This window comes from Camelus dromedarius, chromosome 8, assembly GCF_036321535.1.
Source record: "Camelus dromedarius isolate mCamDro1 chromosome 8, mCamDro1.pat, whole genome shotgun sequence".
In the NCBI taxonomy this organism is placed as follows: domain Eukaryota; kingdom Metazoa; phylum Chordata; class Mammalia; order Artiodactyla; family Camelidae; genus Camelus; species Camelus dromedarius.
The window spans coordinates 83,514,562-83,650,613 of NC_087443.1; the positions used below are offsets into that span (position 1 = coordinate 83,514,562).

Here is a 136,052-nt window from a genome sequence, read left to right on the forward strand (position 1 = left end):
GAGTAGGGGTCGTGGGTGGAGCCAAAATCAGGCTAGAAGTCCAGTGAGGGTTAAATTAGAGTGATTTAAGGTTAAGGATGAAAATTTGTTGTAAATCCTATGCGTTTAAGTAGAGCAAGAGCAGTGCTGTTAAGCTAATGATCCAATGTCGCCAACGCAGTTTGTGAGATTGCTTGGAGGGCAGTGGGGTTTGTTTCTGTTTGACTGTGTCATCGTCCAGTTAATGAAAAAGACATGATTCCAACTCCCTCTCATCTGATAAAAAGTTGGAGAAGGTTGTTGGCAGCAACTAAAACTAGTATGGTGATAATAAATGTGAGTAGGTGCTTGGAAATTGATTATTTGGGTCTGGGTGTCTGTATGATATTGAGAATTCTATAATTGACCATGTAACAAAAAGTGCTACTTCTATGAATATCATTGAGAAATGGTCTAATTTAAAGCCAATTGATACACCAAAGGAAACCATAAGCAAAATGAAAGACACTCTGGGAGAAAATATTTGCAAACGATGCAACTGACAAAGGCTTAACTTCCAGAATATATAAATAACTCCTACAACTCAATAACAACAAAAAAAACCCCAATCAAAAAAATGGGCAGAAGACCTAAACAGATATTTCCCCAGTGAAGACATACAGATGGCCAATAAGCACATGAAAAAATGCTCAGTGTCACTAATTATCAGAGAAATGCAAATCAAAACTACAATGAGGTATCACCTCACATGAGCCAGAATGGTCATTGTTAAAAAATCCACAAATGATAAGTGTCGGAAAAGGTGTGGAAAAAAGTAAACCCTCCTACACTGTTTGTGAGAATGTAGTTTGGTGCTGCCACTATGGAAAACAGTATGGATATTCCTTAAAAAACTAAAAATAGAGTTACCATATGATCCAGCAATCCTAATCTCGGGCATGGATCCAGAGAAAATTCTAATTCAGAAAGATACACGCAGCCTAATGTTCATAGAAGCTCTATTTATAATAACCAAGACATGGAAGCAACCTAAATGCCCATTGAAAGATAATTGGATAAAGAAGATATATTACACACACACACACACACACACACACACACACACACACACACACACACACACACACACACACACAGTGGAATACTACTCAGCCATAAAAAAGAATGAAATAATGCCATTTGTAGCAACATGGATGGACCTAGAGATTATCATACCAAGTGAAGTAAGTCAGACAGAGAAATATCATATGATATTACTTATAAGTGGAATCTAAAAAAAATAATACAAATGAACTTATTTACAAAACAGAAACAAACTCACAGACATAGGAAATGAATTTAGGGTTACCAAAGGGGAAAAGTGTTGGGGGCTGGGGGAGGGATACATTAGGAGTTTGGGATTAGCAGATACAGACTACTATATATAAAATAGATAAGCAACAAGGTCCTACTGTACAGCACAGGGAACTATATTCAATATCTTATAGTAACCTATAATGAAAAAGAATATGAAAAATAATATATATGTGTATAAGTTAATCACTATGCTGTAAACCAGAAACGCAACATTGTAAATCAACTAAACTTCAATAAAAAAAGAGAAATTAAAAAAAATAAAGCCAATTAATAGTTTAGGGTTTGAATAATAATTCAATGTCAGTTGGAAATTATTATTTTCTGGTTTGAGGAAATAAATATTGTTGTGGGAATTAAGCTGGTAACAAAGGCATATGAGATCATGGTTTTACATAAAATGGACATAGGTTTCTTTTGAGATGTTGGAGGTGGTTATTATAGTTGGCAAAGTTAGTATAAATAGTGTGATTTGTGTAGAAGAGGCAAGTTAATGTATTACTTTTATTTGGAGTTGCACCAGTGTTTTGGTTCCTAAGACCAAGGAATTACTTCCAGCCTTTAAAAGTTTGAAAAAGCCATATTGTTAAATCTGGAGGCGTGAATTAGGCATTTGCATACTTTTGTGGGAAATAACAAAGTCTGAGCTTCTGTTGTGAGATTCACAATCTAATGTTTTTGTTAAACTATATTTACCACATATAGGCCCCCAAATAACTTTGGGATTGAGTGATGGGAGTAGACAGGGTAATGAGGGGAGAGTTATGAGGGTTTCTCTCATGTAAATGGTGGTTTAATATTGTTTATATGATGTGTATGTTTCCCTCACCGTGTTACTGAGACAGGAGCGAAGGGGGCAGGGCAAGGCCACTGAAGGAATGACACAGCAGTTAGCACCAAGACGGCGGAAGACTCAACCCCCAGTAGACCTTGAGGCCCAAGACGGCAGGATACTTAACTTCCAGTGGACCTTGAGCTTCATGATACACGTTGTAGTGCATTAGTCTGATAAATGACACTCCCACGGGCGCCAGGACACCTGAGGCTGACCACAGAAGGTCAAAAGCGGGAGGTGCCCCAGCTCCTGGGAATACCCTTGCCCCTTCACCTTCCAAGGCAGCCCGAACTCTGTCTACAGAGGGTATTACCTTTAATTTAACCAGCTCCCCCCCTCCCGTGTACATCTCCCTATAAATCTACCTTTATTCATCTGTGGCTTGCTCCTGAACTCTTTCCAAGGACTCTCACTTGAGGGCGGTGCATCCCAGGGACTCAACCGAGACCTGCCTGCACCCTCCTCCTTTCTCTTGTATCATCTTGACGAATGACTGGAGAGAGTGTAAGGCGGTGATGACTGTATTGACCACTATTTGGATGACACTGGTGTTGGGTCACGAGGAAGATGGCAGTGCCTTAACCCAGCCAGGGCTCTTGTGCCGGCGGAGCAGAAAGCAAACTGACAGCAGGTGTGTGCAGCAAAGTGAGGGTTTATCCCAGGGCACTGAGCAAGGGCGGGAGAGACAGTCTCAGACCCACTCCTCCTCGGTCTGTGACTTAGGGGATTTTGCTAAAGGGGAAGAGCGGAGAACTGGGATTAGTCACAGCTTTGTGACACATCTGTAACATTTCCGTGACATTTCTTAATCTAGTTTCAGGAGTCCGCCAGGTGGTCTGTGGCTCCGGGGTCTGTTGGCTCACCCTGCCCTGGGGGGAGAGCCTGGGTTTTAATGATGATGTCTACACCAGCAATTCTAGTGCCTTAACTGTGTTATCAACAGCCGTGTTCTTAGTCATCTGACTCTGGGTGACTAGTGTTCAGTCAGCACAGGATTGAGGTCAGAGGGGACAAGAAAGGGAATAAAGTTTTGGGTGCAGAGGTTAAAGTCAGTAAGGCAACTCAGTTCTAGGGGGACTCAGCTTCATTAGTACGAATGATTCCCATTATGCAGATTGCTGGGGGCAGGGCTAGGTTTGTAAGAATTGCTGGTGTCACCACGTTGCTGTTTGTGGAAGAGATGTTGGTAGCCTGCGGGCTAGAGTTACGGTTTGTCCGTGAGCACGTTCGTCTTTTGAATTTTCTAAGCAAAACAATACAGATGATGCGAGGCCACGAGCAATTATTAGGGCGGTAGCCCGTCCACTGCTTCAAGGTGCCTGGATGAGAACAGGTCCGATGACAAGGCCTCGTGGCTAACGGAGGAGCGTGTAATGAGTGACTTTGAGTCTGTTCAGTGCAAGCAGGGTGAGCTGTTATGATTACTCCTCACAAGGATGATTTGAGTGCTGGACGTGCTACGTGGCGTGTTGGGGGTTTAGGACTACGTGCCGTGCTGTGCCCCGAAGCCGCCCAGCCCATCGGGAGTGGTGTGGCTGGTCTCTCTGTGCCTCCCACGTCCTGGGTTTCACCCTTGGGGGCGGATTTTCACTAGAAAAGCTATTATGCATGCTAACCATATGGAAATGTTGGATCAAGAGTCAGACATTGCTTGCGTTCAGTACTAGATTATCAGAACTTTCAGTGAACCGGCATAGTTTGGAGGAGTCCTGGTGCAGAGCTCCACCCCATGGGCAGGGCGGGCTGGCAGGTCTTCCTGGAGCAGTCAGCCCCCTGGGGGCCCGATGCCCCCAAGGGACAAAGCCCAGGGCCTGCAGCATCAGGACACCTGTGGGCGGGGTGGAGGCGGTGCAGATTCCAGGGTGGCAGGTAGGTAGGTGGGGTCGGGCTGGGTGGACCTGGGAGATACAGGTTCCACTGCCTGGACTTCTGTCCAGACACGCCCACATGGGGGCCATAAAACCTCCAGAAGCTGGGTGGGGAGGAGCGAGGCCTGGCATCTGGATCCCTGGGTCACTGGCTACCCGGGTCTGAGCTACAGGTCCCCCAGAGCACCCTCTACGCTGAGAACAGGACCCTGAAATGAAGAGGTAATGCCCAGCACCTGTGAGCCCATGTCCCCACCCAGACCCTGCACCTCTGTTGCTCAGTCACTTGGTTCAGGGACCAGCCCCTGGGCACCTGTGTCCCCAGCCCGGCCTGGATCCAGGGGCAGGGGCGAGGGCTCTCTGTCTGCAAACCAGTGTTTGGCTGTGGCTGCCCAGAGCGCCAGCTCCTCCCGGGTGTTTGGGGCTTTGGGGCAGACCTCCCCTCCCGAGTCTCCCAGAGTAACTGTTGCCCATCTGTCTGCGTCTGGGCTCCAGCTCCAAAGGCAGCCCCTGTGGCCCCTCTGAGAGAGTACACTTGCCCCTTGGGGGTCCCTTGACCCAGTGGAGAATCACCCACTGGAGCAGGAGGTGCGGAGCACAAGGCTGGAAGGAGGCAGGTCTGACTGGGGGGTAGTCAAGACCAAGGGGCTGGAGGCTGGCAGGGGCTGGGGGAGGGGCAGGCAGAGCCCAAAGGGACATCACCCTGGGAGCTGGAGGCTCAGGGAGCATGGGGGCTCCTGCTGGACCCTGAAGTCAGAGGCCGTCCTCCCTCAGGGGTCTCCCCTCTCCTCCCCTCCCCTCTTGTAGGGTGTCCCTCCCCTGGGCCGGAGCTCTCTCTGGCCCTCCTGTCCTGGGGATTCTCCTAGGGACTCCATCTTGTTCAAGAGGCCATGCGGCCTTTATAGAGAGGTGGGCAGTCTTGGTGTTCAGAGCTGTCTGCCTGGAGAGGGGCCTTCAGGGGGCCCACAGCCAGGCTGCCCCGTGCTCACCACTGCCACCCCTGCTCCCCGGTCCAGCAGCCTTCTGTCCTGCAAAGTGGCTTCCTGATGTGGCTGAGCAGTGTGGAGCTGGGTGTGAAGTCCAGACACGTAGGCCCAGGCCCCCATTTCAATCCTCACCAAGTAGCAGAACCGGCCTCTGTCCGGGGGTCGGTACCCAGGGGAGGCAGGGCAGTTGAACTAGACCAGGCCAGTGCCCTGCAGTCCAGGGCATGCTCCCACCCTTTGGCCCCTCAGTGTGCATGGGAACCCTCACCCCAATGTGCTGAGTCACCCGGAGAAGGAGCGAAGGTCTTTGTAGGGCTGGAATCTGGGGCCAGCGGGACGTCATGTAGGAAGCCTTGGCTGGCCATCCCTGCTGACCCTGCGTTCCCCGGCCCTCCCCAGCCCTGGCCCAGCCCACTGCACACGCGGACTGCTGAAGATACCCAGGGCATATGAAGCGTTCTGAGTTTATTTAAGCAAAAATCTACTCGAAAATCTACTCGAATCTGGTAGCATCCATCCAGCAGGAGCTTTCATTACAAAGTGAGACTTACAGGCAGAGGGAGCAGGAACAAGGAGGGGATGTGAAGCAGAGCCTCTGGGTGACTGCAAGGTCACTTCCCTCAGGAGGTGGCGGGGTCTCTGGCCACCCACCTCACCAGTGTTGACCCAGCGATTCCGGACTGACTGGTTTAAGAGTCTGCTACTGGGAGAGCCCAGACTGTAATTCAGTCTCAGTTGGGTGATATGGGGCTTAGCATAAGTAACTCCACCTGGGGCCTGTTGTGTTGGTTTTTAACGACTTGAAAGTCACACATGCTCATGGACACACATGCACCAGGCACGTGCCCCACAGTGTCTCCTGTCCGTCCTCTGCTCTCCCGACACTGCCGTCTTGGGTAAGGCCTCCTCACTGCTGAGTCCCCAACACCTTCCGCCCTGTGCACATCTCTGGACATCTACCTTCGGCCGCTGCTCCTCAGACCCCTGCTCAGGCTGGGTCCTTGACCTCCTCTCCCTGTGGGCGCTCCCGGCCTCCCCCATGTCCAGGCAGAGACTTTGCCTTTCCCGCCTCCTGGGCTTCCTGCCCAGGTACTGGACCTGCTGTCTGTCCACGGCTCTGGGACTTGCCTCTGAGGAGCCACAGGGCAAGACTGCAGGGGTGCTGAGGGCTTAGAGCGCCCTAACAGCTGAGCCCCGAGCCCGAGCCCCACCAGCGCCTGAACGTGGGGCGCTGGGGGCCGCACTGACCCAGGCCAGGCCCTGGAGCTGGAGGTGGGGCTCAAATCATCAGGTCCAAGCGGGTGGCCCATGCCTGCAGGGTGGAGTCTGCCCCTAGTGAGGGATGCAGGGCAGCTGGCAGGAGAGTGGCCTCTGGTCCTGGGGGTTGGGGGCTGGGAGTAGGTGGGGGTCTGTCAAGGTCCCACCTCTCAATGCCTGAGTGTCCTGGTCTGTGACAAGGGGGACAGTAAACTACCCGTGGACCTGGCCAGGACCTGGCCCCAGGAGTCCTGTCTGGAGATGGAAGGGCTGGAGCAGCCCCTCGCCCACCTCTCACTCTCCTCTCTGGTCCTCCAGACTCCTCCTGGTCATTGGCCTGGTGGCTGTGTTGCCGTGGGAGGCAGGCTCAGTCTTGATACCCCAGGTAAGTGTGGGTTCCTCCCCAGCCTCCCCTCTGCTCCCCCATTAGCCAGCAGGCAGGTGGAGAAGGGCACCTGGCCGGCCCTGGACCTGAAGACTGCAGGCCCTGTGTACTGGGTGGTACTGTGGGCACTGGGGGGACACAGGATGACTCAGAGCAGCCCCTCTTCGGGGTCTGATGGACAAGCCTCCATGACCCTAGGTGACCAGGTGGGGGAGGGGGCCTCCATGTCCCCAGGTGACCAGGTTGGGGGGGGGCCTCCATGACCCCAGGTGACCAGGTTGGGGAGGGGGCCTGCTGACACTTGCCTGTGCTGTGAAGCCCAGGGCACCTCCATAGGCAAGGCTGCTCAGCTGCGCTGGGTGTCAATAACTGTCTGGGGCCAGGACTGTGCTGGGGCTGTCACCTCCTCGCCCTGGCTCAAGGCCACTCAGCCCTGCTCACCTGGGAGCGACCAGTTGAAGAGGGAGACACAGGAGGACCCATAGTTGCTGGGAAGCACTCACTCCACTGGGTCCCTTGTTTCATTTGCTTTCTTGTCCCTGCTGGCCCCTCCTCCTCAGGCCACCAGTCAGGCACAGGTGGTGCGGGTGTGACCCGTCTGCTTTCCTCAAGTCTTCCCAGAAACCACAGGGCCCCCAGCCAGTCCCCAGAGGGCCCAGGAGGGGCAGGCAGGGGTGGAATGGAGTCGGCAAGTGTGATCCAGGGGGCTTTGGAGCTGTTCTCTGACCTTAGACGCTTTGAGGACTGTGCTGAGCCTACATCTGTGGCCTCTCTCTCTCAGGTCCTTCTCAAGACCAAAGGCAAAGTCGGCATGGAGCAGGACACAAAGGAGTGAGTGCCCCCAGCAGCCCCTCCTGAACTCCTCTGCTGCACCCTCTTTGGGGCCTCCCTGAGCTGGGGGCCTTGGTGGATGGAGGAGAGGTCCTGTCCAGCAGATTTGGGGAGGGGTGATGCGAGAGTCTCTGGGTCTGTCAACAACCAAGCAGATCACAGAGCCTGGGGACTCCAGGCTGCAGTCCCTGCCAGGGCTCCCGCTCAAGGCCAAGGCAGAGACAGAGAAGCCTCTGAACTGTGCCCTATTCCTGCACCCATGTGAGGACAGCCTGACCAGGCCTGGGGCCTGCTGACATCTGGACAGGACAGAACCTCGGACAAGCCCCAGGGGTCTTCATGGCCCAGAGCAACCCCGTCCCCATGGATCCCCCCAGGCAACACAGCCTTGGTCTTGGGCCAGGATGTCTTCCCATGCCCCTCACCCTCGGGGATTTCCTGGGCTCTGCACATGAGGGGTATGGTGGGGGCACCTGGCCCGAGGGTCTGGGTTGGGAGTGGCAGCGTGCTGGCCCTGGGGCCTCCTGCTGTGCACGTGGACCTGACCCAGGGGCTTTTGTTCACAGGGCCTGGGGTGTCCGAGCAATGGAGCCTCTGGAGAAGGACAACCAGCTCATGGGGCTGCTTGTGGCACCAAAAGTCGCAGCCGCCCCCTGGGAGGGGGAGCAAGGTCAGGGCGGGGGAGCCCTCCAGGGGTCGACTTGGATGATGAGGCCTTGAGAGGGAAGCTGAGGCCACACCTCTATCTGTCTGTTCGTAGGTGCCAAGGACATCCTGGGCCCTGAACCCGACCATGACAGCCTGTATCACAGCTGGCTGGAGGAGCCCCAGGAGGAGGCGGGGGTCAGGGCTCTGGTGCTGCCATCTCACCAGGTGCTCGAAGGGCCAGAGGAGGACCGAGACCACATCTACCATCCCAGGGAGTCCTAACCCCTTCCTAGCTGGAAAAAATAAAACTTGCAAAGAGGTGGAGGCCACATGTGTCTTCAAGATCAGTGATTGTGAGCCCCGGCCTGTTGTCTGGGAGAAGGGGGGCCATGGGTTTGCCCCCCAGTTCGAGAGCCCCCAGGAGCACAAGGCTGAGCCCTGCTGCCCACGCCCAGAGCCCATGCTCTTGGGAGGGGGCTGGGGTGTGGCAAAGGCCAGTGGTCAGGGTGGAATTACCCTGGGCTCCATCAGACAGGTCCTGAGAATGGAAAGGTCTTGGGAGGAGGGAGCCCAGTCTGACTCCTCAGATGGACAGGTGGACAGGTGCTCAGGTGCACAGGTGAATGAGAGTGGACTTGGGTCCAGACTTTCTGTCCTCATTTTCTGGGCAGTTGCTGGCACTGGCTGAGGTGCCCAGCTCTGGCCTGGCCTGGCTCAGCAGGTCTGAAGTCACAGCTGCAGGTATGGGGTCACTGGAATTACTCCACACATAGTGTTTGTGCCGGGGTGCATGCAATTCAGATGGGGTTTCTGGGTAGCATTCGGCCCCTGCATCGAGAGGGAAGCATTTGGTGCCTGAGCCCTCCCCATGGCCCAGACAGAGTCGGCTCTGTGGCCAAGACAGAAAGCCACACCTCACTGCTCCGGAGACTGTGGGTCTGTCCAGATGACCCCATGTGCCCTGGAGCTCCTGTTGCCCAGCAAGTCCCAAGCCCCCAGAACTCAAACATGCCTCCCAGCACCCACAACGCAGAAGCTCTGCCAGCCCCGTGCTACCCATGAGGAGCCTGAGACCCTGCCCCGACACAGGCAGAGCAGGTCCCAGCCTTGCCGCCATGCGCCTCACCACCATGCACCTTGCCTGCTAAGTCGGGGGCCCCTGCTCCCACCCAGACCCGAGGAGCAGTATCTGCGAGTCCCCAGAGTTGCACCCAGGTCTCAGGCTGCCCTGAACTCAGCATGCGTGAGGCTCATGGCTTCTCTAGGTCACTCCTCTGTCTGGTTAGGGGGCCACCCCTGAGTGATTTGGGTACAGGTATTCGGGGACCAGATCCCAGTGAGCTCGGACCCAAGGTCGTTGGTGGCCACGGCCCTGGGGAGCCCATGGTGGTGTTTGTGGCCAAGTCTCCTTCCAGCCCTCCCCCGAGGACACTTCCTCCACCCAGGGCACAGCTGGAGAGGCAGAGTGAGCTGGGGACCTGGACGTGTGCTTCAGTGCATGCAAGCCTCAGGAGCAGGAGACATTGGCAGAGGCGACAGACCACGGGTCTGTCACCAACGATAGGTGTGGCTCCTTCTAGCCTTTCTTGGAATCAGGAGTGGAGGAGAGGGGAGGGGAGGCCCCCTGGCTGGCTAGTCCCCCGCAAGCCCCTTCCCCTAGCTCTCCCAGGTGCACTCCCACCCCTCACCCCACCTACAGAGGCAAACAGACCCATTGAGCTTGCGTCACCTCTCTCTGTCCCGGTGTCATTAGGCAGCACTGCTTATGCAGAGTGATTGCTGGTGGGTGGGAAGTCAGTCCTCCCGCCTGGGAGCCACAGCCTTGGCTCCCCGAGGCAGCAGCCCTGGCGGGAACTTGGACGCTGCACCTGCAGAGCGGTGGCCAGAGACACTGGCTCTGGGGGCCGTGGGCTCTTAGTGAGGCGGTACCCACTGACCCTCACCCCAAACACCTGAGCTGGCTGCGACCCACTGCACCCCGTGGGACATCCTTCCTGAGTAGATGGCCAGCAAGGGTGCTCTATGCTCTTCTCCCAAGTCTGAGCATTTGGTTGAGCCCAAGATGCTTCTTGTGGCCCCGGCGCTCCCTGACAAGAGCTTGGACTGAGTGAAAAAGACTGCGACACGATTTATAATCAGAAATATGCATCTGGTCTTCGTCCTTGATCCTGGCACAAAGCTCCCAAAACCCTGATGAGCATGATAAAAGTGTCCTTTGCTGTAGGAATGAAGGGACCCTGGGACGGTCCCTAAGAATGGGGGCCAACTGCCAGGGAACCTCCCAGGACCAGAGGGTTGGAACTGCAGCCCCACCCCCAGACCTCGGGAAGGGGAGAGGACCACTCACCAACGGCCAAAGATTTCACCAACGGCCAAAGATTTCACCAACCACGCCTCTGTAATGAAACCTCTATAAAAATCCAAAGGTCTGAGCCTGGAGCGCTTCTGGGCTGGTGAACCGAGGAGATTCGGGGAGAGTGGCACCTGGAGAGGTGGGGGACCCGTCCCCACATCTCTTCCACCTGGCTGTCCCGGAGTCACATCCAAAGATAGCAGTGATCTCGTGAGTGAATGTTCCTCTGAGTTCTGTGAGCAGCTGTAGGAAATCAGTCCAGCCCAGGGAGGGGTCGTGGGAGCCCCCGATCTACAGCCAGTTGGTCAGAAGCCCAGGTGACAACTTGGACTTGGGACTGGCATCTGGAGGAGGGGCGGTGCTGGGGGCAGTCCTGCGAGACTGAGCCGTGAACCTGAGGGATCTGACGCATCCTCAGGCAGGTGGTGTCAGAACCTGGCTGAGCTGCAGGACACCCAGCAGGGCTGCCTGGTGATGGGGTGGGAGCCCCCATGACATTGATCCTGGTAACCAAAATCATTAAAGGCCCTGGTGCCAAAATGGGCAAGAGATTGAACATTCATGTCAGCAAAGAAAGTAGCTAGAAGGCACGTCCACCCATGAGGAAATGCTCAACGGCCTTGATCAGCAGGGAAACAAATGAAAACTGGAGGCGACACCACCACAGTCCTGTCAGAGCAGCTCTCAGGAGCCCAGCACACGGGACGAGGAGCTAGGACGGCAGGCCTGGGGCTGGCGCGTAAACTAGCTCAGCTGCTTTGGAAACGGTTTGGGAGCTTCTCAGGAAGTTACACACACATCTGCCCTCCAACCCAGCCTGGACCCTGAGGTGTGAGCCCAGAGAAACAGACTTGTGCACGCACGTTCACAGGAAGTTTACTTGCAGTCAAAAAGAACTGGAAACAACCCCGCACCACGCACCAGTGCGCGGCTGCAACACGGTGGAGTCCTGCCCAGCCGCAGAAGCGTCCTCGACGCACACAACACGCACGCATCCCACCGAGGCACCCCGAGGGAGAAGCCAGACAAAAGGGTGCGCTGCAGTCCATTCGGGAAGTTCTGCAAAGTGCAGGCTGATGTGCCATGAGGAGGCAGACCAGTGGGCGCGGGGCAGGAGGCGGCCTGCTGATGGAGGTGCTGGTTCTCCCCACCCCGTGAGACTCAGTTCAAGAACCTGCAGCCTCTCAGGCCTCCTTTAGGAAGGCCCTTTGCCTGAGCCCCGGGCATCCTCCTGTCCTTTACCCACCCCCCCACCCCCGTCCACAGAACTGCTCAGGCTTGTGCGTATTCAGTAGGCGCTCAACCACTAGAGCGAGGGAACACAGGCCTGGGCGCCCCAGGTAGCTCAAGCCTGTGCTTCAGCTCCAGGGTTCCCAGACCAGCCCCGTCACCTGCCCTCCTCCTCTGGGGATGCAGGAACAGCCCATGTCCCCTCTTCAAGGGCCACCTTAGTGTCTGCAGCCCTGGGGGCTGATGCAGAAGTCCCTGCCCCCTCAGGGTGGCCTAGGCAGCTGAAGTACCCATCTCCAGGCCCCCTGCAGTGTGCTGCATCACCACTGCCCCCATCCAGGCCTCCAGTCCCCCAGTCCCCTTCCCAGGTCCTCTGTGGGGTCTCCCCACATGAGGGTATCTACATGTGTGAGCTCTGGTCCCAAACCCAGGGACTTGCCAAGTCAGGTGGCCCAAACCTATAGGGAGGAGGGAGGCAATACTTCCCACCTGAGGGCTCATCGTGGGCAGGGAAGGGTCTGCTCTCTGGGGACCCAATAGCCTCCACTGTGCTCGGCACCAGACAGGCTGTTGTGAGTAAGGACAGAGTTGTTTAAATCTCTGGATTGAACGTTGGCCAGTCACTACAATTTCCATCAGTTTCACAAATTGGGATCATTTGAGCACCGGACCCAGAGCCCCTGACCGGACAGGGCAAGGCCGTTCATCTTGCTGCTGGACGTGCCTGCCAGTGGCACTGTTGGGCTCAGGGGTCCAGATTCCTCTCTGGGCAGGGGCGTCTTCAACAGGCCTGGAACAGGGCGTCGGGGGCTAGCACCCCCTTCTTGAGGATGAGGTTTCCGTAAAGGGCCGTCTCCCTGCGTAAGGAGCTGAGCTGAGCGCTAGCTGGGACAGAGAGAGCTGGGTGCCCATACCCCTGCTCTACCAGCCACCCCACCCACTCTTATCACCCACTGGGCAGGGCCAGGCACACCCCTTGGGATGTCCCAATCCCTGTGGGACATCTTGTCTCAGCCAGGGCAGGGGCTGAGACGAGGGTGGGGGGGAGCTCTTGAGTGGGAAGGGGTCGGGCCCCATGCTTGACCCAGATCCAGCTGGACCCAGTAGAACCCAGTGGACTCAGTAGGATCCAACCAGAACTCACCCAGTTGCCACAATAGCAAAAGCCTTTTTGGCTCGCTCATAGAACTCAAACCTCTCTATCTTCGCCAGGGGGCTCTGGAAGGCAAAGGGTGGCATGGTTGAGGGACCCAGGCCCCATTGGACAAGGGGGCTTCTGACCTGCAAGGACTAGGTGGGCAGGAACACAGTGGGCTGTGGTGGGTGAGGCGTTTGCCATGTTTGGTGGCTGCCTGCCTGGGGCCCTTAATCATCTGAGGAGCTCTGGGTTGTGGGGGAGGGCTGCTGTCCAGGACGGGAGCCCCAGGTCCTCTCTCAGGAATATCCTGCTCAAGACCTGCCAGTGGGTGGTCCCTGGATGACAAGCCCAGCCCCGTGCAGGGCTGGGGGTGACCTGCAGCACTGGGCGAGGCCTCTGACCACATATGGGGACCAGGGGTTACTCCACTTCCCCCTGTCCCCACTGGGACAGGCTGGGGTGGGTGAGGGCCCCCAGGCAGAGACAGGTAGGTCAGGATCCTGGAAGGGAGGAAGGAGGCTGGGGGCAGGGGCGGCCGTCCCCAGGGCAGGAGCTTGCACAACCATGGTGTGGGGGTTGGGGCACCTGTCTTTCACTTCTCCTGGGCTCCAAGGAGTCACAGAGTCCCCGACCCCTTTCCCAATGGGGGCCTCAGACTCACCGCACAGCCGGCCCCTAAGAGGATGGACTGATAGCTCCTCCACACGGGGGTCTGCAGGCCCCTCTCCCTGTCGCTGGGCACCAGCTCCATGACCACAGCCTGAAGATGGAGGGGGTCAGCTTTGCAGCCCACCCACCCCTGCTCTGGGTGCCTCCAGGACCCCCTTGTTGGGTGACAGTTCAGGGCTCTGCTGATCAGGGCCTTCAGGGACACATGTCCTCCCCACCATCCAAGGCAAGTGGGCCCCCTGAGCTCTGGCAAAGGGTAAACTGAGACCCAGGGCCGCAATGCAGGCCTCACCGGTTTCTCCACGTAGGTGTCCAGTGGTAGCAGTTTCAGCATGGCTTCCAGGAGCTGAGGGATGCCCAGGCCTGAAGGCAGAGTGTTGGCCTCAGACTCCGGCCCTCTCCCTCGGGCCACCAACAGTGCCACCTGCCCACCTGCCTGTCTACTCCTTCCACACTGGATCTCACTAACTCGGACAGCAAGGATAAACTTGCGCCCAGGACAGATGAGGAGCTCAGGCATCTGCGGCCTGCCCGGTGACACTTATCGAGGTCATGCTGGTGTCATTGTCCCGGCCCTGCCCACCCCACTCCACTCTGTGCCACACAGGTTGTTGTTGGTGATCCCAAACACCCATCTGCCAGGAGAGGCACCTGGGCCTCCTCCTTGACCCTAGAAGGCCTTGGAGATGACCTCCCTGTGATGAGGACAGTGGGGCCTGGAAAGAGGCCCCTTTGCCCAAGGCTGCCTCCAAACCTGTCCCACTTGGCTCCAAGGTCCCCCGCTCTCCCAAAAGTTGGTTTCTGATTGCTAAACTAATGCATGCTTCTTGTATAAAATTGGGAAACACAGATCTGATCAAAAGAAAGAATTGGCTGTAATCTTAACCCCATAAAGGAAATCTTGCTGCCATCTGCTGCTTTTCCCCTGCGTATCTACAAGGTGAGACTTTCCTGTCTATTCGATGTGAATCCTAACCACTTGTTTTGCGGGGTGTGTGTCACCTCCGGGGGCTGCACCATGATTTACTGAGACACCCCTTCTCTTTCAGCATCCTGGCCTTTCCACTGGCCCACCTTGTCCCACCCTCATAGGCAGGACAGCACTCGGGTCTCCTGGCCCAGGGTGTAAACTCAGGCACAGCTGGCTCAGCTCCCTGAGCAGGGGTGGAAGCCAAGGCCCGTGGGTCAGGACCGCTCTGTCTGGGGGGTTGGGTTTACCCCACACTTTACATCTCTGTGCCTTTAGTGGCCTGAACCTTGCAGGGAGAGTTGTGTTCCTGACTCACAGCTTTGCTGGGGGTTGAGGGGAGCATCCAAGTCTTGCCTGAGCCCAGTCCCAGCCCATACCCTCTACCACCCACAGTACCACTAACTGCTCCTACCATCACCTCCCAGACCTGGCTCCAGGCCCCTCCCAGCCTCACCTCCCACTAGCTCCTGGGAGGTCAGAGGGTCTTAGAGATGGAGTGTGTGGACACCTGGAGCCTTCAGGACCAGGTCACCAGTGTGGGGGTTTCCATAGCAAAGGCTGAACATCTGACCAGGGGTGAGGTGGCAGGGGGACCACTGCTCAGCCAGCCAACAAGGTGCAGGCCTCAGTTTCCTCATTTGTAAGAAGTTACTAAGTGGTGTGCAAAATGGAGCAGGAGGCCCCAAGGCTCACTTTTGGGGACTGGAGGCTGCAGGGACGGTCTTGAGGGTCCTGGCACTGGGATTTCCTGGGTCACTAATGGGTGCTTGAGTAATTGGTGGGGGTGGGAGCAGAGCTGCAGTTCCTGGGGAGCCCAGAGCCCACCCTCCCCAACCCATCTCAGAAGAAGGGAGCAGCTCACCATCGGCACGGATCTCCTCTGGGCCACACCTGCAGATGGAGGAGGTGGGGAAGTTCACGTCTGCAAGAACTGAACAGCCAGAGGGATTAGACATCCCAGATGGGTCCGTGCAGCCCACCCTCCCACCGCGTGGGCAGGGGCACACCAACAGTCAGCGGCCAGACCCGTTAGGCCACGCCGGTTGCGCCTCCCATCCCGTTAGAGTGGAGGCGGAAGGAGAGGCAGCACCAGGTGCAGGAGGAACTGCAGGTGTAGGAGGAACTGCAGGTGTTACCAGAATGCTGCCTGGAGTCTCGCTCAGCGTCCGGCCAGCAGCCCCCGCCCAAGGCCCACAATCCCAGGAAAAGAGAAACCACTGCAAACGTCAGGGTACAGCCCAGGCGCAGGCGGTTGTGGCCCCTCGGGGCCGCGTCGGGAAGGGGTTGGAGTATGAGCCGCACAGAGGGCCTGGGGTCAGAGCGTGGACTTGGCCGCTGGGGCCCCGGACCCTCGGGCTGGGGGAGGAACTGGACTAGCCCAGACACAATCCCTCCCAGGCCGAGGGCCATCGTCCTCGTGATCGCCCAGCCCTCAGTTTCCTAAAGAAAGAGGGGACGGCCAAACCAGTGGCCTCACCCAGGACCCGGCTCTTCCTGGACGCCAGGAGTCCGTCGCCTCCTGGCCGGGACATCACGTGGGCCAGGACCCGTGCGGGGCCGGGGGAGGCGAGGGAACCGGGAGCCTCGCCCGACTTTTGCCCGATGCAGCGGTCTCCCCGAGGCCCTGCCTCTGCCGCGCTCACCGATCTCGTCTCCGTGCCCCATCCGCGCCAGGGCGTAGAGCAGCTCGGGGGACAGCAGCGCGGGGACGCCCTTCAGCACCACCATGGTCCCGGGGCCTGCGGGGGCCGGGCCGCGGGCGGGGCGGGGCGGGGCCTGGAGGGAGAGGGGCGGGGCTGGACGGACGGGCGGGGCCTGGAGGGAGGGAGGGCCGCAGGAGAGGGGCGGGGCCCGGGTGAGAAGGCGGGGCCGGAGGGAGGGGGGCCAGAATGGAGGGCGGGCTTGTAGAGGGGCGGGGGCTGGATGGAGGGAGGGAGGGCCGCGGAAGCCCCGCGAGCCGCGCGGGGAGGGTCCACCGCAGCGCCCCGAGAACGTGGGGTCACGCGGGCCTAGCCAGGGCGGGGTCGACACCCGCCCGGCTTCGCAGGTGGCATTCCTCGCATCCCTCGCCAAGTCCGAGAGCCGGACGCCAGCGTGTGTTTGTGGTCCGAGGCCCCCCAGCTTCCTCCCTGAGTGAGAGTGTTCTCCCCCGCGCCCCCATTCCGCCCCCAGGCCTCGCCCCCAACCCTCTCCCTCAGGGTCCCTGGTGCCGCGAGGTGGGGAGGAGTGGCTGGCCCCACAGGGCGGACTTACTCCTTCCACCAACACTGTTCCCTCCAGAAGGACCCCTGAGGGCCGGCGGCTGTGCTGAGAGCGCCCCAACCGTGTCTTCCAGGCGGCAGCCTGCTGAGACCCCTCAGATACCTGGCCAGTGCGCAGCACCCCCGCCCAGGACAGCAGTGCTCTGACGTCGCCTCCCGCCTTCACCTTGGGCCCCTGGAGGTTTGGAATCTGGGATGCCCGGCTCTGGGTTAATCCCCCTTCAGAGCTGGGACCGCCTACCACACTGTGCTTCTCTGTCCAGGCTGCTGCCATCTCCCACGCGCTCCTCACTGGGAGAAGTCGCCCACCACCCCAAGGGGGAGGCCACAGCCTCTCAGCCTCCGGAGCTGAATCGTGATAGTGATTCTTGGGTCTGATCATGGTTGGGGTGGATAGCAGATTGTTTTCCGTAACACTACTGGCGGCACTACTGACTTTCCCTTTCTGGCAAGCACCAGTGAGTGGACCGTCCGGGGTGGACCTTTGTAGCTGCCTCCGAAAGACTATGCGGGACACGGTGCTGCCTGGCTTCTGAGGTTCTGAGGGTGGCTCCTCCTGATTCTTGTTTCAGAACACTTGCCCTGGTGTTAAAATCAAACACAACCAGAAAAAATTCCCTGAGCAGACAAAACCAGCCATATAAGCAAAGCTTAATTTAGCTTATTTTGCAGCACAAGAAGGTCAACTTGACCTGACACAGTTCTTGCTTATGCCTCTGAAAATCGTAAGCAAAACTTACATAGTTCCCTAAAACTGATGTGAAGTGACCACTAACCAATTCCCTTTCATTTAAGAAAATTCCGATATTATAACCAATCATAATAAAGGACACATAGTCACTGTGCTCACACTGTGTAAGCTGCTTCATAACATCCTCTGAGCCTCATTCCCTGTTTTGGTTTGAGTGGTGTGGGTTGGCAAACTGTCTTTCTGGTGTGTGCACATAAACTTATACTAATTTCTAATGTGTTGGTCTTACTTCTGTTTTTTTTTTTTTTTTTTTTTTGAACTTTTGACACCAGGCACCCAGACACAGCACTGACGGGAAACTCAGGGGATGTGGAGACCCCCCGTGGGCATTCAGCCTAGGGCCCCAGCTGCCACAGCATCAGCCACCAGACCAGTGAGCAATGAGTCAGGGGTTCCAGCTGAGGCACCAGACATCATGGAGCAGAGACAAACTGACCCACAGTGGCCTGTCTGGATTCCTGATCCATACAGACTGTGAGAAAGGATAATGATGATCACAGCCACTAAGTTCAGGGATGATTTTTTACACAGCAATAGCTGACTAATGCAGGTAGCTCCTGTGCCCTGCCAAGATGCCACCAAAAGCCCTGATGACACTGCCCTTGGCCTTCAACCCTGTGTCTGCTCTCTGCCTGTCCCACTGTCTACACTCAGGCTGGAAGGAAGACCTCAGTGCAGCTGCCCATTCCTGCACTGGCCTGGTCATACCCCTACTTAAGAACCCAGCACCAAACCTCACTGCCCAGACCGCAGACAGGCTTTTGCTCAGTCCAGCTGGCTCTTAGCCCTCCATGCCCTGGCCCCTCAGGCCTCACCTTACAGGGCTGCCCTGCTCGTCTGCCCAGCCAACTGAATACTCACTGCTGCCTACCTGGCAGGAAACAGCCCAACCCAGAGCCCTGCCAGGCCAGCACATGCCTGGCTCTCTCCCCTGGGAGCCTTCCTCTTCCACCTTGTTTCCAGATGGACAGTCAGCCCTTCAGGGACATGGCTGGAGGCCTGGCAGCTCCTCGGTTTCTGTACGTGAAAGAGACCACAGCAGAAAACCAGCCAACAGACACCCCACATCCATGGCTTGGCCCTGGGAAGCTTAGCTGCTGGAGGAGGCTGCCCAGGGAGATGGTCAGCAGGGCCTGCACTTGGGCCGCCCAGAGCGGCCAGCTCTGCCCAGAATGAGGGTCGTGTGTGAGCAGTTCTACTCCAAAATCCGAGGGGACAGACTTATAGTTAACATTCCCTGAAGCTTATCTTTTTGGTAGGAATATAGGAGGGAAAAGCCAATTTTATATAGACAGATGAGAAGGAAAGTTTTCAGCTTCAAAAACGAATCAAAACCCCAAAACAACATGGGGCCAGAGGTCAGTTAACTCAAGAGGGAGCGGAAGCCTGTGCAGTCTGGCTGGGGTGTAGCCCCCATGCTGCCACTCACTGCAAAGTGCACTGTCACACGTGTGCAGTCCTGGCCTCCCCAAGCCCTGGGCCCAGCCTGCAGCCTGAAGAGGAGCTCTTCCCCAGGCTGGGCCAGGGGTGGGACTCCTGCCCCTGCCTTGCTCTGGAATCCACGTGACCCTGTGGGGGTCCTAGCCCAGACTGAGACCTGCTGTCTTGGCCAGGAGCGTTCTTTTCCGATAGATAACAAAACCAGTGCTGAGACTAGAACAGCACAGGCTTTATTCAATGGCCAGTGAAGGGAGGAGCAGGGATCTAGTCTGCCAATCAACTTCTCCACCCAATGCGGGTGGAAAGACCAAATCTAAAGGAGAGTGGAGGTGAAAGGGAGGGAATCTGGAAGAGAGGGAGGTACACTCTTGACTTATCCAGGAATAGGGGTGTGGCTTGGACCCGGAACTGATGCAACTCTCCTTTCCAGTCCTTGTATGGGCTTTTCAGGTTGTTGTCATGGCAACTGTCAAATGTCCTGGCGCTGGTGGGTGTGCCGTTCAGCAGTTAATGAATTACAATGAGCGTATAATGAGGCTCAAGGTCGACTGGAAGGCAGATCCTCTGCCATCTTGGGCCTAGTTCGTTCTAACAGGTTGTTTTTTTCACTTCGCAGCTGCCTCCCGAGACTTAGATCAGAGCAGTTGATTTCCATTCAACGGAGGGGCAGGGGTATGATGCTGGGGCAACAGCCTTGGTAACAGTCACAGATCTTCAAGATACACACAGAGGCTTTATGTGTGGGCTCCATGTTGAGCCGTTTCTTGGCTTCTGCTGAATTGCCAGGACAGGGCACGCAGGTGAGTCTTGGACAGACTTCACAACTGGCCCTACAGACTTGGGTCCCCTTGCTCAAAATCGACTGTGAAGGCCCCTGCCCAGTGTGTGTGGAAAATTAAACCAGTGCTCGAATTTTCTCAGCTGTAAGGTCTCCTGCCTTGGATCCCCGTGCTTGCTTACCCTAGACTCAAGGGCAGATGGTGTGTCATCACCTCGTGCATCCTGGTCTGCATCTATCGCCACGAAGAATGCCCGGCCTGGCCTTCCGGGCTCCTGGCTCCCGGGAGAGCCTGATCCTCGCAGCCACTTGTCCCTGCTTCTGTAATAAGGCGTCAAACAGCCCTATTTGAAAAGACCATCACCATCATCTCAAGGGCGACTTCATCAGAACTCAGTGTCTGGGGAGGGTCCTGTCACATAACAGCACCACTGCCTCTTTCTCCAACTGACAGCATACGCAGGAGGGCAGAACAGCCTTCTGAGGGGAGACTGCAGAGCGCCCCCACCCAACCCGTACAAACAACCGGAACAAGGGCAGGTGGTCGTGGTGCTCAGGCAGCCAAAGCCTCACGGGCCACTTCAGCTCTTCCTCACATGCAGGTGGGTTTCTCCTTGGCCTTCAGCTCAGGTCCTGGGGTGGGGAGGGTACACGCTCCCAGCCCCAGCCCAGCCCAGCGCCATGACTACAATCCACACCTGCAGAAATGACCTCTGCTGGGCTTGTCGTCATGCTACCTGCCCAAACCTGGCTGTAGGACAAGGCGGAGGAAACACCTGTACCAGGTGCTCTCAGGTCTTTGCTGGACGGTGGGCTCCCTGGAGGAGGAGGGCTCCGAAGCCTGGGTCCTGACAGGCCAGGTGTACATCTTACCGTGGAGCCCTTCTTAGGCAGATCTCTGCCCTGGGTTTTGAGTGGAACCCACTGTGCTTCCGACAGGTGGGACTCTCTGCAGAGCAAGACTGATGGGGTGGGGGTGGGGGACACGTGGCAGTCAGAGGGCCTCACCCCTCACCTGGCCCGTCTGTTAATCTGTAGCTGCTTTGTGTGCGCACCAGCACCGAGGGCCAGCAGAGGCCTCATGCCGCCTGGCGCCCACTTGTACAGACGTAGTTGTGCGGGCCTCAGCTTGGAGGGTCTGAGGACATTGATGCTGGGGCCTCTGACCCAGAGCAGCCACTGCCACCTTCACCTGCCCTCCTAGGCAGTAGGACACGGGCCTTAGTCCCACGCTCCAGACCTGTATGACTCTCCCACTGGACATTTGCTGTAGAATCTGGTGTAAAATGGAAAGTTAAGTGTTCTGAGCTGGGCTGTGACTTGAGAATTAAACAGATATCCAGTGGGGGCAGAGCTGGTTTCCTGTAACTCTGGTCACTTGGTCACCCAGTGTCCTGTGAGGCCTTCCTGGGGTCTGAAGCCACCAAAGGAAACTTGGTGCATAAATTATACTCTCCCACAGCAAATGGCATGAAGGACCACACTGTGCCAGAGACTGTGGGTTCCAGGGCCTCCCCTAGTTCTGAGCCAGGTCTGGGAACGTGCACTTTAAACAAACACCCCTGGGATTCTGATGCAAGCAGTCCTAAGGTCAATCTTGGAGACTCAGCCCGCCCAGCACAGAGGAGACCAGAGAAGAGGCCCTGCTGACCAGCTGCCGGGGGCGGGCAGGCACCACAGCCCTGTTCCCACAGGTGCACCCACGGCCTCATCCTCAAGGACGTGCTCACACTGAGGTGCAAGGATTCACGTGGAGAACGTTCACCGCACTGTCGTACACGGTGGTTCTGAGTTAAGGAAATGGACACAGTCTAAACATCCAACACCATGCAAATAAGCAAATTACATGTACTTATTATAAAATATTTCAGGGCCATTGAAAGAAACACTAGCAGGAACGGTTTCAGCAATGAAAAGAAATGAAACTATTCTTGCTATAACCTGGATGGACTTTGGAAGTATTACACTAAATGCAGCGACAGAACGTAGAAAGCGGGTCACCAGGCCCGGGGGAGGGGAGCCGGGAGTTAGTGTCCAAAGGGTAGAGTTTGGGACGACGCAACAGTCTGGAGATGGATGAAGAACACTTAATGCTGCTCAAATGTACATTTAAAACGGTTAAAATGGCAAATTTTTTTTTATATTTTACCACAATAAGAAAGAATGCTAGTCTAACAAGAGACGAGGGTGCATTTGTATGACAGAAGCAGAGAGATGATGGGTGCGCTCTGCAGAAGTGTGTACACGGAATACCATTTCTGTACAAAGAAAAACCAAGTGTTTTTCTTCTTTTCTTTCTTTAATGCAGGTGCTGGGGATTGAACCCAGGACCTCGTGCCTATTAAGCACACGTTCTACCTCTGAGCTATATCCTCCCCACCCTCGAATTCATACCTGAGTATGGGTGTGGGCACAGAAAAATCTTTCGAGAACTATGAACCTATGAGCAGTGGTTGTGCTTAGAGTGGGGTGGGGTGCTTTTTTTCTGCCTGAATGTTGTTACTTATAATAACAAAGAGGCTTTAAAAAAGTGATAGAACACTCAACCTAGAGATAATTGAAAAAAAGCGTATCCTTTTGTCAAGAGCGCGACTCTTCAATGGCCCCAGCGAGGCCTTCCCTCTGAGTGGCCACATCCACTGGGCGACCGAGCGGGGGCCTTTGCAACCACCAGGCGAAGGCCACCTCCATCCGGCGGAGCGTGAGCCCGCACAGCCCCGCACAGCCAGAGAGAAGCTGTGTGTCACTGACGCTGCGTTTAAAAGAGAAGGATTTATTTGCTTCTGAAACTGACAGGCTGTATTTTTCCTCTCGAAACAGAGGTTTGTAAGCACAGGCAGCCAGTTCTCACTGGTCTTTGAAGTTGGCCTTTCTCTTCTCCACAAAAGCAGTCATCCCTTCCTTCCGGTCCTCCTGGCGGGAAAAGGAAAAAGGCAGAGGTGGACATTCACTTCCTACTGGGTCGACGTTCCAGGCTCTGCCTGCAGGTTCCTCCCTGCTCTAGCCGTCCACACTCGCAGGGTGGCGAGGTGGGGAGAGGATTCTGCGTCGGGACCACCTGGAACACTGGGAATGATCTGGATTTCCTGACCAAGTAGGGCCAGCCTGGGAATGGGTATTTTATATTAAGACACTCCCACCCTTGCCCTGCCTTGGTGACGGTCACTCAGGAACCACTCACTAACCTACGTGTGACATAAACTCTTACCTACAGAGAACCTCAGATGCAAGTACTTGGGTCATTCACCAAATTATCACCTGGATCTAGTCATGATTTGTGTAAGGGAGTGTCCTGGGGGTCCAGAAGCAGGACAGGAGAATCTGAACCCTACGTCTGCCTCCTTTCTGCCGTGTGCACATGTGCACACAGACACATGTGCGCGCACACACGTGCGTGCACACACACACCTGTACTTCCTCAAGAGCCAAACCCATCCTAATCTTTTTATAAACACCTAGATAAGACTTTCTGATAAGAAATGAATTTTAATGATTATTAAAAGAACATTTTAAGTTACTACCAGATATCCTAGAAAATAATGCTCTAAAGCTTCAGATTATAGTATAATAATACATTTAAGCCCCATCGCAAGTAATTGGAACAATCTAGGAAAATGACGGGTAAATGGACTGCATTTTAATTCAAGGGCGCCATTCCTGAGATCTTTTGTAACAGGAAATAACCCTGTAAAGTTTCTGTACTTCTTAACTTCCACACACTGGACTTATTTACAAAGATCAGTGCTCACTGATAGAACACATCTGATCCAGCTACGGGGAAGCTAACGGTTCTGACCAAAGAGAAACAGTATTTAGAGATAAAATCTACAAGGAAACTCGAGGAACTTCTCTGTGGGACCACCTGTGCTTCTCCACTTGAATGAGTTTACTCACAGTAGCAAAAGTTGAATAGAAGAGTTTCTTCTCCAACTTAATTCCCTCTGTTAATGTCATTTCAAAAGCTGAAAAGGAAAACCCTTAAGTTAGGAGCTGGGATGGTAGATGTGAGAATGTAGAACTTTTTGTGGTGATAGGAAACATCCCCCGGGGACCAATGTGGACTCTGATTTCACTGTGATTTAAACACAGCCTCCCTTCTCAAATGCGCCGCCCCAGCCAGAGGCCCCATGAAACAGAAATGGGCAGGCCGAGCTGCTGGCTGAGAGGAGTCTCTCCAACCCAAGTCCCCGAGTTTCTCAGGAGCCGGACTTGGCTTCCTCAGGGGCTGCCAGCCCTTTCTGTGCTTCCCCTGCCTGCCAGCACCCTCCCAGCCGTCTGTCCCCCAAGGTTGGTCCTGCTACCAAGGGGGGCTCAGACCATTTCAACAGGATTTGGGAACAAGCAACTAGAAACTAGAACTCCACAGAAAGCCGCCACTGGAATACTGAGACTCCTAACGGTTTTTGTTCAGAACAGGTTGAGGTGTGTAACTCAGACCCCGACACATTAAGCTGCACGACTCCTCCCGCGCAGTCCTGGTGGCCTTCACCCTCTCCTCCTGGTGGAACACCTACCTGCGTTCACTGACTCTTTGGCCATTGCTGTCACAATTTTAGAGTTGCTGGCAATTTTTTCTGCACACTGGATGGCTTCTTCGACCAGTGTCTCAACAGGAAAAATTTTGCTCACAAGACCTGAAACACAAAAAGGTAAGCATGTGGAAACAGCTGGTTCTATCTCTCTAAGTCACAGTGCAGGCCCCCGGATACTGACAAGGCTGCAGAGACACAGGAGAGTCACACCGTCCCGAGGTGGGGCCAGCGCCCTTGGCTGCTGTGGTCACCAGGCTCACTGTCACAGGTCACTGAGGAGTGCGGAGACAGCATGACTGCAGGGGGCCTCGGAGACCCCCCATTGCTCATGTTGGCTTTGGGAAGTGGGATGGCTTTATTTTCATTCGTCAACCAGTATGTGTGTCTCAGTTCCTCCTTTGTACACAGTATCACAGTACCTCAGAGGCAGTGTGTCTCCTGGGCACCCAGGACACGTGAAAGCTCTGTGCTGACCGCCCATGGGAGCCTGGACCTGGCCCCCCCCTCCCTCAGCAACCCGAGGGCAGTTCACCAGGGCAGCCCTGGCCTGTACCTGCTTGCTTGGCATCCTGAGCTGAGATCCGGTCACCAGTGAGGACCATCTCCATGGCCAGTGACTTTCCGACGGCACGGGTCAGCCTCTGGGTGCCCCCTGCACCTGTAGGGACAGAGGGCTGCTAGTCACAGCTAGCTCTGCGGCCAGCCCAAGCCAAGATGCCACAGACATGTTGTCCTCAAGTTCCGAGGGGCTAAAATGGGCTCCGTTGTGGGTGGGAGGGTGGGCAGTACCAAGGCGTCCAGCAGGTGGGGCAGCTAGAGGCAGCGAGAAACTTCAGGGGAAGCTCCTTTCCATACTTAGGCACCCACATCAGTGCAGAGTCAGACTTTGGACAGATGCATGGAACTCGCAGCTCAGGGCCCCTGACCCAATCCAACCCAGGGGACAGCTGGGGCCTCTGATCACAGCCTGCTCCGCTCGAGGTCCAGACAAGGTTGGGGCTCCTGCCTCTTGGGCCCTCTGAACACGCTCCCCTCCCAGACCCTGGGTGCCCAACCAGCATGGACCTTTGCCTCCACAGGCCCCGCTCACCCTCCCACTCACCCAGGTCCTCCAGGTGGGAAGAGAGTGGTCTTCCCAGTCCCCCACCCCACGGTGAACCTGGAGAAAGCCAAGCGGACCAGAGGAGGAAACATCACAGGCCAGCAGACTCGGGCACCGCCCCCATGCGGTGAAGCCCTCGAGCACAGGGACGGGAAGAGCCTGGCGGTCAGGGAGGTCATACAGGGCTTCCCTCAGCCTCTCCTGACCCCACAGCCACTCCCTGCCCCCACAGCCACTCCCTGCCCAGCCTGGCCAGCTCGGGAGATGACCTCGGCTCCAGGCTCTACACAGGGCAGGGACCCATGGAGACTGGAGACGGGCGCCCTCATCAGGTAGACCAAGGGACAGAGGCATCACTGTTGTCCCCTGCTCCTGTCAGCCTCCCCATGGGGGATCGAGTCCCTGCTCTGAACTTGGGTGAAGCTGTGGCACTTGCCCTGGCCACAGTTACCATGTCCTCCTCTCCGAGCTGCCGATCTGCAAGCCTCCGCTGTGGACGTGGCTCATGAGCAACAATCGGTGTGGCGACAGGCCACTGGGCGGCCAGCCTTTCCTGATGGCATCTGATGGGGCTCTGGCTGGCACAGCTCCGAGGCTCCCAGGCCACACTGAGCTGCGGTGCCCACCCAGGCCCGGTGTGCAGGCTGGCAGAGGGAGCAGCGTGAGGACAGACAGCCATCTCCTGTCCCACGCGACAGCCCCACGTGCTTGTCTGTCATTGGAGCAGCCCGTGTGCCCCTGAGACACGGCAGATTCTGGACATTTCCTTGAAGAGTTTATGCTGGAGTTATCATCACTCCTTACCTGGGATGGTTCCAATTAGGATTTCTGGCTGCCCAAACTGGGCTTTCTCTCCAGCATAAATGATGTCACACATCATAGCAAGTTCACAGCCACCTCCAAGCTGCAAAACAACATGAGGCACCACCAGGGGAACCCGGCCAAAAGTCACTCTACTTGCTTACTTACAATTTCTACTAAAACGAGACAGTAAAGGTTAGTGCAGAGGTACAAAGTCAGTTAACTGTTCCCGTAAACCATCTACACGTGGTCAATTCTGGCGAACTCTTTCTGTAAGGGGCCAGACAGCAACTACTATTGGCTTTGTGGGTCCTACAGTGTCTGTGGTGGCCAGTCCTCTCTGCTGTGGGGAAACCGATGGGCCTCTGTGTTACAAGAACCTTGCCCACTGACCCCAAGGGAGCTGCATTAAGTAACCGTTAGGTGAAACGTCCGCCTCCCTTCTCTGCAGGCCACACGAGGCCCCAGCACCTCTGAGCAGGCCATGTGCCTCGGAGACCCCGATGCAACAAAGAGGGGCCGCAGAGCTTCCAATGGTAGGGAGAGAGGTTAGCTGACAGGGCAGCACAGGTTGGAAAGTCATCAAAACTAGGCAAAAAGCCAACACATGTATCCTTAACCTTGCAAGGGGGAGTAACAGGGCCACACCATGGACCAGGGGCTGGACTAGCAAAGAAACCCGAGCGCCAACAGCCGACACCTGCAAGGCAGATGCTGAAACACCTCCTCCCTCTACTCTTCAGCATCACTCAGCAGGAAAGGCCTGCGAGCCTGGGAACAAGACTTGGGCCCCCTCAAGATAAACATCGGTTCTGCACACAGTACAATTCTGCCAGGCATTCCGGGTGCAGGAGGAGCCGTGGGCTGACACTCACGGCGTAGCCATTGACAGCGGCTATGATGGGCTTCTTGACCCGGGTGAGTCGGTCCCAGTGGCTCAAGAACGCGCCAGAGTAACAGTCCTGGAATGTGTGGTTCTGCATTTCCTTGATGTCAGCTCCAGCTGGTGTGGAAACGAGGCCCCAGTTACCAGAGCAGAGACCCCCACGACCGCTGCAGCCCCTCCATCAGAAGGTAGACACTGAGTGTCCCCATGGGTAGGTGCTGGGGGCAGTGGGGAATGGCCACGTGGACACATAGCTGGGCAGTGGGACAGAGCTGACGGGGGTGACGCAGAGGCACGTGGACAGGAAACAGACCAGAGGGGGACCTGGAGAAGGTTGGGCTCTCTCACTAGTTGCTTGCACACACAAGATCTGACTGCCTTGGAACAGACTGAACATTCAGCATCAGAGTGGCCCCTCCAAGCAGTTTGGGGTTCGTTTCCACCTTACATTTAAGTAAACCCCCAAGTTGCATGACCTCTTTTACACATTCAGAGGAGTAGGCCTACCTACCATGCCACGTGCCCTGGGCACACCTGGGCGACCTGCCACCTCACCTGCAAACGCCTTCTCCCCGCCCGTGAGGACAATGGCCCCCACAGCGGGGTCCTCCTCGAAGTCCTGCAGCGCCTGGTTGAGCTCCACTATCAGGCCATTGCAGAGCGCGTTGAGCACTTTGGGGCGGTTCAGCTGGATCAGCCCCACGTTGCTATTCTTCCCCTTCTTTGCTGTGACGATGTACTCGAAGCCTGCACCTGGGGAGAGGGGAAAAAGGATTTCCATTTCTGGAGGCATCACACAGTGGGCAGAGTGACCCCGACAGGACCCCGGAGGGCCCCTGCCCAGTCCTGGGTGGCTGCAGTGTGCAGCATGGGTGGCTGTGGATGTTTCCTTAAGTTAAAAAAAAACAGCAATGAGCAGCAGCCTTCTCCTCCTGAACGTCCTATAGGTGCTGCCCAGAACGTGCACTACAGACGGTCTGTGACACTGCAGAAACAAGCGATGAGGACATTCCTGCTTTCGGGTGCCAACTAGGTGAAAGGGATTCAGTAGCAAACAACAGTGTTCCAGCCCTGCTGGGTGCACAGCCTGGTGGAAGACGTGCACAGCCAAAGGGCAATGGTCACAGCCTGGAGGGGCAGCGGGCTCAGATCTGGGGGCAAGCAGTGACCTGGAGAGGAAGGAGGTTAACCTGAGAAGACCAGATGTGTCTGCACATTGAGGTGGTTCCTTTCTTGAAGGGGGAAATTGGGATTACAGTACCTATCCCGTGGGCTTGTTGTGGGGACGGTACCTGAAACCGGACATGTAAAGTGTTTACCCGCAGCAGCATGCCTGCCACATACAAGAGCAGGAAGTGACTGCTGCCGACCAGGAGGCAGCAGGGGTGGTCCAAGAAAACTTAGGTAAAACAAACTCATCTTGGTAGTTGGGTACGGGGACACTCAGGTGAAGGAAGAGGCCGCAGGGATTCCTCCCCAACCCAGGGAAGTGGCCTAGAGTTCCTGGGAGACACTGGGGTGGGGGTGCTCAGGAGAGTGGAAGAGGGGCGCCTGGTTGGCTGGGGAAGGCAGAATCTGAAGGTCCACCCGGTGGGCGTGGGTGCGCAGGCCTGGACGGAAGGCACTGCAGGACAGAACCTGTTTGACCCCTTCCAGTTCCAGTAGTGCTAACTTCACGTTCTTCTAAAGTTAGAGAAATTTCACAACCAACCACCAAACGCATAAATGGCCAGAGGTCTCAGCACTCAGTCCCGAGTCCCCGGAGTTGAGATGCCAGCGACGCTAGGGCTCAGCGAGCTCAGGGAGCAGGTGCTGGGAGTGGGGGCCAAACTGGACAGGGTCCCGTGCAGGGACGGGGCCGGGTCCCGGGTGAAGCCCGGGGGCCGCAGGTGCGGCGCGGAGCCGGGCCCGCCCCCCAGCCCCGCACTCACCCGAGGAGAAGGAGCGCGGCGCAGGGCACCCAGGCCAGGGGCGCAGCGGGGCGCGCACGCGGGGCAGCAAGGTGCGCAGGGCGGCCATGATACTCCCGGGACAACTGGCCAGTCGGCCCTCCTACCCCGCTGAGCCGGCCACCGGCCGCGCCAGTCAGCGCCCTCCACGCCCACGGGCCGGCATCGCGAGACCATGCTGGTATCGCGAGACCAGCCGGCCGGTGGAAGGGGCGGGGCGACGGGCATGCGCTTTGGGAACGAAGGTCAGGTGCGGGCTCAGAGGTCAGGGGACAAGGGTCAGGGGCGGGCGGGGGGGAGGGGACTAGAGCCAGGAAGTGGGAGGGGTGGGCGGGAGGAGGGTCTGCCGGGCAGGTTCTGCGCCGGGTTGGCGGGCCCCAGACCCCGGAAGTAGCCCTGAAGACCTGAGAGCAGCCCCGCCGGGACGGGCCCCGGGTGGCGTCGAAACCCGCCTGAGCCAGGCGGTCCGACCGCCCGGAGACCCTCGGCGCCCGCTCGGGGTCGGCCCGGACGCTAGCGTGAGCGGGAGGGCCGCGGGGAGCCCGCCTGCGCGCAGGCCGGGGTCCAGGCCGGGGCGGACTCTGCGGAGCTGCCCACCCGGCGTGCGTCGCCCGCGTTCTCCTCTCGGCCCGGCCGGTTCGTTTGCCGCGCCCTTCCCGCCACTTCCCGGCGTGTCTGTGTGCGGGGCAGGCGTTCTCCCCGCTCCCGGTGAGACCTCGAGCCACACCTGCTCCGGCTCTGAGCCGGATGCAGGGCTGTGGGCCGCACAGAGCCTAGGCTCTGGAGCTTGCTCGGGCTGGCGGACTTCCCAGTGGCCTGGAATCCGCTCTCAGGTGCACGTTCAGGTGTAACCCCGCGCAGGAACGCAAACTCTGACAGTGGGTGCTGCGGCAGCTTGAGGGTTTATTGCAGGGCACCGAGCAAGTGACCCGAAGACCGACCCACTCAAATAACCCTACTTGGTCTCTGAGTTAGGGGATTTTTTTTTTTTTTTTTTTTTTTTTTTTTTTTTTTTTAGGGGAAGAACAAAGAGGCTGGGATTAATTGTCATTCTGTGATATTTCTTAATCCAGTTTCAAGGGTCAAGGTGTCTCTGGTTTACATTCTCAGGCAAGGTGGTCTGTGGCTCCGGCGTCTGTTAGCTCATCTTATCCTGGAGAAGCAGCCAGCCCATGTACTTGTATGGACGACAGCAGTTTTAGTCGCCTGACTCTGCTTGATGTGTTCAGTCAGCACAGGGCTGAGGTCAGAGGGGACGAGAAAGGAAATTAAGTTTTGGTTGGAGAGGTTAATTATAAACTTCGTTTTAGATGGACTCAGTTTCAGTAGCAACAAGGAATCAGAGATAATACTGCTTTGCAGTGTGAGAAGGAGTTGGGGTAGAAGTAAGTGCTTAGGCAAGGAAAAGACGAGTAATTAGCAAAAATCCTTCCTTTCAGAGGCACCACGTAACTGGTTTTCTCATTGCTGAGCACTGCCTGTCAGGAGTGGCACACACCCACTCCCTTGTGTCTCTCCCTCTCCCGCTTGTTGGCCCTGAAGTGCTCTGAAGTGTGTGCGGTGTAATCACAGCAGCCGCACGAGGTGGCGGAGGCATGCTTTGCAACATTGGACAATTTGTATCACCGCGAAGTTTATGTGTTGATAGGGTTAGACTTACCAGGCATGAAGTATGATGCTGATCCTTTACATCGGTAACTGGCTAGCTACTGAATACTAGATTATGAAGTTTTATTTTTTATAAAATAATATGTAATGAAACTTTAACAGTGAAGTTACCTATTTAAGTTACTTTGATTTATAAATTGTAAATGTTTAAACATACATTATTAGCCTCCATTTGTATTCTTGCCCAAGTTCTGCAAATTTAAAGGTGGAGATAAAAGATCACCTACAAATGAAAAGCAAAATGGTTATTTTCAAGGAAATAATAAAATCCAGACCATCATTGAAAACTCAGCAGAACTTTATTTCAAGACTGAGGATAGAATAAAGACATTTTCATGCAAACAGTAACAGACTACCAAAGACTTTTACCAAAGGAGACTGTGTCATTGTGGGCCGCAGGACTGACAGGCACCCCAAGGAAAATGGCCCCAACACAGAAGGTTTCTCTAACACCCCGGGGGCTGGTGTTGGGGCCAGGTGGCTTCTTTCCTCCATGAAGTAATTTAAGTAATTTAAGCACAAGTGACCAAAAAAATTTTACATTGTGTGTGTGTGTGTGTGTGTGTGTATGGGACTTCACCAAAATTAAAAACTTTAGTGTTTCAGAGGATACTATGAAGAAAGTGAAATGAGAGAAGAAAGTTTTGCAGGTCATATATCTGCTAAGGGTCTCGTGTCTAGAATATATAAAGAATGCTTTCAACTTGCTAATCTACGGAATAAAACAGCCAGTTATTTTACCAGCAAAATAGGTCAATTTGGGAACAGCAAATAACTGCAATTTGGGTAAGCAGGCTACAGCAAAAGCCATAGGCAATCCTTCAAACAAAGCAATTTTACAGAGAAAAAGGAGGAAGTTGGGAGGGGTGGTTTTGAAGGAAAGTCAGTTGGGGGAACATGAGAGTTCGGTGTGATGACAGGTTCTTGTTGGCTGAGTAGCTGGGGTAGTCACTACTGTAAGAGATGCCATGAGCATCTTTCCTGTCAGGACCTGTAGTGGAGGATGCTTCCGGTTGGGGTCTGTAGTGGACGTTCTTCCTTGAATTGACAGTCAAGTGGTTCCTGCATGAGAGCACTCCCTTCTGGCCTCCTCACTCCATTTTAGATGACGTTTTCCTTTATTAATGTTCACAAACTCAGTCATAAAAAGACAAGCCAGTTAAAAAGTGAGCAGAGGATTGAACAGACATTTCTCCAGTAAAGATCTACACATGGCTGACAAGCCCACAAAAAGATGCTCAACATTGTTAGTCACTAGGGAAACGCAAAACCACAATAAGACACTACATCCACTACAACGGCTACAGTTAGACAATGGTAAATCCTGTAAGGACCTGGAGAAACTGGAACCCTTATACACTGCTGGTGGGAATATAAAATGATGCAGTCACTTTGGAAAACAGTCTGGTGGTTCCTCAAAAGCTTAAACTTAGAGTTAGCATACAACTCAGCAATTCCACCCCTAGGTATATGCCCAAGAGAAGCAAAAACGTGTTTACACAAAAACTCGTACATGGTTGTTCATAGCAGCATGCTCATAATAGTCAAAAAGTGAGAGAACACCTAAATGCTTATCAACTCATGCGTGGATAAACAAAATGTGATTTATCCATACAATGGGTACATTAGCATTTATTAGCTTATACAATGGAACATTATTTGTCAATAAAGAGAAGTGATGTAGACTGATACGAGCTGCAGCAGGTATGGACCTTGAAAGCATGCCGAGTGGAAGGAAGAAGCCAGACCAAAGACCCCATGTTCTGTGACTCCAGTTATATGGAATGTCCAGAAAAGGCAAGTCCACAGAGGCAGGAGGTAGGTTAGTGGTTGCCAGGGGCTGCAGGAGTGGGCACTGGGTATCGTTACAGGGTTGGGGGTTTCTTTTCTGGGTGATGAAAATGTTCTAAGCGGGATGTAGTGGTGGTGGAACAACTCTAAATGCGCTGTCAGCCAGTGACACTGGCTGCACTGTAACTGGGTGAAGTACATGGCACGTGAGTACTAATTAACAAAGCTGTGTACGGAAAGGAGCAGCCCGGTTTAGTTAAGGCACGTGTGATGTCACTGGGCAGTTGCAGCCTCTACTGCCATAGGTGGCCCGTGGGCATCAGGAGAAGCCCATGGCTTTGTACCAGTCAGATTGAAATGGGGTGTGTCCTCTCTGTGCTAGAGCTGCTGCTGGTGGCCTGAGACCCAGCAGAACAGTCCAGTGCCCACCCATGGCCACATGAGCACGTGGGGCAGTGCTGGCAGACCAAGCACTGGTTGTAGCTGCTGCTTGACTCAAGCCGTGGTGCTGCATTCGGGGACAAACAGCATGACTGCCCTGCCTCCCTGCCCCCAACTCCTGGGGTCTAAGGTGCTCCCTCCCCCTGGCCATGAAGGCAGTGTGTCACATTCCCGTGACTTTGCCTTTTCTCCAGTCACCCCCAGTCTGCGCCCAGGCCCTCCCCCCAGGTGGTCTCAGGTGTGAGCGGGACCAGGGCGTTTTTACCCCTTGGTCTGCGTGGGCCACCTGGAGGAACCCAGCCAAGTGGTCCCTGCCTTCCTGTGGCAGAATCCTGCCGGTCACCGAGAGGCTCCAGGGGCTGAACCAGAAGTATGTGAGTCCCCTAGACCCGTCCTGGGAGCTCCTGCCAGGGCCAGTCAGGGCCAAATCTCAGACCTTCTAAGGAGACCTCCTTTACCGTCCTGATCTCTCCCAGGAGAAGACCGCTGACAGAGAGGAGGTGGCGGGCCAGAAGGAGGGGAGAAAGGCAGAGTGGACATCTTCCCTGAACCTTGGGGGAGCCGTGTGCCCGGAGAGGAACCTCTGAGGAGGGAGCTCCCTGAGCCAGGCCTTTGCTTCAGGCGGCAGACTGGAGATAAAGTGCCCCCTATGAACAGGGACACTAGGGCCAGGGCAGCTGCACCCCAGGTGGGCAGCTTTACTCGACTTGCCAGGAGGCCAGCCTTTTCCTCACAAGTTGCAGACGTCAGGTGGAGTGACAGGCCGGGGTCTGGCGGCAGCTTGATGTGGAGCGGAGCATGGGTGGGGCGGTAGCTGGGAGGTGGCACCGTCACCCTGGCTGCCTCTGGACCCCTGTGGTCACCGCCGCCACCTAAGGCGCAACTTCCCGGATCCCTCAAGCCCCCACCCCAGTCCCGCATGCGCCACGCCCTGAAAGGTCCCACGCCTCTCCCACCATGCTTCACCTTTCAGCCTTCCCCGCGGGACCATGACCAGCGTGAAGCGAGCCACCAGGCAGTGTCCCACCCCGTCTGGGGAGTGGTCGGAGAGGTGGTTCTTGGAGATCGGGGGAGGCCGGGGGGTGCTCAGTGAGTTGGGGGGGTGCTATCTTTTCGAGTTAGAGTTTTCTCCCCACATATGCCCAGGAGTGGATTGCAGGATTATATGGTAAGTCTATTTTCAGTTTTTTAAGGAGCCTCCTAACTGGTTTCCATGTGGCTGCACCAGTTTACATTCCTACCAACAGCATAGGAAGGTTCTTTTTCTCCACACCATCTCCAATATTTATTATTTTTTTAATTTAAATTTTTTGATTTACAATGTTGCATTAGTTTCTGGTGTACAGCATAGTGATTCAGATATGTACATCTGAAGAATATATATATATATTCTTTTTCCTTGCAGGTTACTATAAGCCATTGAATATAGTTCCTTGTGCTCTGCAGTAGGACCTTGTTGTCTATCTGTTCTGTACACAGTAGTTTGTAACAGCCAATCCCAAACTCCCAGTTTATCCCTCCCTCCCCCACAACCATTGTTTGTTTTCTGTGTCTATGAGCCTCTTTCTGTTTTGTAAATAAGTTTGTGTCATTTTTTTAGATTCCACATACGTGATATCGTATGGTATTTGTCTTTGACTGACTGACTTACCACACTTAGTATGATAATCTCTAGGTCCATCCATATTGCTGCAAATGACATTATTTCATTCCTTTTTATGGCTGAGTAGTAGTCCATTGTGTATAAATATACCACATCATCTTTTCCAATCATCTGTCCAACATTTATTATTTGTAGACTTTTTAATGATGGCCATTCTGGCCAGTGTGAAGTGATACCTCTTAGTTTTGACCAAACTTGTTCTTTTAAAAAATTTTATTATTTTTTACTTTCAAAATTGTTCTTTTAAAGGGCATGTTTCCTTGCATGCACATTTCATTGCAGGAGACTATCACATGTGTGTGTGTCTGTTTTCTGCCTCCTCCCACTGAGCTCCATGCAGGCTGGGATTTTGTCCCTGTTACTCAGGGATGAGTCCTCAGCACCTTGATTATTTGAATAGGTACTCTATTCTTAGGCTTAAGAAGCAGGTGAATTCCTAAACCTCTTTCCACATTCCAGGCAGTGGCACTGGGTGACTGTCTGGTCCCCATCCTGGCAGCAGCCTAGAAGTCTGTTCTCTGTACAGAGGGATTCCAGGAGGGACCAGCAGGCACAGTTGAAGGTGGGTCTGCTGCCCCCAGAATGCCAACCCTCCCCACTCCTGTCCACTCTTTGACTTCAAAGATACTGGCAGCCTGGCCTATGTGCTCCAGGCAGGAGACTGGAAGACTCTGTCCAGGGAGCTTGACCAATTCAAAGGGAAGTACCTAGAGATACTGAGGGGGGTTCTCTGACAGCCTGCTGCCAGAGCACCCCAGAGTCAAGCTCAAATGTGATGGGCCCCACTCACAAACAGCCCTCTGGTCCACCATTCCTCATCACGAGGAGACAAACATAACCTGACATCTCAGAGAGCTTCTTTCTGGAAGATGGAGCCAAAAGAAACAGGAAAAAGAGAACCCAGAGTACAGTGACCGAGCAGGTGTCTGTCACTCATGTCCTTAGACAAGTGAGGATGTGCTCCCAGGAACATGAAGGAAGGAGAGAACCCTTCTCTCCTCTGAAAAGAAACATTTGTCCAAGAAGAAAGAGTTCCTGGTAATTAACACTATGACAGCAGAAACAAAAGCTCAATGGAAGAAATCCCGCAGGCAGCAGAGCAGAAATTCAAGGGCCAGGCTCGAAGTCTGACATCCTAAAATAAGGACTTTGGAAAGAGGTAACAAAAAACTGTCAGGGATTTTGCTCAGGGCGGAGTCACCAGCAGAAACGACTGACTAGTGAAAAAAATCAACGACATCATTTGCGGGGACAGAAGGATGGGAGTTTCCAGACTGAGGGCCCTTTGCATGCCCATCACAGTAAATAAAAATCAAGGCACCGTGTTGTGAAATTTCAGAAGATCTGAAAAACTGCCAGGGAGGAAAACGCCTCTGCTGCTTGTGAAGAATTAGAAACTAGAACGGCTGTGGGTTCTTCACAGAGCTCCCAGGAGGGAGGAGAAAGGAAGCAAATGCCTTCAGAGTCTGGAGGAAGGCGTTTCTGACCTGGAACTCTATGCCCAAGCAAACTACAAATCGAGTAGGAGGGCATGGTGACGACACCTGCAGCTTTGCAGTGTCTTCAATGAAAACAGCCTTCTGAGGGGGGAGGTAGGGCTCAGCGCGCAGGAGGTCCTGGGTTCTATCCCCAGTCCCTCCCTTAAAAAACAATAAGTAGATAAATGAATGGACCTAATTATCTGCCCCACCCCCACCCCGCCAAGGGAAAACTAAAATCTCCCAGACACCTCCTGGCTTCCCCAGGAGAGTGAATCAAACAAGAAGAATATACAGCTGGGGGCAACACAGGGAGAGAAGGGGTCCTGTCCGAGAGGAAGATCCCAACAGAAAGACCACTTGCTCAGAATGGAGCTCACCCTTCTCCCTGCCCACCCTACGCCGCAGGGAACAGGCGGCCACAGGAAGTCCACGGAGGCAGCAGGCGGTGGCTCAGAGCTGCAGCGCCCAGGTGTGGCAGAGAAGGAACGATGTGCCACGGGGAGGTCTGGTAACCCTCTTAACAGAAGGCAGGAACCTTCTAATCCCAGCAAAGCCGTAGGAGGACCTGTCGGAACTAGAGGAATTCTCCGGAAATTCTGCACGCTTGTATGTGCCTCCCTCTCCTGGGGCCAGAGTGGGTCAGGGAGACACGTTTCTCCATTTACCCTTTATCTTGTCCTTTATGCGTCCTGTGTGTTTGAGACATGTGACTGCATACATTTACACACATACATACACATACGCAGAGAGCAGTGGCGTCGCCGGTAGGCTATGTCCCCGCCCGTCTCTGACGCCTCCGTACCCACCGGACCCGCTCTGGGACTTCCGTCCACGAGCTCCGCCGGTCCGGAGGTGAAGGCGTTCGGCCGCCCATCTCAGGCAGGAGGGAGGCGCCTCCTCCGCCTTCTGGTCACCCTTTCCACGTCTCCTTTGGAAGGAGACACGACCCGCCAGGCCAGCCGGCCGGCCCGATTCTGTGTGGGGACGCTCGCCCACACCGCCCGGCAGCAGGGGACACACACCGACCCCTCCACGCTCGCCCTCGTCCTCCCGGGAGGCCGTCTGCCACAACCCCAGGCCGTGGGCCAAACCTCCAGGCCCAGCCCCACGCCCAGCTTAGAGGGGCGCGCGGAGCGGAGCGGGGCTGACGCGGGGGCGCGTGTCCCCGCGCCCCGGCCCCACCTCCCGCCCGGCTCCGCGCGCCTCGAGCCCCGCCACGCTCCCCGCTCCTCCTCCGGCCCCGCCCCGCGACCCCCAAACGCCTCCAGTCTCCTCCCCTCTCCCCGCCCCGCTTCGCTGGCCCGCCTCTGGTCTCCTCCCCGCTCCCTCAGCGCGGAGCCGCGGGGACGCGCGGGGACTGGTACTGGGACAGCGCGATGGAGTCGAGAAGTCGCAAGGCGGAGGCCCCGGGCAGTGGGCCGCGGGTGCTGGTGGTAGGCGGCGGCATCGCGGGGCTGGGCGCGGCGCAGAGGCTCTCTCGCCACCCGGCCTTCTCGCACCTGCGGGTTCTGGAGGCCACAGCCCGCGCCGGTGGCCGCATCCGTTCGGAGAGCAGCTTCGGTAACAGCCTCTCCCGGAACTCCTTCCTAGAAATCCTTCCCGGAACCCCTTCCCGGAACCCAGTTGGTGCCGCCGGAGCTCTGTCATCTGCTGGCTCTGCCTGCGTACAGGGTTAAGGGACCCGGAACCCTTTTCTGGTCCCTTGAGTGAATCCCCGCCGCGCCCCACTTACTTAGCCAAAGTTCGCTGGTCCCCGAAACTTAGCTGCCCACTGTGAGCAGGGCCGGCTCCTGCCGGGGAAGGAAACCCATGGCCCTACACAGTTGCCCGCGGTTCTGCCGCCGCAGGTAGCTCCCCCTCCAGCCTCGGGGTTTCCCATAAATGTGTCTCTGCCCCAGGCCTACCTCTGTGTCCTCCCTTGGCAGCGCGGGCCAGTCTCCCCGCCGCCCCCCCACCCCGCCCCCCGCCTGACAGGCCTTGCCAGGAGTCTGTGGTCCTCAGGGACTGCGTGGACCTCTGGCTGATTTTCAGAGCATATTTGGAAGGGTAGAGCTAGATGCGGTCCCAGAGGAGGGCTTCTGGGAAGGAACCTCAAGGTGGCATCTTCTGCCCCTCCCAGGTGGTGTGGTGGAGGTTGGCGCTCACTGGATCCATGGCCCTTCCCAGGGCAACCCCGTCTTCCAGCTGGCTGCTGAGTTTGGGCTGCTGGGCAAGAAGGAGCTGTCAGAGGAGAACCAGCTGATCGAGACCGGAGGTCATGTGGGCCTGCCCTCTGTGACCTACACCAGCTCGGGGGGAAGTGTGAGCCCTGAGCTGGTGGCGGAGATGGCCGGTCTGTTCTATGGTCTCATAGACCAGACCAGGGATTTCCTGCACGCGACCGAGAACCCGGTGCCCAGCGTTGGGGAGTTCCTCAAAAAGAGGATCCATCAGCGCATGGCCTGCTGGACAGAGGACGAGAAGACCAAGAAGCTCAAGCTGGCCATCCTGAACAGCCTCTTCAACCTGGAGTGCTGCGTGAGCGGTACGCACAGCATGGACCTTGTGGCCCTCGCGCCTTTCGGGGAGTACACTGTGCTGCCAGGGCTGGACTGCACCTTTGCTGGGTATGTGTGTACCCCACCCACCCAGACAGCCCTCCGTGCTCCAGGACCCCCCATTCCTCCAGGGGCCCCCATGCCTCCAGGGTCCCTCCACGTACCTCGGGTCAAGCTTTGGAAGGCAGGGGATGGGTGGGAGGGACAGGGGGCTGTTTGTCTTCCCTGTTTTACAGAGATTGGTCATTTATTTCCTGAGTTTTGCTCATTTATGAAAAAGAAAAAATATTTTTAAGAAGAAGTGATTAAAAGAAGGAACTGTATCTCATAATGCTTTCTTCCTCCCATGGTCAGGCGGCCCTTTGCATGGAAGCACCGTGTGAAGGGCTTCAGCCTCAGAGAGGGGCAGGCAGGTGCTCCTCTGTGGTGGGTGGCCGTTTCCCACCAGGCACTCACAAGACCCTCCAGGACTGTCCTGCTGGGCTCTCCCCGGTGTCACCTCTGGCACTGTGGCCCTGAGGCCCCAGTGACTGAGCAGATGCCCAGAGCAGAGCTAGAGCCCTGGGCCGTGTGAGGCCGGAGCCTGTTCTCCATGAGTGCCTGGGGAGCTCTGCGCCCCTTTGCTCACTGAATCCTCGCATTAGAGCTGGAGGCATGAGGCCCCTGCCTCCTTGCCGTCCTCCCTGGCTGGGCCAGGCCCCCAGGTCGGGACCAGAGCAGCTCAGCTCCCCTATCTGCTGTGAACTTGGAGGGCTTGTTCCAGAGAGTCACCTCCAGGAGCTGGTCCTCTAAACCGCGCCAACCCCTCTGTCTCCAGGGGCTACCAGGGGCTCACGAGCCGCATGATGGCCTCCTTGCCCGAGGATGTGATGGTTTTTAACAAGCCTGTGAAGACTGTTCACTGGAATGGGTCCTTCCAGGAAGCCTCTGCTCCTGGGGAGACGTTTCCGGTGCTGGTGGAGTGTGAGGATGGAGACTGCTTCCCGGCACATCATGTTGTTGTCACCGTGCCCTTAGGTAAAGCGCACTTTTCTGTCTGGTTTCCTCCAGTTCCCCATCCCAGTGCCCTGGCCTCTGGTTTTCTCCAGCCTCACTGGCCCTGGGGTGTTTGTGGGCTACTAAGCTCACATTTTCATTCTGAGTTTCAGATAGAGTTACTCTCTTGTGCTTTGCAGCAATCATGTGCTTTGGAATTAAGTGTTTCACAGTAAGAGAAAATGCAGGGCAGCAGGTGTCTTGATCCTTTTGGGGTAATTATGGGAGAGTTGGGATGGCCTTGGGAGGTTCACCGAACTGCTTCCTTAGACATGGAGCAGGTGTGAAAGCCAGGTCTCAGGTTTAGGTCCCGGTAGTAACCGAGGAAGGAGTCCCACGTATAATCCTATTTAATTCTAGATCTGACGCTTTAGACGGAAGCCTTGGAGTAGCAGCTGGCAGTGTGATGAAAGATGGAGGTGGCTGAAGGCAAGCCGTGCCTGCTTATCTCTTACTCCTCGGGCAGCAGCCTGGGGCACGCCTGTCCCATCCCCTGTCTGACAGATGCCAGCAGAGCAAAGTCACTTAACTGCCCAAGTTCACCAAGTGAGCAGGTGCCAGAGCTGATGTAAGAGGAAGAGTGAGAGTCTCCGCCCGCCCCCCCCACCTTCCCAACCCCGCCGACCCCGGCGCGCTGCCCACCTGCCACATCTGTTCTTTACAGCCACACTGTGTTTTCTTGTATATAGGTGTCATTACTCCATGTTGGTGGAAATTTACGTTGTTTTCGCTTGTTCTGTTGCACACAGTGTTGTACCTGTACGTTTAAAAACACTCGTGGGCACATACTTGTAGGATCAGTTCTAGCAGCGGGAGCTGCTGGTTTAAGATCTGCACAGAGAGGGCCCGTTTCCTGCCAGGTTGTTTTCGTCCTTTTTTTAGGGACCTGTGAGAGGGTTGTTTTGTCCTTTTTTTAGGGACCTGCGAGATTGGCTGGTGCTTCCCGTGTTTCACCCCCTTGTGGTTTGCCTTTGGGCTAAATGCAGATTCATTCTTATGCAGCTTCTGGATAAAGCCATGTCTATTTCGCTGCCCCTCTCAGCCAGTCCTGGAGGGCTCAGGAGTGAGAACTGTCCCTGCAGAGCAGTTTGCGGCTGGTGTGTGAACTGTCGCCACCTGGCCAGATGTTCACAGGGCCTATCGCATCCCTCCACTTCGGTGCTGGCTGCCTGAGGCCAGAGTCCGGACGGATGACGAACGGCCAGCCTGCGTGGCTCCTGAGAGACTCCTTCCCGGCCTCTCCTGACTGGGTCAGGGAGCGTGCCCACGACGGTTGATTCCAGTGTCAGAGGCTCATATAGTGTAAGCCCCGTCCAATTATGAATTCCAGGTTTTCTGAAGGAGCATCTGGACAGCTTCTTTGAGCCTCCGCTGCCCAGTGAGAAGGCAGAAGCCACCAGGAAAATAGGCTTTGGGACCAACAATAAAATCTTTCTGGAGTTTGAGGAACCCTTCTGGCAGCCGGACTGCCAGTACATCCAGCTGGTGTGGGAGGACACGTCGCCCCTGGAGGATGCCACCCTCAAGCTGCAGGACGCCTGGTTCAAGAAACTTATTGGCTTTTTGGTCCTGCCTGCCTTCAAGTACGTACACATCCCAAGCTTCTGTGAGGTGCCCTGGGTGTGAGCTCTGACTGTGGGTCCAGCAGTGTCGACCCTCTGTGAGGTGTTTCTGGAGGGCTTGACAGGGTGGGGGTCCCAAGGGCATCCTAAGGCATGGGACAGACACCTGGGCCCACCCCCTGTGGGAGTCAGTGTTAACTCAGGATGTAAGACCGTGGGTAATTTAGGGAGGGAGGGACTGGCTCTTCCGGCAACATCATCGCACAGCGTGTTGTGCTCAGCTGGTGGATGTGACTCCAGGTTTCCACGCAGAGACTTGGAGGGGTTGGGGGCCACATTCTCGGCCTGGAGGCATGGGGAGATGGATACATTTCCACGGCCCGCCAGCCTGGCTCACCCCCATGACCATGAGAGCAGGGTGCGTGGGCTCCTGCAGCCTGGGAGGGGGACGGGTGTCTCCTCTGCATTGAAGATGCAGCTGACATCCAGGGGGTTGAGGACGGTTGGGCAGTGAGCAGCGACTGGCTTGGCCAACTGCTCCAGGCTCAGGATGTCGACGACAATGGTCCCGGGGACCTTGGGCGCCTTCGTGGGACACGCCATGGCCCTGGGCAGTGACTCTCACACTGTGGTCTCAGGATCCGCCTTTTCTACTCTTAAAAATTATTCAGGATCTTAAAGAGCTTTTGTTCATGTGGGTTATATCTGTGCATTTATCACATTAGCAATTAATCTGAGAAATTTAAAAATGTTTATTCTTCAAATGACAGTAAAGCTATTCCACATTAACATAAATAACACTTTTGAACAAAAAACAACTGCATTTCTAAAACAGACTTTAGTGAGAAGAGTGGCAATGTTTTGTCTCTTTTGCAAGCGTCTTTAGTGTCTGGATAATAGAAGGTAACTGGAGCCCATGGCTGCCCTGCATTGGTTCCGCAGTCTGGGTGGAGTGTGTGAAGCACGCTGTAGACCTGTGCTTGGGAAGAGGAGTAACCTTTACTTGGTTTTCAGATAACTGCGGGTGTTCTTTGGTGCTGCGCCAGGACTCAGGAGGTTGAAGGCAGTTCTGTAGAGGTCAGCTGCAGTGTGGAGCCTGAAACCATTTGGTGGATTTTGCATCTTACTCTGCCTCTGTTTGTCTGTCTCGCCCTTTGAATGGTCTTTAACCCACCCACGTTTCGGTCATTCGGAAAGGAAGGATTCATGTAGTCTTCCAAGTGTTGAAACATTTCACCGTACAATGTGAATAATTAAATTTATTACCATCACCCCTGGTCCCAGAAAAGTCTGCGTTGGGCCGGCTGAACTGTTGGTGGCAGAGGCAAGCTTCTAAAATTCTAATTTTTGCTCGAGAGCCTCAGTTTTGTCATCAGCAATAAATACTTGCTGTTGTTTTCCTTGTAAGAGACACACTCTGCTCATTTTTGAGAAAGTGTCTGCCAGATACCCAGGCCATTTGTGAAAGATGCAGTGGTCCACTGGCGGCTCACGTGTGCCCGGTCCCCCCCATCCTGCCACGTGGGGTGTTAGAAAGACTTGCTCTCAAGGCTCAGGACTTGATGCGGCTGCTTCGCGGTATGCCCTGCCACGAGCGGGGCGCTCCCCTGCGCGTGGGTCTGCTAGCGGGCTTGTGCCGAGGCCCCGGCTCTGCTGAGGGCGGCTGTTCCCACCACGACTCCTGAGCACCGGGCAGATGTCGGATGGAAACGGCAGACCTGGGAGTCTGACCAAGCAGGCCCTGGGAGGGTACTCCGGGAGTGGTGCCACACTTGGGAGCCCAGCGCTGTTCTCTCCATGCAGGTCTGCCCACGTGCTCTGCGGCTTCATCGCTGGGCTGGAGTCCGAGTTCATGGAGACACTGTCGGATGAGGACGTTCTCTTGTCTCTGACCCAGGTGCTTCGCCGGGTGACAGGTAGGGGCCTGGGGGCCGCGGCACCACCTCCGCCCTGGCGGCTGCTCTCTGATGGGACCCAGACTCCCAAGGGTGAGGGGGTCTCTCCTGGGACAATCCTCCTGTGCTAGTGGGCCACCAGAAGTCCTGGTCTCTGAGGACCAAAGTGACTTTACAACCCCTTCCCACTTCTCTGTTCTAAAATCTGCCCCCAGGATGGGTGCGGTGTCCTTGACGAGAGCTTTACAGATGAGGTGCTGCGGCTCCGGAAAGGCAGTGGTGCCACCCCATTGCCCGGTGGGGAATCCAGCCTCCGCCCAGGCGGTGGCGGCCAGCAGAGTTGGGGGACCGGGGAGCCTCTTACTTACACTCTCTGTGCCCTGGTTTTTTTCCCCGGGCAGTTTCTCTGATTTTGAACCGCTCAGTCTTTAAAGTGAGAGACTCACTGCAGACGTCCAGGCGGATGTTGGGTTAACGCGTGCGCCTCTCTGGTCCAGGGAACCCGCAGCTCCCCGCACCCAGGAGTGTGCTGAGGTCGCGCTGGCACAGTGCCCCGTACACCAGGGGCTCCTACAGCTATGTGGCCGTGGGCAGCTCCGGGGACGACATTGACCTGCTAGCTCAGCCCCTCCCTGCGGACGGCAAGGAGGCCCAGGTACGATGTGGGTGCCCAAGTGAGGGCACTGGGGTCCCCACTGCAGGGTCCAGAGCCCAGGACAGTCCTGTGAAGGCTGGGAGATGCTGAGGGGAATGGAGACCTGGGACTCTGAGATTCAGAGTCCATTTCTTTTGGAAACTAAGAGTAATTCTTAAATGTATTATTTTTATCAGAATTATACATGCTCATAGCTTAAAGCATCAGAGGACTGTCCGGTGCTGGCTAACAAAATAAGAAAAGGACCTAATGTAGCATGCTGGTGGGGGGCATACCATGGACCCTCCCAGACTGTTCTTCTGGCTGATTCTGATCTCTGAATCTACCGGATCTCCAAATAACATGCTATCTACCACTTTCTACAAAACATGTAATTGTGGGAAACTTTCCATGTTACAAAGGTGGGCAGAGCCTTTGAGCTCCTGTCTCCGGTTTCGTGTCTGTCTGTTCACGGCATCTTGTGGCGCCGCCTGTTGTCAGGCTCGTCCCACAGGTGCTGTAGCTTTGTCTGCAGATATTTCCGTGGGCATCTCCAAAAGATCGAGGACACACTCTTAAAATACATCACCATAACCGTGTTGTCATATGTAAACATTCACGGTTGCCCCACACCACCCAGCAGTCGTGCTTGGTGTCCAAGTCTTGTTTGGTGGTGTCGCTCTTGAACTTTCGGTTTGAGGCATGACTGATTGAATTCTGACTAAGTCACATCAGTTTTAGTGTCCCTGCACTCCTCTCCCCGCCCTCCCAGGTGTGGTGCAGTAGTTCTGGTGGGACCTCCTCACTTCCAATGTCTTGTTTGCTGCGGGCACTGTCCACACCTGGGCTGTGAGGGGCCACAGTCTCTTTTCCAGGGGTGGAAACAACCACTTTCCTTTGCTGACAGATTCTGTAGGTGGGCAACGTGGGACGGCTTGTTTCTGTCCTGTGATGTCTGGCATCTCAGCTGCGAGAATGACCCGCTGGGGGTGACCATGGGCCGGGGCAGGGGTCCTCTGAGGCTGCTTCTCTCACATGTCTTCCCTGGCTGGAGGACTTGAAGGACTCAAGTGCCTGCCCTTGGCCTCTCTGTGTGGCTTGGGCTCCCTCCCAGCGTGGCGGCCCAGGGCTCCAGCACCAGCATTCCGCGGAGTGGGCACTGCTGCTCCTGTGACTGAGTGAAGAGGTCTTGCCTCACTAACTGGACAAAGCAGCCACAAGCCTGCCCAGATTCAAGGTAGAGGAGTGTCCAAGACTTCACAGCGGCGCAAAAGCCCCACGTTGGGTGCAAAGTGCTCTTTTGGCAGCCACGTCCCTCGGGGCTTTGAAGATGTTCCCCACGTTGCTGCTGGGAGGTCCGAAGCCCTTGTGATTCACCTGGTTTTCAAATATCCAAGGAAGCAGGAAGAGCAGGAGCCCCATACTTGCTGGCAGTCATTCCGCTTCTCCTGGAATTCTCTTGAATTATCACAGCTTTTTTTCTTCCTTTTCACTTTTTCTGGATTTTGCTCTGTGTTTTGGGTGATGCTTTCCACGCTGCGTTCTGTGCTTACATTTAATTCTGGGTGTGCTGCACTGTTGTTGCTCTTTTCAGTGTAGCAGCCATGGTGCTGGCCCTGGTGTCCTGGTCACATCAGGCGCGGGATTAGGGGAAGAACAAAGCCCCACACCTGCCCCACACCTGCCGCTGGCCGCAGGGGAGAGGCGTGGGGCCTGTGGCCAACCCAGGCACACACCCTGACCTCACCCTTCTTTGCAGCCCCAGGTGCTGTTTGCGGGAGAAGCCACACACCGGACGTTTTACTCCACCACACACGGGGCTCTGCTGTCCGGCTGGAGAGAGGCTGACCGGCTCATTGCTCTGCAGGACCCACATGCCCAGCAGCCCGGACCCAGGCTGTGAGCCCTCCGCTCACTCTGAGCCCAGCTCTGCCACTCCGGAGCTGGGGGTCCTTTCCTCTGATGGACGACGTTCAGTCTGGCTCAAGACTGAAGATGTTAGTGTCACTGGGGGTCAGCTGTCTAATTTCTCAAGTCTCTGGGGTCCCGCCAGGGCTGGGCTCGAGCCGAGCGTGAGGTCTTCCTGGAGAGAGAGACATGAGATGCTGCTGCTGCTGTGGTTGCTGGAACATAAAGTGTGTTAAAGCATCCTGTGTCCGGAGTCGTCCTCATGGCTGCGGCGTTCATCACTCTGCCTTTGTCTTGTCCTGGGCCCTGGTCACTGCAGGGCCCTGTGCCCCCAGTAGGTGGCTCACCTCCCCCCAACACCCCCTCACCCTGGGTGTGTGAGGCCACGTATCCCCGAGTTCTCACTGCTGGTGGCAGTGTAGCTGCTGGCCCTCCCCAGTGTTCCATCAGCAGACACGTGGTCAGGCACCAGCTGCCCCTGGGCTGGGTGAGGGCCAATGAGTGGGAGACAGGAGGGCAGAGCGGCAGGACACCCTGTTCTGACCTGGGGCCCCAGGTTTCCTGGAGAAAGTGAACAATGAGGCCTGAAGAGGAGTGGGGCACCCTGGGCAGTATTGGAGGGAGTGTGGGAGTGTGTCCAGGTACCCTGGGTGCTGTCCTCAGCTGCCCCAATCCTGCCTACTGCATCGGCAGTGTCCCGGGGAGCAGGCTACAGGGCCCCTGCTGCAGAGCTGAAGAGGGGACAGAGGCCTCAAGGTGAGGCCGGCAACGGCCAGTCTCACGGCTGCCAGGCCGAGCTTGGGTGTCTTTGCAGGACTGTCCTGGGGGAGGCGGTGCAGCTGGAGGCTGGCACTTTGGATTTAAAGTTGAAATCTGACTACATTTATGTGGGCTATTGGAACACGAAGAGAATTTCAGGTTCATCGTAGTAATAGGTTTAATTTAGCAGAACAGCAGTCAGCATTTGCAAAGAGTTTGTCACATTAAAACCCAGAGTACTTGACAAAGAAAAGCAGGGTATTACATTGTAAATTCAATTTAAAATATTTGAAAAGTTTAACCAAGTTTATAAAAAGGGACCAGATATTGACATCGGACTGCTAAAATTTGTTACTTATGCTCGGGATACGCTTACGAAAGAATTAGGAATTTTAAAGTTTAATGTTACTGGACTCAACACCCTGAGAACGCCGGGACTGTGCGGGTCCGCCCCAGGCTCGTAACCCCGCCCCTGGCTCGTAGCCCCGGCCCGGCCCGGCCCGGCCCCCGCCCGGGCAGCGTTGTGCGCAAGCGCGAGCCGCGCCGGAAGCTTGGAGCGCCGGAACCGTTGTGCCGGGTCGCGGGCCTGGCGGAGAGGTCCGTCGAGGGAGCGGTCCGTCGAGCGAGAGGCCCGCGGGGCCACTCGGCGCGCAGGACGCTGCGCCATGAAGCTGTTCCCACGCGTGCTGTGCGACGCCGCGCGCGCCGCGTGGCGGGAGGGCTTCGCCCTGGGCGGTCGCGACGTGGCGCGCTGGTTCCCGGGCCACATGGCCAAGGGTGAGGTCCGGCGGGTCGCGGCGGGGCCTGCACTGTTTACCCGGCCGCGAGCGGGGCGGGCGGCGGCGGGCGTCTCGGGCTGGCCTGGTGCCTGATCCCCCGCAAGGCCCTTCTGCCGCTTGGTTCCCCGAAGCCTTCTTCTGAAAAGATACACTTTCCGAACGGTATTTTGAGGACTAAGTGAAGTGGGGGTAGGAAAGCACTTTGCAAGTTGTATTCAGCTGTTTAATCATCTCAGCATCTTTGAAACTATAGATCCAGTCATTGTTGTCTTCTGTCTAAAACTCTCCGGGAGTTTGCGTGTTTGTCAAAATTTGGCCCGAAGAAGACACCTGGGACAGAGTCAGCCCTTCTTAGCGTTAGGGGTTGCCTCGCTCCTGCTCCTGCTCCCTCTAGTGCCTCTGGTTCACCGCGTGCCTGCTCTGCCGGGCTCTGTGCAAAGTGCCCTGCATGCTGGGGTTCAGGAGGGACAGGGCACCCGCGGGTGGTGGCACTTGGGAGGGGGAGAGGGGGTGATGTAAGATGTTTGGGGACGTGCGCAGATGCCAGGGCTTGGCTGGGGAGGGGAACACTGCAGGAAAAGGAGCTCTGTTACTTTTGTTGCTTGTGTTGTCTCTGGTTACGGGTGAGTTCAGTGCTGTGTGAGTGTGTGAGCCGTCCAGGGTGAGTGGCTGAGGTCGGTACCCATGATGCAGGAAAACGGATGTGGGGCGTGAGGAGGGCTGAGTCCCAGGTCTCGGTTGAGCCCCTGGGACGTGCCCCGCCAAGTGTGGGTCCTTAGCTTTGCACAGGAAAGAATTCAAGTGTGAGCCACTGTTGAGTAAAGGTAGATTTATTTAGAGAGATACACACTGCATAGAGTGTAAGGCAAGAGAAAGGCCATGAAAGAGGTGTGGGAATTGGGTGCCCAGGTTAGAGTAAAAGTAGGTACGCACTCCACAGACAGAGAGCAGGCCATTTCCAAAGGGGAGAGAGCAGGCAAGGGGCCAGTAGGCGAGGTGGTATCTCTTTTTATGGTCTCAGTAGCTTCACATGCCTACAGGCGGGATCAGTCCAACTGCCCTGGGGAAGGGGCTGGGACTCCCGGGGACTGGGCCACCACCCATTCTTTGGCCTTTCACGGTTGGTTAGCCTTGGGGCTGTCATGGCGCCTGCGGGCATGTTATTTGATCATGCTGTTACAATGGGCATATAATGAAGCTAAAAGTCCACTAGAAGTTAAACCTCTTAATCCTCAAGGCCAACTAGGAGGTGAATCTTTCACCGTTTTGGTTGCTGTCACTCCTTGAGTGGCTGTGCCCTGCCCCCTTCCCTCCTGTCTCACCTACAGCACCATCTCCACACAGTATTGAGGGCTCAGTGAGTATGCCAGTTGGTGTTACTCTGTTTTATAGATCAAGACGCATGGAGGTTAAGTACCCCAGCTAGAGTCACGCGCTTGTAGGTGTGGCGGAGACTGACAGGATCTGGCCTGACCCTGTGAGTGTGGCTGCCCCTCTGGCAGGGACCTGAGCAGCTCCTCTGAGCCACCTGTGTTGAATTTGAAAGAGGCTCTCTGTGAACAGTTACCAGCTGTTACTGAGAGCACTTCACTCAGATGTATTCTTTGTAGCTTGTTTGTGATGGTGTGTCATTCTTGACATTTCACCTTAAATTCTCCCTCTTAAAAGGCCATGGGCCCTTCCCTGAGGTGTCCTTCTTCTGTTTTCCAGGGCTGAAGAGGATGCAGAGCAGCCTAAAGCTGGTGGACTGCATCATCGAGGTCCACGATGCCCGTATATCCTTTGGGGGTTGCCATGTTTGGTCTCTGCCTGTTTCCAGGTGTAGGGCCCCTCCAGCTCTGGGAGTTTCCTGCGTGAGGACACGGTAAAGGTGTCTTTTGTCATGCTAACAGGTGATTTTGGTAAGGCCCGGTTGAGGTAGGTGGAGGGTTAGGGTCAGGGTCAGGGTCAGGGTAGGTGGAGTTCCAGGTGGGAACCAGCCTTGATACTGGAGGTTAGAACTTTCAGTCCCACCCTGTGGCCTCAGGGAAGGCAGCGGGGCTGGAGGTTGAGCTCAGTCATCAAAGGCCAGTGACTCAGTTTCACCTCTGTGGTGAAGCCACCACAAGAACCCAAAAGGATGGGTCTGGAGAGCTTCCTGGTTGTTGAGTGGGTGGAGATGTCAGGGGAGCACCTGGAGAGGGTGGGGGAGCTCTGGGTCCCTCCCCACACCTCACCCTGTACCTCTCTTCCATCTGGCTATTCCTGAGTTATTCCCTATTAGAATGAACCTGTAATCTAGTAAGTAAAGTGTTTCTCTTAATTCTTTGAGCCACTCTGGCAAACTGATTAAACCCAGGGAGAGGTTGTGGGAACCCTGATCTACAGCCCGTTGGTCGGAAGTGACAGGCGACAGCCTGGACCTGCAGTTGGTGTCTGAAGTGGGGGGAGGGGCGTGAGGCAGTCCTGAGCCCTTACTGTGGGAGCTGACGCCATCTCCAGGCGGGTGGTGTCAGAACTGAGTTGCATAGCAGGACACCCAGCTAGTGTCGGAGAACTGTTTGGCGGTGTGGGAACCCCCCAACCCCACTGGAAGTGAGTGCACAGTTGTAGTGGCGCAGGGGAGACCCTTCCGAATCAGGCAGTGCTCAGGACAGTTCCCTGTCCCTCCTCTGGTCCTTGCTCTGGTCCAGGCAGCCACCACAGTGGTTAGCAGTGTCACCTGTCATAGTTGTTGGCATCGGAAGCATTGGTTCTCAGTTCTTGTTATACTTTAGAATTCCCCCAGGAGGCTTTTGAAGATACTGGTATCTGGGCCCCTTTCCAGGCCAAAGAATCAGAATCTCAATGTGGGGCCCAGAAGCTCCCCCTCGATACACAGGTAGCACCGTGGGTCTCAGACTCTGCCTGGCATACCCACGCCTTCCAGGCCAGTCCAGCAGTAGGATTCTCCAGGTCAGAGATGAACCTTGAATGAAAATGTTCCTGAAAGCCAGGCTTTTGTACTGTGCTTGAGGCGTGAGTTGGCGAGATGTAACGATGTTGTTCAGTAATGAGTGCACTTTTTGGACCCTGTTTTTGTTGTATTTATTTAAGCTACATTTAGGTTCCCCTTTTATGACAAAGGTGTTGGTTTGAGAGTTGCTACACCTCTAAGGTGGAGGATGAGGAACCATTCTCGCCATTTCAAGGGCTTGTTAGAATTTCTGTGGTAAAGTGTTGAGTTTCTCTACTTCAGGCCAAATAGATCAATCCATACAGTATCTCGTGCCAGCCAAAGGGTTTACTGGCACTTTTATGTCTGAGTATTGAAAACCATGGAACCTGTGGTTGCTATTCTGGGTACTGTGACGAGAGGCTACCTCTCCTCCTTTTGGTCTCTGGACATTCTGATTTCTTATCTAGGACGGCCTGTGAGCCAGTCCGGAGGCTTTTGGGGTCTGAATCAGCACAGGCTTGGTTAACCTCTCAGGGAAGAGTGCTGTTTATGGAAGGTCCCTTTGCTGTGCGGGTGGGAACACAGCCACTTAACTGGGCACGTAGACCCCAGGCCTGCTGGAGGGAGGGTATCACAGCTGGACTCCCAGGAGATGAACACTAGGTCGGGGCTGAGTGCTCCCAAAATAAAGATGAAGATGCCCCTTCTGCCTGTGTTAGTGTCACAGGAGGTGGGACCTTACAGTGAGCCTCAGGGTCCCTGGCTGGGGGAAGGAGGCCTGGCAGTCAGGAGGCGGGCTCACCGAAGGTCTCCATGGGGACTCCCCAGGGTGGCAGTGGTGGTTTGAGATGTACTAGTTAGGACTTTATGGGAGGCACTAGTTTTGAGCGATCGCATCATCGTGAACTTAGGTACCTGGCAGCTAAACAACGATCAAGTTATGAAAACTTCCACTGAGCTTTGTTTTTGTTTCTTCTGCCGTCATGCTCTTTGAGAAGCCACACGAGAGCCACTGCTCGCCTTCCGCCACGTGTCTGCAGAAAGCGGTGTGGGGCCTGCGGTGCACCGTGGCCCTGGAGAGAGTCAGGACAGGGTTGGGCTCAGCGCTGAGCTGGGCTGGTTGGAGCCAGCCTGCTCCCAGGCTCCCAGGCAGGGCTTCCTCTGCTGTCACTTCCTGCTGAGGATTTCCTTTTGTCGGTGCATCCGTCTGCGTAACAAGACAAGGCAAAATAAATTAACTGTCTGGTAAAACTTTGAAGGAATTTTGCCTTAATTTCACCACATCCCGCTTTCCGGCCGCAACCCTCTGTTTCAGGAAACCCTCGGGCTCAAGCCTCACTTGCTCGTCCTCAACAAGATGGACTTGGCGGATCTGAAGGAGCAGCAGGTAATGCCTCCCGCAGGGCTGTCAGTGGGAAGGTCACTGAACCAGTGTGGTGCTGGCTGGCCCCGGTGCTGGCTTTAGCAAGGGGCATCCCGATTGACTTGTGGTCTGAATGCTCAAGATGTGCACCTCCGACAGGAGATGGTCAGGAGGTGTGGCCCCACTAGGCCCGGAGCCCCTGGACCGAGGCTGCGGTGGCACTGACTCCCACGTTTTGTTTCGCTTGCCTCGTGAGGCTAGTGGCTGCCGCCCTGGGCAGCACCGGCCTGGAGGCCTCCTGGCATGGCTGCACTGGCCCCTGTCCGTCCTCACAGGCCAGTTCCACAGCCTCCCAGACCCTGGTCTGACCTGCGGGCTGCCTTTTGCACACTGAGTGGTCTGGAAGCTGGAAGGCAGGAGCCCAGAGTGGCTCGGGGATTCATGCCAGCCAGGCCGGATGGGGACACAGTGACCTGATGGGGGTGTTTCCCATTGCCCCTGAATCAGAGGAACGTGCAGATTCAGGAATCATTATTTGTCAAGTGTTCATCTCTGCTTTTCTTGCTGTTGTCAGATTCTTCGTAAAGAGTAGGTGTTGAATCTTGAATTCAAGCCGGTTTCCCCCCTCAAGATGTTAGTGGTGCGGAGTTTTTCCTTTGCAGCAGCAATAATGGGTTTCTGGTTTCTCAGTTGCTGTGGTACATTGAGACACTTAAACCCCAGCCACAGGCCTATACAAGAAGGTTTCCAGGGAAACCAAGTGCTCAAGCTGGAGTTCTCCGCTCATCGAGAGCCCCTGGCGGTCCCATCCTGCCCCAGCGTGCGGGCCGTCTGCTGGGTGATCCCTCCTGCCGAGCAGACGCGGCTCCCCGTGCCGAGGCCAGCCCACTTGGATCTCACCGCCGGGCAGTTGTCCTTGCCCACCACAGACTCTCCGTTTCTTTCATCAGTTGAGACTTGAGTCTTAATCATCCATCAATTGTTTCTGCTCCGAAATGCTAATCTTTGTGGAGTGGTGGGCACATTAGGCGACCTGACCTGGGGACACAGGGGTCTCACTTGGGGGCAGCTGGAGTGCTTGCCCCTCCTCCTCAGGTGCTGGGGCTGAGGGCTCTGGAGGAGGGGAGCTCCTGCGTCTGCCTCTGCGCAGCACGTGGGGACGCCCCACTTGAAGTGTGGCTTCATGTGCGTCTCTGGTGGCCTGTACCGTGATCTGCATCGTAATGAGTAAGATAAATAACTAAAACTAGTGGAATTAATGAATGACTTTCTTGTTCCTTTAAGTGAATCAGAAGCTGGTCAAACAACACAACACTGGTTTTAAAGATAGAAGTCATAGGCTGAGTTGCTTATCACTGAGACCAGTGAGTTCCTGTGAACCTAATTTACTTCTGGGCTTTTGAAGAATTACATGTACTTTGCAATCTGATTGGGCTCAAACTGTACTTTAAGGGGCGCTCCCTAGCAGGACTAAGGGGGTCGCTCGACGGGGGCTGGACCGTACGACGTCAGAGCTGGGAGTGACTTCAGATGACCTGGTTTAGCCTTCTTCCCCGTGTCCTCACGCGGAGCCAGCTGCTCAGGGCCACCCTGTGGCCAGGCTGCCCTCCTTTGAGGCCTTCGGCTCTGCGGTCTGTGCTGTCCAGGGTGCTCCGTCGTCCCCTCGCTGCCTGGAGCTTGGAGGTCGGGCCAGTCCTTCGCTGGACCCTGGGCCTCAGTGGCTCTGAGCTGGCGAGCAGACCTTGGATCTTAGGCATCACACTGCCCGTCTCTTCGTTCAGTGTTTCAAATGAAAATGTCTTGTCTTTCAGAAAATTATACACCACTTAGAAGGAGAAGGTCTAAAAAATGTCATTTTTACCAACTGTGTGAAGGATGAAAACGTCAAGCAGGTAACTTCTGTTTTGTGCTCTGATGCTTATGCTTCAATAAGAAACACTGAGTTACCTTGTGCTTCGTAAGAAGAGTTCTGGAGGCGATCCGTGGATTGCTTGGGTTGCTGGGCACACCTGTCTCCCGGTGCCGGGAGCGGCTGGGGGAGCAGAGTCAGGCCGTGGGGCGACGCTGGGTCATGAATCGGAAGGGCTGCTGGAGAGTGCGCACCTTGTTCCCCAGTTGTGCCTGAGAAGTCCACTGGCCAGCGTGCGTCTTTGTTAGCTGGTGGTGGGGACTGTCCTGCTTGTCCTGGTGGGGGAACAGGAAGGGGCACAGGGCCCCCCAGTGCAGCCTGAGCCTGTGACGTGGATGGACCCGAGCAGTCCGGTGCGGGATGCTGGGGTGGCCACTGCAGGAGCGGAGGAGAGGCCAGGGCTCTGCAGGAAGGGGCCCGAGTGTAGCTTGTTTCTCGCAGATCATCCCGACGGTCATGGAGCTGATTGGGAGCAGCTACCGCTATCATCGAGGAGAGGTGGGTGGGAGGCCCTGGCGCTGGCCACGGGGAGTCCCTGCTGAGGGGCCCCAGGCTCAGCTGCTGAGCAGTGGGGGACCACCCCTAGCCCGTGAACCCCTCTGTCCTCCGGTTCTCAGCGGGCAGGGTGATGCGGCCCCATCGAGGTGGGCAGGGCCTGCAGTGACCTTCCTTCCTGTTAAGCTGGCCGGGGCTTGCAAGTCCCTGGTCCCTCTGTGTGGGCTGGGTGGGGGTCCAGGTGGGGTCTGGGTGGGCCCCTGACCCCTGCCCTTGTGCCTGCAGAACCTGGAGTACTGCATCATGGTGATCGGGGTCCCCAATGTGGGCAAGTCCTCCCTCATCAACTCCCTCCGGAGACAGCACCTCAGGAAAGGTACTTCCTAGGGCACATGATGCTTCATGGTCTGTAGGTCCAGCTGGTCAGGGGTCCCTGCACCAGGAGGACCCAACTGACAGCCTGGTGTGCGGTCAGCTGCTGAGATGGTCATTCCCTGACATGTTTTTTACTTAATTAGTTTTCTCTCATTAAAATTAAACATCTCATTAGGATGTTTAATCCATGCGGTGACTCTTCCAGATGTTGGCGATCCTGTCCTCATTTAAGTCTCTGACCCACGGTGCTCAGGGCATGACAGACACGTGGGGTGGGATGGGGAGGCTGTCCAGGCCGTCTCCGTGTTTCAGGCCTGTCCTTGGCTCCCAGCCTCCTTCTCCCCAGTGTTAAACCTTCACACTGAGTCTGCCACGGCTTTATTTCCTGCTTGAGAAGGTCCTTTGTGAACAGACCTGAAGGCTGAGCCATCATCTCAGAGGCGGGAGACCTGTTGTCACAGGCTTTCATTTTCTTGTTTATTTTTCTTTACTTGTGGCTTAAAGAGCATCACTGGCCTTACATGCATTTAGTGCTGTGCAAGCACCACACTGCCTGTTTCCAGCGTTTTCCGTCATTTCAGACTGGAACTCTAGACTTAAGCAGTAGCTGTCCCCAGGCCCCAGGAACCTCTGGTCCAGTCTGTTGTGTGGCCCTGACAAATCTGGGACCTCGCAGCTGGGGTCACACAGACTTGAGCTCCTGCATCAGGTGTAACTCTTCAGGGCCCCTCCACGTTCGTCAGTCAGTTTCCTTCTTAAGGCTGAATGGCATTCCGCCGTGTGGATGGACCACGTTTGTTTATCCCTCCACGTGCTGATGGACACACACACCCTTTACTCCCGCGCTGGTCCAGCAGAGGTGGGGAGTCTGCCTGGGACGCACCCCGGCTGCTGGGGCGGTGCTGGGGGCAGAGGTGTGGGCCAGTCCCGTGGGGAGGAGGGTGATGCTGTCGGGCGGCTCAGGTCTGGCCGTCACGGTCGTCCCTCAGCAGGTCTGGGGGCCTCCGGGGCCCCGGGAGGCGGTTCTGTCCTGGCGCGAGGAGTCGCTGTGGTGGGCTCGCTGGGCCCTCCTAGGTTTCCATGGTTTCGTTGCTCATTCTGTCACTCACCTGCCTGCGTGATTAACAGACACTGACATCCCCTCTCATCTTGCAGGAAAAGCCACCAGGGTGGGCGGTGAGCCTGGGGTCACCAGAGCTGTGATGTCCAGAATTCAGGTGGGGCCCCCACCGCCCTGTCCGCCGAGCGCTGTGCCGTCCTCACACCACACTGGGGGAGGGCATGCGGGGCCCCGTCCTGCCGAGGAGGGAGCGGCCCCGTTGGCGTCTCCCTGGGGGGGGGGGCAGCCATGGGCTCCTGCTTTTACTTCCTCACCTCCCCTGGGCATGGGGCCCTGCGGGGGACCCGCTGTGGTGCCGTGGCCACGCTGGGCGGGCAGGTCGGGGCCTCGAGCCTGGGGACTGCAGGAGGCCTCCTGAGCTCTGGCCCGCCGCCTTCTCTGCCCACAGGTGTGTGAGCAGCCGCTCATGTTCCTGCTGGACACCCCAGGGGTGCTGGCTCCTCAGATCCAGAGTGTGGAGACGGGCCTGAAGCTGGCCCTGTGCGGTGAGCCGGCCCCGGGTGGGCGGGCAGGCCAGCCTGGCGGGGCTGCTGCCCAGGCTCTGGGGCGGCGGTGCTGGTGTCTCGGCAGCGTGCAGTCCTGGCTCACAGCTGTCGCACCGCCCCTTGTTCCCAGGAAGCGTGCTGGACCACCTGGTGGGGGAGGAGACCCTGGCCGACTATCTTCTCTACACCCTCAACAGGCACCAGCTCCTGGGGTGAGTGTGGGGAGGCGGGGCCGCCTCTCTCATCTCCTGTCTCATCCGGAACGTGATTCAGAAGCAGCAGCGTTGTTAAGCGCAGACAGACATGGCCTGCAGCAGTTTGACAGGATCTGACGTACGGGTCCACCTGTGAAACTGGGACACAGTCCAGAAAACCCCCAGTTTCTTGAGCTGCTCTGTAACTGCCCCTTGCCCCTCCTGCCCACACCTGCTCCCCATCACCTCGGGGGTCTCACGAATGGAGCCACACGGCGCGCCCCCCAGCTCGGTCATTTCGGGCTTCTGCTGTGTTCTGACATCGGTCCCTGCTGAGGGCGCTTCCCTGTGCGGATGGCATTCTGTTTGTTCTCACCTCCAGGACGGGGTGAGCACTGGTGTCCCGTGGTGCCCCACACCTGTCCTTTGTCACCTGGAGGACGTCAATCCCAGGCTGTAGGTTTTCCCCAGGGAAGCAGCTCTTGGTCGCCCTGACTTCCTCTGCTCGCCCCGTCTTGCCTCGCTGACGGCCTTCGGTCTGAGCGCTGCCTTGGCTCTGCTTGGCTGCCTTTCTTCCTGTTCACGCTGTTGGGGGGGGAGGGGGTCTCCTGCCTCCTCCGGGGGTCTGTGTCTCTTCCCCGTGGTCCCGGCTCTGTCGTGGGGGTGGGGACTCCAGGAGGTGGTTCTGTCCTGATGATGAGCCTTGACCTCTGTGTCCTTCAGGGCCCTCTGCCCCACGGTCTCCCTCGTGTGCTCCCCATCACCTTGCTTTGAGCACACGTGTGTCCTCACATTTAAGTGTGCTTACCCGCCGCGTGCACCTGGGCTCTGCTTTTCACCCAGTCAGACCCATTCTGCTTTCCTTTAGGTGTTTAGACCACTCCCCCCGGCATGGTCACTGGTGTCTCCTCACCTTTATCCCAGGCTTCTCTTTTTTTCTTCTCTCTTTCTTTGGTCTTTTTCAGATTCATTTTAGATACTTTTTATGACCCTTGTGTCAATTTGTTCCTGTAACTTTGGGGGAGGCTGTTGCAGGGTTTCCAGAACATCTGTAGGTGATGTTACCATGCCATGTGGTGTGGGGCCTTCCCTCCGCCTCGTCCGCACCGTGGCCGGCCTTGGCGTCTCTTTGGCTGCTGTGGGGCAGACACACTGCGCGTTTTGTGGCTCAGGGACATAAAGTGCAGAATTCGGCCTGGGCGTTACTGTGTTCACGGCTCCTTGTCCGCTTGCGGACCGCCTTCCTGTCAGGGTTTCCTTCGACGTTGACGTGGTGCAGGCCTGCGCTCGTCGCAGGTGTGTCTGTTCCACCTCCATCTCTGAAGGGTGTCTGCCGCGCTTGTGAAGCCGCAGGTCCACGTCCTCAGGCCCGCGGGGGCGGGGCGCCCGCCCCTCCGTGCTGCTCTGAGAAGTCTGCCGCTCTGGGACACGCGCCCCTCTGGCTGCTTTCTGACTTCTCTGTCTGCAGCCTGGGTCCATGGCGCTGGGCTGCGCTGCGGTTGCTGCACGCCCTGTGCTGGTAGTGCCTGAGTTCCTGCACCTGCGGCCGAGTAGCTGTATCAGCTTGGGGGGACTTTCAGCCACACCCTTCCCCCTGCAGGACCGGGTCCCCCGTGCCGCTTGCTTGCCTTCCCTTCTGCAGAGTCTGGTCTGCTTACTCCCTGCAGCATGTTTCATAGTGTTTTCCTCTGGCCCTTTGATTTGGGCCATTTTTACAGATAATCTTCTGCACTTCTTCTCAACTTTGTCGCCACGGGGAGTGCAGTCCTAGTAACTGCTGTCCTGTCTCTGAGCTCCTGCGTCTGGGGCGGTTTCTGCTGGCTTTCTCCTCGAGGAGGGTCTGTTTCCCTGCTGTGTGGGCCTGGTGGTTTTTGATGGGAGGCAGGCGTAAGAACCTGACTGTTTGGGGTGATGGGTGTCTTTATTTTCCTGTGAAAATCCTCAGGCTTTGTTCTGGGACAGTTATTTGGAAATAGTCTGATCCTTTTGGGTCCTTTAAGATTTATCAGGTGGGCCTGGAACATTCCACTGACTGAAGCAGGGCCCTGGGGCTCACGGGGTTTCCGTCGGCTCCTGGCTCTGAGGAGGCTGGCTGTGCCCCTGTGTCCTCCTGGGCGGTGTTTCCTGACCTCTGGCCTCAGGAAACCTCTGCTGAATGTTGGGGGCAGCTCTCTGCACACGTCCCATCCCGCCACACCCTCTCTGATTCTCCGGGAACCTTCAGGCCACCTTGGTCCCAGCGCCATCCTCTCCACCCGTGGTCTTGGGCGCGGCGGGGCCTCCTCTTTCCCTGACTTATGTTCTTGGTGGCCTGACGTCCAGTACCTTGGAAACCATTGTTTTGTGTATTTTGGATTGTTTCTTCCCTTTTTTGTTATTTCTGATGGGGGGGGGTAGACCCAACCCTTGTCACTTTGTTTCGCATGGAAGTGGTTTCCAGTGTCGTATCTTGCTTGGTGTTTGAGGCAGTCGTGTGGACCCCGCAGTCCTGCAGTGTTTCTGTAGAGCATGGCAGCCTGGCTCCGGCAGGTGTAGGTCTCCGGCATGTGTGGGCGGGAGGGAGTCCTCCTCAGGGCCTGCTGGTCCGGGGACAGAGGGGCTGCGGGGCTGCTGCTCTGGGGAAGGTGGATTTTGGACCTGCCTTCCTCAGGATTGGCATCCCTGAGTCGGGGCTCCAGTGCTCACGTGGGGTCCAGGCCCGTGTTGTCAGCCGGGTGTGTGGCCAGAGGTACTCCCAGGCAGCCAGCCTCCCCCATCGTGCAGCTGCAGGTCAGACCTCATTGCCCGTCTGCCCACCGGACGTGCAGATGGAGAGGCAGGTGGACCTGCTGGCCGGGGTCTCCCGGCTCAGAGGCATAGGGAGGTGCGTGTCTGTGGACAACACTGGTCTCCTTCAGCTTCTCAGCCTGAGACGTGCCATCCGGCCCTGTGCTGGCTTGTCCACCAGGCCCATACCACAGGCCTCCAGGCTGAGCGGGCATGTGCAGGACAACCTGGGCTGGTCCGCTGGCCGCAGAAAATGCTGGTCAGACAGACCCGCCCGGCTGCCCGGGGGCACCGATGCAGCCCCAGTAGCAAACTGAGTGTGTTACCGGCATGGGGGAGCTGGCCTCAGGGCCACTGAGGGTCGTGCAGGAAGACCCTGTCAGCGACGCGCCCGCAGTGGTGACCCAGGCTTATGAGGGGTCACTGTGGGCAGCCCTGGCTCCACGCTGGTCTCTGTGACCGAGGTCTGTGTGCAGGTACGTGCAGCACTACAGCCTGGGCGGGGCCTGTGACGACATCGCCAGCGTGCTGAAGTGGGTGGCTGTGCGGCTGCGGAAGACGCAGAGGGTCAAAGTGCTGACCGGCACAGGTGAGACGGGGCGCCGCCCTGGGTTGGGCTTGGAGGGCCCGGGCTCTGAGGGAAGGCGGCCTCCCTCACCCACCCTCCTGCCTTCCCAGGTGACGTGACCGTCATCCAGCCCGACTACTCCGCCGCCGCCCGAGACTTCCTGCGGGCTTTCCGCAGTGGGGTGCTTGGCCGCGTCATGCTGGACCGGGATGTCCTGTAGGGCCCCCTCGGCAGAGCCCTGAGCTGGTCCAGCAGGAAGGCCTCTGATGCCCGGGTGTCCCCTGTTCACAAGCCCCTCGCTGGCCACTGTACACCCAGGTCTCTGCTCCAGGAAGGAGGCCCTTCTCCACTGCTGTCCCAGCCCAGCCATTCTGGGTGACAGGGAACTGAGCCTGGGACGTGGACGTCAGGGCAGTGGACCTCCCTGAGCAGTCCTCGTGTGCCTGGCCTGGTGAGGAAACTCACTCGTGTTCAATATCTGTTAAACATCCTCTTGAGGAGAAGCTGGTGTTTTCTCAAAAAGGGGTTGAACCTATAATCTGTAATTTAAAAATTTTAAATTAAAAGGCTTGTCTCTGTGGTTGGCTCCTTCATTGTGGGCCCATGTGTTATGGCCCCTCACCAGAGAAAAACAGGACATGAGCCAGTTAACTGGTTAATACCTGAGTTAATACCTGAGGGCTCGTTGCAGGTTCCCAATGTGATGTCCTGGATCCTGCAGTAAGGAGCAGTCTCGTCGCCAGCGGAGTCTTTATTTTACTGCTAAAACGTGCAGACACGTAGACACACACGCACGCACGCACGCATGGACAAGAGGTCCCAAGCGGCTGTGGCAGAAGCCAAGCACCACCTGTCCCCTCGGTGCCCCGGGGGCTGCTCTCCTTGCAGCCTAGCTGTGCACAAGCTGGTGTGGTCAGCGGAGACCCCAGGCTTCCACCGCCTCTGGGCACCTTCTAGCTAACGGGGGCAGCAGAGTCATTCCCAGAGGCAGCTCCCAGCGTTGAGATCCCACCTGAAGGGATCCAGGAACGTTTCCTACCAGCCTGCATCCTGGAAGAGGGCAGAGAAAGGGCCGGGGTGGGGCTGGGTGTGTCGCGGGTCAGCAGCTCCGGCTCTTCTGTGCCCGGTGGTGGCGTGACCTCCCTGGAGCTTCTGCCAGGGCACGTCCCCTTCCCGCAGGCACCCCTCTAGGTGCAGCCGTGCTGTGTGGCTGCCCCACACCCAGCACGCTTACCAGTTCTTGAGACGACCCCCAAGTATTCAGATTCGTGGCTGTGCCAGATCCAAGTGCTGTTGGAGTCTGGTCAGTGCGGAAAGCTTGACATGAGGGTGATGTTTCTGTCCCGTCCAGGGCCTGCTGACAGCTCGCACTGCAGAGTGGCATGAGGGTCTGGACCAGCCACAGTCCGTGTCCAGGTGGGTGTCTGAGGCTGAGCACGGCCAGGCTGGGCCCGTCAGGAAGAACTGAGTTGCCCAAGGTGCCACCCTGATGGGTCCCCATTTGAGACTTTGAAATGGTCATGCTGCCTCCAAGGCCCCAGCCAGGGCTTGGCCACCACCTGCTGGTCTTTGGGAGCGTCAAGCTCGATCTGGGAGGATGGGGGTCATCTGAGCACCGCAGGCAAGAATGCTGGCAGTGTGGACACAGGAGGCTGCAGGGAGCTGCTTCCTGCAGCTTAGCGCCTGGGTCTTCGGAGAAGAATGCTCGGTCCAGGTCCCACAACAGCTTGGTGACCCTCCCCCTAACCAGAGATGTGTGCCAGCTGGGGGAGAGCAGAGGTGGCAGGGCTGCAGGGAGATGCTGGTCTCAGTGCTGGTGTCTGTCAGCTGAGTCCAAAGGCCCCCAGTCCGAGGGGTGGAGGCAGATTCTGGGAGGCAACCCAGCAGTGGGTGAGACTCTTGCCAGCACCAGAGACCAGGCCCAGGAGCCGAGCCCCAGAGCCGTCCTGCTGACGGGCAAGAGGATGGAGCGGGAGGGCATGTGAAAGAGCCAGGGGCCACGCTGAGCTCGTGGCCAGTGGACCAGGCTGGCAGCTTGAGGGGAAGGCACCAAGAGGCAAAGGGCTGGACAGGCCTTACACACAGGTGTTGGGTGCCAGAGGTGCACCCGTGTCACGACCTGCCCAATGTTTCTTCAGAGGCTGCTCTGGGCTGTGTCCTGACGGTCACAGGGTGTGGAGGGAGCGCAGCTTCCCCTGGGCCTTCGGCTGGAAGGCGCCTCACATCTGGTGGTACTTGCTGGGTGCTGGGCCCTGGAGAGGCCCGCCTCCCTCCAGGGAGTGGGTCTGACTGCAGCCTCGGCTCCTCCATCTCACTCGCTCTCGGCTTCCCAGGGGGCTGCGGGCTGGGGCCCTGCTGCCCGCCTCAGTTGCTGCGCCTGGGAGGGAACAGCGGCTGCCCATCCCTGAGCACTGGCCGCGCTCATTGCAGAGTGTGAACCTGGAGCTCAGAGGGAACACAAAACTCTTGGCGTTTAAACAGAATGTTTTTTTCCCCAAACTATGTCCAAGGAGAGTTAAGTGACTTGTTTCAAGTCAGAGCAAAGTGGTTCTAAGTGAGCCCTGGCAGTGTGTCTCAGAGCATCTGCCCAGGGGAGAGCACGGTCCCCGGGCCATTCCCGTGAGCGAGTGTGTCCTGGGAGCCATCCAGAGAACTGCATGGTCATGCCTGGGCTTGGAAATCCACAGAGCCCTCTCTAGACAGGCAACCAGCATGCTGCAGACTGTGAGGGAAACCTCTCCCCCAGGTCCCCAAGACCTTGGTCCACGGAGACTGCTTCTGGAAGGAGGCCACGATGTCCTAGGGCTGTGGCAGGAAGAGCCACTTTCTGTGTCCAGGGTGGGATCAGAGGACCTGGGGTGGCCTGAACAGCCTGGCCTTGGCACTTCTCTTTGGCCGGTTCCGCAGAGTGGTGGGCAGCTGGCCGGGATGGTATAGGAACCGAAAGACACCCGCCTTTCTGGCTGGGGAGGACCTCCAAGTGGTAGGCAGGGCATCCCAAGGCTGATGGGCCAAGGCTCCCCTTGGTGGGTGGGGAGGCTGGGGAGGCGCTTGGGCAGGAGAGGGAACAGGAGGCGGCCTCCGGGTCCCAGTAGGAGAGGCTGCAGCTCCTGGCTGGACTGGCCCGAACCGCCCACGCAGCTCCCCTGGACTCGGAGGCCGTGGGCAGTGGAGGGAAGGGGCGCTTGGCACTGGGTGGCCTCTGGGGTGGGCCGCGGCGCCTTTGGGGAGGGCGCAGGCTGGGAGCAGATCTGGCCCCGAGCCCAGCCGTGTCTAGGTCCTCAGCAGCCCCAGGGCGCCCAGGGCACCGCCCAGCAGCAGGCAGAGGCGTGCGCCGCGCGTGGGCCCCGCGTCCGAAGTCCACCACGCCCGGTAACTGTAGACAACCCGGCTCGTTCCGTTGCCGCCGGGTGCCCCGTCCTCGTCGTCCTCCAGGCCCCGCTCCCAGGGCCCCGCCGCCCTCCAGCTGGAACCCGCGGCCAGGCCTGCCGCCGCCCCGGCCGCCGCGCCCGCCGCCGCCCCCGCAGCCACGCGCAGGGAGGAGCCGCCGTAGCGGGGCGCCGGCCTCACGCGCACCCTCGGGGCCCCGCGCGCGCCCCCGCGCAGCCCTCCCCGGGCGCTGCCGCGAGCCCCGCCACGGCCACCCTTGGCCGCGCCGCTGTCGCAGAGGAAGGCAGCGGCCAGCAGCAGAGCCCAGCACGCGGCGGCCGTCCAGTTCATCTTCGTGGGGTAAAACCTGCCGGAAGACGGAGGAAGGGACCTCAGCTTCTGTGAGGACCAGGGAGCTCAGGGTCTGGGGACAAGGGGCTCAAGGCTGGGGGCCGGGGGCTCGGCATCTTGGAGGACCACCCGCTCAGGGCTGGAGGGGGCTGGCAGGAGGGGGTGTTAATGCTGGAGGGTTAGGGGCTCAGGCCTGGGGTGGGGGCGGGATCTCGTTCGGTAACTGGGAAGGGGTGCGTGGGGGTGAGAGGGTTCAGCACTTGGGGGTTATTCTGTGCCTGGAGGGTGGTCAGCAGCCTGCGGTGGGGTGAGGGCTCCGTCCTGGGGAGGGGCCTGCATATTCTAGGCTGCTCTGGAAGGACTGTTCAGGCCTCCAGGACCCAGCAGGACCAGAGGCCACGCTGGGGTGGGGCTGTCTCTCAGGGATGGAGGGCCCCCGGGACCCAGATAGGGGTCTGGGGAAGGGACCAACGGTGAGCTTCAGCCCGGCTCTCCCGGGGCCCCTTCGGGCCTGGCTGGTCCAGAATCTGGCGGGGCCAGAGCCAGGGATTCGGGCCTCGCGGCTGTTCACACTGTGCGGACCCCTCTCCCGCAGCTCGGGCCCCAGGTTAGGTCCTCTTCTGTCCCCTCCCTGCCTCGCGCTCCACCCCTCCTCCGATCGCCTGTCTCACAGTTGGGGCGGGGGACCCGGACCGGATGGCTGGAAGGGCAGGCTCCCGGCGCAGCCATCTGGGCAGCGGCTCGAGCCTCCCCCCGCCGGCCCCGCCGGTCCCCTCGCGGCGCCTCCGACCTGGGCCCCGCGGTGCCAGCCCTAGCCTCCCAGTCCGTGCCCGGAATCTGCTGCCCGCCTTACCCGCCACGGGCCTCGGTCGGAACCGCGGGCCGGGTGGCCGCTCCAGGGACTGCGGTGGAGCGGGAGGGAGGGGGCTGTAGCGGACTGCTCCGCCGAGCCGCGGAGCCTGGATTTTGCGTGAGGCCTCCGCCCTAGGATTGGGGGCGGGCAGACTCGGAGGCTCATCCCCTGGGAGACGTGAAGGGAGGAGATAAAGGCGGGCTTCTCCGAGGTGCAGCCCCTCTCGCTGCCCAGCGCCCCCATCCTGCTGCACCGGAGCTGCTTCTCACTCCCCTCCCCACCCCTCCCCCTCCCCCTATACCACGCAGTCTGCCTCACTCCATCTACAGCACGCAGTGCGCACCCAACCTGGCTGTGCACCGTGACCCCCCCTCATCCGTCCTCCCCCCAACCTTCCCACACTCCACCCCATCATGCCCACCTCACCCTCTCCCATTCCTCATCTTCACCCCTTCCCAGGTGGGTGTGTCCCAGACACAAGGGCCGCAGAATGCCCTGTCAGACCCTGAGCTCCGGATGGTGGTGCCCAGAAAGGGGAGAGCGGCTCTCCAGGGCTGCAGGCTGTCCAAGCCCAGAGCAGCAGGCCCCCTTCCAGGTTTGGGAAAGGGGAGGGGCCCCTCCTCCTGCCCTGAAGTGCCCACTGTTCAGGTTGCTCCAGGGGGTCCCTCAATATGGCCCCTCCATTGCAAGGTGACCTGTTACTCGACTGCTCAAGCCAGCGGGCTTTCCCTGTCCCTGCTGGACTGCACTCTGGGATCACGTCTGAAATGGTGCTGTCTTGCTTTCCAAGGTTTGTTTGTCCTCTGGAACCTCTTCCCTTCCCATCCGTGGACACTAAGCCTTCATCTCAGCTACTCCACCTGGAGACACCAGGCCCTCTTGATGGGGTCAGAAGTGGGCACAGGGACCTCCTGAGTTGCAGAGAGTGGTTTACATCATACCGTCTCTCTCAGCTTCCTTCAGAGCCTCATGGTCCTCAAAGGCTTTGCGTTGCCACCCTGCACGCTCTGCTGGGCATTCTCAGTCCCTGTGGGTTTCACGTGACACCTGGGCCAGCGGCATCTCCCAGCCAGTCCCCTCGGCTGTACCCCAGGGCCAGCTGGCACCTCCCCGGGAGTTCTCAGCTCAGGGCACTTGGCCTTGAGAGCAGGGACTGCTTGGTGATGTGTTTTCCCAGAACCTAGCTGGCCACATGGGAATGCCCAGAAGATATTTGATAGTTACGGGAATAAATATGTTTCTGTCTTTAAACTTTCTTGATAAATTAGAAACATTTTGAGAATAAAACCCAAGCTTAATATTTTAAATTATAACTCCTGTTAGTTAAGGATTAATGAGAAAGCTCCTATACCTCAGCTTTTCTAGGTGAGGCTGGACCACAGTGTTTTTCAAATTTCTGGCAAGTAAGGGCTGGAAAAAGCTGGCGTTTGAAGATGAGACGGGCCTGCTGTCTCTAGGTCCACTCAGCTCCCCTCCTTCCTGAGGCCTGAGGGAAACCACAGAAAGAAATTGTTTGGCCTTCAGGAGATTTTTAACCAGTTTCTTGGCTACAAGGTGGGAGGAGGGTGTGGGCTCTTCAGGTCCAGGAGGAAGCCCTCTTGGAATAGAGGGGCAGTGAGAGCCGCCCCTCCTCAGGGCCCCACTGCTGTGGCAGAGGATGGCCGGCAGAAGTTGGGGCAGACCTGGGGCTTCCTCCAAGGTTTTCAGTCTCTGGTTAAGCCCCTCCCTGGTCCCACACTCAGAACAGCCCCCAGCGAGTTGCTCACCCGGAGGAAACAAGGGAGTTTCTCTCAGGAGACCAGGATGCCCCAGGACGCCGGGCGCAGCGGGGGCTGCAGTGGACAGTACTCTTTTACCTCTCGGCATCCTTTCCCCTGTTCTGCTCAAAGAATCCACAGTGTGTCCCCTGGGGAGCCAGCCCTCTCCTATTTTCCACCCATGGCTTCTGGCTGTGACTGCCCCTCCCTGGGCCCTGTGAGGGGTGTGATGTTCTGCAGTCTGAGCTGCTCACAGAGGCTTCTCTCCGCCCCAGACTCCGGGCGGAGGAGCTTGAGACTGGCCAGAGCAGGCAGACAGGACTGAGAGAGGAAGGGAGGTGCACCCTGTGACCAGGGGTCAGGCAGCGCCAGAGCTGACAACAAGGACCTTATCTGGACGAGGTCTTTCCGTCACCTGTACTTAGAAGGCCTCCCCATGATGACTGATCCCTGCCCCCTCATTCTGAAGGGCCCTGCAAACACAGGGAACTCCCAGGCGGCCCTCCTCCCGCCCTTCGTTTTAAAGTATGAACAACAACCAGCATTTATCAGACGTTCAGAGTAAGAAAGTCTGCAACGCAGCAGAATGTAACCAATGTAAAGAAACAAAGAAAAAAAGGCTCAAGAAGTTTGAGGAATTAGAGGAAAACCTGAAAAACAAACATTGAAGAATAATTCAGTTCATAGACTCAAAGACTGGAGGAGATATTGCAGTTGCCTAAGAACAGGATGCAGCAGTAAAGGAACAGCTAGAGACCAGGAAGGAACTTCTGAAAAGACAAGCTTGCAAGAAACAGAACAACCAACGGGAGAACTGAATCACAAAGTTAAGGGAGGTTTTCTGGGTGAGCAGCAAAATGACGGCAAGCGTGAGAGGGCCCAGTGTGGGGCCCTGAGGTCTGAATGACGGTTGACCGAGGAGAGAGGGCAGGGGAGACTCAGCGGCACCACGTCCAGAGGCAGGGGTACGGCGTGAGCGACCTTTTTATGAGACCCTGAGCCTTTCCTCTTAAGACATATAAGGGAAGTACAGGAAAGAAATTCAGGGCATTTTATGTCGAATATCAGTGTGGAAATTCTACGTAAGACACGAGGCCACTGCACCCAGCGCTGCATCCGGACGCCGTCACGGCCAGCTCGGGTCCAGGTGGTCTCACGTCATCACACAGGTCAGCTTGCATCACTCATCAGTGCACCGTGGGGGGGGGGATGCATGTGGTTTTCTGAAAAAAAAAAGCAGACAGAGAATTTCATTTCTTAATTTTCAAATGTTATTTTTATTGAAATACATTTGACACACAACATTTTGTAGATTTAAGATTTAAGGTGTCCAGCGTGCTGATTTGAGACATTTACATGCTGCAATATGATTGCCATTGTCAGAGCATTTGACTTCCATCTACATTCATTTGTGCAGAAAAAAATGCCAAGAAAAGTAGTCGTAGAAATGAATTTTTTAACTTGATGAAGGCTCTATTTCAAAAAAACCCCTCAGCAGATATCATACCCAATAGAGAGCCCTTAAATGTGTTCCCTTAGACAATAAGAACAAGAAAAGCTTCCCACTCTCACCACTTCCATTTGTGACGGTAGAGTCGGGTCTGAGCCCGGGGGTGGGGGTGGGGCACTGCAGAAGCCGCAGACTCTGCAGGTTGGTGGCCCTGACGCTGCTCTCCACCGCCTGCAGCTGGAGAGGCCCTGAGGGTGCCTGGGGGCTCTGTCCCACAAAGAGGGGCTAGGCAGGGCCTGCCTGCTCTCCCCTCCCTTCCTCTGGCCTGGACTGTGGACTTGGTGCTGGGGTTTGTGGCTGCCATCTGGAGCCTGCAGGGTGCTGGACACGCAGGCTCAGTGGGCAGGTGGGAGGTGGGGGGAGCGTCCTGGGTCCTGGAATCCGCCGGTCCTGCACCCACCATGGTCTGACCTCTTCTCCCCGTTGGTTTAAGTGAGTGCTACCTGGATATTCTGGGACTGCAGCCACATGAGTGTCTTGGAATTGATAAAATAGAATTTCTCTACCAGAAGAAGAAATAGCTACAAAATAGAAAATAAAATGCCATTCATAGCAGCTACTAATTCTGTAAATAACCTCCCACAATGCAAAAGCTCTCTATGGCAAAAGTAAAAAAAAAAAAATCATTAAAGAAGATGAAAGAAAACCTGGATAAATGGGGGAGGAACAAAGACAGCACAGCTTGATACGGTGAGTGGCCCTTCTCCACAGCGAACCCCCAAACTCAATGAAATTCCAGTAAGACTCTCAGGAAACTGCTGGTAGCTGAACTGAGTCCTGACCATTTGTACGTTGAAATCCTAACCCAGGCACCTCAGAGTGTGACTGTATTGGGGGCAGGGTCTTTACTGAGGTGATTAAAATGGGGTCACAACGGTGGTCCGGACCCAACGTGACTGGTGTCCTTGTAAGCAGAAGAGATCAGGACGCAGACGAGCACGCAGGGACGACCACATGAGAGCACAGGGGAAGGCAGTCCATCAGGAGCCAAGGAGAGAGGACTCCGAGGAACCCCACCCTCGTGACAGCTCGTCTCCGACTCCTGGCCTCCAGAGCTAGGGGAAGATGGCTTTCTGGTGTGAAAGTGGCCCCGCCTGCGGTGTTTTGCTGCGGCGTCCCAGGCAAGCTAATACAGAGCCCAGGGGTGCCTGAAGTCCACGTGGAGAAGTAAAGGCCGAACAGAAGGAGCTCCAAGAAAGACGACCGGAGAAGACGGCCCCACCATACCAGACACTAAGATGCCGCGGCGTCCACGGAGGTAGCCCCGTCCTGGCGGGCCAGATGCAGCCCAGTGCGAGAGAAGGGCTCGCTGACAGACCTCGCGGGAACTTGTATGTGTGCACAGAAATAAAAGCAGACCAAGAATTTGCTAGAGAACGGGAAACTATGAGAAGAACCAGATGGAAAGTCTAGAACTAAAACAGAGTAGATGGATAGGAAGATTTAGCAACCTGGAAGGTCTGAAGAAGACGGACCGTGCCGAGCAGGCTGCTGGGAGGTGGAGGGGACCCCACAGAAGGTCCACACACGCACCTTGGGAACAGAAGGAGAGGAAAGAAAGAATGAGGCAGACCTGGTGTCTAAGGAAGTAATCTCTGATGATTTTTAAAAATCGATAAGAGAACTTGTAGAAGCATGAGAGACTGCAAGCACGGTGACCCAAAGAAGAGCATAACCCGGACACCAAGCTTCGAGCAGTAGGGGAACCAGTTATGTAACTGCAGTGATGGTAAGACCCACAGGTGACCTCGCAGCAGCAGCAGGGAGCAGCCGGCGAAGCGGAGCTGCAGGTGCAGAGCCCGGCTCCAGCCTCGAAGAGCTGACAGTGCAGGGGCGGTCAGATGCTGAGAAGCAACAGATTAACGGCCAGGGCAGATCAAAGTAAATGTCATTCGTACAGGACTAGAAGAAAGCTGATGTAGCTGTGTCAGCGACAGATACAGTGGCCTAAACCTTGAAGATTAAGCAGAAAGTAGTACTGGAGACGCTTCTTAGCAATAAAAGGTTTAATTTACAAGATGATAGAACAATTCTAAATGTCATGCACCTAAAGACATAACCTCAAAATACAGAAAGGAAGATAGTGTGAAAGAGACTCACAGCACAGAATCATTTATGTGGGTTAAAGCACACCCGCCAGGAACACAACGCATCTGCTGACAAAACACGAATCCTCCTCCCGGGAGGCACACTGAGCACTAGGGCGCTGGTGCGGGGGAAGGGAGAGGGCTTGGGGTGTGTGGGCAACGGTGAGGTCGGGACAGTCAGGAAGAAGGGCCGTGCTGGATTAACCCGGCTTCTGCCCCCAAGTGCCAGGGGAGAAGTGGGGCGGGCAGGTCAGGGAGGGGGTGCCACCTGCTCACTGGGCCCATCAGGCTTTGGATGAAAGGACATTCTTGTTTCTGAGGGAAGTGGCAAGTGCCACTGGTGCCGCCCGGACCTGCTGGGAACCCTGAGTCCACCGGCAGGCTGAGGGTGGCTGCAGGGTCCACTCCGAGGAGCTGGGATCTCAGGCAAAGGAGGCCATCCAAGTGGGCGCAGGGGTGGGGCACATGGGGCCCAGGAGGGCCAGGCAGAGGGGCTGGCCGCCACAGAGACTGACCAGGTCCTAAGTGGGCAGGGGAGTGAGGTGGAGCGGGACCTTCCCGGGAGCTGGAGATCAAGCGCCTCGCTGCTCAGGAGCTGTCCCCTGCTCCGGTGCTGAAGCTCCCTGGAGAGGAGGCAAGAACCTTTGGAGCTTCAGCCGCTGCCACTGTGCTCCCGTCCCAGGGTGAGGGGAGGAGAGGAGCTGGCCGTGCACGCGGGTGGGAGGGGGTCATGGCCTGCCTGGTGTGGGCTGGTGTTCGTGAGCAGATGGCAGAGGAGGGATTTGAAATTCTCCTGCTGCTGGTGCTCAGGGAGTCCGGTGGAGTTTGGCCAGGGCCTCCCTGATGTCACGGTTCCGCAGGCAGTAGATGATGGGGTTGAGCAGTGGGGTCACAACCGAATAGACCACGGACACCAGCTTGTTGAGGTCAAAGGAGCTGACGGCACGAGGCCGGGCATACATGAAGATGGTGGTGGTGTAGAAGATGGCCACGACCACCAGGTGAGAAGCACAGGTGGAGAAGGCCTTCTGGCAGCCGGCCCTTCCTGGGATCCTCAGCACTGTGGCCAGGATGCAGGCGTAGGAGACCATGGTCACCAGCAGGGAGGTTGCAAGCACAGCCAGGGCTGCTATGAAGTCCAGCACTTCGATGGTGGTGGTGTCTGAGCAGGAGAGCTGCAGCGGGGGTGAGATGTCACAGAAGAAGTGGTTGAGGACATTGGGGCCGCAGAACCTGAGGCGGGAGATGAGAGCCGTGGACACGAAGGAGGCCAGGAAGCCACCCAGCCAGGCGCTAAGGGCCAGGCTCAGGCAGAGCCTCCAGTCCATGATGGCCGCATAGTGCAGCGGGCAACAGATGGCCAGGTACCGGTCACAGGCCATGGTAGCCAAGAGGAAGCACTCGGAGGAGCCCAGGGAGAGGAAGAGGAACAGCTGGGTGAGGCACCCCGAGAAGGAGATGGTCCTCGCCCAAGCCAGGAGGCCGGCCAGCAGCTTGGGGACGGTGACTGAGGTGTACAGGGTCTCCAGCACCGACAGGTTGGCCAGGAAGAAGTACATGGGTGTGTGCAATTGGTGGTTGGCTCCGACAGTCACCACAATGACCAGGTTCTCCAGGACAGTCACCACATAGATGGTGAGGAATGACCCGAACAGCAGGGCCTGCAGATGGCACAGCTCTGGGAAGCTCAGCAAGATGAACTCTGTCACCAAGGTCTCGGAGGAGTTGCTCAGAGCCGCCCCTGGCAGGGAGGTCACTTCTGAGCACCCTGGACAGCAGAGAGATGCAAGTGTGATGTGTGCTGGGCCAGGCCCTCTGCTTCACTGAGCAGGGGGCTGGGTCATGAGAGCTCAGTGGGGGCCCTGTCACCCCTTCTCAAAGCTGCTGCAGCACTGACATGCCCCCCACCTCTGAGTCCAGCACACGTGGTACCCAGAGCTCACACCTGGCCAGTATGTGCAGATACGCCTCTTCCTTGCACACTCAGGTGGAAGCTCTCGGGTGCATATTCTTCTGTGCCCCAACACACAGGTACATGGCCAGGTGTGGGAGTGTGCGCACACACACACACACACACACACACACACACACACACACACACATCAGATGCACAAACACCCAGTCACATAGGTGGTGTGTGCACACAGCAGGAGAGAAGACCCAATCTGCCTGGTGTGCCTTCTTACCCTGTGTGTCTGGGCACGTCCCTGTCCTCATCCATGCCGGCTCCAGGCGCTGCTCCTCCATGCTGCTCTCCGGCCAGGGCTCCCCAGGGGTTTGCGGGGCTAGGGTGGGAGGGTTCCTCCCCGTCTTTGTCGTACCACGTGGACCCTGCCTTGAGCCGGCCTGATCTCTTTATCCTGTGTTTTCTGAGCAGCAAAGTGGCCTTTGAGGGGTGGATGGAAGCAGTCACTCAGAGCCTCTCAGGGGTGGTGGTTTGGGACTTTGGTGCCAGAACACCCAGGAGTTGGGTGTCTGAAGGATGGGCAAGTGGCAGGGAGGCGGCAGGCTGGGGCAGAGCCAAGCAGGGTTCACCGCTGGTGGGCAAGGAGCTTTTGGGGCCTCCTGCCCGCCTCCTCAGCCCCTCTCCCACTCTGTGTGGTTGGTTGGAGTCTATTCAGCAGGACCGGGGGTGCTGGAGGCAGAGAGAGATTCCTGTGGGCAAGTGTAATTCTTGGGCGACCCTCGGCCAGTTCTTCCTACAGTTTACCCTCCCTGCGCAGCAGCTGAACGGGTGGCTGCTCCTGGCTCACCTCGAAGAGTCTGGAAGACTCCCCCACCGGCAGTGACCCAAGCTGAGCCCCACGGGGAGGGGCTGCGGGAGAGCTCAGAGCCGGTGGTGGGTGCAGACCTGGATGCAGAGGAGACTGAGGACTGTGCCCCAGTCCCTGGCAATGTGAGAGCCGATGGCAATGTGGCAGAAGAGCCTGGTCCTGTGAAGGGTCTGCAGAACCTGGGTCCGTGGGCCAGCTTGGACCCAGGGAATCAGGGCTCCAGGAGCCCATGCCCTGCTGTCGGTGCCATGCAGCTTGATGGTTGGGGGCACCAGGAAGGTGCTGTCCACGTAGTCTACCCCAGGCCCTTGCCTCTGGACCAAGGTCACCGCCAGCCTCCCTACCCCTTCCCCTTGCAGAAGTGCACCTCCGTGTCTCTGCAGGTCTGGAGTGAAGGTCTGGGGGAAGCACAGCCTCTCACTGGGTCCCGCTGCCTTGGGACCCAGGTGGCTTTTATGGGGCTCATTAATGGCCTTGCTCCCCCTCCCCCATCTTCTGGAGGATTCTTAATTGCAAATCCTCACCCCTGTGAGACTCAGAGCAATTTGTGGAGGCGTCTGCAGGGTCCATGGAGGGAATGTGTCACTGGCTGGGCTCCTCTCTGGGGCCTTCCCACCTTCCTCTCGGGACACGTAGAGCTTTGCCGATTACCTTGCTCCCGGCCTCAGGGCCCTTCCCCTGAGGCCCAAGGGGAGTGGATGCTGCCCAGTATCTTTCAGAACATCGACTTCATTTTATTTCTTTTCCACGCATAGCACTTATTTATTCATCTAGTTATAAAATAATGTAGCAAACTCTTGTAAACCTACTCTCAACTCAAGATCTAGACCGTGGCTAATTAATGACCCCAGCTCCCCCCATCTCAGAGGGACCACTCACTGGGATTCCTTTGCTGTTCAGAGCATCTTCATGATAAATAATGCATTGCTGAGTTTTGCTTGTGTTCAGATGTTATTAACAAAGGGTATCATGCTATATGCTGTCTTCTGGGTCTTGCATTTTTTGTTACTAAGATTCTTAATCATCTTGATAACTGTACTGAATTCATTCTGACACCTGCATCTGCATCACAATTCATGGATTTGTTTTTTGTGCACAGCTCCCGATCGCCGTGTACCAGTGTTTCTCTTGGAGCTGCACGGAGGAACAGGAGTGCTGGGGGTGAACTTGACATGCAGCTTTACAAGAAAACGCCACATTCTTTCCCCAAAGTGGCTGCACTGTTTACACTCCTATCCTTGAATTACATTCTCTCTAGCAGATGGAGTGGTGCAGTCCCGAACCTCGGCCAGTTTAGTTTGTGAAAATAGTGTTTCACTGCGCCGGTGAATTGCCTCTGCCTACTTCGCTTGGAGAGGTTAGTGTCGATGTGTGCTTCTGCTCCTGTGAGACCTTCTGTGTGTGTGCTTTGCCCATTTCTCTCCATGGTGTCGTTTGCTCCTTACTGGTTTGCAGGACTTCCCTATGCATCCTTTTCTAAATTTCTTTATTGAGGTGTAATTTACACAGTGAAGCGCACAGACCTTAAGCATTAAGTCTGAATGCTCACAAGCTCAGAACTCATCAAGACACAAACTTCCTTCATCCCAGAATGCCCCGCACACCCCTCTGCAGTCAGCCACTAACCCCCACTTTGAGGCAACCCCTGTTCCGATTCTTTCTTCGTAGATTAAGTTTGCTTTTCCCTAGGACGTAACAGAAGTAGAACTGCATAACATCCCCTCTTGTGTCTCCAGCTTCTGTCAGCGTGGTTCGAGGCATGTCCGGGCTGTGTGTGCCTCTTCCATTGTGTAGATGGACCGTGGTTATCTGGAAGGTGCTGTTAGATTCCCGAATACTGGGAGACTTTCTGGAGATGTTTCTCTGTTATTGATCTATGTTAATTTCACTGTAATCAAAGAACATACTTTGCATAGTTTTGAGTCTTTTGAAATTTGAGATTTGTTTTATGGCCAGGAATCTGGGTCTATATTGGTGAAGGATCTGTGTTCACCTCAGTGCTGCTGGGCGGGGTGCTCTGTAGACATCAGCCAGGCCAGGCTGCTTGACCGCAGTTTTCCGTCTCCTATGTCCTTGCTGATCGTTCTGTTATTTACTGAAAGGGGGATGTTGAAGTCTATGGCGATAGTTGTGTCATGGTCTTTTTGTCTTTCAGATTCTATTGGCTTCTGCTTCATGCATTTTTAGGCTGTTACTAGGTGCCTAAGGTTCAGGACTGTTTTGTCCTTCTAAGGAATCGGCCCCTTTTGTGATGACGTTACTCCCCTTATCTCCGGCAATATTTGTTTCTCTGAAATCTACTTGGTCCGATGTTAATTAGTTCCAGCTTTCTCTGATTAGTGTTAGCACGGTGCATTTTTCACCATTCTTTTACTGTGAGCCTCTTTGTGTCTTTCTGTTTAGATTATGTTTCTTGTAGGCAGCACACAGCTGGGTCTTGCCTTTGTGTCCAGCCTGACAGCCCCTGCCCTTTGCCTGGGGTCTCTGTTTGCGTTCAGTGTGATTGTTGATGTGGTTGGGTTTCAGTCTGCACATCGCTGCTGCTCATTACTTGTCCTCTCCGGTTTTGTTTCCTGTGTTATCTTTTTCTGCCCCCTTTGTGGTTATTTTTTTGTCACCTTTGCTCTCTTGTTACCTTTAACTCTTTGTTTCGCTACCTTAGTAGTTGTTTCAGGGTTAGCATTCATCTTTAACCTGTCAGTCTACCTCCAAGCGGTGTTTTCCACCTCATGTGGAAGAGCTGAACCAGCGTGTACTTTTCTCCCTCTCCTCCTGGCCTTCGTGTCATTGTTGTCCGGTGCTTTATTGTCACACGTTATAAACCCCACGACATGTTGTTGTTATGTCTGTTTATACAGACAGTCATCTTTCAAAGAGAATTAAATAGTAAGGAAAACATAGCGTATTTATCCACGAAATCGCCATTCACTGTGCTCTTCATTTGTGTGGATCTGTAGTTCCCTCGGGCATTTTTTTCTTTCTTCTTGAAAGATTTCCTTTAATATTTTGTGTAGTGCTAGCCTGCTAGTGAAATATACTCTCAGCTCTTGTTTGTATAAAAACACCTGTATTTTACTTTGGTTTTTGAGAGATATTTTCCGTGTATGGGAGTCTGGGTTGACAGGGCTTCTTTTCTCTCAGTACCTGAACGATGTTGTGCCGCTGTTTCCTCACTTGCGTTGTTTCTGGTACGGCATGTGCTGTCGTACTTATCTTTGCTCCTCTTTATATGATGTTCTTCTGGCTGCTGTAAGAATTTTCTCTGTCATTGGTTCTGCACATTTGGCTGCGAGGTGCCTGGTGTCGTTTCTGTTTTTTGCACTGAGATTCATTGAGCAACGAGGACTTGTGGGATTATAGTTTCTATCAAAGCTGGGAAAACTCTGGCCACTGTTCCTTCAAGTATCTTTTGTCTCTCCCTTTCTTTGGGGATTCAGTTACATGCGTGTTAATCTGCTTGAAGTTTTCCCACAGCTCACTGATACTCTGTTAACAAAAGTTATTCTCTTTTCTTTTTGTTTCGTAGTTTGATAACTTCTATTGCTATGTCTTTGATTTTTTGGTCTTTTCTTCTGCAGTCTCTCCTCAGCTGCTAATCCCATGTGGTGTATTTCCCATCGCAGGCCTTGTAGTTGTTGCCGCTGGAAGTTTGGCATAGGTCTTTTAGAATATCTTCCATTAAAAAGCTGAAGCTCTAAACTGTTCTTAGAAGCAATGAACAGTACACATACGTAAATTAAAAACCGTGCAGTGTATTGTATATGTGTGTTTGCATGTAAGGCATTGTACACGTGCAGTCAAATTGTGTCAGTTTTACCTAAAAAAGAGAGAGATTACAACAACAGTGTCATCAAAGATTTTAATAATGTCCGAGGTGCCACATCAGAATTGACAGAAATTTCATGGTCATTACTTATTTGTCATAGAATGATGTTTGCCAGGTTATTAGAAAAATAGCCTTAATAACTAAAGAAATGCAAAGGAAAAAGCCCCCCGAGTCCCTGCTTCCCTGTCTGAACGTATGGAGCACAGCTGGAGCCCATCTCAATGTCCTTGTCCAGTTCTAATTTTCTCTATGCTGCTCCTTTGCAGAGAACTTTTTCCTCCATCCCGAGTGCTTGGCAGTCCGTTTTCTGTCCCTATAATTCTGACTTTTCCAGGCTGTTACGTACATTGTATCAGATGAGTGTGTGGCTTTTGAATGTGGGTCCCTTTACTCAGCATGATACGTCTGAGAGTCACCCATGCGGTGTGTGTCCTTCACTCACTCGTTTACTGGGTTGGTTGTATTGTTTACCACTAAAGTTTGGGAATTTTTGATTCTGAATATAAATATTGTATCAGACACTTGGTCTGTAAGTGTTTTTCAAACCGTGTCCTGTATTTCCATTCTATCGATAGTGTCTCTTGAAGATCAGACGCTGGTAATTTGATGAAGTCCAGCTCATCATTACTTTCTTTCATGGATGTGCTTGTGTTACTTCTAAGAAATCTTTGCCGAACTCAGGGTCTCAAAGATTGTCTTCTTATGCTTTCTTCCAGAGGTTTTACAGTTTCAGGTTGTATGTTCAAGTCTGTGATCTACCTCGAGTTAATTTTTGGACAGGGTGTGACTGTAGACTGAAGTTCGCGCTTTGCACGTGGACATCTGGTTTTTTAGCACTGCTTGTTGAAAACTGAATTGCCGTTTCACCTTTGTTGTCATCAGTCGCATGTGGTCTCTTTCTGGGTTCTCTGTTTCCTCCGTTTGTCTCCGTGTTTGTCCTTTTCCTGGTACCACGCTGTCTTGATTATGGCAGGTCTATACGCCTGAGACCAGCTGGTGTGAGTTCTCTGACTCGGCTCTTGGTTTTCAAGGTAGTTTTGACTCCTTCAGTTCCTTTGCCTCGGCTTGTTGATTTCTATGAAAAAATTCTGCTGGAATTGTTATTGGAACTGCGTTGTGTACAGATCAGTGCAGGGAGAATGAACATCTTTACAACATGGAATCTTGCAATCCAAGAACATGGTCTCTCTCTCCATTTTTTTTGTTCATCTTTGATTCCTTTCATTAGTATTTTGTATTTTTTATCATGTTCTGCAAATATCTTTTCCCAGTTTATAGCTTCTCTTTTTCAGTTTATTTAAGATGTCTTTTGAAGAACAGAAGTTTTTAATTGTTCAAAACTATTTTAGAACAGTTTTAGATTTACAGAAAAGTTGCAAAGATAGTACAGACAGTTCCCATACACCCAAAGCCAGTTTCCCCTAATGCTAATGTCTTACATTAATTAGTGTGGTACCTTTGTTATCATTCGTGAACCAATACTGACACGTTATTATCAACCAAAGGCCAAACTTTATCTGGATTTCCCTAGTTTTGACCCAGTGTCCTTTTTGTGTCCTAGGACCCTGTTGAGAATATTTGGTGGTCATGTTTCCTTGGGCTCCTCTCGGCTGTGACAGTTCCCCATACTTTCCTTTTTCTCATGGCCTTGACAGTTTTGAGGAGTTCAGGTAAAGTGTTTTATAGATTGTCCTCAAATTGGAATTTTTCTCATGTTTTTCTCACGATTAGACTGGGATTTTGGGTCTTTGGGAGGAAGACCACAAAGGCAAAGGGCCACTTTCATCACATTGTATCAAAATACACACCGTTAATGAGTGCTGGTGTTGGCCATGATCGCCAGCCTGAGGCCGTGTGTCAGTCTGTCCTCGGCCCGGTGGCCCGGCGCCTTTCATGCTGTCCCCTGGAAGGAAGCCGTCACATCAGCCTGTATTTAAGGAGTGGGAAGCCACGCCCCTCCCTCTGCGGAGGGGGTTTGCACCTAAGTTCCTTGTGGTTCTTCTGCGCGGAGGACGTGCCTGCTCGCCCCACTGCTTTCTTTATCCAGCCACTTGCTTATATCAGGACAGACTTATGGGTATTTATTTCATGCTTTGGGTTATAGTCCAATATTATTCTAATTGTTTTGTTGCTTAAACCATCCCAGCCTTGACCCCCAGGAGCTCAGTTCATTCCTGGGCCCCTTTGACGTGCCCCATCGTTTAGGCCTTTTCTTTCTGCACACTTGACTAACTTTCTGGATCTTGGAGATGCTCTGGGTTCTTGTCCCACCCCTAGAATCAGCCATTCCCCCAAGGAGCCTTGGTGCCTTTTATTAGACAATGATATTGGAAACCAGCCCCTGGCACTAGATATGCCTATTGCTGCCGGGGTGTTGTTACTTCTAGGCCCCTCAGCTGACAGAGGAGGGGGGTATATGTGTGTGTGCTAACCTGTGTGCACACACATCTATAAACATTTCTGCGCGTGACCGTCTGTATCTCTGCTAAGCCGAACATGAGATCTTACTGAGGTCTCCACCTCGAACCCCTCGCTGCACGGACCAGCCTAGCCTCCTCCCCTTGCTTATCTGTAGTGTCCACTCCCACAGTGAGGACTCTGGCTCCCGCCACCCACCATCCGCTGACTTAATTGTCCAGTCCCAGTGTACCTGCGGGGTGGCGTCAGAATCGTTAACCAGTACGCGGCAAGGAGGAGCTTTATCACTAGAGCGCAGTGCTGCGTGCTTAGTCCTACAGACGCCGCTCATTCTCAGGGTTACTTAGACCAGCACCTCGACACCCCACCCGCTTCAGTGAGGTTGTTTCGTGCATACCTTATGCAACTGAATTGTCTGCCACCTTCTGCATTCCGTCCCAGAGTCCCCAGATCTCCTAAGTGATTAAAAAAAATTGCATCCATTAAAGTTCACTTTTTGTATGGTAAAGTTCTGTGGCTTTTAACAGAATCATGTATGCACTAGTACACATACAGAATAGTTTCACTGCCCTGAATATCCTCTGAGCATCACCTGTTAAACCCTTCCTCCTCCCCGCTGACTCCCTGGCAAACACTGAGCTTTCTACTGTCTCCATAGCTTTGCCTTTTCCAGGATGTTATAAAATTGGAATCATACAGTATGTAGCCTTTTCAGACCCGTGTCTTTCAGTTAGCAACGTGCGTTGTAGGTTCATCCAAGTCTTTACTTAGCTTGATGGTTCATTTCTTTTTGGTGCTAAATAACATTCCACTGTATGTACGTATGGACCACAGTTTATTCGTTCACCTGTTGAAAGACGTCTTGGTTGCTCCTGGTTTTGGGTGATTATGGATAAAGCTGCTGTAGGTTTTTAGGTGGGCTTAAGTGTTCAGATCAGTTGGGCAGATGCCTAGGAGTGTGGCAAGACCACGTTTGTCTGTTAAGAAGCTGCCAGTCTTCCAAAGTGGCCTTGTCATTTGCGTTCCTGCCAGCCATGGACAAGCGGTCCCGCTGCTCCACAGCCTCGCCACCGCTGTGTGTGGTCAGGCTCGTGGATTCTAGCTGTGCTTATAGGTGCGCAGTGGTATCTCCTTGTTTTAACTTGCAATTTTCTGCTAACAAATTTTGTCGAACATCTTATCTAGGCTTATTTTCCATCTGTCTGTCTTGTCTGGTGAGGCACTGAAGGACCTAATTCTAACATAGTCAAAATTTTCAATATTTTTTTTTATGATTCACACTCTTGTAAAGAAAATTCTTGGCTACTCTGAGGTCAGAATAGTATTCATCTGTATATTCATGGGAATGACTTAAGTCATTCCTTCTTTTTTGACATGCTCTTCTTTTCCCTTTTTCATTGAAGCGAAATTCATATAACATAAAATGAACCACTCACGGTGCACAGTTCAGTGGTGTTCAGTATATTCACAATGTGCAGTTGTCACCTCCACCCAGTTTTGGCACATCTTCTTCACGTCCATCCTTCTTTCCTCCCTCCCTGGCACCCACAACCACCAATCTGCTTTCTGTCTGTGGATTTACCTACCTTAGATATTTTGGGTGAATGAACTCATACACCGTGGGGCACTTTGTGTCTGGTTTCTTTCATTTAGTTAATGTCTTCAGGGTGCTCCGTGTTGTAGCAGGTGTCAGGACCTTATTGCTTTTTATGCCCGAATTGTATTCCATTGTAAGTCCACACCACGTTTTCTTTCCCCGTTCATCTTTCAGGGTTGTTTCTAGTTTTTGGCTGTTGTGATTCATGCTGCTACAAACATCTGTGTACAAGTGTTTGCCTGAGCAGCAGTTTTCAGTTCTCTTGGATTTCTATCTAGGAGTGGAACTGCTGGGTCATGTGATAATTTTACATTTAATTTTTTGAGGGAAAGCTAGACTGTTTTCCACACAGGCTGCACCGTTTTACATTCCCACCAGCAATGTGCAAGGATTCCAGTTTCTCCATATTCTCACCAACACTTGTTATTATCTGTTTTTTAAAAAATATATAGCTGCCTAGTGGGTGCAAAGTGGTGCCTCGCTGTGGTTTTGGTTTGCATCTGCTTGATGATTGGTGACACTGAGCCTCTTTCACGAGCCTTCACGGGCAGGTGGACATCTTCTTTGGTGAAATGTCTATTCAAGTCCCTTGCCCATTTTAAAATTGAACTGTCCGTCTTTTAGTTGTTGAGTTGTAAGTGTTCCTTATGTATTCTGAATATTAGACCCTCATTAGATGTATGATTTGCAAATATTTTATCTCATGAGTTTTCTTTTCAATTTCTTGATAGCGTTCTTTGCTGCACAAAAGATTTTGATTTTTATGATTTTTAATTCATCTAGTTTTTCTTTTGTTGCTCTTGCTTCTGTTTTTTTTTATTTAAATGTAGGAACCCTTTGCCAAATCCAGAAAGATTTACTCATATGTTTTCTTTTAAGAGTTTTTCAATTTTATCTTTTATATTCTCACTGCTGATGCATTTTGAGTTAGTTTTTGTGAACAGTGGAAGGTGGGGATCCAGCTCCATTCCTCTGCAGGTGGATAGCACCATTTGTTGAAGACACTGTTCTTTCTCCATTGAATGGTCTTGAACCCTTGTCAAAAGTCAACTGGCCTAGATCTATGGGTTTATTTCTTGACTATCAATTCCATTCCGTTGATGTATATGTCTATCCTTACGTGAGTACTGAGGACTATGGCTTTGAAATCAGAAAGTGTGAGTCATTTAACTTTGTTCTTTTCCAAGATTGCTTTGGCTATTTGGGGCCCATTGCTATTCCATATTAATTTGAGAGTCAGCGTTTCTGATTTTGCATAAAAGGTCGTTAGAATTTTGATAGGGATTGCGCTGGGTCTGTAGGTCATTTTATGTGGCGTTGCCATGTCACCAGCGTTAAGTCATCTCATCCATGAACATGGCATGTCTTTCCATTTGTTTTAGGTCCTCATTAATTTTTTTTCATGATGTTTTGTAGTCTTCAGTGCACAAGACTTTCCTCTCCTTGGTTAAGTTTATTTCTAGATATTTCATTTTCTGCATGCTACTGTACATGGAATTGTTTTCTTAACTTCTGTTTTGAATTGTTCACTGCTAGTATATTACAAAACACTGCTGGTTCTGTGTGTTGGTTTTATTCCCTGAAACTTTACTAGGGTTTCTTCTATTAACCCTGGTACGTCTGGGGGCACAGACTCTTTGGGATTTTCTAATAAAGGGTCATGCCGTCTGGGCCGGGAGATAATTTTACTTGCTCCTTTATGAACCCATTTCCTTGCCTAGTTACTCTGGCTCGTGAAGACCGGCATTCCTGTCTTGTTCCCGCTCCTAACTGTCTTCACCATTAGCTGTGGTGTCAACTGTGGGTTTTTCATAAACGCCCTTTGTCATGTTGAAGAAGTTCTTTCCTATACCTAGTTTTCGGAGTCTTTTTATCATGAAAAGATGTTGAACTTTGTCAAATGGTTCTCCTGCGTCAGTTGAGCTGACTCTGTCCCCACCTTCCCTTCTATTACTGTGGTGTAAATACTGATCTTTGTGCCTTGAGTCCCCCCTGCACTCCTGGGATGAATCCCACTGGTCATGGTGCATAACTGCTTAATATGCCACTAGATGAAGGTTTCTGGTATTTTGTCGAGGATTTTCTGTCTGCGTTTGCAGGTGTTGGTGTGTGGCTTCCGTGTGGCGTTTGTCTGACGTTCCTCTCAGACCGTGCTGGCCTCACGGAGCACGTCAGGGAGCGTTTCTCCTCTGTTGGGGGGATGTTTCCAGAAGGGACTGGTGTTGACGGTTCTCTTTAGTCGTTTGGTGGGGCTCAGCAGTCCTGGGCCTGGGCGTTCTCTGCTGGGACGTTTTTGCTAACTGACTCTATCCCTCACTTGTTAGAGGTCCCTTCAGACTTTCTGTTTCTTCCTGAGTCAGTGTTGGTGCTCGTGTGTCTAGGAGTTTGTCCCTCTCATCTGGGCCATCTAATCTGTTGGTGCAGCCTTGTTCATAGCACGCCCTTGTCTTCCTGCTGATTTGTGTGAGGGCAGTGGCGATGTCCCCGCTTCATTCTTGATTGACTTGGTGGCGTCTCTCTTCTCTCCACAGTCAGTGTAGCTGATGGTTTATGTTTTGTTGATCTCAAAGAAACAACTTTTGCTTGTTGATTCCGCTCCACTTGTCTGCTTCAGTTTTACTATTTTCTCCTTTTTGCTGGCTTTGAGTTAAATTTGCTCTTCTTTTTCTAGTTCCTTAAGGTGTTTTTGTTTTATGGTTTGAGATTTTTCTTATTTAAAAACTTCGGTGTTTACACCCGTGTCGTCCCCTGCAGTCACGCTGCGTCTTTCTCACGTGGCTTCACAAGGAGACCCGCACAGAGCACCACGCTTGCAGGCGGACAGTTTGGGGGCAGCACAAACACCCACCGGTGGGTCCGAGTGGAGGGGCGCTGGCCCGCGTGCGGGGTTCTGGTGGGGGCCAGGCAGTGCGCTCCTGGCGCCACGGGATGAGACCCGCATGTCCTCGGAGCGTGTGAGCACCTTCGTGTTAAAGCGAAACACAGCCCGGGAAGTGCCGGGAAGCCTTCCCTCCAGGCGTTCTGAGGGGTGACGTCCTGGTAAGGGCAGCAGGACTTTCCAGCTTTGTATCTGTATGGCTAAAATTCCCTAAAAAGACTGTACATTTATGTATCATTTTGGAAAACAGTCATGAAGTAATATGGGATCATGAAATACCAATTATTGACACAGAACTTTTCTTGCATGACTGCTTAAAAATAAAGATTATTTTCACCACCACTGCTTGTCATAATTAAAACATGGCTCTATTTTGTCTCCAGCTGTTCCTAAAATTCATTCAGATAAGAAGTGTATTTCTAAGCTGTTGACTTTTCTGACAACGCTCAGATAATGCAGGTCCAGCTGTCACAGAACACAGGCTGTCCTGGGAATCTGGATGTCTGGACGGACACTCACCAGCCTGGGCCCCTGCTGTGACCGTGGGTGTGGGGCAGGCGGCTTCCTGCCCGTGTTCCACCTGTGAGCACCAGAAAAACCCACCTCCTCCCAGAAAATGTCCGGATCCCAGTCCCCAGAGCCTGTGAAAGTGCTTCAGAAGGTGGAGCAGAGGCGAGGGCTGTGGGTGGGACTGGGTCTGCTGGAGCAGGGAGACCACTAGACCATCCCAGTAGGTCCAGGGCCATCACAGGCCCTCAAAGGTGGAAGAGGAGGCAGGAGGTCAGTCAGAGGAGACGTGACTACAGCGTGTCACTGAGACACTGGCTTTGGAAAAGGAGGAAGGGGCCACGAGCCAAAGAAAGCCGCGGCCTCTAGGGACAGAAGAGGAAGGAAATGGGTCCTCCCCTCCCCACCCCCCAGCCTCCAGGAGGGAGCCAGCCCCGCCCCCCCCCATGTCAGCGGAAGAGGCCTGTTCGGAGCCCCTAAGCTGCAGAACTGTAAGACAACACATTTGTGTTGCTCTAGGCCACTGAGTTGGCGGTGACTTTATCCAGCAGCCAAAGGAAGCTCTCCCACGGTCAGATTTCCTCCTCTCCAACTCAGGAGCTGTTACGGGGTGATGGTGGGGGTTGGAGGCCTGTGGGGCAGGGAAGCTGGGAAGCCAGCTTTGTGCTCACTGTTGGGGCCTGGCAGTGGGACACCCACACTCTGTGGCCCTTCCCTGGCTCCTCTGCGGACCGCAGCCTGCACGCCCAGGGTGTGCTGAGGTGCGTCCTTTCACAGCCCTGCGGTCTTCGCGGTGATTCTGGAACCCCAGTGGCAGCGTCTGGCCCAGAGGAGCTGCCACCTCCCTTCCCTGGTGATTCCGGGCCAGTAAATCCTGGGGTGCCCCCCCCACTCGAAGGCCACTCCCGACCCTCACTGTGCCCCCAGCTTCAGGGTTCCCACCAGGGCTGCTCTTGTATAGGCGGACCCTCCACCCTGCCCCCAAAGGGGTGTCTGCACAAACCCCCCGCTCTGGGTTCTTTTTACTCTCCTCCAGCCAGGTGGGAGCCCAGACTGCAGGCCTGGTTCTCAGATACCTCTGTGCACCTGCACGGCCTCTGGGGCCTTGTGTGGTGTCTGATTCCTGTCACAGCAGTGTCCCAACTGGGGTGGAGTCGGGGCAAGTCCCATTTTAACACTGTGGGAATATTTTCATTCTGCTTTAAAACACCCACTGCTGCAAGAACGTGCACCTCCATTATTACAGGAATGAAAACCCCTGTGTTTGGGCCCCAGGCGTCCTCCCACTCATGGCCACACTCTGGGGCAGGGCTAGCTGGGAGACACCAGCATCCCCATCACGGAGAAGGAAGGGTGTCCTGCTCAGGCCCATGCTGGTCGGGGCCCCGGGGGCTGGCAGGCCTGTGGAGGCCTTGGGGGCACCCGCTCAGCATCTGGGTCTGCTTTTCTGGGGACCTCCACCCCCAGGCTTTGTCACCTCCTGAGTGGTCTTGTCAGTGGGAAATTATGGGTCTGCAAATGCCCTTCTTTATCATAAGGAGATTTTCAGACAAAGTTTTTGGTCAAGGAATGTTTGCAAAGGCATTAGTTACAACAGGAGGAATGGGAGGTCCAATTGTTGGATGTGGAGAAGTTGAGGAAGTAACTGAGGTGAGCCTACAAAATCCTAGGCAGAGCCTGGGGCCGAGCCTGGTGCTCGGAGCTAAGTAAGAGGGTGGGTCTTACGTCAGACGCTCCCATCACACAAAGAGGAGGGGCACGTTAGGAGGCGATGGAGATGTTCATGGTGACGGCTTCATGCATGTGTAGTTATCTTCAGGCTCAAGTTGCATACATTAAACATGTGTGGCTTTTTTGTTTGCCAACTATACCTCTATTAAAAGAGAAAACAGGAAACAGGAACTCAGCAGCGTGACGTGAGCCCTAAAAGTGGATGCAAAACGTAACACCTAGGATCAGCATACGTGACACAGGCCACCTTCATTATCGGTGCTTTAAAAAGCCTTTCTCTGCACCTCCCCAATCCCCAGAGTGCTGCTGTGTTTAGGCAAGTAAGGGTTATTGAAGCAAACAGAGCAGCCCTCGTTCTCCCTAGACAAGCGGAGCCCCGCGTGGGCGCTGACTGAGGGGCTGTGCTCCTGCCTTGGGGGACCTTCCGCCAACTTCCCATGCGGTCCCGATTAGGGGCAGCCAGACGCCTGTGTGGCGGTGGCCCCGTGGTGGTGCTGGAGTCCCCAGGGTAGCGTGACACTTGAGACCAGGGTCAGCGGTCAGTGTACACCTGTCTGCCAAGGCGCCCCTCGTCCCTGGGACCCTATCAGGACCCACCCTGGCTGATGGTCACCTGCAAAGTGCTGATGGGGGAACAGGCTCAGGGTGGGGCGCACCCCCAGCACCTTCCAGGACTCCAGGCCTGGGCACCCCATGACTAACAGCCCATAGCCCGGCCCAGGCCGTGCATCCAACTCCCTGCACCCTGGTGTGCCCTACATGTGTGCCCCGGAGCCCTGAGGGTGGGCTCTCCCACCCAGCCTACAGTAGCTCCTCTTTTGAGTCATAGCCTCCTCCTATCCACACTGAGCTGGGGGGCCCCACCTGAGGGAGCAGCCTGGCCAGGGGGGATCAGGCAGGAAATAGCCCCCAGCCTAGGGGTCCTGGAGCAGCAGTTCCTAGAGGGCTTGGGTGGGAGGGGGAGGGGGGTGGTCTATCAACCTGTGGGATAGACCTTGCCCTGTTTACAGAGGGGATGCTAAGAGCACCCAGTATCCAGTGTGCAGCAAGGCCACACCCAGGGGTGCCTGGGGCTGCCGTCCCGCAGGTGCTCTTGTGGTGGGCCCTGGCGCAGGGCCCTGGGAGACACGCCAGTTGGGGGCTGGCCCTGCATCGGCTGCAGTCGGGTTGGGGTGAGAAGTGGTTGCCAGGTGCAGCACGAGGACAAGGGCCCCTCAGGAAGCCAGGCGTCACCGGGGACGCCTCCTCTTGGGGCCCCTCCCAGGGCCAGGCTCTGCCAGCTGCATAATTGGCTAGAGGGTCCTGGCAGGCCTGAGCCCCAGGGAGGCCGGACGGAGGGCAGAAGAAGCGAGCGTCAGAGGGCTGCCTGCTGGGCATGGGGCTCACCCTGCTGCTTGCCTGGTGGTGGGTGGGCAGGTCAGGGTCGTCCAGGGCTGGGAGTCGTCCTCACTGCCCTGAAGTGGGGCACTGGCTGTCTGGGCTGTGAGCCGGGGCCCCTGTGGCCTTACGTCTGGGCTCCTGGCCAGCACATGAGCTGACAGCCAGCGGGGCTCAGTGGAGACGCTGCCCCGGAGGAGGTAGGGTGGCAGGTGAGGCATGGCCACAATCTGAGCTGAGGACGGCGGCCTGGGGACAACAGCAGAGGCGTGCTGGCTTCCTGCCCACAGGCCGGGGCTGTTCCCCACCCAGCAGGGCCAGTGCTGATCTTGCTGAGGCCCAGAGCCAGGGCTGCATGGACAGAAGAGTTTGCAGAGTTAAGGCCCAGGCAGTAGGCTGAGGGACGGCACTGAGGTCCTGTGCTGGTGGTCGGTCAGGGCCCCTTCTGGGCAGCCAAGGTCCACCTTCTGGCCAAGGCTATGGACTTGCCAGGGAAGCATGAAGGTTTTGGCTGCTCCCTGTGGGTCCAGAGCAGTCCATGTCCCCTGTTCCTTTTGCCATGTGTCCAGAGGAGGTGGACAGCAGAAAGGAAGTGACTCAGCCAACAGGGGACCTTCATAGGCCAGTCAGAGGGTCAGCTGGCCAGAACCAGCACTCCTACCCAGAGTGACCCTGTCTGGAGGGTCTTGGTGTCTTGTGCTCAGCCTCCTGGCCTCCAGGTTGTTTCAGGAGGATGTGACCTGCAGCCTCCTCAGACCCCTTGGGTGAGTGACCCCTGCATCACGCCGCGTCTCCACAAGCTGAGCTGCGGGTAGATTTCCTCATCCCTCTCCCGTGGTGGGCTCACAGTAGGACCCCTCCCCCCATAGTCCCGTCTTCTGAGCCTCAAGAGACCCTTGCAAGACGTGGAGGATTCTGTGTCCTCATTGCCTGTGCACGAGCCACACATGCACACGGGAGAGCAGGCCAGCTGTCCTCCCCTCCAGGGCACAGGAGGACCTGCCCACTAGCTGCACAGGGGAAATTCGGGCAGGAGGGCTCTCAGAGCCCCCAGGCAAGGCAGGCTTTGCAGAGGTGTCTTTCTCTCCGTCTCAGTGGTGATCTGCAAGAGCGAAAACGGCTTTCTAAAGGAGAGGCTTATCTGGAGTCAGGGCTGAGGAAAGTAGGGGAGTTCCCAAAGGTGAGGGCCCAACACCCAGGCAGCTCCTGCTCGTGGTCCTGTGCGGCCTGGGGGCCGCAGGGCCCAGGGCTGGGGAGCAGCGCTGAGGACCCAGGCCCCAGTGCAGCTTGGCAGGGGTCTGCGCCCAGCCAGGTGTTCAGAGGAGGGCAGGCAAAGACTCTCACCCTCAGGACAGAGCACCATGGCCAGAGGAGGGGCGCTGTCCTTCCGGGACAGGGCCCATGGTGGCCCCACTCCTGGGACCTGGGCAGGGGCACTAGCCTTGGCTGCACTGCCGCAGACGCTCCTCTGGAGTTTTGCTTTGGTCTGAGCGCCAACTGCACAGCTCCTGGCCCGAGCAGGTGTCCTGTGGATGTGGCTGGAACATGCGTCACTTTCTCTGGCTCTGATTAAGGACAGCTGCACTGGCTGTACTGCGGTGCTGGGGACGGGATGCAGCCACGTGTGTCGGGGCCATAGCTGGTGCATTAAGAGCATGCAGACTGTGACCTGCTGATGCAGGAGGCACAAGCCACCCCAGAGGGCTGGCAGGTGGCTCCCTCCGCGCCTGAGTTCTCGCTCTGGGGAAGTGAGAACCCCATGTCTTTCTGAGAAGGTGCAGGTTCTATACCGCACCCAAAGGAAGTAGAGGCACAAGGTTTATTGCTTACAGATCCCACACTGGGGTGGGGAGGATGAGGCCAGGGAAGGGCAGTTCTCAGTCCAGGTCTCGAGCGAGCAGTAGGTGGACAGCAAGGGTAGGAAGCGCCCATCACTCATGAGGTGGCTGGGGCTGAGGCCAAGTTAGTACTTTGCGGCTGGACTCTGAGGGGTTAAAGACGTTCTGGAAAAGCAAAGCAGGAACTTGGGCTAAAAACCCTAGGCTCCTTCCTGATCCGTGTCCAGACTCTGGTGTGAGCAGGGTGGTCACACTGTGAAATGCCTGGGCATCAGTGGCTGTTTTCCATTCACATGAGGGACCCCAAATGCATCAGGAATGGGGGTGAGTGCTCCACAGTTACAGGGCTGATCCAGGTAGTGAGGGTGCACACACGTCTGCACAGCAGGTGAGTGTGCATGCTGTGTCCACGGGCGTGTGGTGTGTGCACGTACGTGTGCGCGCACATGGGCGTGTGAGTGACCGTGTGCGGTGTGTGAAGGGCCACGCAGCACAAGGGGGCAGGCCGAAAACCGCATCTGTTGCAGTGGCTTCTGAGCAGTGACCCCTTTCCCCTAGAGGTCCAGCATCTGGACAGGTAGGGCGAAGCCTTTAGTGGCCCGGTCCCACCTGCCTCCCTGCGGCTGCTGGTTCTGGGCTCGTGTCCGCGGGGTCGAGGCGCCCCTCGGCCCGGCCCCTCCCTCGGAATGTCGTCAGGGCGGCGCTGTGACCGGCCAGTGGGCGGCATGGCGCTGAGCTCCAGGTCCAGCCGCGGGTTCCGAGAAGGCGGGGAAGCGCCGCGGGTCTGTGCGCGTCTCCCCTTAACCCTCCTCCCTCCAGCCCTGACCCCGCATCCCGCGTCCTGCACGTCCCGCCCCCTCGCTTCCCAGCCGCTTGCCGACCTCCCCTTGCCGACCCCAGCTTCCGGCCAGGAGGGGGCGCTGGTGACACAGGTGTTTGCGATTTCACGTTTCGGGGCACCTGGCTTCCCAGCTGAGGAATAATCAGGTGACAGCCCGGGGCGAGAACTGGGTCCCCACGGGCTACCCTGAAGGTTGTGGTCCTGTTTCCGGGGGGCTTTTCTGGCACAGTGATAGGAATTCTTCCCTAGGAATCAATCTGTGTTGGACGAAAATGCTAAAAATCAGGCCATTCATAATTTCATTTGTGAAAACTTGACACTTACTGTCCTTTCTCAGGCATCTCGAGTCTAGAATAAAGATACACCCCACCCCCATGTGACCAGAACCTAGAATAAGGACTCCAGGTGAAGCAGCCAGGAACCTGCGTCCCCGCAGTGCTCTGAGCCGGCTCGCTCAGGGCAGTTTAACGCCCCGGAGGCAGCTCATGACCATGGCCCGCTGGCTCCCACAGGAGGCTAGGCCCAGCTGGGGTCCTGGGACTATAGGGCAAGCCGAGTAGAGCCCAGAGAGAGCCGAGCAGGGCGGCCCTCTTTTCCTGAGCCCCCAGGGAGGGTTTCCAGCGGGAGGTCCCTCTTACTGGTCTGTGTCCCTACAGTGCTCATGGTCTGGGGCCGCAGCCAGAACCTGTCCACCCAGGGGCAGTTCATCCTGCTGGGCTTCCCGGGGCCACGGGGCCTACAGGTTGGGCTCTTCCTGCTGTTCCTGGTCATGTACGCGCTCACGGTGGCTGGGAACCTGGCCATCATCACGCTGGTCAGGGCGCACCGGCACCTGCAGACGCCCATGTACTTCTTCCTCTGCAACCTCTCCTTCCTGGAGATCTGGTTCACCACGGCCTGCGTGCCCAAGACCCTGGCCACCTTCGCCTCGCAGAGCGGAGCCATCTCCTTCGCCGGCTGTGTGGCACAGATGTACTTCGTCTTCTCGCTGGGCTGCACCGAGTACTTCCTGCTGGCGGCCATGGCCTACGACCGCTACCTGGCCATCTGTCTGCCACTGCGCTACGGCAGCATCATGACGCCCAGCCTCTCTGCCCACCTTGCCCTGGGCTCCTGGCTGTGCGGCTTCTCTGCCATCACAGTGCCAGCCGCCCTCATCACCCGCCTCTCCTTCTGTGGCTCCCGCATCATCAACCACTTCTTCTGCGACATCGCGCCCTGGATTGTGCTGTCCTGCAGCGACAGGCGGCCAGTGGAGCTGGCGTCCTTTGGCATCGCCTTCTGCGTCATCCTGGGCTCCTGCTTCATCACGCTGGTCTCCTACGCCTACATCATCGTCACCATCGTCGGGATCCCCTCGGCCCAGGGTCGGGGCAGGGCCTTCTCCACCTGCTCCTCCCACCTCACAGTGGTCCTCATCTGGTACGGCTCCACCGTCTTCCTGCATGTGAGGACCTCGGTGGAGAGCTCGCTGGACCTGACCAAGGCCATCACCGTGCTCAACACCATCATCACCCCGGTGCTGAACCCCTTCATCTACACCCTGAGGAATAAGGATGTCAAGGAGGCTCTGCGGAGGTGGGTGTGGGGGAAGTGGGCCCCTGGGGACCACTCTGCACAGCTGAAAATGGCACTCTGATGTCACCAAGTGCAGGAGGGACCACTGGGCAGTCCAAGGAGGCAGCCCCCATCCCAGCCTGGGAGTTTCTGTTCTTCTCACAGGCCTTGCCAAGTAGTGCTTCAGCCCCTGGGGTTTCAGACACAGATCCTGGAAGAGAAATGGGGACACACAGTCCCCCAGAAGCACCACGTGTACATACAGACACCCACCGCCCACAAGTACTAGGGGTGGGACCAGCCTGTGAGTCCCCGCCTTGGTCTGGGCCTTGGAGGGGCTGATGGCTGTCGTTAGTGAAAAATTGGCTGTCCTGTACCTCAGACTTCTTCCCAACGCCGATACCTGCAGCCTCCTGAGCTGTCCCTCCAGGCGGCCAGAGGAGGTTATCCACAGAGGGGAGAACTCAGAGGAACAGGGTGTAAACCTCTAGGAAAGCCCAGCAGCCTGTGGGCTGTTTGGGATCAGTGTGTGGGTTTGGGAGCCTCAGAACACAGACACCAGGGCTCACACCCTCCTGGAGTCTGGGATCTACTGGCCTCAGAGGGAGGGGGCTGGGTGCGTTTTGTGAGTGGCTAAGTCCCGGGAGGCCCTCGGGGGTCCAGAGCCTCTGTGAGGGGCCAAAACTGGCCCAGCAGCCCACCCTGACTTATTCTTGGAGCAGCATGCATGGAGTTGGAAACCATCTCTGAAGCTGTGTGTGTGGGTTTAACCCTCTCCAGCATGACTTGGGCAAGTCACAAAACCACTCTGACCCTCTGTATCTTCATCTGTCCATGGGGACTGTGAAAGTGCAATCTCATGGAGCCCCTTGAACAATAAATGAGCTGATGTGTCTCAAGTGCTGCTGTGGTTACTGCCGTTTTCATACTTAGCAGAGGGAACAGCACAGGCCGTCCCTTGTCTCTCTCCTTTCACTTCACACACAGATTAGGCAGAACTGATGGGCGAGTGTCCTCCACCCTGTGTCCACCCCGATCGCCCAGCCACAGGGACCCTTGAAAGAACTCGACTCTCCTGCCCACTGATAGAAATTGAGGGTGACTGCCTGGACTCGGCAGGTGTGTGTGCACTGAGTTGCAGCCATGAGCTATCCGGGAGCTGTGGCCACAGTGTTCACCCAGGGCCGCAGGCCTGCCCCCTTGTCACCTAGGGAAGGCATGTGCTAGTTAAGCCAGCCAGGCCTGGCAGGGAGCTGAGCCCAGTGCCACTGTGCACAGTGTCCAGGCCGGGCCTGCCTGGTGATGCTGGTGCGCTCAGAGGGGTCTGTGGGGTGTCTGGGGAGTGGGAGCCTGCCACAGCTGGAGCACAGCAGCCTAGGCCTTCCTGTGGGTTTGCTGCCCCCCAGTCTCGCCTCAGGCCCCACTTCTGGAGCTCAGGGAAGAACCCCCACTTAAAACTGCACCCGGGCCCCCACCACCGGCCTGCGGTCCTCTTCACTGTGTTCATCATATGCGCTCTCCCCCAGACGGAAACGCCGGGCCAGGGGTGCTGATGGTTTATTCCCGCGGAGACCCAGGCCCACAATAAGTGGGCACCCACAGGTGTGAGGGACCCCAGCTGAGAAGCCATCTCCCACCGGTGTGAGGAAGACCGGATTCCCGGAGGTCCCAGTCCCCCGGGGCCAGAGCGGAAGGACACATTTATAGTTATCATGGCCAAGGACGCTTGTGTGGTCTTTGTGCTGTTGTGAAGTTATTTTCCCAATAATGATTTAAAGAATGTCCAAATTTAACGGGATCTGGCCTTTGATAAGCGGATGGGGTAAGTTACGAACTCGTCGAGTTAGCTGGTGCCCCTCCCCTCGAGGTCCCCTCCCCTCCTCGCCCCTCCCTTCCCTGTCCCTTCCCTTGCCTCACCCTCAACCCCCTTCCCTGAGCCCGCATCCTCAGCCAATCCCAGAGGGTTCCCCGAGGGCTCCTCTGCTCAGGGGGGTGGGCTCCGGCCCTCCTCGTCCGTCCTCTCTTGGGCGGGGGTGGGCGCAACCGCCAGGCGCCCTTGTCTGCGGGGCCCTGAGCGTGGCCTCGGGGCGGAGCTCCCCGCCCACGGAGACCGGACCTGACCGGAGCTCCCCGCAAAGGCTCCTGGTTCCTGGGCCGAGGACCGGAGCGGGCGGCACACCCGGGTCCCTCCGGGCCGCGGGGGCTGCGGTCCTCGGCTCCCTCCCTCCCGGAGGGAAGGCGTCCCCGGGGAGGACCGCGGGTCCCGAGGCGCCTCTCCGGGTTCCGGCGGCCGCGCCTGGCTGTTTCCCGGCCCGGAGCGCGGCGGTGGCTCGGTGCCCCTTCTCGGGTCGGGGAACTAGGTGGTCCTTGAAAGCCGAGGGGGGCGCCTTCTCTGGCCGTGGTTCACTGTGAGCGCAGGCTGCCGAGACGGCGCTGGGCCCGGACGCGGCGGTGGGGGGGGCCTTTGCGGTCGCCCGGCCCGCGGGGTCTGGGACCCGGGAGGAGGGCTCCGGGCGCGCGGCTCCGTCAGACCGCTTCGGTCCGCAGGCCGTTTCCTCACGCGAGTGGGCGGTGGGCACAGTGCGCCCTGCCGCCCCGTGGCTCGTCCGGGCTGCAAAGCGCTACCCGTTAGGTGATCTTCGTGCAGTTTGTGACTCAAGATTCGGGTGAAGACCAGGCCTCCTCGGTGACCGGGTGCTGCCCGTGGACCTTCCTTTGAAAAGTCTGGGCTCCGAATCAGGCGTTGCTGGAAGAGCAGGGGAAAGCCACGGGTTGGAGAGGCTTGTCTCTCGCTCAGTTTGTGAACGCTGCACGTTGTTACTGGGTCAGGCTTCAGTCTCTTCTCAGCCAAGCCGCCCTCACCTGGGGGTTTGTCAACAGTGTGCCCTGGGCTTCGGCTGCAGCCCCGGAAAATCGCGGGCCCTTTGGGCCCGCTTTGGGTCCGCAGGTTTCCTGGGTCCGCAGCAAGTCGGTGAAGGTGGGTTGAACTTTGGGCATTGTCTGCCATTTTCGTCCTCTTTTTTAGGTGAAAGGAATTCTAACAGTGACTTAAATCAATAGACTTATTTTATTTTATTTTAAAAATTCTTCCTGGATCAGGGACATATTGGCAGAATGAAACTTTGCACATACTCAGACACATAAATACATACGTATTGGCTGCATGAAATTAAAAAAAAATTAAACTGAAGTATAGTTGATTTACAGCGTTGTGTTAGTTTCAGGTGTGTATCTACGTAACAGAATATGTGTTCTTTTTCAGATTCTTTCCATCGTAGGTTATTACAAGATACTGAATACAGTTCCCTGTGCTGTATAGTAGGACCTTGCTGCTCGTCGATTTTATATCCAGTAGTTGGTATCTGCTAATCCCGAACTCCTAATTTATCCCTCCCCCCTTTCCCCTTTGGTAACCGTAGTTTGTATGCTATGTCTGTGAGTCTGTTTCTGGTTTGTAAATAAGTTCATTTTTTTTTTCAGTTTCCACATATAGCTGATATCATGTGATACTTGTCTTTCTCCGCCTGATTTACTTCACTTAATATGATAATCCCCAGGTAGACTTTATTTTATTTTATTTTTTAACACCTTTATTGTGGTATGATTCCTATACAGTAAACTACACATATTTCAGATGTACAGTTTGATGAATTTTGGTAGATGTGTACACCAGTGAAACCACCACCACAATCAAGACAGCTAACATTTCCATCACTCCCCCGAGGTGCAAATTTCAAATTCCCAATTTATCCCTTCCCACCCACTTTCCCTGCTGGCAATCACAAGTTTGTTCTCTACGTTTGTGAATCAGTTTCTGCTTTGTAGATTAGTTCATTTTTTTTTAAGATTTCACATATAAGCAATATCATATGGCATTTTTCTTTATGTTTCTGGCTTCCTTCACTTAGAATGACAATCTCCAGGTCCATCCATGTTGCTGCAAATGGCATTATTTTATTCTTTTTTATGGCCGAGTAGTATTCCATTGTATGTGTACACCACATCTTTATCCAGTCAGCTGTCAATGGACATTTAGTTTCTTTCCATGTCTTGGTTATTGTAAGTAGTGCTGCTATGAACATTGGGGTTCTTTTAAAATTATATTTCCCACTGGATATGTGCCCAGGAGTGGGATTGCTGGATCATATGGTAAGTTTAGTTTTTAGGGAACCTCCATACTGCCCTCCACAGTGGCTGCTTCAATTTGCATCCCCACCAGCAGTGCTGTCAGGAGGGTTCCTTTTCCTCTACACCCTTGCCAGCATTTATCATTTGTGGACTTTTTATTTTTATTTTACTTTTTTTTGGAAAAGATCTTCACTTTTTTTTAAACATTTTTTTATTGAGTTATAGTCATTTTACAACGTTGTGTCAAATTCCAGTGTAGAGTACAATTTTTCAGTTATACATGAACATACATATATTCATCGTCACTTTTTTTTTTTTTTTTGCTGTGAGCTACCACAAGATCTTGTATATATTTCCCTGTGCTATACAGTATAATCTTGTTTATCTATTCTACATATGCCTGTCAGTATCTACAAAGTTTGAAATCCCAGTCTGTCCCTTCCCACCCCCTGCCCCCTTGGCAACCACAAGCTTGTATTCTATGTGAATGAGTCTGTTTCTGTTTTGTATTTCTTTTCTTTTTTTTTTTTAATTCTATATATGAGTGATCTCATATGGTATTTTTCTTTCTCTTTCTCTTTCTCTTACTTCACTTAGAATGACATTTTCCAGGAGCATCCATGTTGCTGCAAATGGCGTTATTTTGTTGGTTTTTATGGCTGAGTAGTATTTCATTGTATAAATATACCACCTCTTCTTTATCCAGTCATCCGTTGATGGACATTTAGGCTGTTTCCATGTCTTGGCTATTGTAAATAGTGCTGCTATGAACGTTGGGGTGCAGGTGTCATTTTGAAGTAGGGTTCCTTCTGGATATATGCCCAGGAGCGGGATTCCTGGGTCATATGGTAAGTCTATTCCTAGTCTTTTGAGGAATCTCTATACTGTTTTCCACAGTGGCTGCACCAAACTGCATTCCCACCAGCAGTGTTATCAGGAGGGTCCCCTTTCTCCACAGCCTCTCCAGCATTTGTCACTTGTGGACTTCTGAATGACGGCCACTCTGACTGGTGTGAGGGAAGACTGTGTCTCCTTGTCTCTCTGTGCCCTTGGCATGCTGTTCCTACTCTTGGGAGCACCATTCCCTCTTCTGCAGACACTGCATCCTTTTTCAAACCTCGACTTTTGGGTTGCCTCTCCCACCCTGGGCTCCCGGGAGCCCCATGTCCATTCCTGGGTACCTACAAAGCCTCAGGGTCACTCATGCTCACCACCTGCCAACTGCCTTCCCAACAAATGGCCTGTGGCTGCAGAACTCCACTGGCTTTGAGGCAGAACCTCTCCCAAGTGCGAGCTGGTGACTCAGGGCTGGAACTGGCCTCTGGCTTGTGGACCCAGCTGCATCTGGACTTGGCTTCTTCTTGGACCATCTGGTCTGGACAGCCGTCTCTGAGCCTGTGATTAAGATGCCACACCCCTTAAGCTGTTTTAGATGACTCCTGACTCGGTCCCAAACCACCTATGGGGTGGAAGCAACACGCAATGCATCTTCCTGGCAAGAGGGTGCCATACTGTTTATCTGTCAGTATCGACTGGGGGGTATTTCAAGAGCCACACTTTGGACACATTAAGTCTGAGAGGCCAGAAGACATCTGAGCGATTTGAGGACAGATGGGAGGGAGCAGCTGGACACGGCTCTGGCCTTTAGGGGTACTTTAGAGGCATTTCAGTGAAGACCCCGGGACTGAGTGAGACCCCAAAGGAGGGGCTGAGGAGAGAAAAAAAATGATGGACAAGGAGCCCAGGGCCTCTGAACATGAGGGGCTCCAGCCCAGGAGACTGAGAGGAGGACCTCCGGGGAGGCGGTGAGCAGGTGACTCCGGTGCTGCTGATGGTGCCTTTGCCCCACACCCCAACTTGGCCATGGGGAGTCATTTTGGTGAGGTGATGGAGCTGGAGGCTTGTGAGAAGGTGAGTGGAGAGGGCACATGACCCCATCCAGGAGCCAGGACGTGGTGACAGCTGGGGGAGGAGGGGTTCTAACCTATGATGACATCCTCTCCTTTTTGGAAATGCCCAGGAATGAGGGCAAACTTGGCACTTTGGGAACCAGAGGAGGTGACTGCTGGAGCGCCCTCGCATCAGGTGAGAGTAACCATTGGAGGAGATGCTCTGTGGGGCCTCCCGAGTCATGATGGGTGGGTGAAGGGTGGGACGGTTGAGACTTTCAGACCACTGCAGTAATCCCTTCAGGGCCTGGGGACACGTAGGCCCATGTCCCCTGGATCTATGGACACAGGATTCCTGTGCTCACACCCCAGAGGGATTTGGAGTGAGCAGCTTCAAGTCCACAGGCTGGAGCTCAGCTACAGCCGTCTCCCCAGGCAGGTGCTGGCCAGGCCCACCTGCTGAGACACCTGCTGGGGAGACACCTGCTGGATCAGGAGGCACCAGCCCTTTGTTGGCAGCAGGGCCCTGGGCTGCCTGGGTCTCTGCCTGAGATGGATTTCCACGCCTTGGTTCCCTAGCCTTCCTGCAGACGTGTGACCCGAGTGACCCCGAGGCATTTCTAGGAGCAGGATGGCAGCAATGTCACCCTTGCTCCAGAGCTGACAGCTGGGGCAGCTCCTCCCCGTGAGGTTGTTCCCCAGCACAGCTCAGCAGCCTGTGCAGCTGCGCCTGGGTCACCTGCTTCTGAGTTGGCTCTTCCCTGACCTGCTCCACCCGAGGGACCATCTTTTACTCTGAGCCTTGTTTCTGAGAAAAAGTTTGTGCCCCTCAGGCAGCTGGGGAAACCTTCACAACCCTCTTGGTACCCAATCAGCTCAGAGTTCACCGAGAGTCCAGCCATCATGATGGGAGACTTTTTAGGCACTGGGAGGCCAATATGCTGCCTTCCCTGGGGCATCATTAGAAAGGAGCAAGGCGGGCTGGGCTGGGGGGCTGAGCAGCCCGTGGGGACAGCTGCCTTGCAGGCCTGGGGATCAGAGGGTGGGTGGTTCTGGCTCGTCAGGCAGTCAGGCACAGGGGAAGCTCTGGCGTGTCTCCACAAGGATGATGAGGACCGTCCCAATTAGTAAGGACATCAGACTCCCTCTGGGCTTCAGCTCGGAGGAGACAATTAATTTCGAATAAGCAATTACGTCTCGGGCAGGAGGTGCACCTCCTGAGAGCTGCGGTGTCTGCAGGGAGGCAGGATGGCAGGAGGGGCACTCTGATTAGAGACCTGGGCGAGGTTTCTTCCTCCTGGCATCTGCCCAGCAGAGGGAGGACTTCCCGTCCTCAGCAGCCACCTGGCTCCCTGGTCTCTCTGGATTTTCCTGCACAGAGTCTTCCTGCCCCACTGGCTTCTCACAGGGTCTGCAGGCCGCCCCAGGGCACCCTGAGGACCATGACAACAGTGTCTGCAAATCACGCCTGGTTGTCAGCGTTTCCTCCGCCTGTAACTGGAACACAGTCACGTCATTGGAGTGTATTAATCTTCCTGCGTTCTCTCACTGTCTGTGTTTCAAAGGGATTAAATGCTTTTTTGGGGGGAGGGAATGTGTGTAAACCCAAACACATTTCTAGTAGGCTATTTTTTATTTTATTTTAAAATTTTTTAAAGTTTAATTTACTTTTATTTTTTATTAATTTTTTAATTTTTTACTTCTTAAAAACTTTTGTTAGTAGGCCATCATTCTTATAAACGAATATGTGACGACACAGAACGTTGACAGTCTTCTGCCCTTTAATTAATTAATTAACATTGAGAGAGAACTGACACACAGAGTCTGTTAGTTTCGTGTGAACCACATAATGATGGTGTTTGTAGGTACTGCAGGACGGTCACCACCGTAAGTCTACTTAACATTCATCACCACATAGAGGTAAAAACGGTTTTTTTCACGTGATAAGAACTTTTAGCAACTTTTGAATATACAACACAGTATTATTAGCTATAGTCACCAGGCTGTGTGACCGTTACGTCTGGTGTGTAAACTTCTTATTAAATTATATAGAATACATATAGGTAAGTGCCCAAGTCTTAAGTGTATAATTTGATGAATTTTCATAAACCGCACACCTGGACCAAGATCCCAACGTGGCTGGAACCCCAGATCCCAATGCCTCTGTCCCCTGTGGTCCCCAAAGACGACCACTGTCTTGGCCACCTGACAGATCAGTTTTGCTTGTTTTTCATCTTTACGTAAGTGGAGTCACACAGAACGTGCTCTTTAGTGCCTGGCACTTCCCCGCAACATCGCGTTTGTGGGACTCCCCCAGGGCGCTGTGTGTGGCGGCTGCTCAGCAGTGCTCACGGCTGGCTGTCCTCCCGGCACGAACAGGCCGCAGCTTGCACACTCAGCTGCTGAGGGTTGTTTCTGTCTTTTGGCGCTCTGATAATTCTTATGATGCCTTTGGGAAGAACACACACACACGCATTCTGGTGTATGTCCATCTTTATGGATACGTCTTCCCCTGTGACTGCCACACTGTGCAGTACCTCCAGGAGTGTAGGCGTGTGCTTGGTCCTCGCCGACACTCAGTGTCACCTGTCTTCATTTTAGCCATCCTGAAGGAGTGTGTCGCGTGGTGGCTTCAGTTTGCATCTCCTTGATGAATAAGGAAGTTGGGCATTTCTCCTTGCTTGTCTTCCACTGGGATATAAGTCAGATCTTCCTTGATCTTGGATTCAGGAGAGCAGAACAGGGCTTCTGTGCCATCCTGTTCATTCCCACTGGCCCAAATGATGGCACTCAGGTGGTCCTGCCCACGTGCAGCACTGCCTGGGTCTGAGTGTCACCTTGGAGATGGTGGGCCAGGCCATCACCTCTGTCCCCAACCTGCTCCCTCAAGACCTCTCCATTTGAAATGCAGGTCATCAGCTAACAGGCTCCTCTCAAATCAGAAGATGTATCGGGTGGGGCCACAGAGCCGCCGTGAGCTCTCGAACCTTACGGTGAGTGTCTGTTCTGTGCCCACCACTGAGCGGTCACTTTTCAGCGAAACCACTTGAGGCAACACAACTTTTGCCAAAAGCTGGGATGGGGTCTTGCTCCTCCCCTCAGTGGCTCTGTGACCCTGTACTCTGTCCCCATCTGCACAGTGGGTGTGACGGCCACACCTATCCCGAACGAAGCAGTGCTCAGACCCCACTCTGCAGAAGAGGCTGGTGGTCACACGGTGCGCACACCCCAGGCCCAGGATCTGAGCCTCTGTGCACCCACTCCTCCACCTGAATGAAAGGACTCAGCCGGGCAGGATGCGCAGTCCCTGTGGGGAGGGGCACCACCGTGGGTGTGGTTTCTGCGGGAAGGTCATGGACGGCCCGGCTGCTGAGCTCCTTGCGCTGTCTGCTCCTGGAGATGCTGTCCAATAGGACTTCTGTTCTAAAGACGAGTTGGCTACTCTGAACATAATTCTTTAGGAAAACATACTCCTTTTGGCACAGACATCCCCTTGCCTCTGATTAATACACTTACATTAAACTCGCTCTCATCACTAATCATTCCTGCCAATGTGGGCAAGATGCTTGTATGTGGCTGTGTGCTGTGGGCCTGTGCTCAGTAAGCCCTGACCCTGGGCTGCAGACTTGCCACGTGCGTGGGACCCAGCTGGGCCACGACTGGTGCTGACAGCCTCTCTGCCCCTCACAGGCAGTGGAGGAACCCTGCTCATCCCCAGCTGCTGTGACGTCCACTTAGCTACCGTCCCTACCACACGGAGGCCATCTGGTCCTACAGCAGTGCTGGGTACCATCGGCCTCAAATCTCAGTGACTTACCTTGGAAAACAGCTTGGTGTAGCTTATGAAGTTAGATGTATACTTACCATGTGACCCAGCCCTTCCACTTCTGGGGCTCCAGCCCAGAAAAATGGCATATGTGTCCACACAGATACATCGATGGGTGTGTTTATAGCAGCATTGTTCTGATAGACCCAAGCTGAACGTAACCCAGAGTCCATCGCCTGGGTAGACGGTTGTGGGATATGCATGTTACAGAAAAAGACAAGTGGCGCTACTTCGAAACAAAAAGCTTCTGCACAGAAAATGAAACAATAACAAAGTGAAAAGACAAACTCTGGTAGAGAAGAAAACTACTTACAAATGACACATCTGATAAGAGCTCAGCATCCAGAATACATGAGGGGTTCATGGGGCTCAGTAACCAAACCCCTAAACAACCCGACCGAAAATGGGCAAAGGACTTCGTGGACCCTTCTCCAAAGAAGACATCTGAATGGCTGTCAGGTGCACGAGAAGATGCTCAGCATTACTAACCACCGGGGAAATGCAAGCCAAACCACGACGAGGTACCACATCACGTCTGTTGGGCTGTCTGGTATTAAAAAAACAAAATAATGAGAACTGGTTGAGGCCATGGAGAAAAGGGGACCCTCGTGCTGGCTAGAATGTGAATTGGAAAGCGGTACGGAGTTTTTTCAAAAAATTAAAAAAGAACTACCGTAGGACCCAGAAGTCTCCCTCCTGGGTATGTGTCCAAAAGCAACGAAGTCAGGATCCTGAAGAGGTATCTGTGCTCCCACGTTCACTGCAATAACAAAGACATGGAAGCAACCTAAGTGTCCGCTGACAGACGGCTGGGTGGAGAAGATGTGGTGGAAAGACAGACCCACGATGAAATGTATATGTATTTATTGAAGTATAGCTGGCCTACAATGTTACACTAGTTTCAGGTGTACAACATAGTGATTTGATATTTTGTAGATTATAGTCTATTTAATGTTGTTACAAAATATTGGCTCTATTCCCTGCCCTGTACATTACACCCTTGTATCTTACTTATTTTATACCTAGTAGTTTGTACCTCTGAATCACCTTCCCCCATCCCTCTCTCCACTGGTAACCACCAGTCTGTTGTCTGTATCTGTTCTGTTTTGTTATAATCATTTTGTGTTAATTTTTAGATTCCACTTACAAGTGAGAGCAACAGTATTTGTCTTTCTCTGTCTGACTGACTTCACTAAGCATAATATCCTCCAGGTCCATCCATGTTGCTGCAAATGGCAAAATTTCATTCCTTTTAATGGCTGAGTAGTATTCCATTGTGTATATAAATGCCACGTCTTCTTTATCCAGTCATCTGTTGATGGAAACTTACGCTTCTTCCACATCTTGGCTACTGTAAATAATGCTGCTATGAACATTGAGGTGGCTATTTTTTTTTTCAATTAGTGTTTTTATTTTCTTTGGATATATACCCAGCACTGGAATTGCTGGAGCATATGGTAGGGTTTTTTTTAGGTTTTTTTTTTTTTAGTTTTTTTGAGGACCCTCCATACTGTTTGAGAGAGGACGGGAACCACTAAACATGCAGAGGTGATGGGACGTCCCTCCTGTGACCATGTGAGGTTATGTGAGACACTGTCTGAACTTGACCTTGACGAAGCCAGATGCCATTTGCGAGAAGGTCTAAGGGAGGCCCTGGGGCAGGGACTGCAGTGGCTTCTAGGAGCTGAGAGCAGCCCAGAAGGAAACAGGACCTCAGTCCTACAGCCACAGGGAGATAAATTCTGCGAGGACCTAGGGGTCCGGCCCCATCTGACTGCAGCCTTGTGCAGCCCTGAGCAGAGGACTGAGCTCAGCTTTGTCCAGACCAGTGGCCCACAGAAACCATGACATAACAAATGTGTGTTGTTTTGAGCCACTAAGTTTGTGGTGAAGAGTGAAGTGGCTGAGTAAGTGCGTTTTAACTTTTCACGAAACTGCCGACTTGTTTTCCAAAGCGGTGGTGCCATTTGCACTCCCACCAACGGTGTAGCAGTGTTCCAGTGCCTGCACATCTTTGCCAAGACACACGGTCAGTCTTTTCACCTTTGGCCATTATGTTCGACGTGCGGTGGCATCTAACCGGGGTTTTTATTTGCATCATTTGCTAATGATGTCCAGCATCTTTTCTGTGCTGACTCGTCATTTATATGTGTTCTTTGGTAAGGCATCTGTTCAATTGATTTGCCAATTGGAAAAATCCAGGTTGTTTATTTTATCATTGAGCTTTGGATACAGCAGTTGAGGTGAAGATAGGAGGCCTTTGTTAGACACACGGCTCAAAAACATTGTCTCTGCCAGTCGGTGGCTTGTCTTTTCAATATTTTACCTGTGCCTCTTGAAGAACAGATTTTAATTTGGATGAATTTTTTTCTTTTATGAATTTTGGTTTCCCTTTCTTATCAAAGAAATTTTCTCCTAACCCAAGGTAAACAAGATTTTTTTCATGTTTTCTTCTAAAAGTTTCAGATGTAGGTCTATGATCTCTCCGGAGTCTGTTTCTATACGGTGTGAGGGATGGATCACAGCCCATTTTGGGGGATCTGGGTTTCCAATTTTCCAGCACTATTTATCATAAAGACTCTTCTTTCTCCACTAAATTGCCTTTGCACCTTTGCCAAGAACCAGTTGTCCTCACGTGTGTGAGTGTGTTTCTGTGCTCTCCCTGCTCCGTCCCACGCTCTGTTTGTCTGGATGCCAGTACTGCAACGTCTTGCCCACCAACTTTACAATAAGACCTGGCATCTGGTGGGGCGGTTTTCCAGCTTTGGTGCTCCTTTTCAAGGTTGCTTTGAATATTCTAGGGCTTTTGCTTTCCGTATACGTTTGGAATCAGCATGGCAATGTCCAAGAGAAGCCTGCTTAGGTTCCGACGGAGATTGCGTTGGACCCTCTGGTCAGCTTGGGCGGATTGGCATCTTAACAACACTGAGTCTTCCACGCATTAAAGTGGTTTCTCCATTGCTGTACGTCTTTAATTTCCTCCACGGTATTTTGTAGTTTTCAATGTACATTTGTGCACATCTTTTGTAAGATTTACACTTAGCTCCTTGATATTTTTTGAAATATTTGAAAGATAGTTCAGTTCCCTATTGCTTGTTGCTTGTACATAGCAATACGGCTGATTCTGGATGTTGACCCTACACCTGCAGCCCTGTAACTGCGTTACTGTGGCTCCAGCATTTTCTCCTCTTCTGGTCACATCAGCCACAGATGAAGGCTTTTCTTTTCTTACCTGGATCCCATATTGGACTGGCCAGAACCTCAACGTGGTGTTGAGTGGAAGGAGTGAGAGCAGCGCCGTCTTGTTCGTGATGTGGGTGGAAGCAGTTGGCCTCCGCCGTCAAGCCTGGCGTCAGTGTTGTTTCCTACAGGTGCCTGTTGTCAGACTGAGGGCTTCTCTTGTGTTTGTCATTTGTGAGAGCTTTTCTCAGGGACGAATGTTTTCAGGAATGAATTTGTTACATTTTTCTGTACCTGTTGAGATGATCATATCGTTTGTCTTTTAAAATCTGTTGTTATGCTGTTGATATTTTAAAATATGTTGTATTTTAAAATCTGTAATCAATCACATTGATTGATTTTCAAATGTTAAGACAGTCATGCTTGGTCATGATGTGTTATGCTTCGTGTACATTGCTGGCTCCTATGGGCTAAACTTTATTTAGAAAATCTGCATATATATTCATGAAAGATATGGTCTGTAGCTTTCTTTCTTTGCAGTATTTCTTTCTTTTTGGTTTTGAATCAAGGCAGTGGTGGCCTTGCACAGCGAGTGGGGAAACACCCCCTCCCCTCCAGCTTTCTGGAGGAGTTTGTGCGTTAGCTCCTCCCTAAGTGTTCTGTGGGGCTCGCCAGTGCAGCCGTCTCTCCTGAAGTGTGTGTGTGCGTGTGGGGAAGCTCCTGTTTGCACGGTTAGCAGATACAGGGCTATTAGGTGTCCATTTCTTTGAGTGAGCTTTGGCAGTTCATGTCTTCCAAGCAACTTGTTTATTTAATCTAAGCTGTTAAATTTGTTGGCATAAAGTTGTTTGGAGTATTTTGTAATTAGCCCTTTAAGCTCTGTGGAATCTGTGGTGATGTCACTACCCTCAATCTTCATAATCGTAATTTGTGTCTTATCCAATCTTTTCCTGATCAGCTTGACCTCAGATACATTCATTTTATTGATACGCTTGGTGAAGCAGCTTTTGTTTCACTGATTTTCTCTTTTTCCTTGTGTTCTATTTTGCTGGTTTCTGCTCTGATCTTTCTTCTGCTTATTTTGTGCTTAATTTATTGTTCAGTTTCTAGTTTCTTAACATAGAAGCTGACGCCATTGATTTAAGGCTTTTCTTCTTTCCTAATGTAGGTGTTTGATGCTATAAATATTCCTCTCAGTGCTGCTCTAGTACAAGCCCACGATTTTTGATATGTTGTGTTTTTTATATTCATTTAAAACCAGTTTCTTATTTCGCACTTGATTTCTTATTCAACTAACAGGTTTTTAGAAGTGTATTGTTTCCAAGTATTTGGAGATTTTCCAAAGATCTCACTCTTTTATTGATTTCTGTTTTAACTCTATTGTGGTCAGAGACACAGAGAATTACTTTTAATTCTTTTAAATTTGAGAGTTATTTTATGGCCTAGAATTGGGGTCTGCCTTGGAAAGGAGTGCACTCCTCTGCGCTGTGTGGAGAGCCCTCCAGCTCTCGACCAGTCAGGTTGACGGTGCTGCTCAGTCTTCTGCGTCCTCCCCACTCCGACCTGCTTTGCCTCCTTGGGTCTTGGAAATACAGTGGTTTTCGGGTTTTTTCCTGATCTGACACCGGCTGTTCTCATGACCTTTCACTTCTTCGGGTGTCCCATTATTTTTGATTATGTGCTGAATAGCGTATTTGAAGCATTATCTGAAGGCACTAGGAGCTCAGACGTAGATGTTGTCTTCCTCTGGGGGTGGTTTGTTAGCTGTTACTTCCTCCAGACTCATGGTGGGGCTAGTCGTCTAGACCCCTGCGGCTCCAAGTTCAAAGTCTGCAATTTTGTGCTCTCAGTGCTCTGGGCCTCAGGAAGTCCGGTTCACCCTCATTCCTGGGGTGCAGCCCCTTCCTAGGCAGGGTGTGGGTTTCCAGGGTCACCGTGTCGGTGGGGTCTGTGGGGCCTCAGCTGGCCAGAAGGTTGACTGTTGGGCTCCCCACGTTGGGCACCATGGTCCCCGTCCCTCAGCCTGTCAGGTCCTCACTGACCCTTGTCCCTTTGCTGCTTTGAAGATTGAAACACGGTTCACTCCCCTTATCCAGCTGTCCTCAGGGAAGGGTTAATCTGCAGTGCTCAGTTCTCCACGCCTGGGTCTCAAGATTCCCTGTTTCCCCTGAAGTCTCTCGAGTTCTTGCTTAGATATCTGATCTCTGGGCCAGTTCCCCAATTTTTAAAAAAAGTACATTAACTTTTTAAAAAAATTTTGGGGGGTTAGGTTTACTTTTATTTATTTATTTAGAGTAAAGGTAGATTTATTTAGAGAAATGCATACTGTATAGTGTGTAGGCTGTTTCAAAAGGTGGGAGAAAGGCCACGAGGTGTCGGGGTTGGGTGCTCAGGTTAAAGTAAAAGTAGGTGCACACTCCGTAGACGGAGTGCGGGCCGTCTCCAGAGAGGTGGGAGCGAGAGAGGCGGCCTCATTTATTCATTTTTAGAGGAGACTGGGGATTGAACCTGGGACCTTCTGTGTGCTAAGCATGCACTCTGCCTCTTGAGCTAGCCCCTCGCCCCTCAATTCCCCAATCTTAAAATGTATTTGGTATCCATTTTCCATGTCACTCTTTGGCTTGATTTTCTGAATGATTTCTTCAGTTCACTTCCAACCCTTACTGAGTTTTTATTTCTGCCATCGTATTTCCAGTTTGCAAGAGCTTTTCCTCTCTTTCTCTGAATTTTCCTTTTTCTTTCTTTTTCCTTTTTTTTAGTGCTCTATTGTGTCAAGGATGCAGTGCATGTTTTCGCATGTCCTTAAGGATGTTCATGAAGTTCCTCCCCCTGCGAGCTCTGTTTCCTCCGACTTCCTCTCTTTCCCTTAGTTCCCTCTCTTGTCAGAAGTCTGGTGACCCTCAGCTCCCAGCCCACACTGCTGACTGTGCCCACGAAGGGTAGCTCAGCTGGAGCACCCAGAAGTCAGTGTCCTTGGTTCTGGGTGTTCGTGGGATTTCTCAGAGAAGCTCCATCCAAACTCCTATCTGGAGGGACCCAGGCTGCAGGGCTGGGGTCTTGCTGTCCAGCTCGGGACCTTCCCTTGATGTCCTCCAGCATCTGGGTGTGTCCTGGTCCCACACCACTGTCTCTGGAGCTCTGGGCGTCAGGCTGGGCTTTACCGCCTTCCCCAAAACCCCATTTCCAGCCCCACCTGCATCTCACTTTCACAGGTGCCTTGGGCAGGTGGGTGCTCCCTGCCCAGCTCCACCTATGGCAGCGTCACTCAGCCCCCTGCTCCCCAAGGCCGCCCCGTTGACCTGGTTTCTGAAACGTTGTTGCTGTCGTCTCCTCGATCATTACCCTGGGGGTCCCTTTACCATCATTCTGGTGGAATTTGAGGTGGGGGTCCATTGTCCCCCACCCTCCATCTTTACTGAGAAGCTGTTCTTCTTGGAGGAAGGGGCCTGGAGGAGGGCCCAGGGGTGGTCGCGGGCCAAGGGCCCAGGTCCTGGGTGAGTACTAGCCCAGGAAACAGGGCCTCCTCACCGCTGACGAGGTGTCCTGCCTGGCGGGGTGGGCGCTGGCTGCTGGCTGCTGCTCGCGCACACAGGGGTGGGGCTGGGCACACGAGGCCTCTTCCTTCTCTAGTGAAGCAGCCCCAGGCTTCATGGCACGGACAGAAAGGAGTAGCCACGGGAAGTACGTGGTCCGAGAAAATGGGCAAACGGGGGCATCGCACGAGGCAGAAGGGCAGGCAGCGCTGGCTCAGCTGAGGGGGCCGACTGGATGCTAACTTCCTCCCCCAGCAGCTGCTGTGAGAAAAGGCTCCACCCTCCGCCTGTGGGGGGCCCCCTCTGCTTCTTCTGGCTCTCAGTGGACCTCTCCCTTCCTCATCCCGTGAGCATCACGCTGGTGGCCTCAGCAGGCGTGGCCCAGCCCTGTGGCAATTCAGTGGGGGGAGGGGATGGAACAAATGAACACTGTGGATGGACACAGTGTGGACAGCCCTGGGAGCTGGGGCCATTTGTGGGGGTCTCTGTGCAAGTCCCTCTTGGAGACAAGCTGGTGGGAGGTGCTGGGGCATCGGGGCCTGACCCCCTCAGCATCCTGGGGAGGGGGCTGGGGCCCCGCAGGAGCAGGCTGGGAGAGGTGGGGTGCAGCCTGGGGGCTCAGGCTGGGAGGCTGGCGAGAGCTGGATCATAGGGTCTCCTGGGGAGGGGGCTGGGGCCCCGCAGGAGCAGGCTGGGAGAGGGGGTGTGCAGCCTGGGGGCTCAGGCTGGGAGGCTGGCGAGAGCTGGATCATAGGGTCTCCTGGGGAGGGGCCTGGGGCCCCACAGGAGCAGGCTGGGAGAGGTGGGGTGCAGCCTGGGAGACCCAGGCCTGGAGAGGTGAGGTGCAGCCTGGGGGGCCCAGGCCGGGAGAGGTGGGGTGCAGCCTGGGGGGCCCAGGCCGGGAGGCTGGTGAGAGCTGGATCACAGGGTCTCCTGGGGAGGGGGCTGGGGCCCCACAGGAGCAGGCTGGGAGAGGTGGGGTGCAGCCTGGGGGACCCAGGCTGGGAGGCTGGCGAGAGCTGGATCATAGGGTCCTGTTAAGGATTTGGGGATTTACCCTACGGCCAATAGGGATTTGATCAGGATGAGTGAGTGAGTGAGTGGTGGAGGGGCAGGAGACTAGGGTGGTCCCAGCAGGGAGCCCATGAGGCACAGGGCAGAACAGACAGACTCACAGCCCTGCAGGGCTGGTGCTATGGAAGTAGCAGAGGGGGATGCCAGGGGCTGGGCCGTGGGGCAGAGGGAGGCTCCGTCCCACCTGGAGGAGGAGGTCATCACTGGTGGGAGGAGGGTGACCAGCAGCTGGTGGGCTGTGTGGAGTGACGGCTTGTGAGACCCATGGCCGGCCATCGGTGGGCAGCTGTGTGTCTGGAGCCCAGGGGAGGGTCCTGCTGTGGTCTCCAGGAGCTGCTGGGATGGGAGTTTAGGAGGAGAATGGTCCCAGGCAGAGTCCAGGAACCTGGGCATGGCCTGGAGAGGAGGGGCTGACACAGAGGAGGCCTAGGAGGGAGGCCGTCCTTACAGCTCTGAAGGGTCCGGTAGGGAGACCCCCACCAGGGTCCTGGGGCTCGGAACTGTGAGGGCTTCATGGCCTCAAGAGCGAGGCCTCTTCCTTCCCTCAGTGGGGAGGCTGAGGCCATCCCGCCTGTTCCCTGCACCTCATTCCTGCCCCAAACCAGGGTCCTTGCTGCCCCTCTGTCTTCTCATCTCCGGTCTCTCTCTTTCAGCCTCTGCAGAAGGAGGACCAGGAGGTGCCCCCACCCCACCCCTGTGCACTTCCTCCACTATCCCCGACCCAGGACACTGCTCCTCAGTGCTGATGCTGATGTCCGACCATCTGCTGACAAGTCAGGGGAAACTCTTCAGTCCTCGTTCCACCTGGTTCTCCCAGCGGCTGTGCCCAGTGCTCCTGGGACCTGGGTCACCCACCTGCAGGTCCTCTGTGTCCTTCCCACCTTGTCTGAGGGCCACTCCCCTGGCCTCTTCCCTTCCGGCGATGCAGCCTTCCCCAGCCACGTCACCCACGCTCCTGACTTTGGTTACCCGCCATATACTGGTGACTCCGACGGTTTTGTTTCTGGCCCCTTCTCTCTGGGCCCCAGATCCAGGCACTGCACAACCTGTGGGACATTCCCAGACCTGAGCTCAGCCTGGTCTGGGCGTGGCCTCCCTCCTCTCTGCCTCCTGTCACTGCTGTTCTTCTGCAGGACCCTCCCCTCCTGCTGGGACGGTCTCACCCCAATCCCTCAGTGCCCCTGGGGGACAGGCCCTGTGACCCCGGCACCTTGCAGAGCTTTCTGTGTGTCAGGAAGTGACCAAGCTGCACCTGTTGCTCCCAGGTATGTAAACCAGGCGTGAGTTCCCTGACCCACCTGGTCTGTGCAGGGCCAAGCAGCACCCGGCAAGGGCTGGCACCCAACACTCACTTTATTAATTAAATGACAAATCAATGACCCAGTATTTCCACTCTGCTTTTTAAAATGATCACATTACAGAAGTTTGATTTGAAAGTATGCCCATTTTGAAAGAGGGGCGTGCGCATGATTTTTGACGTAAAGGCGTCTCTCATGGGACATCTGTACCAATGTGGTGGCCGCCATGGCAGCTGAGAGGCTGGCTTCTCAGAGCCTGCAGCTGGAGCAGTGATGGATGGTCAGCACCAGGTCTGCCCAGCAGGGGGCCTCTCAGGTTAGCTCTGCCCACAGTCCTGGCAGAAGGGGCAAAGCTGGGGCTCTGTTCCTGCTGGCCTTTCCCTGTGGATGGTGGAGAGACCCTCCCACCCAGAGAGACCCTTGGGCCGCCCAGCACCACTGCTGGTGCATCAGACAGTCCTGTCCCACGTGGACGGTGCTCCCTTCACTCCCACCTTGCCCCTAGGCCCCATCCCAGGGTCCTCGCCCTCCGTGATGCCCTCACTGGGGGTCATGGGTCAGCCCAGGGCCTGTCAGCCGCTGACCAGGTGCGTGAATGCTGAGTGAGAGGGGCCCTGGGTGGGTTTGGGGGCATGTCCTGGGGGCGGCCCCAGGTGGTTCCAGGATGGGTCCTAGGGGCGGGGCGGGGGAGGGTCCTAGGACGAGGCGCCCAGGGTCTGGGCTGCCCCCTGCACCACCCTGTGCAGGGCCTCCTTGACCTCCCGGTTCCGCAGGCAGTAGATGATGGGGTTGAGCAGGGGCGTGAGCACGGTATAGACCACGGACACCAGCTTGTTGAGGTCGAAGGAGTAGATGGCGCGAGGCCGGGCGTAGATGAAGAGGGAGGCCGAGTAGAAGATGACCACCACGGCCAGGTGCGAGGCGCAGGTGGAGAAAGCCTTGTGCCGGCCGGTGGCAGACGGGATGCGCAGCACTGCGCTGATGATGGCGGTGTAGGAGGAGACAGTGAGCAGCAGCGGCCCCAGCAGGATGAGCAGCGCCAGGAGGAAGTCCACGAGCTCCGCCACAGACATGTCGGAGCATGCCAGGTTCAGCAGTGGGGACACATCGCAGAAGAAGTGGTTCATGACGTTGGGGCCGCAGTAGCCCAGGCGCGAGATGAAGAAGACCTTTCCCACGGAGATGGCGAAGCCCGAGAGCCAAGAGCCTGTGGCCAGGAGGCTGCAGAGGCGGGGGCTCATGATGGCCGGGTAGCGCAGGGGGCTGCAGATGGCCACGTAGCGGTCGTAGGCCATGACGCCCAGGAGCGCGCACTCGGTGCAGGCCAGCGCTAGGAAGAAGTACAGCTGTGCCATGCAGCCCGCGAAGGAGATGCGGCGGAACTCGGGCGCCACCAGGCTGAGCAGCAACTTGGGCACCGTGACGGAGACGTACCACACCTCCAGGAAGGACAGGTTGCCGAGGAAGACGTACATGGGCTTGTGCAGTAGAGGGCTGACACGGATCACCGCGATGATGAGCACGTTCTCCGTGACGGTCAGCAGGTAGACCGGCAGGAACAGCACCAGCAGGCCCACGTGGAGTCTCAGCGAGCCCGGGAAGCCCACCAGGATGAACTCGGTCACTTCCGAGTGGTTGCCACCTGCAGACATGCTGTGCGCTGCCCCACCTGGGGGCGGGGATGCGTGGGTTGGATGCCCGCCCCCCGCCGCGGTGTCAGCTGAGCTCCCGGCGCAGGAGGGGTCCTGGTCCCTGTCTGCATCCCCCAGTGCCGCCCAGGGCCTGGTCCCCGGCACCACGAGTTTCCCACCGGGCACTCCCACGGGTGGGAGCTGGGCAGACCTGGGCTTTGTCTGCTGCGGGCCCGCCCGCCAGGCCTGGCTGCAGGTGTTAGACTAAGCCGTTACATTGTAGGGAATATGAGCAGGGTCCCATGAGAATACCTCAGAGGCCAACCTGGGGACCTGCAAACAAGCTGCAGCAGGGTGGGCGGGAGAGGCCATGGCCAAGGTCGCCCAGGTCAGGGGCAGTGGGCAGGTGAGCCTGGGCCAGTGGGAAGAGCCCTGCCTGGAGCCAGGCTCCTGTTGACTTCGCGGGTAAACGGCAGGTCCCCACCATCCAGAGACTTGGTGTCCCCCTCTGTACTTGGCCCTGCAGAGTTTACCCAGGGTGCCTGGGGTAAACCCGGCCACACAGCACTGCTGGCACTCAGCAGCACCCCCAAAGGATGGCGCCTGTTCCCAAGGAGAATTCAGGCTCCTGAGGAATCAGCGGGACCCAGGAACCCACAACTCCCCACTCTGGATCCCCTCACGGCCCTGGACTGTGTCCTCACCTGTGCCCCAGAAGCTGAGTCCCCTCCATGGCCTCAGGGTTCAGCCTTCAGCTGCCTGACCCCATGCCAGCTCCTGCACAGTCCTAGCTAAGCCTGGTCTTGCAGCCATAGCTCTGCAGGGAGCTCTGGGGGCATCTCCCTATGCAGATCTCAGCACCCCTCCCCCAGCTCCCCCCCTGCAGTGACAGTAAGGGGCTCGAGGGGGCAGGGCTGGTGGCAGCTTCCTCTCTGCTACAAGAAATTGTTTTCACAGACTTGAAAGGACCGGATCCTAAGGTCAGAAGTCAGCTCCCTTCTCCCCACCTCCCTGCGGCTCCTCGGTCTCTTCCCTCCTGCTGGCCCCCTGCACCCCTGCCCCACATAAACCTGTCTGTCCATCCCAGAAATGGGCCCTCCAGATGTCCCTGTGAGCCAGGCCTCCGTTTCCGGTTCTCCAAAACCCATTTAAAAATCAGTGCACTCAGTTGTAGTGTGGCTGGAGTTTTAGCTTTTTATCTGCACTTTAAGTGCCTCAGAACGTGGCCCTGTGTGAGTCCACACACTTGACATTGAAGTAACACCCAGTCGGTGGCTAAAACAAGGTGGGTCATATATTGGAGAATGGATGTGGAGAACAGAAAGCCTAGACTCTTGCCTTTGCCCCTGTTCTCAGTGCTGCTCCAGGCAGGAGGAACTCCCAGCTTCTGCCCCACAAAGACTTCAGGCGGCAGCAGAGGCCAGAGCTCCGGGGTGTGGGTTCAAACCCCACCCTCCACCTGTGCCTTGGACAGATACCTGCTCTCTCTGCGCATCCAGTCTCTCGGCTGTCCCGTAGGGGTCATGAAGGGTGGGGGTGCACTCTGGAAACCCACATCTGCTACAGCACCCTGGGGTGCCCGGTGGCCGGTGGGGGTGGCAGTGACCTCATGTAGCTGGAGGGAGCCTGGTCAGACCTCTGCGGTGCAGTGTCGGCTCCCAGCATGGTGAGGGTCTGGGCAGAAGTTCTCCCCCCGGGCCCCTCTCTCTCCACTCCCCACTGTGGCTCCTGGTGACCTTGACAACTGGAGTTTGCTCAGATCTGCCACTGGCCAGCTGTGGGACTTGGAAAAGATGTCTGTGCTCACCCAGCCCCTGTTTCTCTGTCTGAAAGTTGGAGCAGAAGCGCCACTTATCTGATGGGGTGGGAGGTGGCGCTGCACAGGACTCTGAGTTCTTGTCACACAGACTCGGGGTGACAAACTGTGAGGTCCCAGTCCTGCACCATGACGCACTGTCAACACATACACTCCCCAAACCTGACCCACCATCCCCCAAGCTCAGATCCACCCACAGACGCCCGGCGTCCCCTCCACCCCAGGCCCACAGGCCCCCGAGCAGGCGTTCACGCAGACACCGCACCCCAGGCAGGTGAAGACACACACCGACGTCAGCACCCGTGCCTCAGACAGACACACAGACATCCCTGCACACATACCACCTGCCCAGGTGACAGGAAGACGCCAAGCCCCCCACCAAGCCCCCCACTCAAGCCTCATGAGCCACGAACTCACTTGTCCACATAAACACGTGGACAAACACAGCTCTGACACCAGCGTAATCCCCAAACCACAGACACGCAGCCCTTCACACAGACCTGTCTGCTGACAGCCCCTGACAGGCACCCCGCCCAGCCCAGAGAGCATGCACACACAGACACGCTCCCAGGACAGACACACGCACCCCCAGCTCCACCTGGGCAGAGACTGACAAGGTCTCCGGTGGCGGAGCTGGGTTCAAGTCCCAGCCCTGTCCAAGCTCTGCCCTCCTGTCGCTGGGGACCTGACAGTTCTCTGGGGCAGAAACAGCTCCTCACCTGGTCCTGAGCCCTCGGAGGGCTCAGATGAGAGACGCAGCAGCCATGGTCACGCAGGCACGCAAGGGCCGGGCCAGGGTGGATGGAGGCTGACCGGGGGCTTCCACAGGTCGTGTCTTGCCCTCAGCTGAACCCAGCTCTGGGTGCTGGGCCCGCAGGTCTCTCCTTCCCAGGGCTGTCGGGTTCCCTGCGACCATCCAGGTGCCTTCCCACCAGGATGGAGCCTTGAGTATGCAAAATGAGATGAGCCTGACTACGAAGGTCCCCTTCACAATAGAAGACCCCCTAGTTGGAGACAGCGATTGATAGCCAGGACCGAAGCGGTCCTCCCCCAGTGTCCGTGTTTCACAGGAGCAGGAGTCAGGTTGTTTGGAAAGAAGCATGAGGGACTCCAGTCCTCTCTGCATGGGGAGAGGGGTCGAGGGCCAGGCAGCCTGGGAGCCCACACCACCCCCCTCCCCAGGCCACGAGTGCATTTCTAGAGGATAACCTCGTCTTAAATGGGAAGCTGACCTCCGTCCTCACTCTCTCCCTTCTTGCATGAAAAGAACCCACAGAAGAGAGGCAGGTGGAGGAGAAGGAGGAGGACCTGGAGCTGGCGGAGAGGGCGAGGCCCCTTCCCGCTGTCCCAGGGGCCAGTGCACAAGACACCCACATGGCCACAGCTCCTCCCGGGAGGCCCAACTCTCCTGTGATCAGCTTTGTCAGTCAAAGTGGCCAGAATCAGAGCCCAAAGGGAAAGCTGCCCTCCTCTGCTGTCCTTGTGGGGCCAGAGCAGGTGCGATCCAGAGGTAGGAGGTGGGAACAGGTGACACCCTCGCCACTCAGCAGTGGCTCCATGAAGAGGAGGGGCTCAGGTAGAAACCACTGCACACCCCTGGCCAGAGCTGGAGGTGCAGGAGTGGGCCTAGGCCATGCCCTAGACCCTGCCATCCAGGGGGGCTCCACACTTCCCGCTCAGATGGTTGGTGCTGAGGCTCCAGGCCGGCCTCCTGGTCACTTACTTCCCTGATCTCCAGTGGTCACCGTGAGGGTCGCACGAGGTGGACAGAAAGACCCCTTAGTGGGGCATTGAAGGGGGTACAGGCACTAGGACACTGCCCAGGAGGTGATAGGAAGGTGCCCAGGACCGACCCCACAAGGGGACCTTGGCCCCTCCCTGCACATGGGGTCCAGTGTCAGCCCACATCTCTCCATCAGTCTCTGTGCTGAGTCAGAGAGGGGGCCCCACAGGCTGCAGGGGACAGCTGTCCCACGGTTAGCAGTGAGTGAGGGCCTTGCTGCCGGCCCAGCCTGGGGTCCTGGTCCTGGTGGGGGCCCAGGGTGGGGTTAGTTGGGCTCTGTCCCTCTGCCCCAAAGTCATTTTATAGAACTCTTTTCTCAGGCATCATTCAGCAATGTTTGCTGGGTCCTTACCGGTCTCCTGAACCACAGCAGCAGCAGACAGGTTCCTGCGCATGGAGCTCAGGCATCGCAGGAAACAGACAACAGACCAATGAACAGGCCACCACAGGGCACATGGGATGGTGGCCTGTGCCCGGGGCCAGCAGGAAGACAGGGATGTGGGGCAGGGGCTTTGGGCGGCCTGAAAGGCTCCTGAAGGCCCCTGGGGCCCTGGAGACAGCAGGTAAGGGAGTGCCAGGTAGAGGGAACAGCAACTGCAAAGGCTGGGAGTGGATGAGGCCTCAGGGTGCTGGGGAGGCAAGGCTCTGAGAGCTGGGGCTGAGGGAGGGGTGGGCTCCACACTGGGGAGGGGGCTGGGGAAGAGCCGTGGCTTAGCTCAGAGGTGGGCACCCATCTGCAGTCAGCACCCACAGCCCATGGCACTTGGCTCTCTCGGGGGAGAAGTGCAGGGTTCTGACCAGAGCTGGGCTGGATGCGACTTTGCTTCAAAGGACCGAATTGCGGAGGGTTGGGCTGGGGGCTGTGGTTGCAAGTTGTAGGCTGTAGTCTAATGGTGATGGCCTGGGGCCAGGGTCACAGGATGGATTTCGGGGCCAGTGGGATTGGCTGATGGATTGGACGTGGGGGTGGAAGAGCCAGGGGTCTCAGGCTCTGAGATCAGTGGGATTTGCGGGCTGGGGAGAAGTCAGAAGTAACTTGTCGACGTGCTAGTTTAGAGGTGAAGGGACAGTTAGGTGGAGATGCGGACGTGTGGGCTGGGCTGCAAGTGGAGCTGAGCCTTTGGGGTACATCTGGGTGCCGACGGCATTTCATCGTGAGGCTGAGGAGAGGGTGTGGAATGAGAAAGAAGCCTGAGTGGGCAGGTGAGGCTGATGAGGCTGGTTTTCCGTGAGCAGGCGGTGTCTTTACCTAGCCTAGTCCAGAGCATTCTGAGGATGCTAGAGTTAGTCTATTCAGGATGAAATTGTAAGTGACCAAGAGCGTGTCCAGCCCTGACGATCACGGGAGGACACCGAGACACGTTGACGGTGTGGGTGGTGTGTCACGCAGTCCGACACCTGCTCTTCCTGCTGGGCCTGGATGCAGGGGAGGAGCTGCGGCCTTCGGTGCAGGGCTGCCGCCCTTGGGCCTCTGTCGGCAGCCCTGTGGCCTTGGTTTCCCTGGCTCTGCCTGTGCGCACCAGGCAGCTTTGCAGAGAAGCAGCTAGGACCTTCTAGGGGATGTGGCTCCCGCCCTACTGCGGCCTCCCCGGCCTCCCCATGGGCTGTCAGGACTTGCTCATCTTGGGGCAGGCCTCCCCACCGCTGCGCCCCTGGGGCCTGGCACCACACCCCACCATGAGTGGCGGGGCCAGATGTCCCTCCCCGAGGCTGTGCTTGGTGCAGAGGCTCTTGGGCCGCAGAGCTGCTGGGACTTCCCACTCGTTTGCTGAAGACTTTGCTGCGTGGCTGGAGGTTTTCTTCTTAGGGACCCAGGCATCCACAGACAGCCCTCCCGGCTACAACCTCCTGATTCTCAGAGCCCTGCCCACAACGCCATCCCAGCCCCCACCCCACTGCCACCCTGGGCTTCCTATCCCCCAGGACTTCACCTCTTGTCCAAGAGTAAGGTCCTGCCTGTTTCTTAGGTCACGCCTGCAGCACCCCTGGTCCCACCTCAGGGAGCGCCTCCCTTCCAGAGAGGCACCCCCCGCCCCACAGAGCCCCGGAATCTGTCTCTGCTGCAGGAGCTGCCTTCCCAGAGGGCTGCCTAAAGCCTACACCCCCACCCCTTCTCGGAAGACAAGCCACAGGGCGGGGGCCCCACTTCCTGCTTCCCCGCAGAGAGGTCATCTCTCTCCAGTACTTCCTGGGGGCCTCCTGCCAGCTCTCCACCCCACCCCGCTCCCCAAGGACCCTCCCTCGGCTTCACTCCTGAGTCCTCACTGTTCTTCTCATCTGCCTCCCAACATCAGCATGGAGGCAGAGGAAGTCCCCAGTCCCCAGCCTTTCCTGCCTTCTGCCCCTTGGTAGCCAGCATCCCCGCCTACCCACCCCTAGTGCTGGCTGGGCCTACTCGGCCTTGACTGGCCCCAGGAGGCGCCTGGCGGTGTCTGCGGGAAGGAGGGAATCCACTCCCAGACCTGCTCTCTGCTTCCACCCGACGCGGCCCAGCCAGCACTGCACTGGGGACCCCCAGCGACCACGTGCTGCCCACAGATGGAGCCGCTCAGGCCTGCTTCTAGTCGGCTTGGACGCCACCCACCTGGATTTCCATGTAAATTTTAGAAGCATTTTGTCAAGTCCAGTCTCCTTTCCTTGAGACAATTTGGGACAGTTTTACGTCTTTGCAAGACTGAGTCTTCTAGCTCATGAACTGGGTGCGTTTCTACACTGAGACTTTCCTTCAGTGCGGCTCAGTTTTCTGCATAAAGTCTTCCGTATCTTTCATTAGAGTATTCCGAGATACTTAACATTTTTATTGCTTTTATAAAGCGTAGCTATTTAAAAGAACTCATTTTCTGTTTATTCTTACGTGTAGGAAAACAGGGGATGTGAAAAATCCAGAGGAATCTACAGACAGGTTAGCAGAGCTCACAAGAAAGTTCAGCAGGATAACTGGACACAGTAAACAAGTCCCCTGTTTTCCTACAGTTCATGAGTTTCAGTCTCATTTCCAACCCTTATGACTTTCCTTCTCGAAACTTAAAACGGCGCTGGTTACGACCTCCAGGGCAGAGCCGGGTGGAAGTGGTGAGAGCGGCCTCCGGGCTGCTTCTGATTTCAGAAAGTAGGACACTGACTGTGAGCTGTGTCCCGGTGACACTCGTTATCAGATTAAGGAAGTTCCCTCTGACTTCTGGTTTGCAAAGACTCACGTTATTTATTTATTATCATAAGTGGATATTACATTCTGTACAAACATTTTCTGCATCTCTGAAGACGACAGTGTGAGCTTCCCCCTCAGTATTTCAGTGTGGAGACTTACAGTGGTTTTCTAATGTTGAGCCAACTTTGCCCTTCTGGAGAGAAGCCAGCTTGGGCATCGTTGGTATGCTTTGAGCACCTTGACGGTTCTGTTGGTTCCAGGCCCGGGGTTTTCTCTGTGGGAGGTTCTTTTTTCCTTAAAAACAGCGTTATGGAGGTGTAATCGACACACTCTAAGTGGCACATATTTAAAGTATACGGTTTGGTCAGCTTTGACACAGGTACACAGCCATGACACCATCACCACAACCAAGAGAAGCTGCGTTTCACCCCAAAGCCCCTCCTGCCCTCCTCCTGCCCCTCCCCACACCTCCCTCCAGAGAACCCGGACGGCCTTCCTCACTGTCGGTTGTTTTATACAAGTGGGCTCACACAGCGTGTACCCTTCAGCCTGGCTTCCTTCACTCAGCGTTATTTTGAGCCCATCCGCGTGGCCGCATGGGCCCCCCTTTTACTCCGTTCTGTGGATTTGCTGTGACTGGTTTATCCGATTGTCTGCGGACGGCCATCCTGGTTGTTTGAGGTTTGGACTATGGTGAATAATGCTGCCATGAACATTCATGTACACGTCTTCTTTACACATAGGTTTTGGTTCCTCCCAGGTAATTACTTACGAGTGAGGTGTTGGGAGTGGGTGGTGGGGTGTGTGTGACTCACCGTAAAAGCCACGCTTCCCTGGGTGGCTGTGGGACCCTGAGCTCCGCTGCTCCACATCCTCTCCGACACTTGGCCCGTCTTTCGATTTGGGTCGTCCTGACAGCGTGTATCCTGCTGCACTGTGCTCATTAGCCATTCCCCGGGGCGTTACCTGCCACCCACGTTTCTTCTTTGGTGAAGTTGAAATGTTTTGCCTGTTCTATCATTGGATTGTTTCCTTACTCTTGACCAGGAGAGTTCATTGTGTCTGCTGAATACAAGTCCTGTATCGGCGACGTGGTTTTCAGCTGGTTCCTCCCTCTCTGTCCTCAGTCGTTTTGTCCTCTTGGTGGTCTCCTTCAAGGAAAAGGTTTTAATTTTGCTGAAGTCCATTTGTCTACTGGCTGTTTTGTATTTTGTACTTTTTGTGTCGCACCTAACACAAGGTCACAAAGATTTTCTTCTGGAAGTTCCATAATTTTAGATTTTACACTTGTGTCTATGATGTATTTTGAGTTATTTTTTGTGTATGGTATAAAGTATGGATCAAAGTTCATTTTTTCCTACTGAATTGCCTTTGCACCTTTGATGAAAATCAGCTGTACGTTTGTGGATCTGCTTCTGGTCTCCCTGTTCAGTTCCCTTCATCTGTTTGTCCGTTTTGACACCAATATCACATTTTTTTGATTGCTGTAGCTTTTCAGTAAATCCTGGAATCAAGGGGCGTCAGTCCTCCAAATCTGTTACTCTTTTTCAGAGTTGTTTTGGCTCTTCGAGGTCCTTTGAATTTCCACATGAATTTTAGGGTAAGTTTGTCACTTTCTACAAACAAGTTTCCTGGGGGTATTCGTCGCAGTGACATTGGATCTAGAGATCAGTTTGGTGAGAATTAACAATCCTGATCTTCCAATCCGTGAACACAGAACAGCTCTTGGTTGATTTAGGTCCTTAATTTGCCTCAGCAGTCATCTGTAGTTTTCAGTGTATAGATCTTTCATAGCTTTTGTTTGGGTATATTCCTAAGTAGTTCATATTTTTGGTGATATGGTACATGGTGTTTGCAAGTTTTAATTTGTAACTATTTGTTGCTGGTATATAGAAGTACAGTTAATTTTTGTATGTTGATCTCATGTCATGCAACATTGCTAAACTCATTTATTAGTTCAAAAAGTTAAATAGAGACATGGAAGATCCAAATCAAACTTCTGGAGATGACAACTAGATGTATGGGATGAAAATTCACTGGATGGGATGATATCTGTGTGTGTGTGTTTTACATCAGAAGAGAAGATGAATATAATGAGTGAGGAGAGGAGAATTCCAGTAACATATGGATAATCCAGAGGAAAAACAAATGAAAATGTCAGTGCTGAAAAGCGTAGTATCTCCTCTTAAAATCATTAACAGAATTAATATCAAGACAGGACATGAAATAGGATCGTGTGAAATGCTACAATATTAATGCAGGATGTACTGTTGTAGGTTTGGAATGTCTATTGTGTAAGGAATATAGTGAAAAAGCCAATAGGAATAAAATGGAATACTGAAAAAAAACCCCAAAGAAGTTGGGGAAAGAGGAACAAAGAGTAGATGGACAAAAAAGAAAACAATGGAGTGACAGATGCACACGCTACGTATAATTGCACTGATGTAAATGGACTGAACAATCTAGTTCAATGGCAGGATGGATAAAAAACAAGGTCAAGTTACATGCTATTTACAAGAGATGTACTTTAAATACTTAAATGACACAAACAGAATAAAAAGTCAAAGATTAAAAAACATATTCCACATAAATAGTAAGGATATGAAAGCTGATGAGGCCACATAAGTGAAAGACAAAACAGACTTCAAGACGAGCGTGCTGCTGAGGTCGAGGACAGTCTCATAGTGATAACAGGAACAGTCCTCCAGAAAGACAAGGTGATCTTACAGGTGAATGCAATTATTAATAGTTTCAAAATATGGGAAGCAAAAATCGACACAACTAAGAGCAGAAACAGACAAAACCGCATCATAGTTGGAGCAGTGAACATTCCATGCCCAGCCATTGCCAGAATAAGTCAAAGAAGGTTCAGTTATTCATAGAAAATGTGAACAACACTATCAACCAAATGACCTAATAAAAATATATAAACATTACACTTTCACAATACATATTCTTTCCAAAGGCACATGGTATAGTCACCAGCGTAGACTGTATGCAGGCCATATGATAAATGCCAATAAACTGGAAAGGACTGACATCATAAGAGTGTATTCTCAAGCCACACAGAATTACACTAGGTATCAATACAGAAATATATCTAGAAACTCCCCAGACTTGGAAATTAAGCAACATACTTTTCAGTAACATGGGTCAAAAAAGAAATTACAAAAGAAATTAGAAAATATTTCAAACTGAGTGATGATGAATACACAACAAACTTTTTTACAAAGAAAATTCCAGATCCAGATGACCTCACTGGTGAATTTTGTCAAACATTTAAGGAAAAATTATGCCAATCACCCGCAAATTGGAGAGGAGGAATAAAAGAAAAGGAAATACTTCTTCAAAATTTTAACGAGGCCAGCATAGCCCTGATATCAAAATCTATCAGGAAAATACAGAAAAATATACTTTACGAACATGATACTTGCAATTAGATTTTTGCAACATATGAAAAGGATAATATAGCATAACTAGGTTCAGTTTGACCCAGGAATGGAAGGTCAATTTAATATATGAGTCATCAAAGCAATTTACTGATAATAATAAATTTTCCGACAATCATTGGAATTAAAAGAGAAGAATTATGTGATCATCCCAGTAGATGCAGAAATCCATCTGACAAAATTCCAGGCTTATTTATGCCTAATCCAATATTTGTACAAACATGCAAAAGACCTTGAATGGCCACAGAAAAATCTTGGAGAGGAACAAAATACCAGGACTTAGAGTGCTGGATTTCAGCACTCATTCGGCAGCTGCAGTAAGCAATGGCAGCGTGGGACTGGTGTAAGGAGAGGCAAGAGATGAATGGAGCAGATGGAGGGCCCAGAAGTAAACCCACACACATGCACTCAGTTGATCCCAGTCAGAGTGAAAGGCACTGCAACCTGGAAGGGACAGCGTCATATCCACTTGGAAAAAACAGAAGCCCTGGCATGTCCTCCACCCCACACACAAAAATGAATTAGAGATGGCCCTAGAGCTAAATGTAGAGGCTGAAACTGTAAAATATCTAGGATAAAACATAGAAAAGTATTTTTACAACCTCGGGAAGGCAGTTTTCTTAAAGAGAGCAAAAAAGGAGAAAATGGATAAACTGAACTCCATAAAAATGAAAACCTCTGTCATCAAAAGACACCAAAATGAAAAGACAAGCCAGAGATTGGGAGGAAATGACCAAGAACCCGTACCCAGAAAATGTGAGGAATTCCTACAAATCAATAATAAAGAGAGAAAATCACAACAATAACAAAAAGACAAGTGACTCCAACAGATGATTCTCAGGGTTCTACGACCGGACAACAAGCACACGAAAAGGTGCTCAACCTCGTCAGTCATCAGGGAGCTGCACGTTAAGACCGCAGTGAGATCACACTGCACACACACAAGAACGGGTGGAATTGAAGGATCGACAAGACTGGATGTTGGGGAGGACGTGGAGTGGACGGTGCCCTGGTTCCTTGCGCTGCACAGCGATGTTAGAAGCCTAGATGTGGACACTAGGTGTGCTCATTGCCAATGGAGTGTCTGCTTCTAGGCCCTCTCAGCTGGCAGAGCAAAGGAAAATATGTTTTGTACACATACTTGCATGTGTGTTTATGGATATATACACATACCTGTAAGTATTTCTCTGTGTAACCATTGGTACCGGTATTATCTAAACATGAGCTCTTACTGATACCGCCAACCCCAATCCACCGCTACGTGAGTCACGCTAGCCTCCTCTCTTGCTGACCTGCAAATGCCCACTCAAGCAGCGAGAGCCCTGGCTGTAGGAGAATGCTGATTACAGAAATTTAACCTCCTTAATAGTTGCAGGACTATTCAGGCTATCTGTTTCATCCTGGCTGAGTTTTAGTAGTTCCTGATTTCCACAGAATTATCTCGTGTAAGTTGTCAAATTCATGAGTTTAAAATTGCTCACTGGGTCTCCCCAGTGCCCTTCTAATGGCTGTAGGGTCTGTTGTGATGTCGCCTTTTTTATTCCAGATGTTGACTTGTGTCTTCTTTAAAATCTCTGTCAATTGTGCTAGAGGTTTATGCATTTTATCTATTTTTTCAAATAACCCATTTTTTTTGGTTTCATTTATTTTCTCTATTGTTTCCTGTTTCATTGATTCATGTGTTTATGTTTCTGATTTTCTTCCTTATGCATACTTTAGCTTTATTTAACTTTTCTTTTTCTAGATTTTTTAGATGGGAATTTAGATTTTTGATTAGAGATGTTTCCTGTTACATAAGCATTTAGCAGAATGAATTTCCCTTAGCATTACTTCTTATTAGCTGCATCCTACACATTTTGATATGCTGTATTTTCATTTTCATTCAGCTCTTTATGTTTTTAAAATTTCCTTTGAGATTTTATCTCTGACCCATGTATTTCTTAGAAGTGTGTTTGGAAAAGTGCAGATTTTTCTGTTGTCTTTCTATTATTGATTTCTTGTTTGGTTCCATTATGGTCAGAAAACATACTTTGTGTAACTTCAGTCTTTTAAAATTTGTTAAGGTTTGTTTTATGACCTATGTTATTATCAATTTTGGTGAACAGTCCACGTGTGCATGAAACAAATGTGTATTCTACTCTCGTTGTATGAGAGTTCTATAAATGTCAACTAGATCCTGTTGGTTGATGGTATTTTTCAGTTCTTCTAGACCACTGCTGATTTTCTGTCTAGTAATTTTACCAGTTGCTGTGAATGGGGTGTTGAAGTCTCCAGTAAGAAGTGTGGATTTGTCCATTCCTCGTTTTGGCTCTCCCCGTTTTTGTTTCACATACTTTGAAGCTCTGTGGTTTGGTGCATACACATGTAGGACTGCTCTACCTTTTTGGCAGGTTGGTCTTTTTATCATTGCATAATGTCCCCCTTTCTCCCTAGTAATTTTCTTTTGTCTAAAATGTTCCTCTGACATTATTTTAGCCACTTCTGCTTTTCTGATTAATGTTTAGGTGGGGTATCTTTTTCTGTCCTTTTACTTTTGTTTGTCTTTTGAAGAGAGTTTCTTGTAAACAGCACATATTGAAGTCACTTTTTTTTTGGTTTGGTTTTTTAGTTTGTTTTGTTTTGTCTGTCAATATCTGTCTTTTAATTTGTGAATTTATACCATTTGCATTTAAAGTATTATTGATAAGTTAGGGCTTAAGTCTGCCATCTTATTTTTGTTTCCTGTTTGTCCCCACTGTTTCTCATGCTTCTATTTCTTTTTCTTTGTTGTCTCCTTGTGAGTTATGTGAACATTTTTAGAGCTACACTTTTGATGTATTTATAATGTTTCTGAGTTTTGTATAATTTTCTTTTTTTCCTTTTTTATTGAAGTATAGTTGATTTACAATATTGTGTTAGTTTCAGATGTACAGAATAATGATTCAGTACTTTTATGGATTATATCAAATTAAAAGTTATTACAAGATAATGGCTACAATTCCCTGTGCTCTACAAGCTATCCTTGTTGCTTATCTTTTTTATACGTAGTAGTTCGTATCTCACACCCCTAATTTGCCCCTCCCCCTTCCCTCTGCCTTTTGGCAACCACTGGTTTGTTTTCTGTATCTGTGAGTCTGTTTATGTTTTGTATATACATTCACTTGTGTTACTTTTTATATTCCACATATAAGTGAAATCATACAGTATTTGTCTTTCTCTGTCTAACTTATTTCACTGAACGTAATATTCTCTAGGTCTATCCATGTTGCTGCAAATGGAAGAATTTTGTTCTTTTATATGGCTGAGTAATATATACTGTATCTCTTTTATCCATTAGTCTGTTGATGGGCACAGGGCTGCTTACATATCTTGGCTATTATAAATAGTGCTGCTATGAATATTGGGGTGTATGTATCTTTTTCAATTAGTATTTTATTTTTTCTATATATATACCCAGGAGTGGAATTGCTGGATTGTACGGTAGTCTTACTTTTACTTTTTTGAGGAAACTCCATACTGCTTTCCACAGGGGCTGCACCAATTTACATTCCTACCAGCAGTGTACAAGGATTCTCTTTTCCGCACATCTTCTCCAACATTGCTACTTGTAGACTTTGTGATCATAGCCGTTCTGACAAGTGGGGGATGATACCTCATTGTTTTGATTTGCATTTATCTAATAATTAGTGATGCTGAGCATCTTTTTCACGTGCCTGTTAGTCATCTGTATGTCTTCTTTGGAAAAATGTCTATTCAGATCCTGTGCCCATTTTTGAAGTGGGTTGCTTACTTTTTTTTTTAATATTGAGTTGTACGAGCTGTGTTTGTGTCTACACACACACACACACACACACACACACATATATAATTAACCCCTTGTTGGTCACATCATTTGCAAATATTTTCTGTCATTCCATAGGTTGTCTTTTCATTTTGCTGTGCAAAAGCTTTTAGCTTTAGGTCCCATTTGTTTATTTTTGCTTTTATTTCTCTAGCTTTAGGAGAGAGACCCCCCAAAATATTGCTATGATTTATGTCAAAGAATGCTCTGCCCTTTTTCTCTTCTAGGAGTTTTACGATTTCAGGTCTCACATTTAGATCTTTAATCCATTTTGAGTTTACTTTTTGTAACTGGTATGAGGAAGTAACCTAATCTTACTGTTTTACGTGTAGCTGACCAAGTTTCCCAGCACCGTGTGCTGAAGATACTCTTTTCTCCACTGTGTATTCTTGCCTCCTTTGTTGTAGATAATTGACCAGAGGTGCATAGGTTTATTTCTGAGCTTTCTACTCTGTTTTGTTGACCTATGTGTCTGTTTTTGCACAGGTGCCATGCTGTCTTGATTACTTTACCTTTGTAGTATAGTCTTTGGTCTCAGAGGGTGATACCTCCAGCTTTGTTCTTTTTCTCAAATTGCTTTGGCAATTCAGGATCTTTTGTGATTACATACAAATTTAAGAATTATTTGTTTTAGTTCTATGAAAAACATCTTGGGTATTTTGATCAGAATTGCATTAAATCTGTAGATTTCTTTGGGTAGTATGGCCATTTTAACAATAGGAATTCTTCCAATACAAGAGCATGGGGTATCTTTTTATTTCTTTATACCATCTTCAATTTCATTTATCAATGTTTTATAGTTTTCAGAGTATAGGTCTTTCACCTCTTTGGTTAAGTTTATTACTGAGTATTTTGTTCTTTTTGATGAGATTTTAAATGGGATTTGTAAACTTTCTTTTTCTGATAATTTAATTATTAGTGTGTAGAAATGCAGCAGTTTTCTGTATGTTAATCTCATATCTGGCAACTTTGCTGAATTCATTTATTACTTCTAATAGTTTTTGGGTGGAGTATTTAGTGTTTTCTATAGAATGTATCATGCTATCTGCAAATAGTGACAGTTCTATCCCTTCCCTCCAAATTAGATTCCTTTTATTTCTTTTTCTTGTCTGACTGCTGTGGCTAGGACTTCCAATACTATGTTAAATAGAAGTGGCAATCGTGGGCATGCTTGTCTCTTTTCTGAATTTAGAGGAAAGGTTTTCAGCTTTTAATTTTTGAGTATGATGTTGGCTGTGGGTTTATTATAAATGGCCTTTATTATGTTAAGGCATGTTCCTTCTACCCACTTTGATGAGAGTTTTTTTTTTTTTTTATCATGAATGAACATTGAATTTTGTCAAATGCTTTTTCTGTGTCTATTGAGATGATCATGTGATTTTTGTCCTCCCTTTTGTTGTGTGGTGTATCACATTGATTTGCAAATGCTGAACCATCCTTGTAACCCTGGGATAAACCCAACTTTACTGTGGTGTATAATCTTTTTAAAAATATATTATTAGATTCAGTTTGCTAATATTTTATTGAGGACTTTTTGCACCTGTATTCATCAGAGATATTGGCCTGTAACTTAATTTTTTTTGTAGTATCTTTGTCTAGTTTTGGTATCAGGGTAATGGTGGCCTTGTAGAATGAATTTGGGAATGTCCCAGTCTCTTAAGTTTTTTAGAATAGTTTGAGAAGTATAGGTATTAGTTATTTTTTTATATGTTTGCTAGAATTCCCCTTTGAAGCCATCTGGTCTTGGACTTTTATTTTTTCATAGATTTTAAATCACAAATTTAATTTCACTATTGGTGACCAGTCTGTTCAAATTGTTTCTTCTTGATTCAGTCTTGGCAGGTTGTATGTGTCTAGAAATCTGTCTGTTTCTTCTAGGTTGTCCGATTTGTTGCCATATAACTGTAGTATTCTCTTATGATTTTTTGTATCTCTGTGGTATTGGTTGTTATTTCTCCTCTTTAATTTCTTATTTGTTTACTTGAGTCCTCTCTCTTTTCTTCTTGGTGAGCCTGGCTAAAGGTTTATCTATTTAAAAAAAATCTTTTCAAACAACCAGTTCTTGTTTTCATTGATCTTTTCTATTTTTTGGTATCTATTTTATTTATTTCTTCTCTCATCTTTATTATTTTCCTTCTTTTGCTAACTTTGGGGTTTATCTTTTCTTCTTTTGCTAACTCTTTTAGGCTGTAAGTTAGGTTACTTATCTGAGAGTATTTTCGTGTCTTGAGGAAGGCCTGTATTGCTATAACCTCCTCTCTTGGAACTGCTTTGCTGCATCCCATATATTTTGGAATGTTGTGTTTCCATTTTCACTTGTCTAAAGGTATTTTCTGATTTCTTCTTTGATTTCTTCATTGACCCATTGGTTTTTTAATAGCATGTTGTTTAGTCTCCATGGTTTTTTTTTTTCATGTTCTTTCTGTAGTTGACTTCTAGTTTTATACTGTTGTGGTCAGAAAAATGCTTGATAAAACTTCTATCCTCTTAAATTTGTTGAGATTATTTTGTGACCTAGCATGTGATCTATCTTGAGAATGTTCCATGTGCACTTGAATGTGTATTCCACTATTTTTGGATGTAATGTCTTATAGATATCTATTAAATCCAACTGGTCTAGTTTGTCATTTAAGACCATTGCTGTCTTATTGATTTTCTGTCTTTATGATCTGTATTGTTGTAAGTGGAGTGTTAAAGTCCTCTACTATTATTGTATCATTGTCAGTTTCTCCCTTTATGTCTGTTGCTATTTGCTTTATGTATTTAGGTGCTCCTGCATTGGGTGCATGTATGTTAACTAGTGTGATGGCCTCTCTTGTACTGATCCTTTGATCTTTATATATTGCCCTTCTTTGTCTTTTGGGTAGCCTTTGGTTTAAAGTCTACTTTGTCTAATGTGAGTACTGCCACCCCTGTTTCTTGTCATTTCCATTTTCATGAAATATCTGTTTCTTTCCTCTCACTTTTCAGTCTGTGTGTCCCCACCAGCAGTCATTTCCCATTTCCTCTTTCTAGTCCCTGGCAACCACCAATCCACTTTCTATTCTATGGATTTGCTTATTCTGAACATTTCACATAATTGGAGTCATATATGTGGTCTTCTGTGTCTGACTTCTTTCACTCAGCATATTGTTTTCCAGGTTAATCCCACTGAAGTATTTGTCAGTACTTTATGACTTTTAATGGCTGAATGATATTTCATGGTATGAATGTATCGCATTTTGTTTATCCATTCATCTATTTACATACATTTAGGTTGTTTCTACTTTTTCTATTATGAATAATGCTACTATGAACATTTATGTACAGGTTTTAATGTGGACGTAATTTTTACAAATTGAAATATAGTTGATTTACAGTGTATTAGTTTCAGGTGTACAGCATAGTGATTCAGTATTTTTGCAGATTATACTCCTCAGAAATTATTATAAGATAAGGCTATAATTCCCTGTGCTGTGTAGTATATCTTTGTTGCTTATCTTGGACATAATTTTTTGTTTCTCTCTGATGTACAGAATTGCTGGGCCATAGGGTACCTCTATGTTTAACATTTTGAAGACCTGCCAGGCTGTTTTCCGAAGTGGTTGCACTATTTTCCAATCTTCCCAGGAAAGTACGAGTGTTCCAATTTCTCCACATCTTCACCATTGGTTCATTTTTGTATTCTTTTATTTCTTTGCTGAGATTTTTTTTCCATTTGTTTAAAAAGAATTTGCAATTTATTGTGGAAGCATTTTTATGAAGACTGTTTTAAAATCCTTTTCAGACAATTTTGACATCCAATTCTTGGTATTGGTATTGGCTAACTGTCTTTTACCATCAAAGAGTGGTTTCCCTGGTTCTTCACATGGTGAGTGATTTTCGGTTGTGTCCTGGACATACTGGTTGTGATGTCAAGACACTCTTGATTCTTTTTAAATCTTCTATTTCAGCAGGTGCTCACCCTGTTTAGGTTCAGGGTGTAGGTTCTGGTCTTTTGTGGCTTTTGTTCCAATGATAATTTAGATCTCAGAGCCCTTGCAAAGCTGTCCAGGCCTGTCTTGTTCTTCTGTGCTTTGGGTGGGGAGCTTGGTGGGAGCAAGGGCTCTGGTGACCTCACACTTGGTTCCCCCAGTGCTGGCTCCCAATGCCCAGTGTTACTGTGTCACCATCCACAGTGGGAGTCAAAGCCACTTGCCTGGCTGGAGGACAGGGCTTGGCTGCTGCTGTGGCTGTGGGCAGACCAGACCACCTGCCTGACTGTGAGGTCTGAGTGAAGCTACCCTGTCAGCAGTTATCAGCCTGAGAGGAAACCCACAGCCTGGGCCCCTTGCTCATGCCTGGCAATGCTCAGGCTGAGGCCACTGCCTGCTCTGCTCACAGGTGGAGAGACAGAGCCACTGACTTGATCTGGAAAGGCCCTCGCTGTTCCACTGGTCCCAGGAGGCCACTGGTGGCTCCACTTCTGTGTGTTTGGCTCTGAACGGTGATCCCTGCCTTTGCCCAGCTGAGCAGCAGGTGCTGGCCAGGGCCCTGGGGCCACGGGACCATGAGGGCAGCTCTCCGGGCTGTGGGACTCAGCGCACTTCTCCTCAGTGTCATGGCAGTGCCCACTGGTAAGGTCCTTCTTCTCTCACCCACGGAAACTTCTGGAGGCTCTGTAGATGCTGAGCTGCGGGGATCCCTGCTGTGACCAGCTGTCTGCTTGGGTCTTACTCAGCCAAAGAGGGTGGGATGTCCTAGAGCAGGAGGGCATGTGGGCTCCAAAGTGCAGCCCCTGGAGATGCTTGTCCCAACACTGACTGAGCAGGTTCAGTCCCAGGGTGAGGCCAGAGCCCCCAGCCCTACTGCTTGGAGTCAAGTGCAGGGCTGGGTCAGAGCCCAGATAAAGTGGGGGGACATGGCCAGCTACCCAAATCAACAGGGGTGCTGGTGGGTTCTGCAGGGGGACGGCCCCATCTCCTTCCCCTGGGGCAGGGTAGGGGGGTGGGTAGGGGAATGGGAAAGCTGGCCACACTGGGCCACCAGGTGAGCATGGAGCTTGGTGCTGGGCCATGGAGGAGAGCCATAGTCTCAGAGAGATGCCACACCAGGGTGGGGGGTGGGGGGCTGCTGTTACAGAAGCCAAGAGGCTAAGTCATGGACAGGGAGCTGTAAGGAGGTAGTCCTGCCAGAATAACATGGAGAAGCTGGAGATGAGAGCGAGTCCCTGGGGGACGGCATGTGGTGACATGGGACTATGATGAGTGTATGAGTGTGAACGTCAAGTGTGAGCAATTGTGTGCGTACACGTGTGAGTGTGTGTCAGGGCTGAGGGTGGGCAAGGGTAGCAGTGTGCAGTGCCCTGGAAGCTGATCCTGGGGTCCAGCCAGGAGGTGACCAGGAGCTGGACACAGGCACCCCTCGGGACAGGGGTGGGATGCAGTTCTGGCCGAAGGGTTCTGTTTTGTGTGAAAATGACAGAAAATGACCCTGCACACTGATGCCTGAAAAAGAATAGGTGGGGACTGATTGGGTGGCAGTGATAGATGAAGACCCTGGGTGGGAGGTGGGAGCAACGTGCCTTCCTCTGCCCTGGGTGGGGGTATCTTTCCCCAACATGAATCCAGGACAGGCCCTGGAGCTGGTCTGGGGTGGCCCAGGCCAGGACGTCCTGGCCGCACCCACATGCATGTCCCCAGCACCAGCCCAGGAGGGGAAGTGAGGACAGAGGGTCAAGAGGCTGTGATGAGGTGGGGCTTCCCCAGGGCTGTGCGGGAAAGACCAGGGTGCAGAGGCCTAGAGAGGGTGTGGTTAGGGGATGGGTCCCTGGTCCCAGTGAAATGGAAAGGTCAGGGGGTGGCTGAGACACTCAGAGCCCTAGGAGGCAGCCTCGAGGAGAGTGAGCTGGACGGGTGGTGGGTGGCCAGGTAGGTCAGGCAGGAGTGAGTGAGTATATGGGGGGTGGAGGGGTGGGCTGCAGGGCCTCTGGTGGAAGCTGGGAAATGACCTTTGGCTGGAGGCTTGGATGGGATGGTGGGAGGAGCCCCCCATCTCCAGGCAGAGGAGGACAGGGCACTTCTATGCCTAGGGGTGGGGTCACCCATGATGTGGGGGCTCTAGCAGGCTGAGGGGGGCTGTGGGGATGAGGATGTGGGCTGCACAGGGTGTGCAAGGACCCTTGCTCCATCCATCACCTCTCTGGACTGCTCTGCGGTGGGTGGGAGGACCTGGCTCTGTGCTGAAGCCTTGGAGGTGGCCCCAGTCAAACGCAGGCGTCTTCTCTGCCCCCTTGCTGCTGTCGCTGACCCCCATCTGGCCTGTTCCATCTGCAGGTGGACCCAGTGACCTGCGGCTGGCGTACAGACACAGCCCATGCGATGGGGTCGTGTTGGTCCAACATAAGGGGGAGTGGGGACATGTGTGCAACCAGGAGTGGACACTGAAGGAAGCATCCGTGGTCTGCAGGCAACTGGGCTGTGGCCATGCTGTGGGCGCCCCCAAGTACGTCCCGCTGCCTGGAGAGGTGGTGCAGCCCTGGCTCCACAACGTGTCCTGCAGGGGCGACGAGTCCTCCCTCTGGGGGTGCAGCCTTGGGGCATGGATGCAGAGCCAGTGCCCTTACGAGTGGGTGGTGGTCGCTCTGTGCTCCAGTAAGTCATGGGGCAGGAAGCCATGGGAGGAGGAGGGAGGGTCCAGGGCTCCCTCGTGGGGGCCTCCAGAGCCCCTGGCCCCCGTAGGACCGGCTGGCCTCGCATCTCTCCTCATTCCTCCTGTGTTAGGAGCTGTTTGTTTTTCGTTCAACAAGCGCTTACTGACCAGGCACTGCTCTGGGTCCTGGGGACACAGCTGTGGATGAACCGCACGAAGGCCTGCGGCCTGGGCCACGCTGTCCCTGGGAGGGACTGAGAGCACATGACTATGCAGGCAGAAGGGCAGTGCTGGGATGTGTGGGGGCCTCGACGCCTTGTCCCCGGGATCACTGCTGCTTCTGCAAACGCTTTCCCTGGAGGTCTGTCTGGATGGTCCACAGCAATATCTGGACGCTTTATGTGCTGAGAGCTTGTGAGGCCCTCATTATGTCCCATCTCTGAGCTGACCCCCTGCATGGGTTGTGGGGCCCGGAGCAGAGTGAGAATGCAGGTGCCTGTGTTGAAAACTCAACGAGAAGGATTTCCCAGAGAGCAACACAGAACACTGAACCAGGCAGGGCCTCTGAGCAGGTCCTTTGTGCTGGCCCAGTGCTTATCCCCCAGAGGGAGGTGCAGGGTGGGTCTGGGCCCAGGATGGGGTGCCTGGTGGGGATGTCTGGGCACTGAGGCCGCTGGCTCCAAGTGCAGTGTTGCGTGTCCTTTGCAGACGGTACTTTCCAGGCGGTCCGGCTGGTGCAGGGCCGAAGCCCCTGTGCGGGACTCCCTGAGATCAGGAACATGAACTCGGTGGATCGCCTCTGTGGTCTGCACAAGGAGGAGGCCACGGTGTTCTGCCAGGAGCTAGAGTGCGGCCCCGCGCTCCAGGCCCCCCGCCAGGGTGGGGGCAGCGCCAGGAAGTACATGACCTGCAAGGGCACCGAGCCAACCATCCGGAACTGCAGACTGAACAACAACCTTCGCAGCGGCTGTGACTTCCAGCAAGACGCCCAGGTGGTCTGCTCAGGTGAGGCTGACCCCTCACGCTCCTGGGGGACCCCCTGGGGGACAGCAGGGAGCAGGGGAGTGACTGCAGGAAGGGTGCGTCCCCACAAACTCAGTCCTGCCTGAGGCGTGAGGTGCAGATGTGGGAGGAGCTGGTTCTCCCCTGGACACCTGCACAGCTGTCCCCACTGTAGAGGGAGTAAGAGCTGGCTGGGGAAAGTGAGTGCAGGAACAGAGTGGCGCAGAGCCGTGGTTCTGCATCCCGGCAGGGGTGTCTGCTCAGAACCCCCGTGCAGGTTGCGGGTACTGGCTGTCTGCAGCACCTGTGCTGTTCTAGCTGCAACTGTTGCGTGTCCAACATGAGTCAGAGTTGGTAGTGAGTCACCCCTCCTGCCCTGTCTTTGGTCTGTGAGAGTGAGCTGGCCCTCTGAGAGCTGTGCTCTGGGGTTTACGGAAGGGGAAATGAGGCAAACTGTCCACTCTCTTGGTGTGCCCAAGGGTGTAGTGGTCTGCGGCAGGAAGGGTGCTTTGACCTTGCCACTGAGACTGTGGGGGGCCTGGATGCCACCGCCCCTGGCAGGCAGAGGTTGTGTGCCACATGTGAGCACCTGCAGGAGGTGTCCCTGACCTCTGACCTTGCGGAAGTGACCAGGGCTGTGCTGGAGCCTCCCGGGACCAAGGATGGTGGGCCCAGGCTGAGCTGGTCATCTGAGAGCACCTGTCCCAGCTGAGTTTGTCTCTTCCTCCAGGACACACAGAAGTGCGGCTGGTGGGTGGCGAGCACCCCTGCTCTGGGCGCCTGGAGGTGAGGCGTGGCCTGACCTGGGGCACTGTCTGTGACGCTGACCTGGACCTAGCCACTGCCCACGTGGTGTGCCGGGAGCTGCAGTGTGGTGTGGCCGTGTCCACACCTGGGGACGCCCACTTCGGCCGGGGCTCGGGGCCCGTGTGGACGGAGGCCTTCCACTGTGAGGGCCACGAGTCCCTGCTGTTCCACTGCCCTCGGGGGCCCGGGAACCAGTGCGGGCATGGCCAGGATGCGGGGCTCAGGTGCTCAGGTGAGGCCAGGAGGGTGTGCATGGTCCTGTTGAAGGAAATGCTGCTTCTGTGGGTTGAGGGGAGGGAGGAGAGGGAGGCAAGACTTCTGGTCACAGAGGGATGTGACCCCTATGGCCGCACCACAGAGCCCGGGCTCTTCTGCAGAGATGTGAGTCGGGTGCTGAGGCTGAGTTGGGTGGGGAGCTGGTGGGAACAAGGGCTCTGGTGCCCCCACACTGGGTGTGAAGGAAAGAAATTGCCACCTGCTTGGCCTGTGGGTGGAAGGACACTGATCCCCGCCCCCCCGCCCCACCCCACCCCCCGCACAGAGTTCCGGCTGGTGAACGGCAGCAGCGGCTGCGAGGGCCGAGTGGAGCTCCAGGTTCAGGGGGCCTGGGCGCCCCTCTGTGCCGCCCACTGGGACTTAGAAGATGCCACAGTCCTCTGCCACCAGCTCAACTGTGGCAACACAGTGGCCATACCCCCGGGAGGCCATTTTGGGGATGGGGGCTCAGCCATCTGGCCTGACGCATTTCACTGTGTGGGGACAGAGCCCTACTTGTGGGACTGCCCTGTGAGCACCCTGGGGGCCCCCGCCTGCGCCCCTGGCAATGCGGCCGCCACCGTCTGCTCAGGTGGGTCAGCGAGGTCGCGGGACAGATGGAGGCTGGGAGTGGACCGGGCTCTGCTGGGAGGTGGGGTCCTCTCCCCTTCCAGGCCGAGTGGCCTTCCCGCTGACACCCTGGTGGCCCCTGCAGTGCCCCGCGTCCCTCCCCAGGTCTCCCCCACGCCCTGCGGCTGAGGAACGGACAGAGCCGCTGTGATGGCCGTGTGGAGGTGTCCCTGGACGGGGTGTGGGGCCGTGTCCTGGATGATGCATGGGATCTGCGCAGCGCCAGCGTGGTGTGCGGGCAGCTAGGGTGCGGAGGGGCCGAGCAAACCTATGAGGCACCGGCGCCTGGGCGCGGGGCTGTCCCACTGGGGCTGAGCAGCACGCGCTGTCTGGGCACCGAGACCCGCCTGGCCCAGTGCAACGTGTCCGTGTCCCCGCTGGTGGCCGCGGGGACGTCGCGGGACGCGGGTGTCGTGTGCTCCGGTGAGTAGGGGCCCGGCGGCCGCCTCCCTCCCTCTGGCCCGGGGTGCGGCTGCCCTGACTGGGTCTCTCGGCAGGGAGCCATCGGGTGCGGCTGGCCTCGGGGCCAGGCCGCTGTGCGGGGCGCGTGGAGGTGCTGCACAGGGGCGCATGGGGCACTGTGTGTGACGACGGCTGGGACCTGCGGGACGCCCAAGTGGTCTGCCGGCAGTTGGGCTGCGGCCACGCGCTCAGCGCCCCGGGGGCGGCGCACTTCGGGGCCGGGGCCGGGCGCATCTGGATGGACGAGCTGGGCTGCGAGGGCCAGGAGTCTGCGCTGTGGCAGTGCCCGTCGCGGGGCTGGGGCCTGCACGACTGCGGGCACAAGGAGGATGCCAGTGTCGTCTGCTCAGGTGGGTGTCTTAAGCTGAGTCCCCTCCTGGGGTAGTTTGGTTTGAAATGGTTGTGTTGTTTTAGCACATTAAATAATACCCACGTGCTTTCCTCGGATTCCACTAGTGTCTCCCCGCCCAGCTCTTCCTGGTTTGGAGGACTCCGTAGCTCACTGCTTCAGTGTCCTCTTGCTACAGAGATGCTGCGGGACTAAGCACGTTCTTCCCATTGGGGCTGGGGGTGGGGAGGAGGCCAGGGTGGGGCTGGGGGTGGGGAGGAGGCCGGGGCGGGGCTGGGTCTGGGGAGGAGGCCGGGGCGGGGCTGGGTCTGCTACTTGTTGCTCCTGGTCCTGGTGCAGCACTGCCTGGGGTCCTTCTCTCTTGCTCATGAGCTCATCTCACGTCTGTGCTTGAGGTTTCCGTCTTGAAGTCCTAACTTTGATCCATGTTTCAGTGTGCTGGATGACTTTTTCCAGATATTTTTAAGGCAGAGTATGAAGTTTTTTAGCTCATATATATCTGAGACTCCTCTGTGGATCTTGTCTGGCTGTGATTATTCTTAATGACCGAATTTTGCCGTATGCTGGGGGCACCTGGGAAGTCCTGCCTCCCCAGGCATCTCCAGGCAGCCCTCCAGGGTGGGGCTGGGCATCCCAGGGTGGCCCTTTCACACTGATTTTGGTTCCTGTTTTTGCTTTAGAAAAGTTTTCTTCGACTTTGTTGGCGGTCTTAGATAACTGCGTTGATTTCAATCTCGTATTTCTT

The 136,052-nt window shown here is 54.2% G+C and overlaps 10 protein-coding genes and 1 long non-coding RNA gene across 17 annotated transcripts in view; 6 read left to right on the forward strand and 5 right to left on the reverse strand.

Annotated features, from left to right (window-relative positions):
* The first annotated feature begins 4,110 nt into the window (after window positions 1-4,110).
* On the forward strand, window positions 4,111-8,458 carry PRAP1 (proline rich acidic protein 1). Its single transcript, XM_010998323.3, has 5 exons — window positions 4,111-4,257; window positions 6,597-6,663; window positions 7,445-7,494; window positions 8,061-8,164; window positions 8,255-8,458. Exons 1-5 carry the CDS (start codon window positions 4,250-4,252, stop codon window positions 8,422-8,424), a joined length of 399 nt encoding a protein of 132 aa, XP_010996625.1. The 5' UTR covers window positions 4,111-4,249; the 3' UTR covers window positions 8,425-8,458.
* Window positions 8,459-11,355: 2,897 nt separating this feature from the next.
* On the reverse strand, window positions 11,356-16,267 carry FUOM (fucose mutarotase). Of its 2 annotated transcripts, XM_031462095.2 has the most exons (6): window positions 16,146-16,267; window positions 15,365-15,433; window positions 13,825-13,895; window positions 13,525-13,623; window positions 12,870-12,943; window positions 12,314-12,582 (listed from the first exon to the last, which is right to left on the reverse strand). In XM_031462095.2, the coding sequence occupies exons 1-6, from the start codon at window positions 16,228-16,230 to the stop codon at window positions 12,507-12,509; spliced, it is 474 nt and encodes a 157-aa protein (XP_031317955.2). In that variant the 5' UTR covers window positions 16,231-16,267; the 3' UTR covers window positions 12,314-12,506. The 2 variants fall into 2 exon arrangements, with proteins under 2 accessions (XP_064344655.1, XP_031317955.2); XM_064488585.1 differs by lacking the exon at window positions 12,870-12,943 and having other exon boundaries at window positions 11,356-12,582.
* A 265-nt stretch (window positions 16,268-16,532) lies between these two features.
* Window positions 16,533-17,729, forward strand: LOC116156014 (uncharacterized). The gene is made up of 2 exons (XR_010382072.1): window positions 16,533-16,944; window positions 17,027-17,729. It is a non-coding gene; the product is annotated as an uncharacterized LOC116156014 (long non-coding RNA).
* Window positions 17,730-22,485: 4,756 nt separating this feature from the next.
* ECHS1 (enoyl-CoA hydratase, short chain 1) lies at window positions 22,486-29,142 on the reverse strand. Of its 2 annotated transcripts, XM_031462098.2 has the most exons (8): window positions 28,985-29,138; window positions 27,609-27,806; window positions 27,043-27,170; window positions 26,171-26,270; window positions 24,818-24,922; window positions 24,247-24,366; window positions 23,627-23,694; window positions 22,486-22,645 (listed from the first exon to the last, which is right to left on the reverse strand). In XM_031462098.2, exons 1-8 carry the CDS (start codon window positions 29,070-29,072, stop codon window positions 22,580-22,582), a joined length of 873 nt encoding a protein of 290 aa, XP_031317958.1. In that variant the 5' UTR covers window positions 29,073-29,138; the 3' UTR covers window positions 22,486-22,579. The 2 variants fall into 2 exon arrangements, with proteins under 2 accessions (XP_031317958.1, XP_064344660.1); XM_064488590.1 differs by lacking the exons at window positions 22,486-22,645; window positions 23,627-23,694; window positions 24,247-24,366; window positions 24,818-24,922 and adding an exon at window positions 24,999-25,423 and having other exon boundaries at window positions 28,985-29,142.
* A 19-nt stretch (window positions 29,143-29,161) lies between these two features.
* Window positions 29,162-45,862, forward strand: PAOX (polyamine oxidase). 5 transcript variants are annotated; one of them, XM_064488586.1, is made up of 7 exons: window positions 29,162-29,247; window positions 38,166-38,652; window positions 39,401-39,600; window positions 40,949-41,201; window positions 42,984-43,096; window positions 43,573-43,730; window positions 45,469-45,862. In XM_064488586.1, the coding sequence occupies exons 1-7, from the start codon at window positions 29,178-29,180 to the stop codon at window positions 45,610-45,612; spliced, it is 1,425 nt and encodes a 474-aa protein (XP_064344656.1). In that variant the 5' UTR covers window positions 29,162-29,177; the 3' UTR covers window positions 45,613-45,862. The 5 variants fall into 5 exon arrangements, 4 of the variants coding, with proteins under 4 accessions (XP_064344656.1, XP_064344659.1, XP_064344657.1 ...); XM_010998327.3 differs by lacking the exon at window positions 29,162-29,247 and adding an exon at window positions 37,288-37,606; XR_004139906.2 differs by lacking the exons at window positions 29,162-29,247; window positions 43,573-43,730; window positions 45,469-45,862 and adding exons at window positions 37,280-37,606; window positions 42,195-42,257 and having other exon boundaries at window positions 42,984-43,092.
* A 1,091-nt stretch (window positions 45,863-46,953) lies between these two features.
* On the forward strand, window positions 46,954-59,925 carry MTG1 (mitochondrial ribosome associated GTPase 1). The gene is made up of 11 exons (XM_031462087.2): window positions 46,954-47,153; window positions 48,866-48,930; window positions 51,355-51,459; window positions 53,247-53,327; window positions 53,786-53,842; window positions 54,125-54,215; window positions 55,370-55,431; window positions 55,723-55,819; window positions 55,950-56,031; window positions 59,256-59,368; window positions 59,458-59,925. Exons 1-11 carry the CDS (start codon window positions 47,042-47,044, stop codon window positions 59,565-59,567), a joined length of 975 nt encoding a protein of 324 aa, XP_031317947.1. The 5' UTR covers window positions 46,954-47,041; the 3' UTR covers window positions 59,568-59,925.
* Window positions 59,916-63,209, reverse strand: SPRN (shadow of prion protein). Its single transcript, XM_031460770.2, has one exon. It carries the CDS (start codon window positions 63,065-63,067, stop codon window positions 62,621-62,623), a length of 447 nt encoding a protein of 148 aa, XP_031316630.2. The 5' UTR covers window positions 63,068-63,209; the 3' UTR covers window positions 59,916-62,620.
* A 6,606-nt stretch (window positions 63,210-69,815) lies between these two features.
* Window positions 69,816-71,495, reverse strand: LOC105104603 (olfactory receptor 6B1). Its single transcript, XM_064488604.1, is given in 3 exon segments — window positions 69,816-71,013; window positions 71,015-71,042; window positions 71,461-71,495. Coding segments are annotated over 3 exon segments (996 nt in total). The 3' UTR covers window positions 69,816-70,080.
* A 17,411-nt stretch (window positions 71,496-88,906) lies between these two features.
* Window positions 88,907-91,425, forward strand: LOC105104604 (olfactory receptor 287). The gene is made up of 2 exons (XM_064488606.1): window positions 88,907-88,985; window positions 89,718-91,425. Exons 1-2 carry the CDS (start codon window positions 88,907-88,909, stop codon window positions 90,698-90,700), a joined length of 1,062 nt encoding a protein of 353 aa, XP_064344676.1. The 3' UTR covers window positions 90,701-91,425.
* Window positions 91,426-110,241: 18,816 nt separating this feature from the next.
* LOC105104596 (olfactory receptor 226) lies at window positions 110,242-111,479 on the reverse strand. Its single transcript, XM_010998331.3, has one exon. It carries the CDS (start codon window positions 111,196-111,198, stop codon window positions 110,242-110,244), a length of 957 nt encoding a protein of 318 aa, XP_010996633.2. The 5' UTR covers window positions 111,199-111,479.
* An 18,086-nt stretch (window positions 111,480-129,565) lies between these two features.
* The window catches only part of SCART1 (scavenger receptor family member expressed on T cells 1), a 10,970-nt gene continuing 4,483 nt past the window's right edge, over window positions 129,566-136,052 (forward strand). Inside the window, exons 1-7 of the mRNA XM_064488591.1 lie at window positions 129,566-129,788; window positions 131,487-131,804; window positions 132,511-132,807; window positions 133,535-133,843; window positions 134,153-134,458; window positions 134,602-134,919; window positions 134,994-135,308. Of these exons, the coding sequence (XP_064344661.1) occupies window positions 129,722-129,788; window positions 131,487-131,804; window positions 132,511-132,807; window positions 133,535-133,843; window positions 134,153-134,458; window positions 134,602-134,919; window positions 134,994-135,308 (1,930 nt within the window). The 5' untranslated portion in view covers window positions 129,566-129,721. The remainder of the gene's footprint in view (window positions 129,789-131,486; window positions 131,805-132,510; window positions 132,808-133,534; window positions 133,844-134,152; window positions 134,459-134,601; window positions 134,920-134,993; window positions 135,309-136,052) is intronic.

Bases quoted from the DNA above. Each gene is read 5' to 3' on its own strand.
- PRAP1 (XM_010998323.3), top strand. The intron at 6,664-7,444 runs GTAAGTGTGGGT...TCTCTCTCTCAG, and splicing joins GCTCAGTCTTGATACCCCAG to GTCCTTCTCAAGACCAAAGG. The intron at 8,165-8,254 runs GTCAGGGCGGGG...GTCTGTTCGTAG, and splicing joins CCCCTGGGAGGGGGAGCAAG to GTGCCAAGGACATCCTGGGC.
- FUOM (XM_064488585.1), bottom strand. From the start codon at position 16,230: ATGGTGGTGCTGAAGGGCGTCCCCGCGCTGCTGTCCCCCGAGCTGCTC. The intron at 13,896-15,364 runs GTGAGCTGCTCC...CTCTGCCTTCAG, and splicing joins AGAGGAGATCCGTGCCGATG to GCCTGGGCATCCCTCAGCTC. The intron at 12,583-13,524 runs GTGAGTCTGAGG...CTCCTTACGCAG, and splicing joins TCTTAGGGGCCGGCTGTGCG to GGAGACGGCCCTTTACGGAA.
- ECHS1 (XM_064488590.1), bottom strand. From the start codon at position 29,072: ATGGCCGCCCTGCGCACCTTGCTGCCCCGCGTGCGCGCCCCGCTGCGC. The intron at 27,171-27,608 runs GTGAGGTGGCAG...TTTCCACACCAG, and splicing joins CGGGGAGAAGGCGTTTGCAG to CTGGAGCTGACATCAAGGAA. The intron at 25,424-26,170 runs GTAAGGAGTGAT...GGCTTTCTCCAG, and splicing joins CCTAATTGGAACCATCCCAG to GTTCACCGTGGGGTGGGGGA.
- PAOX (XM_010998327.3), top strand. From the start codon at position 37,423: ATGGAGTCGAGAAGTCGCAAGGCGGAGGCCCCGGGCAGTGGGCCGCGG. The intron at 39,601-40,948 runs GTAAAGCGCACT...TATGAATTCCAG, and splicing joins TGTTGTCACCGTGCCCTTAG to GTTTTCTGAAGGAGCATCTG. The intron at 43,097-43,572 runs GTAGGGGCCTGG...TCTCTGGTCCAG, and splicing joins GGTGCTTCGCCGGGTGACAG to GGAACCCGCAGCTCCCCGCA.
- MTG1 (XM_031462087.2), top strand. From the start codon at position 47,042: ATGAAGCTGTTCCCACGCGTGCTGTGCGACGCCGCGCGCGCCGCGTGG. The intron at 47,154-48,865 runs GTGAGGTCCGGC...TCTGTTTTCCAG, and splicing joins CCCGGGCCACATGGCCAAGG to GGCTGAAGAGGATGCAGAGC. The intron at 54,216-55,369 runs GTACTTCCTAGG...CTCATCTTGCAG, and splicing joins GAGACAGCACCTCAGGAAAG to GAAAAGCCACCAGGGTGGGC.
- SPRN (XM_031460770.2), bottom strand. From the start codon at position 63,067: ATGAACTGGACGGCCGCCGCGTGCTGGGCTCTGCTGCTGGCCGCTGCC.
- LOC105104604 (XM_064488606.1), top strand. From the start codon at position 88,907: ATGTCGTCAGGGCGGCGCTGTGACCGGCCAGTGGGCGGCATGGCGCTG. The intron at 88,986-89,717 runs GCGGGGAAGCGC...GTGTCCCTACAG, and splicing joins CAGCCGCGGGTTCCGAGAAG to TGCTCATGGTCTGGGGCCGC.
- LOC105104596 (XM_010998331.3), bottom strand. From the start codon at position 111,198: ATGTCTGCAGGTGGCAACCACTCGGAAGTGACCGAGTTCATCCTGGTG.